This window comes from Mastigoproctus giganteus, chromosome 10 (genome assembly GCF_048544385.1).
Source record: "Mastigoproctus giganteus isolate SK-2022 chromosome 10, ASM4854438v1, whole genome shotgun sequence".
Lineage (NCBI taxonomy): Eukaryota > Metazoa > Arthropoda > Arachnida > Uropygi > Thelyphonidae > Mastigoproctus > Mastigoproctus giganteus.
The window spans coordinates 222588592-222721958 of record NC_143584.1 but is presented as its reverse complement, the minus strand read 5'-3'; the positions used below and the strand labels follow the sequence as shown (position 1 = coordinate 222721958).

Here is a 133367-nt window from a genome sequence, read left to right as displayed (position 1 = left end):
TCGCTGCATCCCCAGTGAAGTAGCTAAGGCTGCAGTTCTGTCCTGTAGTGGGAGATACGCTTTCCGATTAGCCCATTTAAGGTGCCAGAATTCTGCAGCGATGATTGGCTTCTTTGTTTTAGTAGCTGCTGATGCCCACACTTTAGTGGTGAGGACTGGAGTATAAATTGCCGTTTTAATGAATTTTCTAATTATTTCAAGATCCTTCACACAGATTAATTGTTGGCTTCCTAATCGGCTTCCCATCGAAAGAGAGGCTGCTCTGGACGTGAACTTTCCGACATGAGCATAAAACCTCAGTTTTGGGTCGAATACTATTCCCAAACCTATATGGGAGGAAGTGGCAGATATTACAATTCCATCGAGTGTTGAGGATATTACTGTAGGGATTGGTTTGAGGGAAAACACCATGACTGTCCTACAGATGTTCAGGATGGCGGCTTGCTGCTAGGTTCTTATGGAGACTCCTCGGCACCATACGGGTGGATGACACGGTGTTCGTAATGGTCGTTACTTGTTCTATGTGCCACATCTCTTTGACTTTCTGTGTAAAGTTTGTGTGCTTTCTGATCTTTTCCTCATTGGTTTTCTGGAGTTTTCCGGTGATGAACACTGCTATGTCAATGAGGTAGGTGGTTCTTCTCTGTTTTGTCAGTGAGACTTACACTGCCCTACCATTAATATCCGGAGACCCCTCCATGGGAAACAGGTCCTATGCATGCAACACGTCACAAAACCTGCTATAAAACCTGCACACTGGACTTCGAACAGACAGTTGCAAAAGTGGGCATGCAAGATGACGCGTTCAACAGAATTAACTCAACAGTTTGATCACTTCAACAAATGGCAGACGCCGATTAACATGGTGTAAGAAGCGCGAATCCTGGACAGTGGAAAACAACCCTATAGACAGACGAGTCGAGGTTCGCACTCTACCAGTCTGATGGCCGTTCCTAAGTGTGGCGAATGCCAGGGGAAAAGTTCCTTCCTGATTGTATCCTGCCAACAATGAAGTTTGGTGGAGGCAGTGTCATGGCATTGGGCTCCTTTCATGGTTTGGTTTAGGCCCATTAGTCGTTATCGACAAAACCATGAATATTGTGCATTACCAGAACAGCCTGGGCAATTATGCACTTACAAAATTATGGCAATACTTCGGGGGAGGCCCATACCTGTATCAGCAAGACAACATACTGCTTGGGTTGTAACAGAATGGTTTGAGAACACAGGCGTGAGAAAAGTTGGATTGGCCAGCCCAGAGTGCGGATCTGAACTCTATCGAGCATCTTTGGAATGTATTGGATCGTCGGGTGCGTGCACGTCGAGATCGCCCAAAGAACAAGGCCGAAGTGGTGGCTGCGTTAAAGGCCAAGTGGAGGAACATATCACCTGACATTTATAAAAAGCTTGTTGAGAGTATGCAGCGAAGATTGAAGGCCGTCATAAAAGCAAAAGGTTTCAGCACAAAATATTAAATGGCACATTAAAAGAAAGCTTTTTTTTTTTTTTTTTTTTTGTCTAAAGGCAAGTGTCCGGATATTAATGGTAGGGCAGTGAATGTCTGATGTTTTGTTCGGGATCATTTTATCTGCTCGTGCGTACTGCTTCTTGGTATTATTATTGCTTCTAATAGATTATTATTATTATTTTGTATTTTAGAATAAAATACACTAAATGTGTAAAATGTGATTATTATATTCCTGAGGATTTTTTTCAAAGTGGAAAAAGGTGTTTATTTGGTGGAAGAAATTGTGCAATATGGTTCGCACAACTCTGGGTTATTATGACGTCATTTAGTGTTTTTCGTATAAATTAACAGAATTTCTATGTTAGAGGGCACTCTTTTATAATAAGAAGTACGTCTGTCTAATGGCATAGTAATTATATCTTAGTGCAGTTTCTTAGTGTTGTGCGTAATATTCCACTGAGTTAATAACCTTCACGAAAAGAATTCTTCAAATATTTTAAGGTGTCACAATTTTTTTTTATACATTTAGAGAGAACAACAGAAGTATTTTTTTTTTTTTTTTTGTGTGTAAATGCGGGACAAGCATATATGTAGCAGTAAAGTTATTCAAGGACACGTTCATCGTTTGGCAAAAGTTCCATCATGGAAATTAAGTTGTACGGATAAAAATTTTTCTGTATATGTGCATTTGAACTAAACTCTATTGGAGGTCAACGTAAAGAATTAAGGGCATTGCTTTGATTTAACAGGTAGGAATAAGCACTTAACGATATTTTGTAATTATAATATTGTTATAAAACGACTTGTTTTTCTCATGTCTAAAAGTTTGGAATCACAGCATATGACAGTTTTCGTTAATTTTTTTGACTTACCTATGACAATGTAAAGTTTAAAATATATAAAAAAACACACTACAAAGCATTTTAAGATTTTTATTAAGCATTGAAAAATATACAGCAAAAAATATTGAAATGATTAATATTAACAACGATACTGATTTTTCATCAAAATATCCCCACGACATTTTATCACTGCCTTACACAGACGTGGCATTCTGGCGATTGATTTTATGATAGTGCCTTGACTAGCATTATTCCCATAAATGCAAAGTTTCCCATTAATTTTGTGAAGATTGGGACTTTGTGGACTTGACAGTCCAGATGATTCCAAGCAATATTGGATTTAGAAAAAAAGTGTTATGATCTTATCTTGTACTTCGTTGTGGCACGAAATCGTCCTGATCGTGGTTTGTCCTTTAAACTGCCAGTCTCCTTGAATCGTTCAATGGTAGTTTGTACTCTTTTAAATTAAATACCTATTTTTTTGCCAATATTTCTCATGGAATAACTTTCTTTATACGGAACTATAATAGCACTTCTTTTTTCAGAATTCAGTTCCTTATTTCTTGCCACGTTTACCATGAAAGAAAAAATTACACCAAACACTCTTTCTGATTGACGGGCGTTTGATTTTATGAATTAATAATATTGAAGTAATATTCCCACTTTCTAGAATCATCTACAACGTTCTGCCATGTTGAGTAGTCTTCTGCACTTGCCTGTAATATTCTAGAAATTTATTAAATATTTCTTAAATACTAGTTAAGTTTTTTTATTTTTATACGTAATAGAAAATAATTTAATAAAATTTGGTAAACAAGTTGGTCCTATTTTAATAAAATCTTTAAAAATTAAGAAAAATGAAATGCGATATCTAATAACACCAGGAGCCAATTAAGGCTCCTGGTGTTATTACTAGCCTCTATTATTTGTGTTATTACTAGCCTCTATAATTTGTGTTATTATTAGCCTCTTTTCAGTACGAAGGGTCTTTGGTGTGTCAAGTCCGATGCAGAGTACTTATTCAGTTCATCAGCAACGTCAACTATGTTAGCTCTCCCGAACGATCAGATCGGACCTAGTAAACAAGGGTCCGATCTGATTCGTTTTCTTCTTTGTGTTCACATACTTCAAAAACTCCTGGTCTCCATTTTTTGCTCTGTTAGCGAGTGCTTTCTCATACTCAGCCTTGGCCTGCCTAATCTTATCTGTAGTTCTATTATAGAACAACCAAAGTAATCTTTGGTTGAAGGCGAAGTAATCTTTGCTATATTTTGTTAATTTTTGCGTCTGATTATTGCTTTTAAAGTTAAACTATAATTCTAATATATTCGCCCTCACTCTGCAGTTCGCCCAATTAATAGATGCCGCAAACTCAAACCGTCATATTCCCATTTTTTGAAATTATAATCAGTACTTTTAACTGATTTTACCTTTAACTTTAACTACTGCAATAACTTCGTTCTTCTTCTTCCAACTAACGACTTCATCACTATCTGGGGATGGTTCCTAAGTGTTTTGATGGCATTTCGGCCAGAGTATCCTTGCTCTTAGTATTTTCTCTTGACATTCTGGTACAAATAACAATCATCTATGATTGTTATTTGCACCAGCATGTAAGTACCAGAAATTAGGGACACATTGAAGTAAAGCATAATAAGACATTCACACATTTTCGTTGGCCCTCGTGGGTAGCACAGTTGGTAGACTCGTTGTCTTCCCCACACTGGCTGGAAAAGACCTGAGTTGGGTTTTTTCACAATGTGGCTGAGGTAGTCGGTTTCAGAAGACGATAGCAGGGTTTTTTTTTCTCCCGGAAAACGGATTTTTCATCCAGCAAACTGAAATTCAACCTCAGAAGACACGCAATTTACAAATCAAACTATTACATTAGGGTCATCCGGAAAGTTAATTCATACACCCATATATATTGTGTCTGTAAATTGCGTGTTCTCTGGTCGATTGTCTCTTTCTGGACGAAAAAGTCCAGTTTTTGGGAAAAAATCCTTGTGCTCTAAGCTTGAGACCACTAATTCAGCCAAGGAGTGAAACACATCCCATAAAAGTACCTACTGTCACCGACGGGATTCGAACCTGGGCCTTTTCCACTCAGTATGGGATGATACAACTGTGCTATCCGCGCAGACCATACCCAATTTACAGACAATATAGACGGAACAACGTGGCCTTGGCTGCCGATGCTCCTCAAACCCAACAACAACAACTTGCTTGCCCAATCCAGCCACGTAGCGGCTCTCTAGCAAAGGTACTCGCATAATGAGAGTGAGATTACTCCTAGTCTCATTTTTCTCTTATCCCTAGTATGTCAGCATTAGTTGTCCTAACGAGAGTTCGAATTCGCCCATTTCATTAACAACTCTCGTGACTTTACGCCAGACGCAATGAAAGCGAAATAATCTTTTATAATTCACTACCCTGAGCCCTTGAGGCTATTTGGGCTTCTTTCCCAATCTTTATTTTCCTGCTTATTTGAAACGTTGCCCCTTTCAGAACATCTTACCATCAGCTGTTGTGGCAACAAATAAGAATTCTTGAGATGTGTGCAAGCTTTGCCCTATGTAATTAGATAAACGCGGCTGTATATTACTCTCTTCCCCACCCCCATCCCCCAACTAGCAGTTTCCTCGACACATTAAAGGTACCTCAGTGATACTGGACAAACTTTTGGAGCGAATGAATGAGTGAAACGAGAAGGTTTTTTTTTTTTTTTGCTTGCACAAGCAAGCTTAAGCATTTTTTCAGCATGGTCCTATATTTATCTAACAAATCTTCAGATATATATTCGTATTTTAATATCGCTCATCCCCACATGAATAATAATGCCCTTTTAACCCCCCCCCTTAAAATCTCACAATCTGTTGGTAACATCAATTGCTCCTGGAAAACACACCCTAGTGCTGGTTTTTTTTATGTTTATTGCAAAAAAATGTTACCTATTTCCCTGACGATAGAAACTAAATTTCCTTCATCTTGAGCAGTATGTACTAGACTACTTTGTTCTGTTCTGCGACCCGAATCAGGGATGCATCACTCAGTAGGTACGGGACTCTTTTGAGTTCCTGACGAGTTCCAGTTACATTTGTTTCTAGGAGAAGCACCCGTTTCTTCAGTAACTCAAATTTTTTTCGTAATGTACCAAGTTTTTATTTGAGCTCGGTACACACCGTACAACGAGTGCAAAGAAAACATTTTTCAGTTGAGTTACTAGACCGACCTTAGTTTACATGTCACAGGCTGTACAAGCGAGGAACTCGCGACTCATAGAGGAAATACCCGCAGGCATATATGCTTGGACAAGGTTTCTCGCTGTTTACTCATCTCATACACAACCATACCAAATATTGTCCCGCTTCATCGCAAGCTGCACAAGTTACACCACATTTTCTACGTGTTCTGTTAATTTTGTCAAGCAGTGTAGATTTCGACTAGACTAAGAGTAGAAAACTTGGTTCTTTCCCAAATAGTAGTCGAACATTCTAATCTCTTTGCAAAGCTGTTGGTCGCAACCTTTGCCCATCTCTGTACCCACTTCTGTCAAAACCAGATAGTTCTATTGCCACTTCAACCAAAGATAAAGCTGACCTGCTAGCATCCTATTTTTTTTCCAATTTATGTATTGATGATCTTGATAAACCACCTGTTACCATTCCCAATATAGTACATTCAATGCCTCCTGTTGTCGTCCCTCAAAAGGATGTCAGAAGGATTTTGAACAATCTTGATGCTAAGAAAGCTTCCGGTCTTGATGGTATTTCTCCACTTGTTCTCAAACCTGTGCACCTGAAATTACTCCTGTTCTGCGTCGCCATTGTTTTTTTAATTTCTTGTTCCAGAGGTGTTTTCCCTTCTGCTTGGAAATTTACTGCAGTTCCAGCCAGTTCCTAGTTCTCCTTATCCAGCCAGTTCTCTAAAAAAGGGTGACAAATCCCTCCCATCCAATTATCTACCCATTACTTCTACTCTTTCTAAAGTAATGGAAAAATCAATTAACGTCAACTCTTAATTATCTTGAAACCTTCCATCTGTTCAACAATTGCCAGTATGGATTCCGTCATTCTCGATCCACTGGTGATATATTCTGGCTTATGTTACCCATCTATGGAAAAATTCAATAGAAACGTTTAATGAAACTCTTGACAATTCAAAATAGCTCGACATTTCAAAGGCTTTTGATTATTTTTTGTAATTAGGTTTCCAGTTTTCTCTCTGACTGCTTACTGCCAGTGATGACAGATGGCTTTCTGTCTTCTAACTTCTCCACTAATGCTGGTGTTCCCCAAGGTTCAGTTCTTTCTCCCACTGTTTTTCTATTGTATATCAATGACCTTGTTCATTTAACCCGACATCCTATCCATAGTTTTTCTGATGATAGCACTTTGCATTTCACCGTCCGGTTTGAGACACCTTACCCTGCACAAACAGCTTCAACTTCTCGAATATTTACTACTTATTCCTTAAAATGCTGATCTCCAGGTAACTCTTCAGCGGAACAAAGATAATTTAGTTGATTTTCATCCTCCTAAAACTCACTCCGGTCTTGTATCTCAAAAAAAAAAAGGAATCTTCTGCTCCTATGCTTATCTTCGATGACAGTGATTCTAGACAAGATCATATATCTCTATTGGGGATTACTTTGACTTCTAGTCTCTCTTGGCATAAGCACATCACAAATATTGCTTCCTCTGCATCTAAAAAACTGAGTTTTCTCTTTCACTCTCAGCGTTCTTTTCTTCCAAACAGCTGTTCACTCTGTGCACATCGCAAATCCTCCCTACCATGGAATACTGTTCTTACATCTAGGGCGGTGCCCCCAAAACCTCTCTCAGGCTTCTAGACTCATGACGTCTTCTTCTGTCTCGTGACGTTATGTTTCTGCTGCTTGCCTTTTCTACAGATACTTCCATGGGCACTATTCTTCTGAATTGGCTTCTCTAATTCCCGCTCTCTCTTCCAAAGCTGTCCAAACACGTGCCGCAACAAGTCAACATCCTTTTACTGTCCAACTTCAAACTCACAGAGCCAACTTTTTTTCTTCCTTAATTTGTTCATTAAACTTCCGTTTTCTGGAACAACCTTTCTTCATACATATTTCCTGAAAATTACAATCTATAGAAATTCCAGCCTAATGTCAACAAGTATCTTTCATCTTCTGTACTAAGAAGTACTAAATACACTGTACACTGAGTGGACAGAAATCATGGGATACCTACCTAGTAACAAGTAGGCCCACCTTTCGCCCGGATAAGGGCAGTCGCACGGCGAGCCACTAGTTTACGAAAGCGTTCCACAGGTATTTCTATCCATGCTTGCTGCACCACTGTCCATAATTCCATCGCATTCCTGGGTGGGGGACCCAAAGCTTGAACGGACTTTCCACCGCATCCCAAAGATACTCCACAGGGTTCAAGTTCGGTATACGGAGAGGCCATACCACGGTGGTAAAATGTGCGGAATGCTCTTGGAACCATATTCTAGTTACCACGGCTCTGTGGAAAGCGCATTGTCTTGCTGGAAGAGTCCGTTGCTCTGTGGGTGCAGATGGTCTGCAACGATGCACGCAACATGGGTCGTTCAGAGATGCGTACAGAGTCTAGACATACCAGAAGTCCCAGCATGTGCCAATTGAACACGCCCCAGACCATTACTGACCCACCACCTGCCTGAACAGTTCCTTGTTGACACGAACTGTGCATAACTTCGTGCGGTTTCTGCCAGTTACGTACCCTCCCGTCCGCTGGAAATAACTGGAAATGGGACGCATCGGACCAGGATACCAGTCTCATATCATTCAAGGTCCAGTGCCGATCTTCTTTTTCCTGGGTGAGGCGTAGAGTCCTGTGTCGTGGTGTTAGCAATGGAACTCTGGCGGGTCTCATAACCTATTGCGGCTAATGATCGCCTGATGGTCTTAGTGGAGACGTTTCTGGCACCTCCTTCTTTGAAGTCGGCAGTGATTTGTGCCACTGTTGCTCTCCCGTTGGCTGAAATAATGCGAGACAGACGTCGACGGCCACGTTCATCCACCGCCTTTCTCCGCCCACAGCACTGTCAACGAGGAGATGCCTGTCAGGCCGTGGGTTCGTCCACTAGCGAGAGGGATGACAGCGTTGCGTTGCCCAGCAACCAGGTATCCCATGAATTCTGTCCTTTCAGTGTAATAAGTACTATAGGTTATAATACCTCTCTTTTTTGGGGTTTTTATTAATAAAAATTCTAATGCTAATAGTAAAGCGTGTCTGACTGCCTACAGTAGAAAGAGCTCCCTTTGGCCTGTAATAATACAAGCATGTAAATTTATCAGGACTAATAATATGTCCATTTCATTTCCATTCACCCAGAAGAACAATTTTTGATTGAAGAATTTCTGTTCACCTTTATATTGTTTCTGTAAATTGTATTCTGTGGTTCTTTAGCCGAGTTTTCGTGAGAGAAGAAAAAAAAAAAAAAAAAAAAACCTTGAAACTCTGAACTTAGAATGAATAACTCAGCTAAGTTGTGAAAAAATTCTTCGCTTCATTTAGGTGATTTGAACGCAGGTCTTTCCCATCAAAAGGACGATGATTATATCAACTGTGCTGCTTGCGAGGGCAAGTTTGTTATAAAAGTGTTATTAAATCTCTATAGACACGATGCCCATAAGCAAAAGTTCACAAGTTGAGGTTTAGTGTTGTGGCAGGCCATGGATGCAGAAAATGTTGACTGATAATCTGTTTTTCATTGAATGAATGAAACGGATAATGATATTCTTAGTTTTAGCATTAAAGAACTCCATTATTATCCGTATACCATGGTGCGCGCTCCAAGTCACTCCTATTAAAGCATGATTGGAATGCACGTGGGAGACATTACTATTCTCTATGGCATCAAAAACTGTCTCCACAATCTGTTCAAAATTTTAGAATTTGCCTCCTATACAAGTGGACATCGCTGCTTCCTGAGTTCTGAGGTTCTTGATGGCCTCATCAACGCCATTTTATCCAGGATTATCATAATTTTTTTTATTTGATAAACCACCTCTTACCATTCCCAGTATAGTACATTCAATGCCTCCTGTGGACTATCCACATAGGCGCCGGCAAGGTGCATGTGGGAATAAATTTTTTGTTCACCAAATTTTCGAATACGTGCAATATTTTAATTAAGTCAAGTTTGGCTGAATTACGTGTACCACCGAGTCAACGTTTCCCGATCGGTTGGGAGAAAGTACTTGTATTTTGAATGAAAGAATTTGTATTGTTTTAATGTTTCTATAAATTAATGAAAATATTAAAAATTGTGTATTACTTCGAAATTCAAAGATGGTGCACTTGCACACCATGCTGCCGGCACCCATGACTATCCATATACTGTATATTATAGCTGAAACACTGGATATTATGCTTGTTGCTATGCGCTGATAGAGGAATGAATGGGCAATGTGCGGATGCGCAGAAACGAAATTTTTTCCAGTTGGCATAAAAGTCATTACTTTTTGCTCGTTTCCTTTTTTATTATTATTTTTTATTATGAATTATTACTATTTGTTACCTCGCCCCGAAATGTAACTTACTGCGTACACTTACTAACTGGTTTTGCATTAATCGTCATCAATGATAATTAATATAAACTTTTGCTTGTTAATTATGTTATTCATAAATTTCTAGTTAATTATATTTATCAGTCTGTAGTATTCACTAAAGCTCAGTTTGAGTCTTGTAAAAACTGTTGCGTCTTTCTGTGGATAACTGGTTCCTTGGGGGACATTCACAAATTACGTTGCATCGATGTTTAAAACTGCATATTAGATTGCAATTAAGCAAGCAGAAATTTCAGAAGGAAAACTTCATTTTTTAAATAATAAAAGATATTAAAAATTATAATTTTATTATATTTTAATTCATTACTGTTCATTGATGTCTGTATAAAAATATGCGCTTATGTATGTACAATATATGTATCCATTTTTTTTTTCAATTAACAAGTTACTGTTTAAATTATCAATTATTTTCCCGGATGGCATGAAAATTGTTCATAAAAGTTGTCATCATGAATAGAAGTACGTTTCTACTTTTACACATGATGGGAATCATTAATCATTTTTTTATTGGATTATTGGACTTGATCTTATTTCTGAAAAGATTTTCCTGATAACATTATTATTTTATGCAACACATCATTCGAAAACTAATCAACGATCCCTTAATTCTTTTGCACCTGGTGCCGTATAGTTAAATTCATGAAGTCCCTATTATCTAGGGCCCGCCCTGGTTTTACTGTTCTAGCTACACACGTCCAGAAGATAAGAAAATTGTGCATTTTAATAAATATCTCATCACCACTTGTTGAAATTTCAGTAAAGTTCTGTGTAAACATTTATAAATTAATAACAGCCCAAGGAATTAATCGTGGATGCTACTAAAAGTTTCATACCTATTAAGAAATATTGTTCAAGGTTTAGGCCTAAATGGTTATAAAATCAACTAATGAGACTCGTAACGGAGACGAAAAATGCATGGGATGCATATAAATTATCAAGAGACTCAGAAGCCTTTGGCAGATATAAGCTAGTCTGTAATCAGGTCACAAAGGAGGTAAGGCAGGCGAAGACAGATTACGAGAAATCCTTGGCAAATGATGCTAAGAAAAACAACAAGGATATCTTTACTTATATAAACTCTAAAAGGAAGGGGATGAATCTGATTGGTCCACTTGATATCGATGGTTCGACTGTTGATAATCCAGCTCAGATAACAAACAAACTGAATGAGCACCTGGGGTGGATGGGATCTATCCAGTTATATTAAAGGAGACGGCAAAGCAACTAAGAAAACCCTTAGCTATAATTATGAGAGCATCCTTGGACTCAGGGGAGGTCCCCAGGGACTGGAAATGTGCAAATGTATCTCCAATTCACAAAGGGGGATCGAAGGGTGACACGAGTGTAATTACAGACCAGTTAGCTTAACTTCTGTTCCGGATAAAATAATGGAGTCACTGGTTAAAGATGCATTGCAGGATCATCTAGACAAGACTGCAGCAATAATTCACACACAGCATGGGTTTGTTAAGGGAAAGTCTTGTCTGACAAATTTGATAGGATATTATGATGTGGTTACAAAGGGACTGGATGCAAAATAATAATTTTGATATCATATATTTGGATTTCATGAAAGCTTTGGACACTATTGCGCATGGAAGACTATTGTACAAATTGGAGCAGAATGGTATTAACGGTAAGTTGCTACAATGGATAAAATGATGGTTGAGTGGGAGAAGACAGAAGGTGGTAATTAATGGGTGCTGCTCTTCGTGGACTAATGTTATTAGTGGAGTCCCACAGGGTTCGGTGTTGGGTCCACTGTTGTTTTGTATATTTATCAATGATATTGATGAAGGTATATCAGGCTTAGTGTCCAAGTTTGCAGATGATACAAAGGTTGTCAGGGTTGTTAATGACAGTAATGGCAGTGTGCTACTGCAACAGGATCTAGAAATTTGGGCAGATGGGCTAAGAAGTGGCAACTGAAGTTTAACCATGATACATGTAACGTTCTGCATATGGGTAGAAGTAACCCCAGAGAAACGTACCAACTGTGTGGTACTACACTTAAGGTGGTAGAAAATGAAAAAGACCTGGGTGTAATTGTGCAGTCAGATATGAAGTTTTCTGAGCAATGCAGACAGGCTGCCAGGGCAGGTCATGGGGTTTTGTTAATGATATATAGGAATTTTGCTAGCAGGAAAAGGAGGTGATTGTCCCTCTGTATAAGGCAATGGTAAGGCCACGCCTTGAGTACTGCGTACAGGTCTGGAGGACTCATTTTAGGAAGGATGTAGATTTGCTTGAGCGTGTACAGAGAAGGGCAACAAGATTGGTGAGGGGAATGAAGGGATCCTCTTACCAAGAAAGGCTTAAGTTCTGCAAATTGCAGTGGCTGGAGACTAGGCACCTGCGCGGTGATCTGATTGAGGTGTATAAGGCCTTGAATGGGTTGAGCACGCTGAATTCTGATGGGATCCTTCCACTTGTTCAGATTTCGAACCTAAGGGGGGGCATAAATTCAAATTAAGAAAAGACAGATGTAGAATAGATGTGCGGAAGTTTGCCTTTAGCCAGCGGGTTGTTAATTGCTGGAACAAACTTCCATCTGTAGTTGTGGAAGTTGATAGGTTAAATAAATTTAAGGAGAAACTAGACAGACATTTGGAGGGAATGGTGTGTTTTTTTTTGGCTGATGCTGCATAAGCTCATACACTTGCTTTCTTGCATCACATGCCACTACTACTACTACTACTACTACTAATACAATGCACGCATATCGGGAAAGAACAGTGAACTTATTATAATTATACAAGTTTCATACTGTAAATGAAGGGTTACAAAAAGGTTTAATAGAGGGATGTAATCATCCTTCACTTCTGCTATGCAAGTATTACATTGAACCCCTCATTCTCGAACAGGGTTATTCGCGAAATTAGTAGGCAATAAATCCCATTCCTCTTGGAGGACAGATCTTAGCTCAAGTAGGGTTCTTGAGAGAGTGGAGTAACTTGCAAACATTTTTTTCCCAGAGCATCCCAAGCATGCTCTATAGGATTTAAATCTGGGAATACTTTATTTCTGGCTAACTTCGCTTTTCCGGAGTTCAATGATCACCTAGTAAAATGGCATGGCCTGTACTCAATGATAAATATCTCTCTCTCTCTCTATGGAATTAGGTTAGAAGAATGAAAATAGATTTCCTAGCATAGAGTCCCCTTTCTTCTAGCCCGATAGACACTATGTAGCACGCACTCATGGTAGCACAGTTGGTAGGATCGCCGTCCTCCCCACACCGGGTGGAAAAGACCCGAGTTCGAGTCCCGTCTATGATGGGAATTTGTATGGACCTTTTTTACAACGTGGCTGAATTAGTTGGTCTCAGGTGAGGGTAGCATGGTTTTATCTCTCGGAATCTCGGGTGTTTCGTCCAGCAAACAGAAAAGGGACTTCGGAAAACAAGCAATTTACAGACAGTATACACGGAGCAATATGGCCTTAGTCACTGATGCTTCTAAAACCTACAACAACAACAAATATGTAGCACGACCTTTAGCACAATCAGTGGCCAATGAAGACTCCAATGCAAGTTGGAGTTTAGTTAGCCTTTTTTTGAAGGCCCTTTATTGATCTTAATTCAATGTTGTTGCCTGCGGACGGTCTTCATCTCTTCTGTATGTTCCTTTCTACTGGAATTGTTTCTAGAACCTTGAAATAACATTTTCCGTTATGTTAAAGAACATCTGCCGACCACCACACGTGGCTCATTTCCGTCCTTCCAGCACTTCTCCAGCCCTGATAATCACCTAATCCAGCTCAATCAACCAACCGACTGCTTCTCCGCGAAATTTTGATAAAACACAAGGATCGCATTAGAATTAAAATAAAGTATAATATGTAATAATAGACACTTCTGTAAATTCTGTAAATTATTTTTATACTTTGAATACGAAAAATTGAGAGAAGGATGAACTTTTCTATTCAACAGTTTAGTGTAAAAAAGATTGAGAAAAACCAACCTAGATTAATTCTGCTTGCCATGTGACAATCTGAAAAAAAAAATCAATCTGATACCAATCTCTTGAAAATGCTGTTCAAGTCTCTTTCTGGAAAGGCGTAAAATAAGCACTCGTGGGCCTCTTACGTGAGTTTTACAAAAATTTCTTGCAAGAACACTTTAATATTTATAATTTGAACGGCCAATTTATTATAGTCAAGAGAATTTCTATCAGGAGGTCAAGGTCATTCACTAACACGGCACCAAGTATACTGAAAGTGACCACCCAGATGACTCGTCAACCGGATGTTTAGTGTCCAGAGCAAAGCTCCGACAACTCCTCATCTCTTCCATCATGCATGGTAATTGATATATTTTGAGGTTCCAATCTTCCTTACATTTCGGGGGTATAGCTCTAAAACGATGTTCATTGGCAGACCGCTAGATAGTTTACTAGACCAAACCTGTTGGTATATCTTGAGGAGACATCCGCATCAGCTACTGTATAATCTCACTACCTCAACTCTGCCAGATGCAGCTGCAGGGAGTCCAAGTAATGTGTATTTGACCAGGAAGGGCATTGTGAAGGCCACGTTAAGTCAAGGAGCTGGGTATCTCTCTCTCTCTCTCTCTCTCTCTCTCTCTCTCTCTCTCTCTCTCTCTCTCTCTCTCTCTCTCTCTCTCTCTCTCTCTCTCTCTCAGGGCAACTCGGAAATTTTTTTGGTTGTTGCAGCATAAGCCTCAGGCTTCCTTGCATCATATGTATAATAATAATAAAATAATAATAATAATAATAATATTGTTGCGGTGTGTACGCCATATCCAAAAATTTCATTACTGCATACAACATGTCCTCCCCACCTTTTCTACTACTGAATACATTATGCACAGTTAAACTAATAGAACAAACTTATCTGCAAAAAGATCTAAACCTCCCAAACACTTCCTCGTTCATACGTGGTCTCAGTTCCAATCTCAATGATATTCATTTACACTTACAGTCAGCTAAACCCTTTTTTTAACAGAATCCCAATTATCAGTTGATTCAACCAGTGCCATCTCAGATATCCTAATCATTTGCTGTACGATTTCTTTCGCTTCAGAGGTGGTAATTGTGCATATGTCCGCTCTGATATTCCGTGGCAGAGACTTAGTAATTTGGAATCTCGTATTTTCTATCTCCTCTGGCTTAAAATCTCTCTATTGCATTCTGTCGAAGTCATCTATTGTCTCTATTGATCTCCCAAACCCACTAATTACTTCGAACTGTTTTACTTCTTTTCTTTGAAATTTGACTTTCTCTAGTCAGTCTCTCGTAATAGTTAAAGAATTTTCCTTAGTGATTTTAATGTTGACAACTTCAGATAGCTTCGGTTTTCAATTCACGTCGACCCAGCTGGTCGAGACGCTGAGACCTTTGCAAATACCAATGGCCTCACAGAGATTGTTCATTTACCTACCAGAATACCAGACAATCCTGCAACAACTGTTCTTAGTACACACACATCACGAGAATACAAAATGGAATGATCATTGATTCTTTATAATTCTACCCTTGTAAAATTTATTATCGTGCTGGGAGCAGCCATTTGCAAATGAGCGCACTGCAGCCCTGAAGAGATATACGTTTCTACACAAAGTACGAGTACTTTGTGCGGAAAACTTTCAGACACATCGTGGAGTCCAAATGTTGCTTTACTGGTATTAAAAGTTTTTTTTTTTTTTTTTTTTAATGAAAATCCAAACCACGATGGTTATTTGACCCTATAGTACTTATTACCGTGCTTGGGTTGAAGGTTGAGAAGATGAAAGAAGATAGTTGTTGACATTAGACACTTGAATTTCTTTAGATTGTAATTTTCAGGAAATCCGTGGGAAGAGAGAATTTTCCAGAAACGGAAGTTGAAGGGATAAATGAGGAAGAAGAAAAGTTGATTCTGTAACTTTGAAGTTGAATAGTATATGGATGTTGACTCGGACTAGTTACAGAACGTGTTCGGGCTGGATTAGAAGAGAGAGAGGGAATTATAGAAGCCGTTTCAGAAAAACACCGTCAATGGAAGTATCTGTAGGAAAGGCATAGAACAGAAACAGAACGTCTATGAGACAGAAAGCGGAGAGACTTTGTAAGAGATGGGTCATTAAATAACCTAACTTCCATCTTTTGAATTGAGTCTAGAAGCTTGAGAGGGGTTAAGGGCACACCGCCCCAAATATAGAAACAATATATCATGGTGGGGGGGGGGGGGTCTGAGATTTGTGAGTAGCTGTTTAGAAGTCAGGGTAAAATAATAGAGATTTGTGATCTTGTCTAGCAATCTAAGTGTCATCAAAGGTAAGCATAGGAGCAGAGAAATCCGTTTTTTTTATACTCTCAAACTTATATCCCTTTGAGATATAAGTCAGGACTGAGTTTTGGAAGATTGAAATTGACTAAATTATCTTTGCCCCATCTTCAGAATTGTCTGGCAATCAGCATTTAAGAATTGGTAATGGATATTCGAGAAACTGACTGTTTGTTCATGGCAAGTTTTCTCAAACTAGAAGGGGGAGTGCAATGTGCTATCATCAGTAAAACTATGAATAGGATTTCCAGTCAATGGAAAAAGATCATTAATATGGAAGAGGAAACGAGTGGGAGAAAGAACTGAACCTTGTGGAAGACTAGCATTACTAGAGAAGTTAGTAGAGAGAGAGAGAGAGAGAGAACAATCTGCTATCACCCACAGCGAGGGTTAAAGAGAGAAAACTGGAAACCTAACCTAACTACAAAAAGCAGCATCCATAAGATGGGAGATTGTTTAGAAGACCTTTATGACTAATACGATCAAAAGCCGTTGAAATGTCAAGATCAAGAGCTTGAGTTCACCAAACTTTTCTACTGAAATAGTAGCCAGTGTATCACCAGTAGATGACACTGACGGGATCTATATTGCTGCTTATCAGATGGACTGTTTCTGGATAGTTTAAGAGATGGCGGTTCATAGATTTCTCCATTAATTTAGAAAGCATAGATAAAAGAGCAATGGGACGATAATTAGATGGGGGGGGGGAATTCATCCTCTTTTAGGAATTGGTTGGATATGAAGAAATTTCCAAACAGAAGGAAAAACAACAGTGGAATAAGAAACTGTAAAAAGGCAACACAGATCAGAAGTAGGCTCATGAGTTCAGATTTTGAGAAAAAGTGCCGATTTTCCATCAGGACCTGGAAGTTTCTTGGTATCAAGTTTGTTAAAAGTTCCTCCGACATCCTTTTGATTTAAGACCACAGGAGACATTAAGTGGAGCTGGAAAAAGTATGAGGTGCTTTACCAAAATCGTCTATATTACCCCGGGGGCTCACATCTGGTGAGTATGGGCCTGGCACACCCAGGGTCCTGAGCTGGATATCATCATTCTTCTTTTTCTTGGTGATTCCCTTTTTACTTCTCTCTCTCAGGGTAACTCGGGAGTTTTTTTTTTTTTTTTTTGGCTGGTGCAGCATAAGCCTCAGGTTTCCGTGCACCATATGGCTAATAATAATAATAATAATATAAGACTCTGAAGAAACGTAGGATGGTAAGAGGTGAGCTTTATCTTTAGCTGAGGTGGCAACAGAAACCATAGTTTTTTTCACAGCGGTTTCTCTGGTCTCTTGCCAAAGCTATCTGGCCGCAAGAGACCAGAATGCTCGATTACCTTTAGGACAAGAAGCAAGTTTTCTACTATTAGCCTGTTCAAATCACCACATCGCAATCCAGCTGAGCACACATGTGGGATGAGATGGAACGAACTCTCCTGAGTAGAGATCGACAACCATCCAATTTGTATCAACTGTGGGAAGCAATAGAGTTAACATAGACCAGATCAGTGTGGCACACATTCAAGATCTCAGTGTCACGACAAATCCATGTTGTTTGGAAGACATAAGGGTCCACTCGGTTTAGATAGATATATCTAATAATGGTACCACTGAATGTACGCTCATGAGCCAAAACATTGTAACCACCTAACTAATAGAGTATTGGGCCACCTTTCGCCGTGATAACCGCTTGCATCCGGCGTGGTGTCGACTCAACGAGATCATTGAAGTGTCCTCGAGTATCTTAGCGACCAGCTAAAGAGAGGGAAGTCGTGGTGTGTGATAATTGAGCAAGGCACTAGCGTGAACTGACGAACGTTGCGTTCCACTGCATCCCACAAATGTTCAATGGGATTTATGTTGGGGGAATTTGGTGGCCATGGGGAGCACACGAAATGTTTGGATATGATGCTCGAACCATTCCTGCACAATGCTGGCCGTGTGACACGAGGCATTGTCTAGTTGAAAGAGCCAGTGCTATTCGAATAGCACGGTCACCATGTAGGGTAAAACGTAGTCCGAAACAATGCCGCGGTAAGATCTGGCAGTGAGGTTGAGTTCAATCGGGATAAGGGAATCCAGTGATTGTTCGTGAAAATATTCCCCAAACCGTATACCAGACTGCACGGTTGGACGAAAACAGGCGGCGGTGGTCTACCATTAATTGAGGGATTGCGAACCATCTGTTGTCCTGGACAGCACATGCCAACTTCCATTCACTTTGACTGTCAATCACTGTTGGTATACCGCTCCCAAAATTTTTTTGGGTAGTTATGTTCGCTGACGGTTGCGCCACCCTCAGCGGCGCAAATGCTGTTGTTATTTGGATTTTAGGAGCATTAGCAACTAAGGCCATATTGCTCCGGGAATATGCGGTGGCCATTCCCTGACCTTTCCGCATCCTCCATATTTGGTGGTGACGGGCTCGAACCCCGGTCTAATCAAGAAGCGTGTGCTACGCACTGCTGCTCCTTCCCACCTGGCTACGGAGGCGCCTTGGCGCAAATGCCTCGAACAGCCGACCATGCCTGTTGACAATGGTTATTGAGATGCTAGACTCCGCCGTTGTAGCACCGCAAAAAAAATTTCCTTTGAAACTCCACCAGGTACTTTATCTTCCCTTTTGCACGGACTTCTTACTGACGAATTGACAGGCATTATCTGTGCCATCATTATATATACACTGCGCCGGACGGTGACATCACTACTAGATGTGTGGGATGTGTCCGCTCGTGTAGACAGGGATGTTCTCATAATGCTTTGGCTCCTGAGTGTATTTGGCATACTTTTATCTACTATTAAATACACGTTTTTTTTCTCAACGCTTTTGTCTCATTCTGTGTCAAGGAAAAATGTGTGTAACTTTCTGAACTTTTTCACATTAATTTATTTATTCCGATAGCAAAATAATAAAAGATACAAAACCTCAGATTCAACTAATTAGGTAATATAGTTAACGAGATTATAGAGGACATATCACGTAGTAAAGTACCATAACCTTTCTCTTTTTTTTAAGATGGAGATGGATGCCCTCAGTAAGAATACTTTTCGAAAGAGAAGAGAACGGCTGTTACAAATAGAGATTTCAGAACTTATTCTAAACACATAAAACTGGACTGTGAACATTCGTCATTCAATGCTGTACGCGCTATTAACTTTTTGTAGAGAATATAATCTTCACTGATCACAGCTGCCAATGATGTATAAAATGGTCTGTTTTTAGTACGATAAGAATAATGGTGTTATGAGATGACTTGAGATCCTTGGTGTTACAATTGCAGTTGAGTTACGTCGTGACCTTGGTGGATGTGACCAAATCAACGAGAGTAAATATAGCTGCACACTCGTAACATATAAATCTTTACTTTATGAAAGAAAATCTTTTCAACAGGACTCACGACACGCGTACATATAAGCCAGAATAATTTAAACAGGAGGGAAAGAAGATACATCACTTTCTCATGCCCAATGAGAGATGGGCTGTAAGAACAGAAATTATCTACAAATAGTCATCTCGTCGACAAACGGAATTATTTTTACATTACCATAGTCCTGTTCTGGAGGATGAGAACAAGCTTCGCGGGTCTTGTTCATTCTGATATCTCATACAAATCCAGAGAACAATTCTTCATTTTTCTGTCGTTTGACTCATGTTCGTAACGTGGTTAGTCGCCACTTTTCGACTTTTTTCACGTTGTCTATAGGGAGAGAAAATCACTGCCAGCACACTCACAACCGCTAGAAGAGAAGCTGCTACTACACTGACTGTAATGAAGGAAGTAGCCGAAAGAAATGCATTATTTCCTCCTCTTCGGTGATCTCGATATGGTTGTATGGGCAATTTAATATCATCGGAATCGTCTTCCAATGTTACAACCCGAATACCTTTTACCCTTAGAGCTACAGATTTGCTTGTTTCAGCAGCACTCAAAGATCGACCTATCCTTTTCAGCTTAATAGGCTGGTAGTGGAAACTGTGGAAAGGATGATCAGGTGGTGCATTGCCTTCCCATGATATCTTCCCAGGTGGCTTACCAGATGGCGGTTTGGGAGTCGGCGAGGGTCGAGGTCTTTGTCCAGGTGTAATCACAACTGGTGGAGGACCAATTGGAGTCACAGGTGGCCTAGGACCAGGTGTAATGAAGGGAGGTGGTGTGTAAGGTGGTCGAGGCCCTGGTGGCCTGGGCCCTGGTGTCACAAATGGTGGTGGTGGTGTGAAAGGTGGTCTAGGACCTGGGGGCCTGGGTCCTGGTGTCACAAATGGTGGTGGTGTGAAAGGTGGTCGAGGCCCTGGTGGCCTGGGTCCTGGTGTCACAAATGGAGGTGGTGTGAAAGGTGGTCGAGGACCTGGTGGCCTGGGTCCTGGTGTCACAAATGGTGGTGGGGTGTAAGGTGGTCTAGGGCCTGGTGGACCTGGGGTAACAATTACTGGAGGTGGTGTATAAGGTGGTCTAGGACCTGGTGTCACAAATGGTGGTGGAGTGAAAGGTGGTCTAGGGCCTGGTGGCCTAGGCCCTGGTGTCACAAACGGTGGTGGAGTGAAAGGTGGTCTAGGACCTGGTGGTCTGGGTCCTGGTGTCACAAATGGTGGTGGGGTGTAAGGAGGTCTAGGGCCTGGTGGACCTGGAGTAATAATTACTGGAGGTGGTGTATAAGGTGGTCTAGGACCTGGTGTCACAAATGGTGGTGGAGTGAAAGGTGGTCTAGGGCCTGGTGGCCTAGGCCCTGGTGTCACAAACGGTGGTGGAGTGAAAGGTGGTCTAGGACCTGGTGGTCTGGGTCCTGGTGTCACAAATGGTGGTGGGGTGTAAGGAGGTCTAGGGCCTGGTGGACCTGGAGTAATAATTACTGGAGGTGGTGTATAAGGTGGTCTAGGTCCTGGTGTCACAAATGGTGGTGGTGTGAAAGGTGGTCTAGGACCTGGTGGCCTGGGTCCTGGTGTCACAAATGGAGGTGGTGTGAAAGGTGTTCGAGGCCCTGGTGGCCTGGGTCCTGGTGTCACAAATGGTGGTGGGGTGTAAGGAGGTCTAGGGCCTGGTGGACCTGGAGTAACAATTACTGGTGGTGGTGTGTAGGGTGGTCTAGGTCCTGGTGTCACAAATGGTGGTGGAGTGAAAGGTGGTCTAGGGCCAGGAGGTCTAGGTCCTGGTGTCACAAATGGCGGTGGTGTGTATGGTGGTCTAGGGCCTGGTGTAACAAATGGTGGTGGTGTGAAAGGTGGTCTAGGGCCTGGTGGACTTGGGCTTGGAGTCACCAGTGAACCTGGTGTGAATGGTGGTCTAGGACCAGGTGGGCCAGGAGTAACAATTACTGGTGGTGGTGTGTAAGGTGGTCTTGGACCAGGTGTAACAAATGGTGGTGGTGTGAAAGGTGGTCTGGGTCCTGGTGTCACAAATGGTGGTGGTGTATAGGGTGGTCTGGGTCCTGGTGTCACAAATGGTGGTGGAGTGAAAGGTGGTCTAGGGCCTGGTGGCCTAGGCCCTGGTGTCACAAATGGTGGTGGAGTGAAAGGTGGTCTAGGACCTGGTGGCCTAGGCCCTGGTGTCACAAATGGTGGTGGTGTATAGGGTGGTCTGGGTCCTGGTGTCACAAACGGTGGTGGAGTGAAAGGTGGTCTAGGACCTGGTGGCCTGGGTCCTGGTGTCACAAATGGTGGTGGTGTGTAAGGAGGTCTAGGGCCTGGTGGACCTGGAGTAACAATTACTGGTGGTGGTGTGTAGGGTGGTCTGGGTCCTGGTGTCACAAACGGTGGTGGAGTGAAAGGTGGTCTAGGGCCTGGTGGCCTAGGCCCTGGTGTCACAAACGGTGGTGGAGTGAAAGGTGGTCTAGGACCTGGTGGTCTGGGTCCTGGTGTCACAAATGGTGGTGGTGTATAGGGTGGTCTAGGCCCTGGTGTCACAAACGGTGGTGGTGTGTAAGGTGGTCTAGGACCTGGAGGCCTGGGTCCTGGTGTTACAAATGGTGGTGGGGTGAAAGGTGGTCTAGGGCCTGGTGGCCTAGGCCCTGGTGTCACAAACGGTGGTGGTGTGTAAGGTGGTCTAGGACCTGGAGGCCTGGGTCCTGGTGGCCTGGGTCCTGGTGTAATAAATGGTGGTGGAGTGAAAGGTGGTCTAGGGCCTGGTGGTCTAGGTCCTGGTGTCACAAATGGTGTTGGTGTGTAAGGTGGTCTAGGACTTGGTGTTATAAATACATGTGGTTTTGTAACAGGCGGTAATGTGAAACCAGGTGGAAGTGTTGGTGGAATTCTTACGGTAACTGGTTCGGTAGGTTCTCCTGGACATCGATATTCACATCTCTGTCTGCACACCTCAATGTTACAAGTAATGAATATGTCGTTTTTTTCTGGGAATCTGAATGCATAAAGAGTTGTGTAAGCAATGATACTTGCTCCAGTATTTCCTGTTTGCAATGTCCTTTTCCAGTAATCAATGATTTTTGTTTTTATTGGACAGCCGTCTTCATCTGTGATTTGAAGGCGCGTTGTTAAATCATTTTCAAAGTCTGGATTGTCATAAGCATAACAGTCCTTGACTCGCACATCAAACGTTCTGTCACCGTCTCTAATGTAAATGACAACAGTTAATTCTTCACCGATTTTCACGACTCCTTCCAGAGGTGTGTTGTCAGGAAATATACCTCGCTGAATATCCATCCAGCAGTCCACAATGTTGCCAGTAAATGGAACCTGAAAGTTAACCGTAAACATGTTAAAAGTTTTGTAATTCAATATTAAAATATTAATTTCATGCTTCTTTTGGCTATAACTATGTAAAATCTATAATTGCACGACTCAAACTTTTTGATTATACAAATCAGTGGAAATGTCGCCTCTTAATCGTGAACGTTAAAGTTAATACATTAAACAGAAGAGTAACTAGGGATGGGCGCAACTGGAGATCACAGATTGTCTTTTTTCTTTTTTTTTTTTTTTCCTTTTCGACATCAGACCATTGTTCCTTATCCTCTATGATGTGAGACTTCATTAAATTTTGTCTGCACAGTGGTGGTACAGTGGTATCGTTACTGTCCTCTCCCCCACAGGGTGGGAAAGGCCCGAGGAACTTTTATTTGCTTTTTTCACTCCGTGGCTGAGTTAGTCGGTTTCAGGCGTAGATAGCAAGGTTTTTCCCCGGTTAAAAGTGGGGCTTTTCGTCTCGCCTGGGCAGTGATCTCTTAATGAGCTTGCGGTAATACACTCCAATTTATTACTGGTCTTGCAGTAATACATTGGAGTTTATTACTGAAAGTTTATTGAAAGGAAAGATAACAAATACCAAAATGATGAAAAATTATTATAAAATATTTTTTTCTGATTATTCCAAGGGAACCAAGGCAATGAGCGTGGTATATTGTCTTTAAATTACATGTATTGCTATGGGGCCGGTTTGCTTGTGTATTGGATGATAAACTTGACCAATCGAGACAAGAAATCATGAAACCCTAGCCCGATTAACAAACCACTTTGTGAACGAAGCCTGCATCAAAATTATTGGGACATCAAAGAAACATTCATATAAGGAAACAAAAAAATCCTATTTTAATAGGATGTAGTCTGATCTCTAGTCTTCAGTTTACCAGATAGCCTACTCGACTCTGTGTGGTGTCCTGCTACTTCAGATAACAGTGTATAACGGATTAGAAACTATACACTGGGTTGACTTTGCATTAGCAACACCTACCTAATACTTCGTGAAACGACCTTTTGCCTGTAATACAGCTTGTACACGTGTTGGCAAGTGCTTCATAAGGTGTTGCATGGTGCCCTGTGGTAATGCTACCCTTGCGTTGCACAATGTCTCTAGTAATTGTCGCGCGTTGTAAGGTGGATGGTCGTAGCACCGAATTCTTTTCCAGTAGTTCCAAAACATGCTTGGGGTGTTGAATGGGATGGGCATAGGACGTCAGAGAATTCATTGTCATGTTCGTGAAACCAGTTAGCAACCTGCTGGGCTATATGGCATGGCGCGTTCTCTTGTTAATAGACGCCGGAGCGCCTATTAACAAGAGAGCAGTTGATTAACGGTGATCAGAGGATTCGGGACATGTCACTAAAACAGTCCCCAAACCATAAAACAACCGCCTCCAGTCTGCCGACCACCAGCAGTGCATCCGGGTGCCATGGCCTCATGTTGCTTTCTCCAAATGTGAATACGCTCATCAGCATGATTGAGTCTGAAACGGGATTCATCAGGTCAGGCGACAGATTTCTACGTGTTGATTATCCAGTGAGGTGCCAATTAAGATGCGTCGCTGGATCATCGACTGACGTGCCAATGAACAATTAACAGACCATTTTGCGAACGAAGTTTCTCGTGTCATGCAGTGAGCTTGGATAGCAATGTCAGCCGTCGACTGCTATAGCCTATAGAAGCTAATGTCCTGCGCATAGTCCATGTGGATATTAGTCTTCTATTCCTATGTTGTACGGTGATTCGCTGGGGTACTGTACTGCATCACTACTGTATTATGAGACGAGACGCAGGACACTTACCACGGGCGTCGACCACACGTGACTATCCAACGTGTGACCTTTGACTGGTTGTTCAACCGCTGTTGAGCTAGTCACAGTAAACTGATATCTGCACGTCTTGCCTCACAATCGTCCCACGTTCGAAGTCGGAAAAATCTCTGTGTCGGCACATTCTTCTTTGCAGACATTAAAAAACTGATCGCCACGTGTATGAACTGCAATCGTATTATCAGGCATTCCCGACTTTGAGCCTTCACCAGCGTCACAGAGGAGTCCATTCCTGTACAAGGGGGGGGGGGGGGGGCGAGTGTTGCTACTGTAAAGCCAACTCAGTGTATATTAAGTTGAGACTAAATAAATGGTACTTCACGTGGTTTTATTTTCATATTGATACATTGCGTTTTCATTGTATATATTCATTTTTTTATTACGCGGTATTCCCGGAGAATAAAACAAAACATACAGTATATATGATAGTGAAGAAACAGCATACAAAACGTGCAATTCAGACTTTATGAATGCTGTCTATGTCTCTAAGTACGGTATTGTATGATACATTCGGGGATGCCAGTTTTTGGAAGAGAATGCATCATGCCTGTATTTTGAATTCCTATACACTGGTGTTCAAATAAAGTGCATCTCCCCTTAAAATTGTAATTATCGTGCTTACGTGCTAAACATGCTTACGTTGCATGTAGCAATATTTCTTACAGATTGCATCAGATAAGATTGACACGCGTAGGTGATGACGTAATATTGCATCAGCTATTACTTTTAGCTATATAAGCATGCTCTGCAAGAGTTGCAGTCATTCCTTGCTTCTGTCAGGATGGCGAGTTACGTGCAGTTGACGACACGAAGAAAGAGTGCTATTGTTGCTTTACGTATGGAAGGATGTTCTTCCTGTCATGTTCCTTATAGAGTGTCTTGTAATTAGTCGACAGTGAGTAGATATTTCTTTCGAAACTCAAGAATACTGATTCTGCTGATAGGAAAAAAGGAACCGGACGCAAACGAGCCTCTACGCCAAAACAGGACCGCGTTTTGAAGCGCTTATGCCTTAAAAACCGTAAAGCTTCTTCTTAGTCTGAGCTGAAAAGAGAATGGGAAGAACATACAGGAGTGGCAGCAAGTGCAGTAAAAGTCAGAAGACGCCTCTTCAAAAATGGACTTGTAGCCCGTCGTCCTAAGAAGAAGCCCCTCCTCACAAAAAATGAAAAAGGTCCGATTAATTTGGTGTAAGGAGCATGTCAAATGGACCTCCGAGTAGTGGAAGTCAGTTATTTTCTCGGATGAGAAGAAATTCAACCTGCATGGCTCTTGATGGGAGACAAACGATTCGCCGTAAACGTGGTGAAGAATACCATCCAGACTGTATGGTGTCTACAGTGAAATTCTCTACCAGCCATTGATGTGGGGGGGGTGCATTTCGTATCGCAGAGTAGGTCACCTGCAGTTTATAAAAGATTCCGTAAATGCCGATGGATACCTGGCTATATTGGAAGGCAAATTGCTGCCAACCATTAGAGACCATTTCAACCTGCCAAGGAACTGCATCTTTCAGGACGACTCTGCTCCTTGTCATTGGACGAAAAGTGTAAGTAGGCACTTCTGTACTTACTTTAGATTCATTTCTGCATTAGAGGTTCGACAGTAATGTATTTACATTTATTACAGGTGAAAAAATGGTTGGAAGAACGGTCCATTGCAACTCTTAGCTGGCCAGAAAACAGGCCGGACCTGAATCCTACAGAGGACTGTTGGCATCGTGTGGAATCTGCAGTTGCCAGAAAGAAACCTAAAACCCTTCGTGGAAGCCATAATTGGTGTTTGGAACCACGAACTATCAGTTGATTATCTTCAGAAATTGATCTTGTCAATGCCTCGACGATGTCATCAGGGCCAGAGGCGGTTCAACTAAATATTAGTTTGCACCTGGTGAACCTTTCATATTGTTTTCCATTTAAAATGATAAACTGAAGCAAATTCTGATAACATTTCAGCCATAATTGTCGTGTTTACCAAACTGTTGTATAAAGGTTGCAAATGCTCATTTTGGAATATTTTGAGAGCACCTGTGAAATATTATTTAGCTTTGCCTTAATTATTAATAAATATCTTTTGTTTATATTTCTATTTGTGATGCTAGTCATTATATAACATACCATCGCGAAAAAGGGTTAGAAATGTGAAATTCCTAGGTGACGCACTTTCTTTGAACACCTGCGTATATCATAAAATTGAACTTAAACAATGAGAAATTCGTACCTTTGTCATATTGCATGCAAACATTTAACATACATGTCCAGGAATAGTAAATATTTTGTGAGGTTATAGTATCAATTATTCTGAGTGAAAAAAAGTTCATATGAACATGTGTCCAATTCTCAATGGATACGGAGATAAAGCTGTTTGAAACTGGCGCGCATAAAGTCATTACCAGAGGTATTAAAGAACGATAAATGACTTATTATTTATATATGTATATGTCTAAGGTGGCACCTGGACTAACGTCTAACTCAACCAGTGTCCTCTGTATGCAAGTAGAACCTCTACGAATGGGCCTGTAGTGTGAGTGCAAGAGTGTGTGTAGTATGAATGCGAAAAAAAAAAAAAAAAAAAAAAAAACCAGGCCATTTCTCCACCAGGAAGTCGCTTCTTGGTGCTCGTCCCTGGCACGAGGATCCAGACCTGGGTTTACTTTACTCTCAGTGCATTAAGCACAAAACACCGCACCCACCAGATGCAGTGCAATATCAGTGGGTGCCAACTCCCCCTACTTCCAAGCTACCCACACCTGGGAGACAAAAAAATAAAAAAAATTAAAATATTAATAATAAAATAAATAAATAAATAAAAAATATATAAAATAAAAATAAATAAATAAATAAAAAATATATAAAATAAAAATAAATAAATAAATAAAAATATATAAAATAAAAATAAATAAATAAAATAAAAATAATAAAAAGTAAAAATAAATAATAATAATAAAATATATAAATATATTAAATTAAATTGAATTAAATTTAAATAAATAAATAAACTCATCCCACACTCAGAGGAGAAAAAAATCCTACTGAGTGCCTGCAAAAAAAAAAAAATAAAAAAATATATATACAATAAGTCTCAATACATTCATTAAGAGCATAGACATTTATCTACGCTTCGAAAACACAGTCTTAGCAAATTCCTGCATTGCATTAAAGTTAGATTTAGAAGATAAATAAAATTGCTCATTACCAAGCTGTACATCTGGAATGGAGTCCTTAACTGTTCCTAAATTCTTCATATATAACACAATCATATAAAATATGATTTCATGTTTCCTCACCAGAAGAATAACGTAAAGAATCTAATACTAATTTAAAATAATGTAATTTAGAGTTAAACGAGCCCTGGCCAGTAATAAAATATGAGGTTTCCATCTCAGGGAAAAACCATCCTGTTATTTTTATTGTTTGTATTTATTGACTTTTTTGAATGATACAAAACACAAATAATTGACAATTTTTTTACAATAAGTGTTCGAAAATCCGACCGCCGACCTTTGCAGCTCTTCTGGTAATATGGCGTGTTGTTCTTCTGAGGTCGTCTTGGCGTTCCTTTATCAGGGCAGCAGTATCCCAAATGCCAGCGAGCAATTCGTCTCTTGTATTCACCTTTTCTTTGTATACCTCACTTTTCATCGATCCCCACAAACAAAAATCTAACGGAGTGAGGTCTGAAGACCTTGGTGGCCCAAGAACGGGACCACCGCGGTCGATCCATCTTACAGGGAAAATTCGATTTCGATATCATGTCACCAGACGGGTATAATGTGCAGGAGCTCCGTTATGTTGCAAGTGCATACCAATCCTTGTAGCCAAGGGAACATCCTCCAATAGTAGTGGAAGTTCGTTTGAACTTTTTTCATTTTAAATAATTTCGACATATCTGAGTTACTCAAGTTATGATGTGAAAGAATGGTTCTAATATGAATGAAATTTATTTTAATAATTATTAATTAATTAATTAATCTTAATTGTACGTAAAGACACGATACAATGCACCCTTCACGGAATGCTGCCAGGGGTTTCACATGGATAGTAAATTAATAAAATAACAAAACAAATAATGATAATAGAAATAGAGCAAAACTAAAAAAAAAAAAATAAATAAAATCCACGTGAATCAGTTCTCTCTATATCTAGATTACAGGATTCGTGGTTCACAGAATACAGTGGCACCGATCGAGTTTTTTCACAGTTCACAGATATATATTTTTACAGTTCAGATTCATCACCCTGCTGGGTGGGGAGAAAACCACGTGCTTTCGTTAGGATACTTCTCGTGTACTGCTTGTCACAGACAAACTGGTCCAGATCCACGTCCATCGACTGTATCATTGTTAATGTTTGTGTGGGTGGAAATCTCTCAGACATATGCAGTCTCCCATGGATTGAGAACAACTGTGGCATTGCTCTGAATGGAGGAGGAACTCTCCAACCGATCACGTCCCAGATGGTGGGGCGGAGATATTTTCCGTGAACATCTTCACAGTGAAAGTTAAGCGTCTCTGTTCCATCTTCACTCGCAATCGCTCCAGACAGAGAGCCATGGCCATCGCTATGGAGGTAACTGAGACTTCCATGTAGTCCATTTAAGTAACCAAAACTCCATATAGTGGCTTTAGCGTAGTTTTGGTCGCAGAACCCCAAATTTCTGCTCCTTAGAGGACGCGCTGTATTGCTGGATGTATTGCTTGGTAGTGACTGGGTTTGTGACATACGGAAGACACTGTTTCGCCATTCAGCGATTTCGGCTCATTTGAAGGCGCAGATTTTCGAGTTGGTAGTTGAACCGTAACTTATATTACTAGTAAATATTAAATATAATTCAGATATTTTTAGGTCTCAAGATAACTTTCCACTTATATAGTTATCTCACTTTGTTATTTCTGCAAACTTCTGAATGCCTTTCTCAAAGAAGTCTTGGCATGTACTCCATAAATAGTCTGGTTGTAGTCAAAATCAGAATTGCTCGGCTTTGATGATTTCCTCTCTGTTTTAAAGTTTTACTTCGAAAGAAATCTTCTAATGGCGCGAAAAAATCAGGGAGTACCAAATTCGAACTGGACTGTGGCCGTGAACAAGAATTTCCCACTTCAGGTATCCCCGGAGTGTTTATTTTCACTGCCGTCTTGTGTGGCCTTAAAAAATTAACCTCAATGCTTTTACAATATTGCTAGCTTTTACCTTGTCCTGCATAACTTTGTAGTAGTCTTCATTAACTATTCCTCAGTTGGTAGAATCGCCGTCATGGAAAGACCTGAGTTCCAGTCCCGTCGATGACCTGGGGAACTTTAATTGGCCTTTTTCACAACGTGGCGGAGTTAGTTGGTCTCAGGCGAAAGTAGCGTGGTTTTTCTCCCGGAAGCTATGATTTTTCACGCAAACAGAAAATCGACCACATGAAAACGCAATTTACAGACAGTATACAAGGAGAAATATGCCTTAGTCGCTGATGCTCCTGAAACACGCAACAACAGCAAAGTATTCTCCATATAGTGCAAAGAAGCTGCAGGCTTTTGTTGCACTGGAAAAAAAAAACAGTAGATAAGAAAATACAAAATATATGCTTCCCTCCTCACACAGGTAACTGTCCAGTTCACTTTGAATTTATTCAAACTGTCAGCCTCAACTACCTGCGAGGACAAATTGTTCCAACAATCAATGACTCGCCGGCTAAAAGAAAACTTCCTACAATCTAATGTGAACTTCAACCCCTGTAATTGGAATTTATTGCCCCTAGTTCTGGAATTCTTTGTAACAGTGAAAATTCCACCTTCATTCATTTTAATAATTCCTCTCAGAGCCTTATAAACCTCAATCAGGTCACCCTGAGGTACCTGGTTGCCAAGCTCTGTAGCCCACATAATTGGAGCCTTTCCTCATACGGTCGTCCTTTCGATCTCACCATTCGAGTTGCCTGTCTTTGGACCCTTTCTATAACTATCTTCTACTTAGAGGTGTATTGCTAAAAAAAACAGTACCGGAACGCTCCTTCTCCAGAAGACTATATGATAACGCCACATCGACTGTACAGTAACTGAATCAGATTTCAGACTCATGGTTCATAGAACAATCAGTTCTAGCGTTCAGCTCATGGCGAATCAAAATGCAGCGTTCGCACGCATCACAGTATATCTCATTCGTTGGATCTCTTTATCTAACAAATTGTACTTTAGTAAGAAACGTTCAAGTTTCATTGCGAAATTTGTATTTTTTGTTTTTAAATAAATTTTTAAAGAAATCTATTAATTTTAAAGATTACTATTAATATATATTTTTAGTAGCAATGGGTAAAATAGATATTTCTCCCTCCCCTTTGATTATGCCATTGTTTCATAATAGGTGTATAAATTTAATGATTTTCTATTATGACATTTAGAAAAAAGTACCGGAACATCGTTCCGGTGCGCTCCGGCCCGAATACACCACTGCTTCTACTTAGTAAGAAAATAAATGATGACACCTTTTGCATTCCAGAAAGCATCGGCCATAACTTTCTCGCAGAAATCAAGTTCATTATGACTAATTCTGTTTTAGCAGAATATCAAATTTAGATGCCAGTGAGAAACTGTTTCTCACTTTTTTTTTTTTTGTAATGTCTACTGGGTACAGTAAGTCAAAACTTCCATAGAAATGAGACATTCTCCCAATGTAGCGTTTCGAGCAGGATATATCCAAAGTTAATTGGTTTAAAAGCTTGCAGGCAATAGCAGAAATATAAAAAACATTCAGAATGAGTTATGCCAAGGCACTTGCGGTCAAAGTAATGCAATGAAATATTAAAAATGGAACGCACAAAAGGTATGTAATTTTACATAAAAATACTATATTATGTTAATGTAACCAGAATAGCTATGAAATGTGACCCTCCTGGCTATTGTAGTAGGGATTTAGGAGCGTCAGCGACTGGTTCATATTACTCCGTATACATTGTCTTTAATTGCGTATATTCTGAGGTCGATTTTCTGTTTTCTGGACGAAACACCCGAGTTTAAGGGAGAGAAAACCATGCTGCCCTTGCCTGTGACCGACTAACTCAGCTATGTTATGAAAAGGCCCATAAAAATTCCTCACGTCACTCGTGACTCGAACTCGGGTCTTTTCCACCCGGTGTGTGGAGAATGGCGATCCTAACAACTGCGCTGCCCACGAGGGCACCTCCTGACACAAACGCAGTACTAGGATTAAAATTGAAGAATAATTTAACTGAATAACTTAACGCGTTAATTTTTGACAGTCCTTTTGAAAGCTACATTTTTTGCAGTGTACTCTTTGCAATTTTTCGTTCAATTATACTAAACTGAAATTTGTCTTTAAATCTTGTTAATATTTTTGCGACTGTTGGTCAACTCAAAATTTCCTTGTGGTTGTGGATCGCATGACAAACAAATTTAAACGGCCTACAACCAATCTATTAGTCTGGTTGTTCCAGATTAATATTGCATTATTTTTCATTCTAGGCAGGGATCGATTAGAGCAGGGGTGGCCAACCTGTCGATTGCGGATTTAATTTCGGTCGATCACTACGAATTTTAAATATACAGTCCTCCCTCGACTTGTGCATCTTGTGCAATGAAATTTTTGAGATGGTAGATCGCGGCACATTTCGAAGGAAAAAAGTAGATCGCATCACAAATTAAGTTGGCCACTCCTGGATTAGAGGATCAGTGTCGATTTTCCTAAGAAGCACGATAGAATTAATTGATGAGTACGATACGTCTGTAGCAGCATGGGTTTCTTTTCTGCCGAATTGATGCTTGTTTTCCGATGCCATTACCAACGGATTCTATGAGACGAAATGAATCATGGTATGTCTGACCAATACGAAAATTGACACGTTTTAGTGTGCATGTCTGAAAAGCCCTCAAACCAATGCACCTTGTGATATAAACTTTTATTTGTTCAGACATCTCACAGTTGCTGTTCCAGGTGATAGGGGAGGGGGGAACATTTTCAATTTCTGAAAACTGCCAAGCTTGAAAGCAGAGGTACAGCCCAGGTACAAACGTTTGCCTGGTCATGTTAAAAGAAGCTGCGGGGGAATTAATCAAACCGTTTGAATTAATTATAAGGCCATCATAGATTCAAGGCAATTCTCCAACCTTTTGGATTAAGACACGAAGGTTAACACGAGGTGTAAGGGATTTCACTCCGTGACCGATATTGCTACCAAGTACAAAGGGTGGGGTTATGGCTTGTGTTACTGTTGGTCGAGGAACTCTCTGATTATCCTACAGGTATTCAGGATTGCGACTTTCTGGAGTTCCTTGTAGGTGTTCTATGGGAGATCTATTGCTGTTAAGCTGTTATGTAGGGTCGTTGGCACCATACTGGTGGTTGACACGATGATCGGGATGGTGGTTACTTGTTATATATGCCTCATCTCTTTGATCTCCAGTCTTAGGTTCGTGTACTTCTGGATTTTCTCCTTATGGGTTTTCTGGAGGTTGCTAGTGTTGGGCACTGCTATGTAAATCGGATAGGTAGCCTTTTCCTTCTTGTCTATAAGGGTTAGGTACAGTTTTGTCCATTTTTATGACGCGGTCCCAAGTACAGCTTGTAGGTTGTGGTCTCTAGTACTGCTTGGGGTTCGTACTTGTATTGTTATTATTATTATTACCGTTATTTTTTTTAGATATAATTATATAAATATTAGTCTTTCTCTACTTTTGTTTGTGAATAATAGCCAAAGCTACAACCATGAATAAGATGGCATTGATTCAACATTCGCTAATAAAATTATACTTACACTGACTACATCCAACATATCCACCACTATAGGCCTGAATACCACTAATTTCTCCAAAGTAGTGGTCCATACACACGTAATCTTTCTGGCTGCATCCCATAATTCCTGAAACGATTCGTGATTCTGGAAAATAACAATGTTTTCGAAATTTAGCTTCTTGGAGTCATCTGGATCGTTGTAACTTTCCGTGCCACACTCCCCTAGAGGTATGACGAAAGAATATGACTGTCTCCTGGAATCAGCCTCTACGTAACTATTGAAAAAAAAAATAATAATTCAATTAGATTGTTATGATCATGCAGTTTGGACTTTGAATTAGTAGACATCTTCAGGCATAAGTTAAAATAATCTCACGTGTTCATATACGACATAAAATGATCCGTAATTTTAAAGATTTTAACCTGTATTTGAATTTTATGAGCGAATAAATGTAATTTTTCGTCATTTTGGTTTTATTATGAAACATTAGCCTAGATACTTAAGGCGTTCTTGCCTGGCACTAAATACGATCTCCACTTGAAACCCAAAGTAGAACTTTATACGGCCCTATAAAATGAGTCCTGCAGCCTCAAAGCGTTGTTCTAAAGAAGTCAACATGTAGCGTTGTCAAGGCAGAGTCCAGACTTTCTAAAAGTCACCATTCTATCGTTAGAATAACACTGGATGATAGATGGACTTTTGGCATTCTCGGTGTTGGAAGCAACTGTCATATTCATCTCTGTTTCCTGGTATTTAAGTTGCCAGAAACAATTAAACAACACAATACCACACACATATACATACTGCACGAACAAAGTGTATTTAGTGTCTAACGGCACCAGGGGTTTCCCCCATCTCCGCGTTGCTTTCATTGTGGGTGTACCAGTTCACTGGGAAGGCCAGAGATTTAAAAGTGTATGGATATTATACATGTGTAGTGTTGTGTTCTGTTGTTCATCTGGCCATTTAGCCGCTGGACCCCTACTGAGGCCCAACGTTGCCCACACTTAGCCCCGTGGAGGCAGACCAGGTACACCAGTATTTTTAGATAAGTACTCTGGCAGGTCCTGCCACCTAATTTCCTGAGATTTCAGTGGCTAGGACCTATATCAAAAAAAAAAAAAAAAAAAGGGGGGGGGGAGATAAACGCTTGAATTTAATTAGGCCGAAAAAGGTTGCAAGTGTGTCGAGTTTGGCATTTAAAATTTTTTACGTTGTGTGGGGCATTCGCTTTTCGCTGGCGATATAGGTAGAGTAGGGGGGAGAGACGGAAGGCTGGGGGGAAAAGACAGAAGTATGGGGTCAATAGGGAAGGCGACCCCAGGTATATCAGTGGGGCATGCCCTTGCCCCACCAGAGGGAAATGAGGGGGTGGTGGGGAGGGGGCAGGAAATCCTTCCCCTCACCCCACCAGGGATAGGGAGTGAAAGTGGGCTGGGCAAGGGAGCCCTGCCCAGTTCGCCATAGCGGCAATTTGCAGTGCCCTCCAGCAAGTGCAGTCTGTTGATGACTCGTTGGTGGGGTTTGGTCCTTTTCTAGGTGTGTGGTTTCATCCTGGGAGCGACGACATTCTGACTGGAGCCACTCCCATTGGTTCCTAGGTCGATGCTGTTTCATTTATTCTGCTGCATATTACGCCGTTTGTCCTTAGTATTTTGCGATCTTTTCCTCTGTGTTGATGTTTTATCAGTTTGTCTTTATTTATTATTTGTGGTCATCTAATCGTTGCGGAACAATGCACAACACTCATTTCTGGCTAGTTTGCAAAGTTCTATATCACCAGTGTACCAAGACGGAGTTGGCCTAACTTTCAGGAGTCGCCCTACTTAGGGCAACACACATATACATCACCTGCGACCGTCAGATCAAAATTGTATGTAACGTAATTCATCAATCTATAGAATCTGGTTCCACTATTTTATAAGTCAGGAACGATGAGCTTTGCACCAGGCTAATAGACGACTTGCCCAAGGTGTGATATTATTATTATTAATATCAATTTATTTCCGAAGGAATGTCCCTTTACAGCTATGCAGCTAGAGAACACGAGTCCAGTTACATAAAGAAAATTGAATAAATAATAACAGATAAATGTAGTTTGTGTACAGCGTCCAGATACAGTACATGGCCTTAACAGCCTCTGATATAGATACATTAACATAAATATACAAGATTTAAAAACAAAAATACATAAAGATACAAAAAAGCGTGGATAGAGCGGCATCTCCAGGAGACCCACTTACAGCTTGACGAGGGTATACACATCTGGAAGAGTGGAAGATCTGTAGGTTCCTTGCACAGCTTCTCAACATTAATGGATAATCTATTCAATATTTCAATGGAGTTAAGTGGAAACATATTGTCCAGGGAGGACATGCTATGCAGCTTAGATCTGTATGGGGGTGCGTTGGTTTGGCATCTATTTCGATCTAGCGGTTTGGCGATGAGTTCAGTTTTCCGAATAGCATCTGAGACAAGATAACAAGTTTACTAGAGATGATGTCATACCTCCAAGGAAACATATTAAGATTGGTGACCAGGACAAATTTTGAGATTGTAGGTGTTAGACCGACGATCTTATTTAGCCATTTTAAAATCCAGTATTCCAAGGATAAGAACCTGGTTTGGTAAGATGAGGGTGTAGAGGACCATATAGTTGAGGTATATAAAGGGATTGGGATTATGCATCGAAGAATATAGGTGGTGATAAGGTGCGGATTGTGCAAATTAGATATTTCCTGTTTTACACTCCATAAAACCGCATATGTTTTCATTCGAGTGGCATTAAAATGAGGCAAGAACGTAAGGTCTTTGTTACAGATGACGCCCAAATCCTTATGTTGGGCGACTTTTTTAACTGGAGAGTTCCCAATGATTATGTTCACATCATTGATGCTTCTCTTCTTGGTGATGGAGGGTTGTGCGGTTTTCTCTTTGTTAATGGAGAGTCCAGTCACATGAAGGTAATCTTTCAGTTCATGTAGTTGTCGGTTGGAGCTCACTAAGGAAGACTGGAGAGACTGGGGGCATTTTGTAACAATGAAGAACTTTAAATCATCGGCGTAAGTGGTAAAGTTAGCATGATTTACGAGGAAGGGTTCTAAAGATGCTGCGAAGAGGGCGGCAGAGAGAACATCCCCTTGAGGGAGCTCTCTAGAGCTGAGAATTTGGTGATGATGGTTCTGATTTCGGATGCATAGGGTCCTGGACTTTAGGAGCTTCTTAAGAAGAACTAAAATGTCAGAGATTTTAAAGTAATCGCATAGTATGGCACATAGTGCATGGATGGACAGATTGTCGAAAGCCGCCGTAATATCGAGGAACACAATATCAAGTTGCTCTTTGTTGCTTAAGGTATGTTCTAGTCTGAAAAGTGTTCTATTCTCCATGGTATACTACCGGGTAATCGTGGATCGTCCCGGTAGTATACTATGGAGGTACAGAGGATTGTGGCCAAACACATGATGGGTGAGAGCAATGAGTATGGCTTATGGATTTTGAGGTAGGTGCATCCTACAGCCATTTGTCTATAATCATTGGACGATTTTGGGTTAGACTTTTTTTGGACGGAAGAAACATAATATGTGTTCCAGATGGTATGGTAAGCTCCTGCTTTGAGGATGGAGTTGTATGCGTCAAGCAGAAGGTCGATGATATACATATGCACCGCATAATTTAATCATAAAAACAGGCATCCGATCCAGTGGTGGACTTGTTGAGAAGACTGTTGATGACCTCAATAAGGCGTTGCTTTGTAATGGCTATTTTATCCAGTGATGTTTGGTGTGGTGGTGGATTAACCTGAATAAAGGGATGGGAGCAGGCAGGAGCTTAGTTTCGAGTGACTTAGTCCGCTCGAGGAAGACGTCAGTCGTCATGGGGGACTGTTGGTTCTTGTTGATGTAGATTCTTTTCCCAAGTTTTATTCTATGTGCAATCAAGTCGTTCTGTGCTATTCTCCGTATGCGTTGGAAACGTGCCCGATGTTTTTTATACAGCTGGAAGTGAGCTAGATCCCGTGTCCTTTGCCATTCCTGTATAGCAGGGATCGGCAACTTTTTTGAGTGAAGAGCCATTTTTGATCTAATTTCAAAAAAAAATAATCCGAAGAGCCCACCTCAGCTCAAGCTGGGGGGAAGAGTTTTTTCAAGAAATGGAACAGTGGGAAGGTGTTTTATTAAAAAATATATTTTTTTGAAATATTATTTATGAATGATTATTTATTAATAAATAATAAATAATCATTAATAAATATTATTTATTAATGCTCGCGATGCACAGGCAAATTAAACTGAGAAGTGTTTGAGGCTTGCACCGACACTAATGTTATATTCACGTCGCCGCCCATGCCCGCTGCTCTTGTCATATGGGCTAAAAGTTAAAGAGCCGCAGATTGCCGACCCCTGCTGTATAGTATGTTTCTTGATGAAGGCGCGTTTCGCGTCGCTGATGAAACAGTTCTTGGTCCTGGAAGACAGACGGACGGATTTGGAAGCCCCTTCACGGGTGATGTCCTTTAACAAGTTAGCTAAATTGGTAAGCGTTTGATTTAGGATGGCTAGCAGCAATTTGATTCCAGTCTATAGCTCTTACTTAGTCTTTGTAGGATGATTTGAGGTTTCACAATCAAAGGTACTTGGGAGATGATCTGATGCGAACCTAAAAATTGACGTTGCGAGAGTGAGATTGTCAAGCTTATGGAATAAGGGGTCGAGGTTTCGATGTCATCTTGTAGGTCACGTATGAGTTAGTATAAGGCCAAGAGATGAGAAGGAGCGTTCGAGATTGTTCATAGCAATTTCGTGTCTTGGGGAGGGCATGTTGAAATCTCCTAAAACGAAGGTTAGCGTGGGAAGCTGGAGGTGGGTAGTTCATTCTACCTGGAGGTTAGTTCATTCCTTGTGTCAGGATTATGGTCTGGAAGTAAATATACAGCTACAACCTAAATCCTCACTTCTTGGACTTTAAAAATTGCAGAAATGGTTTCAAATGCTGGGGAGTTGCCGAGCTGTGCACACACAAGGTGGTGGATGTCTCTGAACATGATGGAGACGCCACCTCCACTTCTGTGGTCTCTGCCCTTGTAAATATTTTCGTATCGATGGGGAGTGGCCATGTGGGTAAATCGTTTTCGATAGTTAAGCCAGGTTTCCTGAATACAGATGAAATCATATTCGTCGAGCAGGAGGAGGGATTGTAGAGGGGCCAATTTGTTGACCCCCTCTGCGCACATTTTGCGAGAAGACTGAATGTGAGGCATCGGAGGTTTTTTGGAATCGGTGATTGCTGTTGTAGGGGACGAGTTAGTGGGGATTGCCGGCAGGATAGCCTGTTTTCTTCAGAGAAAGGTCTAATAAGTATGCCTGGGGGCGTGTACAGCTTATGTGAGCAGCTCGACTATTTAGCTGTCTACGAATAGTGGAAGTAAGATTTTGTGTCACAAAATAAGAGAAAACAGAAGCAAGAAAGCGATCTGAACGTGCATTAATTTTGAAATATAATCACTAAAAACATTTATTCACTTGCCCGATCGCTTTAAAATTCTGGAAATGCACTTCTTAGAAAGACTTGGTTTCTGCTTATAAGTTTTCAACTGCCACATCGTCAGAAATGAAACCTTGGCAAAATCACTTTCATCCGAATACAAATGTGCATCTGTGGACTGAAAAGAGCAGCGAAGTAGTTTTAGGCTGTGCCTCAGTAACGCCAGGTATTTTTTTTTTTAATAATGTGCCTCATTTATCGGTCTCACGTGAGGGTTATACGTTTTGCCGCCCAAGAAAATTTGGTTTTTAGTCCAGCAAGCAAATCGACCACATAATACACGCAATGTACAGACACAATATTGGCATCTCTTAGCTCCAGTTCCTTTGGTGTTTAACACAATCACTGAATACCATCTAATAAGTCTACCGTGTGTGTATGTATGTGATTAAAGGGACAGAGCCTCCCGCTCCCGTACGTCCAAGTGAAGCCCACATTCTCCAAGGTTTCAAATTCCGTCAAGATGGGAAGATTTAAAATTTTTTAAAATTTCACCCTAGCCCAGTTAGGCGATCTTGGAAGAGATGTACGGTATTCCCCCAGAAAAATTCTGGTTTCTCATTCAGAAAAACAGATTAAACCTGTTCTTAAACACATGCAATTTACAGATATTAACGCTTCGTAGTTAATGTCTGTAAATTGCATCTCTTAGTTACTTTGGCCCAAAATCAAAATAAAAAGCAACAACTGAATTAATTTAAAATGTATACACGGCAATGAATGACTCTATAGCAAGAATTTTAGCCCATGACGCACAATACCATAGGTATAATAATTTTGTAACGCTCTAAATTCTTAAGGTGAATTCTTAATTCTAAATTCTTAAGGCTGGAATTCCTACTCCACTTATGTTGACTTCGACTATTCCAACCACTGACTTCGAAATAAAAAAAGGGTTTCGTTGATGTAATTATTCTTGTTTACAAGATTAATTATATCAACACGAGTAATTATATCGCATGAGACCAATTGAAAAACAATTTGTGGAAAAAACTCATAAAAAACCAATGAAAACAACTGGTTCGAATGTCATCAAGATGTCATTCGAACTCGTGGCTTCTCCATGGTATTCATAACCACCGTCCTACTCTCGAGGGCGCTGTCTGAAGCAGTTTTATAGAAAATATTATTATCCGCTATAACAAGTATCTAAATATATTGGACGATTATATGGAAAATTGGAAAACTAGTTGATATGTCCAGTTATTTATGGAAAGCGCATTTTTCCTCAATACTTTAAAGAAAATTGTCAGTAAAAGGCAGCAACTTAACAATGAGTGGTCATTGTATTAGGTACACTCACCCTTTCCATGAAAGAGAACGGTCCTGTTTGAGTTGTTGTTGTTGTTATATTGGGTTTTTAGGAGTATCGGCGACTAAGGCCATGTTGCTCCGTGTATATTGTCTATAAATTGCGTGTGTTCTGAGGTCGATTTTCTGTTTGCTGAACGAAAACCATGCTACCCTCGCATGAGACCGATTAACTCAGCCACGTTGTGAAAAAGGCCCATAAAAATTTCGGATTCGCACTCCGGTCTTTTCCACCCTGTGCAGGGAGGATGGTGATCCTGCCAACTGTGCTGCCCATGAGAGCAACCTATTTGAGTAACAGCTTCACGCGTTCGTACCATTAGATATAAAGGAGGTGGGGAGATAAGTAGAGATGCTTAATGTGTGCAATTCAGTATGAGAATGGGCAAAACGAAAGATTTAAATGACTAGACCCTCTAGAATGGTAATCAGCACCAGACACGTCGGTATGAGTATTTTTGAAACTGCAAGTATGTTTGGGTTTTCACCTTCGAGTTGTTTCGGGTATTTCGAGAGTGGCTCAATAATCAAATAACATCCAGACAACGGTGATCATGTGTTAGGATATAAATCATAACATGCGAAAGGCCAACGGAGACCGACAAGACTTGTGCAGGATAACAGAGTTTACAATTTGTCAAATAACAACTCAGTATACCAATGGTAACTAAAGAGGCATTTCTGAACGCACATTCTTCGCACCTTGTCACGAATAGTGTATAGCAGCCGATGACCGAACTGAGTTCCATTCCTGCCAACAGAAAACAAGAAGCTAATGTTACATTTGGTTTGAGATCAACATTGCTGGACAGTAGAGAATTGAAGAAATGCTACCTGGTCTGATGAAGCCTAGTTTTTTATGTTTCACTCCGATGGAAGGACGGACTAATACACCTTCAAAGAGCACTGCTTTGGGGACAGATCAGAGTACTTGCACTCTGTTATACCACGCCGATCGACTGTAACAAATTTAAGCGAAACATTACTACGGACATAGCAAGTATTAAATAATAAACAGCAGTTGGATTTCATTTTTTTGGATGTGGCAGCAGCAGCAGCCTTGAACAATATCTTTATCCCAGCACTGACAGTAATTCTGAAAGTTGTTGTTGTAAGGTTTTAGGACTAAGGTGACTAAGGCCACATTGCTCCGTATATACTGTTTGTAAATTGCGTGTGTTCTGTGGTCGATTTTCTGTTTCCTGGACGAAAAACCGGAGTTTCAGAGAGAAAAAACCGTGCTGCCTCGCCTGAGACCGACTAACTCAGCCAGTTGTGAAAAAGGCCCACAGAAATTTCTCACGTATTCGAAGGGACTCGAACTCAGGCCCTTTCCTTCTGGTTTGGGAAATGGCCTGAGTAAAAACTGGATAATGACGGCGATTCTATCAACTATACTCCCCACGAGGGAAATTCTGAAGGAGTATTTTCACATAACAGAAAGCATCTTAAGCGTTCTAACCAACATCGTCCTGAAAGGCACATCCTGCTAGCCTTTATGTTATTTATAAAGGTCTCTGTTGGCATATATATGGAAAGGGATACCTATTACCTTCCTAAATATTACTGTCGGTCCAACTACTGATCCAAAGAAAGAAAAAGAGAAATGCTGGAATCTTCTCCCCAACTGTTGGTAATCCAATTGTGCTTGTCTACTAAAGGTGTTGTTACTAAGTCGTTTATGCCTGACATTTTATTTCATTCACCTGTTCCAACATTTACAGAAGTGATTCTTCCCGTCTCTGCACATCATACTTAATAACGGGACATTGATCATTGAATGCGATGCTCACACAGTTTAATCTCGCCTGTACAGCTTCTTGCTTATGCGGTGGCATCGAGGACTGGCAACGTGATTTATTCTTGTCCACTATACCAAGGCCTTCGTCAATGAATATCAACTACATGTCATCATTTTGCTCCTGGAAATGAACACGATTTAATTGCAAACAAGGAAACTTTCGAAATCTTCCAAGAATTTGCAAAAGAAATCTTTAACAAAGGGCTCCAGTTAACTAGCTTCCCTGCTAACAGGATATCTGCCTTATAACTTAATTGTAATTTCTAATGATATAGTTACCTGCCTCGAACAGAACTTATGGATTAACTTTAATATTTTTACCCTACTTAGTAAAGAACCTATCATCGCTGGCTATATATGTTCGTCTTCTTCATATGATTCTGATATCTACCCGACTGAGTCTTCTGTTTTGCCATGTGTCGTCCTGGCCAACTCTACCTAAAATTTTATTGTACAACAAACGCTACCAGGCTTTGCCTGCCGGTTTCTCCAACAATTAGACTCCTGATTGGAACCCCCTGGCTAGGCTACATGACGACTGCTGAATAAATCTCTCTGTTGTTCTGTACTCACTTCTCTTTTCAGTATTCCTGATGTTTTTGTCAATTTAATTTTTTCTATTTGTAAGTTTATTACTTTATTTTATTATTCTTATTTATTTATTTACTTTTTTTTCTTTCCTTTCTTTTTTTTTGACTGATACCACCGGTTTGGGCTCCCAGTGGTACGAAATCTGTTGGCATCCACTGGGATTGATTTTTACTCTAGTATATGCGGAATTCTTACCTTGTCACTTTCGTTTAACAGTACACTTATCGTTGTGGCCGTCTCTGTGTGGCGTGGACGGGTACTAGGTAGCAGCCATCCTGGTGATTGCTGCTCCTTAGTAGCTAAGTGACCAGCAACATAACAAGTTACACACTCCGCAGACATTGTGTGTGTTGGGGGGTTATGTGAGAGTAGTGTGTGTGTCTGTCTGTGTGGATGTGTATGGGTTATGTGAGAGTAGTGTGTGTTTGTTTTGTTTGACTGGCCTCGTAGTTACTGTGAGGCTCGATCACCATGGAAAGAGACTTTCAACATCCGACTCGAGGAGCCGAGCCAGAAAGGTAGAAGGGATGCCTGATGGGCTCTCCACCCACTTGCAAAGCTAGAGAGGCCATGTTAGAGGAACGGAGCGAGTTGGACAGGAAAGGTAAGAAAAGGGAAGAAGGAAGCAGGGGTAGGCAGAGCGGAAGGCTACCCCTTGGCGAATTGGAGCAGGAAAGGACGCATAGGGATCTCCCATAGGAGATCCCTATGCGTCCCTATAGAAGGGATAAGGGTTAGGGAAGAAGAAGAGAAAGAGCAAAAGTGTGATAGAACGCCGCCTTGAAGGACAACTGCATTGTGAGTTGCAGTGTGCCTACAGCGTCAACAGATAAAGAACGTAGTTTTAGGGAAGCAACTGTCAGACATAAGTGGAGGCATTAGAAGATCACCAAGATGGCATACTATTGACAGGTGAAGGTCGAGTTGAACAGATTCTGCAGACATACACCATACTCATGTCTGGCCATTTTACAGAGTTCTGTATTCATCACAGTGTACCATGGCGGAGTTGAACTAACGTTTATGTGCTGCCGTACATATGACACAACAAATGTCCAACACGTCCACATATCCATCCTCTAGAAAGACAAATTGCAGCAATTAATGGAAATAAAACATCAAGTTACCGTGTAACCACGTGCCTCAAGAGGGGGGGTGTCTTGCCGCCCCTTCTTTTCAGTGGCAATTGCTCATTTTTAGCTAAAAACTGTAAACAATTCTTTGCCTATGCAGATAATTTAAAAATTTTGTTATGTCTAAGAACCCTTGTGGGTAGCACACCAAAAAATTCGTTTGTGACGTAACTACACTACTTCCATCATCCACCAGAAAATGGTTTTCACCCTCGCTGTTTACCTCCTACATACTAACTGGACGTTGTTTGCGTAACGCAAAACTTTACCAATTTAGAATATAATACGGCCTCCTGTCGATGTGGGCTACTGGATGTGAGGAGTTATTCATATGTATCAATAATTTCCAGGCCCTTCAAACCTTCTGCAATGAAAGTCGTAGGAAGACTTTCAGCCTCAACGTTATGCAAGCAATAAAATTGAAAACACATCATAAATTAAAATACAACTTGTTGCCTCGTCTGTAGTCCTGATGACGTCGTACATTTTTTTTTCTGTTTTTTTCAAGGACACTTGAAGAAGATTTTAGGAGATGTTGCATTTTTCTGGATCCTCCTTTATTAAGATTTCTTAATGATATGTCTGCTTGTCTACAGAAAGCCAAATTCAAGATTCTTACCTACACTTATGACATGAAATTGTACAAAGAAATTAATCAGTCTTTGGATTGTGAGGAGCTGAAAAACTTCAGTTAATATACCAGTGGATTAAAAGTCATGGACTAGATGTTAATTTGATAAATGTCATGTCATTACCATTTCAGATCCTCATAAACAATTTGTCATCTGTTACAATTACACTTTAGAATCTTTGCATATTAAAAGAATATTAAATTACTTGGCTTAATCAAAAGGGCTTGTTTTGACTTTGTTGGCCCTGATATCCCAAAACTTGCTGAAACATCATATGTTCGTCCAATTCTGGAGTCGCAACACAAGCGTGGACCCCTTTTGGTATAAATAATATTAATACGCTTGAAAGGGTTCAAAAATCTCTCATCAGATTCTTAGTTTATAAATTAGATTTAGACTATTTTATGTATAAATATAAAGGTTGGTGTAAAATTTTTAACCTTCCCATGTTAAGTGTTAGAAGGAATATGTTTGACTGTTTCCTGCTACATTCGATTATTCGAGGCAAAATAGATGCTCCATTGCTACTGCCATGTATAAACCTCAATTGTCCACCTAAGCCTTTGAGGGAACATAAATTATTTCACATCTCCAAATTTAGGACAAATCATCTTAAATTTAAATTTTTAACCAGAATAGCTGCATTGTTAAATGAAAGTAAAATTGATATTTTTCTTAATAAAGCTAGTGTTAAAAGTGATTATCACAAACTGTTTTAGCCCATTCATGTTTTGTATTAATTCTTTATATTTTAACTTTACTGAAGTTTATTTGTATTACTTTTATATTTATATGTTATTATTATATTTCAAACTGTTTTTCACAAATGTAAGGTTTTTTGCTGTTTTTGTGATTAATAATAAAAAAAAGAAAAGAAAAAGAAGACTCTCCGCAACTCAATCCTTCCTCTGCACAGTGATACTGTCATCAACCAGTGACTTCTGATACCACTTCAGATTAACAGAATTCCAGATTAATCTTTTGGTGGTTCCAAACTCGCTTTGGACATTTAGTGAGTGTTGGCCACGGTACATGGCCAGTTGTGGCCCTCCTCCCCGTGATGTTGATGAATTCTGGGCAGTCTTTATAGGTGATTGCCTTCCTGGTGACAATGGCCAGAAACAACTAAACACACACTGCACGAACATAACACTACACGCATCTCTGGCCTTTTACAGAGTTCTGTATTCATCACAGTGTATCGAGGCAGAGCTGAATATCAGTTCAACTCTGCCTTGGTACACAACTATAGATGTCTACATGTGGGTAGCATAGTTGACAGAATCGGCGCCTAGATGGTGATATCGCCTAGATCGATATCACTACATAACCACTAATAGCTTCGTCATACACTTATTCTAAGTGTTTTGAAATTGGTGTTATCAATAAAATTATCTTTTTTTAAATTTATTTATGGGATAAAATTCAATTGGAAAATTGCTTGTTTGTTTTTTTTTTTTTTTAATTTTTTTCTGATAATTATTTTTAGTCCATCTTTGAATTTTATCATTAAAATCTGTTAAATGAAGTCAGTGGATTTGTTTGCATTTAAAACTGTTTGGTGGTTGATTTTCAGGTTTGTATCTTTTTTGGGGACATTATTTTGAGAAAAACATGTAAGTCTAACTTCACTCTAGTAACTGTCCCATGAAAATTGATTACTGACAAACTCAGAAATAACTAATTTTTAGGAATATTTCTTTTGGAATGTTCTTAATTATACTGAGGTGGTCGTTTGAAAATTTGCGTAAAACTTCCTACTTGCATTTGAAAAAGGAAGAAGCATGCTCTCCTTTCCAACACCAGTACTCATTATTATACCTTTGCACATCTACACTTTTGTTTTCTCAGTAAAATTTGCTACAGTCCAGATAAGAAAGGAACATCGCAAAGTAAAATGAATCACTTAGGCACACAACGTTTATTATATAATTTGACAGATGTAGCACGACCCAAAAGTTTTACTGGTGACCTTTGAGCTTGCTGCAACAATTCTTTAATCAAACTATTACAATGTATACAAAGTGACCATATAAGATCAATCCATTTTTCTATTCAGGTTCTCATTGTTCATGTAGACGAATCTCACTTTAAAATGTTCATATAAAACTTGCTTTAAACAATAGAATTTGATTTCCTTCCACAACCTGTGCTCAGAAACTATGTCACTTCCAACTGCGAGATGGAGAAACCTGTTCAAATACACTGTTTGTATGGGTTTATTTAAACTTGTACTAGGTCACACAACGACGCCATATTTGCCGACTATTCTGACCAAGACGTCGTAAACAGAACTCTACGTTTAAATCATTACCGACAAAACAAAACAAAATACATTCTGTTGTAGTTTATAATCAGTGAAGCATATCCTATGTTGTCCATATTAACTCCTCTTGGATTGCATTCCAATTCTAGAGCTTGAGTTACGTTCCAGGCTCTGTGGAACGGTAACATTTGAAAAGAAAAAAGAAAAGAAAAAATATATATCGTGTGTATTTTTAATATGCCTGATGTTCGAGTAGGTTGTACCACCCGAGTTGGGCTTTGAATTGCCCCTTGCATTCAGCCTCAACCCACAGAGCTAACCTATTCCAATGATTAATAACACCCTCGTTGGCTAAAGGAAAACTTCCTACAGTCCAGGCTATAAATTATTCCCCCTAGTTCTGTCATTATTTATAACTGACATTTTCACCTTCATTTGTTTTACTATCACCTCGTGGAGCTTACCTCAATCAGATCCCATATAAGGCAACTGCTTGTCAAGCTTTGTAGCCCACATCATCTCCACCTATGGGCGCTCTTTTTAAAAATTTCATCATGTGCGTGTTTTTCAAGAACTTCAGTGTCTGTTTTTAGGTGTGGCCCTCATGCCTTGATACGATATTGCACGCATGGTCTCACAATTAGCCCCAACGGTTGGCTTTTCATCGCAAGTGCTGCGGTGTCTGCGATGAAAAGCCAACCGATGCTTGAATCAGAAAAAGCAATTAAACGCCATGACCTTGGACGCCATTCACTATTTTCACTTGTGCATAAAACCTTTTATAGAAAAGGCCAGTTAGTGGGAGGTACGCAGAATCAGAATACACACAGACATTCATTTCGAGAAGTTTGGTTCTGCAGAGGTATACAATATACTTCCTCATTGGTTGTTTTTTGAGATGGAGACCATCCAAAAAAGAACTGACCCGATCGACCACTTTCGATACTTGTTGTTTGGATAACATAACATTTGTCAGCATTTCTTGCAACCATCACGATGATCACTCAGAAAACTTGCTCAGCAAACCATAATGTCCTAAAGTATTGTATTATTATGGTGTTTTTTCACAATATTTTCCCATTATTTAAATGCGTGTTTTAAAAATTGATATTCTTTAATTATTCAATGTACTCGGTGAATAGAACAGGTCAAAAAGCCACACATATATTTTCATCATAAACACTTAATGAGGGGCTCACATCTGGTGAGTATGGGCTTGGCACACCTAGGGTCCTGAGCTGGATATCATCATTCTTCTCTTTCTTCGTGATTCCCTTCTATTTCTCTCTCTCTTTCTCTCTCAGGGTAACTCAGGAATTGTTTTGTTTTTTTTTTTTTTTTTTGGCTTGTGCAGCATAAGCCTCGGGCTTTCTTGCGCCTTATGGCTAATAATAATATTTTAAAAAATTTTTCATTATTAGCATGTTTTTGCTGATAAAAGATGGCGTTAGTTGTCAACACTAGAGTGAAATGATACCCGTAATGCAAAGCGTAAACAACATGGCGCTTGACGTTCGAACAACGTAAAGTAACTGGTACTGGAAATCCAGGAATGAGTGTGAAGTTCAAAGACAGTTGAGACATGAATTTGCTACAAACCATCACCAACAAATTCAAGAATTCGTGATAAATATTATTCTTTCAAAGCTGAAAAGCCTAATTTGTTAGTGAAGGACTGTAGAAAAACGTTCCATATTCCAGTTGCATTTATTATATTGTCATATTTGTAGTGTGCATTATGAGTGATGCGGTTTTTTGTGTGGCTTGAATACCTCAGTTCTGCGTATTGTGAAAAAGATTAAATGTAACAGTGCATATTTTGTGATTCTGAATACCTTAAGTTTTGTAAAAAAATGTATAACATGCTATTTTCTGAATTGTATTGTTTATTATTCACAAATCAGATAAATACTTTGGTAAGTTATTCATATTTAGAATTTGAACTTCGGATATTAAAATTTCATATTGCAAGTATTAGAAATCAGAATCTACAGGGTTGTTAAAATTAAAGTATCCCTATGTAGAGGGCTCTGGAGCGAGTTCTAAGGCTCGTACTGAAGAGAAATTTCGACTACAGGTACAATAAAGAATGCGCTCGCCATTTATTGGAGAAAAAAAAATAATTACGAAATTTGTCACTATATGGCGCTGTGGCAATACAAATCACTTGAACAGCACTACAGTGCCTCCATTTTATTATTATTATTATTATTACTAGCCATATAGTGCAAGGAAGCCAGAGGCTTATGCTGCACCAGCTAAAAAAAAAATTTCCGAGTTGCACAGAGAGAGAGAGAGAGAGAAGTAGAAGGGAATCACGAAGAAACAGAAGAATGGTGATATCCAGCTCAGGACCCTGGGTGTGCCAAGCCCATACTCACCAGATGTGAGCCCCTTTTGGTCAACAACAGTTTCCATTCGAAGAACAGCATTTTCTACAGCAGCACGTAACATACCATCTGGAATAGCTAGCACATGACGTCTAATGCTATCCTTCAGATCTGCCAGAATTTGACATCCTTCCCAATACACCTGGTTCTTCAAAAAACCCCACAACCAGAAGTCGCATGGGGTGAGGTCCGGTGATTGGGGTGGTCAAGATGTCTGGAAACAACGGCTGATGACCCGTTTGTCTGTAAAGTGTTGCCTTAGCAATCTTTGGACACAACGGTGGATGTGGGGTGGCGTACCATCTTGCATGAATATGGTATCCTGAAGGCACCCACGTTGTTGCAGCTCTGTTATTGCAAAATTTGCTAACGTTTCATAATGTCGCTGTCCAGTGACGGAACAGGTGCGGGGTCCAGTCGGTGTTACCTGTTCAAAAAAATATGACCCAATCATGAATGTGGCCGTAAATCCACACGACACTGTCACTTTGGGAGAATGCAACGGGACCTCTTGGATAACTCGAGGGTTTTCTGTTGCCCAAATGCGACAGTTGTGCATATTCACTTGTCCATTTAAGCAAACGTGGGCTTCATCACTCCAAAGGATGTTCCATGGCCAAGTGATATCCACTGTCATTCGCCATGCTTTAGCTGCTCTAGCGTGTGCATCTTGTAAGGATAGTACCGCAACACATGACGCATTACTAGCCTTACAGTGGAATACGGCATATCCACTTCACGAGAAACAGCTGGCACACTTGCGCTACCACATAGAGATTGACTTGATAAATCCACGACAAATTGATAAATCTTCAACACGAGAGGAGTCCACTCGTTTTCGAGTGGACTCCTCTTTGAAACCAAGTTGAACTTGGTGTTCAGCCTCTACCTGGTTGAACACCAAGATGTGCGTCGCTTCAAATTTCGCAATCATTTAGCGGACAGCACAAACAGTCATAGGTCCACGTGGGCCTTCTGACGCCGGAATCGTCTGATAGCCGCAGCTGCATTGTTGCTGTTCTGATAGTACAGCTTCACAAATAACGCCTTTTCCTGCAACGTTGTTTGCATTGCTGCTGTAGTGCAGGCAAACATCTACTGTATGATTTTGAAGAGACTGCTTTGCTTTTATACAGTACAGTAGAGCTGAGTAGTGGCGCTGTGGCAATAACTCACAATTATGCAAATAACGTAAATTATTTGCATAATCATAACTAAGATAGTTACGCGCCATACAGTGACAAATTTTGTAACTAATGTTTTTTTTCATTAAATGGCGAGCGCATTCTTTATTGTACCTGTTGTCCAAGTTTCTCTTCAGTACGAGCCTTAGAACTCGCTCCAGAGCCCTCTACATAGGATACTTTAATTTTAACAACCCTGTACATAAATTTATATAGATTATTTTCGAAACAAGGGAGTGACATACATTTCTGGATTTAAGTAGTGGGAATGATACGAATTAACTGGAATAGCATGCTTTTAATGGATACTTGTAAGGACGCAGAAATATTTTAGCATGGTGTCTGCGCGTGTGGCACAGTAGCTATAATGCCTCTCCTTCCCACACTGAGTGGAAAAGGCTCGGGTTCGGATCCCAACACTGACCCAAGGAACTTTTCCGTTGCTGAGTTAGTCGGTCTCAGGTGGATACCCCCCCCCACAGATTTTTCTGTTTTTACAGAAAAAAATAGAAAATCGACCAGTTTTACCCTGTTTTTCAGACAAAAAATTGGTAGATTAGATCGTTCTGAGGCCTTGTGTCAGATTAGTTTTATGTTGTTTTATCTGGCCTTTTAGCCTCGGGCCCTGTGGAACACCACAGTCTTCTAGTTATCGTCCATCGCTGCGAATTAATATATTTTTATTGGAAAGCAGTGCGAGGAGGCAGTCTTAGTGTAGATGCTGCGCGGGTAGCACAGTGGTATCGTCCCCGTCCTCCCCACACCGAGTGGAAAAAGCCTGGGTTGGAGTCCCGTCGATGACGCGAGGAACTTTAATGGGCTTTTTTCACACCGTGGCTGAGTTAATCGGTCTCAGGCGTAGATAGCAAGGTTTTTCCCCCAGAAACTGGGATTTTTCGTCCAGCGGTCGATTTGTGTGTTTTAGAGAAATCGACCATAGAACACACGCAATTAACAGACATAAGACACACAGCATGGCAGAGAATTTAATTATTCGGTGGGTCTAAAAATAATAGTTTATAGTTTTTTTTTATAGTCTTAGTGTGGAGTTTGCACGTGTAGCACAATGGTATCGCCACCGTTTTCCCTACACCTGCTGGAAAAGGCCCAGGTTCGAATCCTGTCGATGACGTGAGGAACTTTACTCAGTGGCTGAGTTAGTCGGTCTCAGACGTAGATAGCAAGGTTTTTTTCCCCAGAAACTGGGTTTTTTTCGTCTCCAGCAAAACAGGCAAATCGACCAGAAGAACACACTTAATTTACAGATATAATACATACATGAACAAGGTTACGAAATTATGGGCGGCCCTAATACACTGTAATTGTTTGAAAAGTTTGAGCTTGAGTATGGATTATAAGTCATGTTCATTTAATTTCTGTCCTTTATGATTTTGGCGGTTTACTAGGAAGCCAGACTAAAAGAAGTTGAAGGCAAAGAGGTGTTAATATGTTTGGTTGGTTGTTTGTGGATGAAAATCCAGTTTCCAAGAGAGAGAGAGAGGAAAAAAAAGAAAGCAGTCAACGCTCGCCCAAAACTGAATGACTTGGTCCACATTATAAAGAGTTCCATTACGTTCGAACTGTGGTCTTATATAAACGTGAAGAACAACAGCGATTATAGCCACTGCATTAGCTGTGAGTGCTAAAAATCTTTCAGTTACCAGTTGTTCCATGTTACAAAGTACAGCAGCCCACCTTGCAAAGTATACTGCTGTACTTTGTAAAAGATTACTAATTTCGATTTTGTGGAACTCGATATTCTTTCAATCCGGCATCCTAGTAAACCGCAAAAACCATAAAGGATAGAAATGAAATCAATATGACTTACAGTACTCGGGGACGTATAACTGGATCGAATTCACCCCACGTGCCTTTCTGATGTTTAACATCAACAATTTCTCCTCCACTTTGCTCTCTGTTATTACAAAATCATTTAGCTCCCCGTTAGAGTTTGATAAACGTCTGGCCTTCAATTCCCTACAGAATAAAATAATAGTGAAGCGCACTAAAACAACCTGGATTGGTTGGTTCGTTTTTTTAGGAGCATTGGCAACTAAGGCCACGATTCTCCGTGTATATTGTCTGTAAATTGCGTGTGTTCTGAGGTCGATTTTTTGTTTGCTGGACGAAAAACCAGAGTTTCCAGAAGAAAAAAAAACCATGCTACCCTCGCCTGAGACGATCAAAATTGTCACATGTTCGGACTACAATTTTTTTTATGAGCCGTTCCCGACTCTGAGCCTTCACCAGCTACACGCACCAATCCTTTCCTACAAAGGTGGTGTTGCTAATGCACAACTAAATTATTGTATATTGAACTTTACATTAAGATTTTAAATACTGTATTCATTTTAGCTGCTGTATTTTTTATACACTTTGAGCGCATTTACTGATATTTGCTCTTGGGCAGCAACTGAGCCAATTAGCCAGATGGAGATATAAATATGCATTAGGAAAGCAGACAACAGCAATATGGGTGTTCTGGAACTCTCAGTTAAAGACTCTCGACCGGACTTAAATTTTGTAGCCTCTGTGACAGTCTGGACTCTTTCTCTCCCACAGGCTCCCACTAAAACTGGTGAACATTTAGTTAATTCTTCAGAACTGGGAATTAAACACGACTTGTCATTCTTCCTAGCAGAATTAAAAGAGGTAAGAAAGGAGATGGCTCTAAATGATCAATATCAATTTTATCAACCCAGTGAACTCCACAATAAATTGTCACATGTGCTAATAACACAGAACTCCACAAGGTATAAATTTGATATTCTCTTTGAGAAGCTGAAAAGTGCACTGGACCGGCTATCAGAATACAGATCACAAAATGTTAAGCTTATTTCACAAATTATTGACTTAATCAATCTTCACACACATTTATTGCACAGCTATAAAAAAATCGAACACAGTTGACTTCAATGTCGTTGCAAGCGAGAAAATCAACGCCACAAAATACTGAATTAATTCCCACAATGGATAGGGGAATTCAGTTTGACTTTGATGCCCTCTATAATACTGGCATGGATGTTGCTCTGCTGGCTGGAAGTGCAGAGTTGCTTTTAACTGACAATAAACGTGTTTCTTACAATTTCTGTAACCATGAGAAGGTGAAAAATAGCAATTCAACCAGTATACTGAACACTAAACCAGGCCAATCTCTTTTCACTAGCCGAGGTAAACTGGCTAATTTGCATACAGTACCCAAAATGTTGGGGATTGTCACCCATCTTGAAGGAGGAAGACTCGGTGAATTACTTTGGCAACTTGCATAAGATAAATATTACATAAGATAAAAAAAACATGCAGCCGGAACTTTACACTCAAAATCTCACAATTGGAAATGTATCACAACTGTCTCTCCAACCCCGACTTGTTCCGGGAAGGAGCTTTAGTAATGAAATGTAGACCTCCAAGATACCAGAACAAGAGGACAAGGTTGTTAATAATAACAGTGAGTGCTATATCAATCAACTGTTATAGCAATTAAACACTTCCTCCTCTTGTAGGTTAGCATTATTGACTCTAAGAAAATAATTTACATTGAGGGACTCTACGCAAAGGTTAGTTTCTGTAATAAACCGTTTGTGATCATAGTAATTTATTTACCGTCGCCCGTTAACCAAAATGGCCATAAATTACTAGACAAAGAACTCGAAGATTACTAGAAAAAGAACTTGCATTATTAAAGTCATCGACAGACATTTTAATTGTAGGCGATTTCAATGTATTTTACAAAATCACACAAAACACTGAAGATTATCATAACTACAAATAGGGTAGGATGGCGAGAGGAAGACCGCGGAAAAGATGGATGGATAACTTAGACGAGAACTTAAAGATCATGATAATAAGAAGTTGGAGAAGTTTGACTTCTGGAAGGACTTATTGGTGGAACATCGTTGAGAAGGTTAAGAAGGCTGGTGTTATAACCCACCCTGGGTTATAACACCAGAAGAAGAACAACAACAAATGCGGAATTTCAGATTACTTAAAGAAGGAGCCGTCCTCCCCAGTCTACTTAAACAAACATATATTACTAAAATTATATTATTAATACTAAAATATTATATATATTACTAATATTACTAACATTACTAAATCCTAACAATCCCGGAGATTACCAACCTGTTCATAAATTAAATGCTTCGGCAAAGATTATTGAACTCATTGTTAGCAACCAACTCTTAGTAGCATTTAAAAATGCTTTCCACGAATGCCATCATGGATTTCTTCCTGGAAGGTCTGCTACCACCAACTTTCTGACGCTTGATATCGAGTTTAAAAAAAGCCTGCCAATAAACAGATCTGATTTACATCGATCTAGCTAAAGCCTTCGACTCGTCTCCGTTATAGCACTAATGAGCACACTTAGCAAGTTGAAACTGCCAGTCTCTGCACTAGGCTGGCTAAACGGTTTTTTAACTGAGAGGACTGCTGCAGTCTCTAGATATTCTTTTCTCCCAATTGCCATCAGGAGAGGTGTTCCCCAGGACTCTTCTCTCATCCCACTGCTGTTTGCCTCTCTGTTTTTTTTTTTTTTTTTTTTTTAAATGATGTGGATAACACTTTCAACAAGGACATAGGTTTGTTAACCTATGCAGATAATATCAGACTGCAAAATAAACAATATAAATGACTGTAAACTACTGGAACAAGCAATAGGAAAAATTACCCACTGGATTATTTGCCAGGGATTAACTGTGAACATTAATAAATGCGCAATACTTACGTTTATAGACTCTCACAAAAGAGAAATTATACGTTTTGACTACAAAATGGATGGTAGCTTGATATCACGTTCAAATAGAGTGATTGACTACGGAGTAAGCTTCATCAATCAGCCGAGAATATTGGTCAAGTTGTCAGAAAGACGACGAGGATACTTTGTGTACTTAAATGTTCTTTCAGAGATTTCTCAGACATTAGTCACGTGATCAAAATATACCAAATGGTCGTGGCTCCAATCCTGGACTATGCATCGATAATTTGGTCCCCAAGCGCTAAGGGCCTTGTGAAAGATATCGGAAAGAGTACAGAAGTCGCTTATTAAATGATTAAAACCTTTGCATCAGAAAACACCTAAACTACCAGGCTAAAAATTATAAGGAGTGGTGCTTCTACTTAAAACTTCGTACATTAGAGGAGAGAAGAACACTTAGATTTCAACTTTTTTTAAACAGAAACAATACGATCCATTCGAGTAAACTTCTGAAAAAAGTAAATATTTATTGCCCACCTTTTTTTTTTTTTTTTTTTTTTTTTACCAAGCTTTGCACGTACCAACCATTGGTATAATTAATAGGATAATGACAGACTTTAACCCTTTTCTTAATAAAATGTAAATATAACATTTGTTTGAGTTATATTTTTTTAACTGAATTTTTCGTAAATGCACGTGTTGGTTGTGTGAAAACGAATTAGACTTTTTATTTATATTTCATTATTTCGATTTTTCATTGTTGCCTTCAAATAGAATTGTACTTTAAGCACAATCATTGGCTGTATTGTGTTTGAATTTTAATAATAACTAGGGGGGCTTCCGCTTTGCTCGCCAACCCCCGCACACGCTTTCCTACATAATATGTAGAGGCATGACGGAGTAAGCCAAATCTTTTTTAGTAAAGGACACACATGTCGAAACGCACTGATGTTCTTCCTCCTCCTTTTTACTCCCATCTCTCAACTATCTCCCTCACTCATGCATTTTTGTTTTCGGTCATAAGGAAGCTCAGGCGTCCCCTGATAGAGCAGCCAGAGTACTGTGGACAGCCTGTCTCACCTCCCAGTGGTGGTGACGGGCAACGTGGAGTCCCACTAGAGGGCCCCTTCGGCGTCTGCGCCTACCACAGTCGTATCGTCACCGTCCTCCCCATACCGGGTGGAAAAGGCCCGAGTTCGAATCCCGTCGATGACGCGAGGAACTTTAGTGGGCTGAGTTAGTCGGTCTCAGGCATATATAGCAAGATTTTTTCCCAGAAACTGGGGATTTTCGCCCAGCAAACAGGCAAATCGATCAGAGAACACACAATTTGCAGACAAAATAAATATATGGGTAGATGTAATCATTTTCAGGGGACTCTAATATCATCATAATAGGGCCCTTCGGCCAAGAAGCCAGGATAAACAACAAAACCCAACACTAAACTACACATGCAACACACAACACTTTTCTGGATTTTTACAGAGGTTTTGTATTAGTCACAAGAGTACTGATGGCGCAGATGTGGGAAACCACAGGTGGCGCTTTACCCAAACACTACGATCGATATCTAATCAGGACATGAACTATCTTTGCCACCTTTTTTCACTTTCTTATTCCAAAGGTGTTTTTCCTTCTGCTTGGAAATTTGTTCATATCCAGCCAGTTGCTAAAAAGAGTGACAAATCCCTCCCATCCAATTATCGTCCCATTGCAATTACTTCTACTCTTTCTAAAGTAATGGAGAAATCATTAACCGCCAACTTTTAAACTACCTAGAAACCTTCTGTCTGATCAATGATCGCCAGTATGGATTCCGTCAGTGTCGATCCACTGGTGATATTCTGGCTCATGTTACTCATTTATGGACAAATTCAATGGAAAAGTTCGGTGAAACACAAGCGGTTGCTCTTGACATCTCAAAGGCTTTCGATCGTGTTTGGCACAAAGATCTTCTAAATAAGCTTCCATCTTATGGTTTGCCAACTATTTTTGTAATTGGCTATCCAGTTTTCTCTCTGATTGCTCACTGAGGGTGATGGTAGATGGCTCTCTATCTTCTAACTTCTCCACTAATGCCGGTTTCCCCCAAGGTTCAGTTCTTTCCCCCACTCTTTTCCTCTTGTATATCAATGACCTTCTTCCATTGACTGGAAATCCTATCCATAGTTTTGCCGATGATAGCACATTGCATTCCACTTTCCATTTTGTCCTCCTCAATCAGCTTCAACTTCTCGAAAATCTGCTACAAATTCCTTAAATGCCGATCTCCAGGTAATTCTCCAGTGGGGCAAAGACAACTTAGTTGATTTCAATCCTTCTAAAACTCAGTCTTGTTTTATATCTCGCAAAAAGGATTCTTCTACTCCCATGGTTATCTTTGGTGACACTCCGATTTCTAGGCAAAATGATATATCTCTTTTGGGGATTACCCTGACTTCTCATCTCTCTTGGCACAAGCACATTACAAATATTGCTTCCTCTGCATGTAAAAAACTTGGTTTTCTCTTTCGCTCTCGACGTTACTTTTCTTCCAAACAGCTATTCACTCTGTACAAATCGTAAATCCGCCCTGCCATGGAACATTGTTCCCACATCTGGGGTGGTGCCCCCAAAACCTCTCTCAGGCTTCTTGATTCCGTTCAGAAGAGGGCAGTTAGGTTAATGAATGACTCCTCTCCAACAGAGACTCTCCACTCTTTGTCTCATAGACGTACTGTTTCTGCTGCATGCCTTTTCTACAGATACTTCCATGGGCACCGTTCTTCTGTGATTCCCGCTCTCTTTTTCAAAACAGTCCGAACACGCGCCGCTACCAGCCAACATCCATTTACTGTCCAACTTCAAACTCACAGAAACAACTTTTCATCTTCATCGTTTATTCATTCAGCTGTCGTTTTCTGGAACAACCTTCCTTCATACGTATTTCCTTAAAATTACAGTCTACAGAAGTTCAAGTCCAATGTCAACAAATATCTTCTTTCATCTTCTCAACCTCCAACCCAAGCGCGGTACTAAGTACTATAGGTTCTAATACCTCTCGTGTTTGGGGTTTACATAAAACAAAAAAATCTAATTATTTGCCTGGGAATTTGTAGTGATGCAATTGCCCGCCCACTTGTACCACGTGACCCGCATCCCTCTTCTCTCTTTGGCTTTGCCCCCACAACGCGGCATTCTCAAGGTGGAATAAATATTACTATGTAATTATTTACCTACGTTTCCTATGTCACTTATAAAAGGCCTTTTGCTTCGGGTTCCATAATGCACGAGGAATTTTGTTGCTTGTTGTTGTTGTTTGTTTGTTATTTGGTTTTTAGGAGCATTAGCAACTAAGGCCATATTGCTCCGGGATATGCGGTGGTCATTCCTTGACCTTTCCGCATACTCCGTATTTGGTGGTGACGGGCTCGAACCCCGGTCTAATCAAGAAGCATGTGCTACGCACTGCTGCTCCTTCCCACCTGGCTACGGAGGCGCCCTGAATTTTGTTGCATCTGAAAGAATAGATCTAAAATATTTAACTAAAATATTTACAAACTATACAAATATTTAAAATATTTATAAAATATAAACTATTTACAAATATACAAACTATATCGGGTCCCTTCTTCAGCTGACGTTACAATGGAACATCAAATGATGCCGTGCGTGGTCATGTATTACAGAGTGAAGAATTTACCTGCGCATCTGTGGTGACGTAATTCCCCCCCTCTCTTCTTCAAATTGGCTTGAATAAATATCACTAGGAGGAAAAGTTTTTAATGTATACAAAGATAATAAAAAAACTGAAATTCGTATGGGAACCGGTCGGTAAGTCCATATCCATGGCCCTCATGGGTAGCACAGTTGGTAGAATAGCCGTCCTCCTCACACCGGGTGGAAAAGACCCGAGTTCGAGTCCTGTTGATGATGGGAGGAATTTTTATGAGCCGTTTTCACAACGTGGCTGAATTAGTTTGTCTGAGGCGAGAGTAGCATGGTTTTTTTCTCCCAGAAACTCGAGTTTTCGTCCAGAAAAATCGACCACAGAACTCACGCAATTAACAGACATAAGACACAGCACGGCAGATGAATTTCATTATTCGGGTGGCCTAAAAATAATAGTTTGGTTTTAGTAGCTGGCTAATGATTCAGTGTTAAGTGTGATATCCTCTTTTTTATCTTTAACAAACGATATCTTCCTTTATTTTAACAAACTTGATGGCGTTTCTGTAGAACTTTTGCAAATGTCACCTTACCTGACCACCGAATCAACAAAACTTTTATTTCGATCACCAGTACAACTTCTAAATTTTTATTTTTTCCGTAGTTGGTTCTCCGTTAATATAATAGGATTCGTCACTTGACATTCGTTTGGAGAGATCTCGGTTCAAATTCATTGGGAGATTGGGGAAATTCGTAAAGATGTCTTCAACGGGAGGCGTTTCAGACTGCGGCCCAACGTGCAACTCGTGAAAACATTTGTAAAGACAAAATGCAACTATAAAAACTATAGGACCTAGAATATCCTATCTGCTGTTGCACCATGATCAAAATAGCGGATGTGTCAAAAAAACTCTCAGACTCAGAAGGTGTGTTTGATATGATCTCTGTACTATTGCTCCAGTAGCGCAGTAACTATAATCACCGTCCTCCCCACATTGCGTGAAAAATGCCCTGGTTTGAATCCCGTCAATGATGCGAACTTTTATTGGTTTCTTTCGGTCCGTGGCTGGGTTAATCGGTCTATTACACATGAACAGATGGGTTGTTTCTCTGGTGACCCTAATGTGACATTTCTTTTTGTACGCCAGGCTATGAGTTGAGCCTTTGCCAAATTCTGTCGGTATAGGAGTGATGGGTGCTATGCAGGCTTATGTACTGCTCAATAACATTGACAGCCACACAAATATGGGAACGTGGAATGTCATTTCAGGTGTGTTTGAAAGGAAAAATTCATTGGCATGTCTACACCATAAAATGTGTGACACAGCATTAACACAAGTTAGGTGGCACCAATGCCATTGGTACGAGTATATAAAAACATTTTTCAACAATGCGGTATTCATGCAAGGTAATACGAGGTGGTGCTAATGAGGGAACAGAGAGCGGAAAGCAATGAGGCTATGACTGTGTCATTACAAAATTGTGTGCACAATTTAGTAATGATACAGTCATACTTGCGATCTTCGACCGAGACCGACGAACTCCACGAGTCACGTTTTTCAAAACGTGGCTCGTGGAGTTCCCTCTCATCATTCACGAGTTTCAAATTCAGGCCTCTTCCAGGAGGGTGAGTGGAAAATAAACAGCGGTGTTATGTTGTGCAAAGTTTAAAGTAAAAGACATCATTAACTGGTAGGATGGGGCAATCCATTATTGCAACCACTTGCAACACTATCGCGGCGAATGCCATGCTGCATCAGTGGTAATGAAGAAGGCGTTCTTCGGAGTATTGCAGATGCAGTGAGAGTATAGCATACATCCTGGATTTCAGGTAGCCTCAAGGAAAAGTCCAGAAGACGTTAATGTTTTTCTTTTTACTCCAACGCAGGGTTGAACTACAGTCCACTCAAACTTATGGTGGTGTGGTGGCCAAGCTGCCACGCAGCCACGCTCTAGGAGAGCACTAAAATCTAGCTTTTCAACTAACTCACAGGCCTTTTCCCATCGCTTGTACATCTGTAACATAACGGGTTCCAAAATTTTCTCCTATCCGTGGAAGGGGAAAAACTAAGTTGGAAATTTTCTTGCCACCCAGTATAATCTGTAATCAGTGTTCAATTTTCCTTTTACACTAGATGTGAGTTGCATATTATTAGGGAACTGGCACTGTCATGTTAATACTTATTAATATCATGGTATATTGCATGCATTTATCCAGCATACTAGATGCCGGATATATGGATTAATTCTAACTCTAATTCAAACACTTGAGTTTGAATTCGAATTAATACAACTTGTACACAAATGAAATTTAATGGATTCAAGCTTCAAGGATTAAATTCCTTGTTTTTTAATTTTAAACTTAGAGACTACTTTACTATATTTTTGCTCCCCATGATCTTGTAGCATCAATTCTTTCAAGAGATTTATTATTAAAATATTATTAAGATTATTAAAATAGTTGAAAAGACACATATTATATCGTGTAACTGAGAACGAAATAAGAGATGTGATATTTTTATCTTTCTTAAAAACGAAAAAAATTTTAAATATTCTAATTATGTTTGGCATTTTGACTGCGATTTGTTGGTATACTTCTAGGAACTGAATCAGCAACTTAGATTTTCATAAATCTCGACAATTTTATAATTATAGAACCATTTCAAATGGGAAATTTAAAAATGTTTAGATAACAAAAGTTCTCCCTATGCGGGAGGGAGGGAGGGAGAAATTAAAGTAAACAAGAAAAAAAAAAAGGAGGCGCTTCTCTAACTGTGTTACTATTGCAGGATGGTACTTAATTGGGTTGGGGTATAATTCATTGGTAGAGCAGCCGCCTGCGGATCGAGAGGTTCGTGGTTCAATCCGGATTGACCTTTAATTTTTTTTTCTTTAATCGCTGGCCTGCACACCGTCTTGGATTATTAATCTAGGTCTTTATGATATATACATCCTCCTAAAATAATAAAGATTTATATTTTTATGGCGAATTGGTGTGGCTTCTGAAGTGGCTTAAAATGTTTTTGTTCTTCTTACTTAAAAGTCCAGATGTTGATAAATAACCTTGACTTTACGCTATTCTTAATTATTCAAGGTTGGTGTGATTTGGTTGCATCACAAATACCAACGCTGTGAATGAGGTGTGTTTGAAATCTTTGAAATCTTCGGACGGATTTTGAGGATTATCTTCGTAAATTTAATTTTTGAAATCCCCAGTGTTATCAAAAGTTTGAAATACAGTAAAATTCCTATTATAGAAAAATTGGGAGCGATATGATTTAGGAGAATCGATTCTAAATGCAATATACCTAGATAACCTCTAGCTAAACAATTATAATGGGATTTTGTATATTGTATTTACCATAGTAAATACAAAATAAAGATTCAGTAATGGATATAAAAGGAATGTTTTATAAAACGTGGCAGTTTAAGTTCCTCTTGCGATTCAGCCCATCTACTAGCGATCTTAAGGATTAAACGCTTCACTTGCTGTTCGGTTTCGTGGTATCTATTTCTCACAATTCCTCCCTCCCTCCTTTTTTTTCAATTCCTGTCTGATTTGAATTAATATTTAATGGTGAAACAATTTCCTCGTCTGTAAAAAAAAGTCAGTCCCAATTATGAAATCGTTACGAAAATAGCTAAAGTATGAACACAAAATACAAAGCATAAATACAAAAGAAAAAGAAAAGACAGAAAAAAAAAAGCATAAATTGCGCTCAAGTGCAATTTATGGTTTGGCTCTAGTTTTGTATATTGCTGTTAAAACATCAAAAGTATTTATTATAAAATTCATTAAACTGTACAGAGAAAACTCCTGTTTACGTGAAGATATTCAAAAGAAGGGATATACAAAAAATTAAAGAACAAGGCTATAAAAAACTATGATGTGCCTGATAGAAGAACCGAGCTGACTGTTTAGATTATCCATGCTGATCTGGCACATAAAAACTTTGTTGGAAAAAAATTAGTCTAAACATTTACTATTCTTTAATTCATTCATAATTCTTCATATAAGATAATTATTTTGATATATTCTTGTAGTTTGGTTTATTACACTTAAATATTAAATGTTTCAATTTCTTTGAGTGAAATTGGAAAAAAAATAAAAGTATGGGCTACTTTGTAGGGCCACTTTTGGCCTCTTTGCGCTCTACTAACTGTTTTACGTTCGCAGACTCATTGGGTAAAGTTTTGGTAACATTCCTCTCCGTTTTTTCAAACTCATAACAGTTGGGAACTTTTATAGTTATCAAAGTACGAGATGTGTATTATTGGTATTCAACTTTCATATGGCTAAAGTGGAAAGCTGTTGTCTTCCATTGGTTCACAATACTTCAGACATTGATTTTCTGCATGTACGGAGCCCTCGTGGGTAGCAACAGTTGGTAGAATTGCTGTCCTTCCCCACACCAGGTGGAAAAGATCTGAGTTCGAGTTGTAAGATGTAAAATCTTACATGGTTAATATTTAAAAAAAAAAAAAAAAAAGTGAGATTTATGTAAAATAAAGATTAGGATATGGCAATATGGGGGAGCGAACCTTACAAGTCAAGGGATTAAATTAGACAACGTCTGTACAAGGGGAGCGGTAAGTGGAAAGCTATTAGCAACCTGGGTACACTCGATTCCCAGCTCACACAGACAAACCAAAACAATAGAAGCGCGTAACTACTGCTATTAGCAGAAGGTGGCAAATCTGGTAAACAATAGCGCCGTGGAACATGCTACTATCAGGACATTTCTTTAATCGTGACACCTGGAGAAGAGACGGAACGAAATGCTGGGAATTAGATTTAAGGCTGGCGGCTGGCTGTCGTGATGGCAAAGTTGTTAGATCGTAGGAAATTAGTCTACCACAGTGTAACTATAAGCGGCTGACTTCAAAGGTACTGACAGCCTGAGAAATTTTACAAAGTTCTCAAAATAAGAAGGGATAGGGCACTAAACGGACACCGTGAGAAAGATTAAAATTAGCTCTGAAGATACAGCTTGAGAAATTTTAAAGGACGAATAGGAAATAGGGAAAGTTGATAAAATGAATAACATTGGTTAACTGAAAATTAGAGCGGATTTGACATATGTAGGCGGTACAGAAATTGAGATGAACAAAAAGGGAGAACCGGGGAGAGGAGCGGGGGCTGTGAAGTGAGTCTGTGAGATTTCCTTTTTGAGAAGGTGTTTTTAACAAGGTGGAAAAAGAAAAATAAAGGGAAAGTAAAAGGATGGAGTGATAAAAATCAGCGAAGGCGTAAGTGCTTAGGAAAGGAGGAAGTCCCTTTTGATGAAGGCATCGAGTCCTGATGTCCCAGACAGGAGGAAGCAGATCCTGTATCGAAGCTAACAGGTGGTGAAGGCAAAGTGCTAGCCGATTAGACAGAACGAAGCCTAAAAATTAGTAACTCAACGAGAAGGAAGGAAGCAGCGAATGGATGGTAGCCCGAATAAGGTGGAGAAAGAACGCCAGTCCCAGTGCAGAAAAAGGTTCCAGAAAATTATCTATAGCAGGTTCAGTTGAAAACAGATGAAGGAGATCCTCAGTGAGCCAAAATTGGAAGTTTGAAACCTCTCCGGAAAGGAAGAAAAAAGATAATAGTAAGTACTGTAAGTTAACAAGGACTGTTAGTAAAACAGTATAGTGATTAATTAAAATGAAAAAAGGATAGCACTAGAAGTAAATTGATAGAACAATTATCTCTGAAGTAAATTATATATATACTAACAGAGTTTAATTATTTAAAAAAGGCTATTGTAGAATGCAAGATAAACGAAAGATAAATAAGAGATTAGATTGTTGTCAAATGATTATATAATGTGTTAGGAGGATAGTAAAGTTAATATGAGAAGGTTTTATAATGTTTTAAGGATAGATAATTGAATATAGGGTTAGTATTAATGAAGAATTGTTGGTTCAAAGATAGATAATTGAATTATAATTGAATTGAATTCAATTAGATAATTGATTGTTTTAAAGATAAATAATTGAATATATAGTGTTTGTATTGATGAAGAATTGTTGGTCCAACTGAAAGACTAATAACAAATAGAGACTTTAGGAAAATTAAGATTGGTCTTCAGTTATTGTAACGGAATGGTGAGAACACAGAGTATAATGAAGAAAATAGCATATTGATTGTTAATATAAGAATAATATATGCAAGGTATCCTATATTTAACTTTGTAAGCATATTACATGTTTTTTATTCAATTGCATATTATGTTGTGTGTATATATATATATATATATATATATGTAAATAAACTTTGTTACGTATTACAATGTGTTGTTTGTCATTCTTGAACACTCAGCCTTTCCGAAGGGAATTATAATTAATTGAGAAGTTCCCTTGAAACTGGAATTCTCCTATAAAGTAAAGTCAGATGTGTAAGTGGGGAAATTAAACTAAGGTGGACATCTCATAAGGGAACAATATATAATAAATAATAAATCCTAAAGAATAATCATTCAAATTCCACCCCCCACAGAGTCCCGTCGATGACATGAGGAATTTTTATTGGGCTTTTTCCACAATGTGGCTGAGACAGTCTGTTTCAGGCTAGGGTAGCGTTGTTTTTTTTTTTTTTTTTTTTTTCTCCAGGAAACTTGGGTTTTTTCGTCCAGCAAACAGAAAATTGACCACAGAACACATGCAATATACAAACAATATACACGCAGCAATATGGCCTTAGTTGCTGATGCTCCTAAAATCTTACAACATCTGCATGTACCATTGAACTGTTTTTACAACAATACTCTACGAGTTGTGGAAGTTTTAATGGAGTCAAATGTACTATATTTTGTCCCAAGTATCTGGAAGGAGAGGGCGCGCTGATGAACAATTGCGTCAATAAACGTACGTTTCATAAGAAATTTCCAGCAGCAACTTCGCAATATGTCCACCACAACATTCAGTGCTGAACATAGCAGTGGTATTATCTTGCTCACAGTAGAAAATAACATATCCACTGGAACTGGAGCAGCTTCCCAACATGTAACATCTTTTACGATGGCAAATATTTGAGATCCTCTGTCAGGACGAGGCTTTAGGTACCCCCATAATCAGAAATCAATTAGTGTTGAGTTTGGAGATGTAGGGGGTGATATTCACGTGCTACCAATAATTATCGGGTGTTAGACTTTTGGAACACCGTGTACTTTGTATGGCGAGAATGTATGGTCTATTTAATTAGTACCACATGCTTTACAAAGTATAAACTATATGAAACATTCAGACAATCATTTACAAATAGATGCAGTTTAGGAGTTTTTAAGGAAAAGAAAAACAGACAGTAATTTTTTTTATTATTTCTATAAGATTCATATACATTTTAGAATGTTTTTCTTTATGGAAAAATTAATATCAACTGTACACCATACTCGAGTGTCCATAGTTCCAAGCGTACTCTCTTCAAATTATCATCCCGTATAACGACACGCGCATAATAGAGTGCTCAGACGTAGGTATATATTCCAGGAGGTTTGTGATTCAACTTAGGTTCAAGCAATTTTAACGAAAAAAAATCGCTTAATTTGCATATTTCTTGGTATATCTTGCCGTTGTACTTTTCAATATTCATCATTTATTATTTATTCTGTTTTATAAAAAGAATGGAGACTTTGGTGGGATTTGATACGGTGTCTTGATCCTGCAGATCTTACTTATGTTTACCGTTCTCTTCGCTATTTATTTAATTTCCATCTTGAAACAAATTTATCTAATAGCACGAAGTTGGCTTTATCAAAGACTCCACCATGCTACTGGACAAATCTCTTTCAAGGTCTGTTGAGCGTTCCAATGAAATAAATGATTCATATATGTTTAGTTTGAAAGGCTCTTTAATGCGAAGAATGAATAACCTTTCAAACTCAATGCAAAGATGGGATTTTCACATGACACGCTTTCTTGTATGGACCCCATTACAACCCCATCTTGTCTGATGGGGTTGTAAATCTTTCACTGAATAAAAAAATTCTTTCATCAACGTCTATCTTCTTATTGTTTCTTTGTCTGAGGCTGACGATGGCAGATACTATACAGGTACCCCAAAAGAGATACAGGGTTATCACTTTAAATGAGAATCCTCGAAAATGCAATAAGTTCGAATAAAAGAGTGCTATCGATATTAAAATTACAAGTAACATTCTTTATTCTGTGCATAATATCACCGAACAGTGAGATTATGCGCACACTGACTTAAAACAGAACGATTTTAAACTACTCAATATGACGTGATTTTTGTAGGTAATTTCGATGTGATCAAAATCTGCAGTGTGGAAGTTTGTGAAAATGTCCAGGGAGACTGAGGATATGAATTTTGTGAGTAGTGTTCGCACATTGACTGCTGTATTTACGAATTTGCATCGTCATACTTTGTTAAGTTGTGGTCACAATGGTGAGAATTTTCAATATTTTTGTTCTAAATTAAATAATGTCAGAATATAAAGAATGTTACTAAATTTCATGTCTCTAATACTCTTAAGTTTATTTTTATTGGCGTTTTCATGGATTCTCACTTAAAACGATCACTATGTATTAATGGAAGAATCGAGCCTACAGTAAAAGTGGATAAAGATGTACAAAATTGCAATTCTGGCTGTGATCAGAATTGTTAAGGGTCGAGTCAGAATTTAAGGAAGTTGTCGGAAGATAACACAACTGAGTGTTGTACAGAAACGGTGACATTACTGGTGCGAAATCGGGCTTTTACATCTCGACGTTTTCTTCCTCCAATATAAGTTCGATAACGCCCATATTCGTGCAGAAAGTCATGAAATGCATTAGCTTTGTGCGGTCCTTTCGTGGAATCCGTGTATTCTTCATAAGGGGTAGTGGTTCGAATTCCATTACTTGGGACAGTGAAACCAGTGGTAGATAGCCTAGTCGTAGAAGATGTGGTGGTTCTTGTGGTGCTACTTGAGACTGATGGAGTTGTTCTCGTTGTGACTGGTGGAGTTGTTCTCGTTGTGGCTGATGGGGTTGTAATTCTCGTAACTGATGGCGTTGCAGTTCTCGTAACTGATGGAGTTGTAGTTCTTGTAATTGATGGGGTTGTAGTTCTCGTTGTGACTGATGTGGTTGTAGTTCTCAAGACTGTAGTTCGTTTTGTTGTTGTTGAAGATGGTGTGGTATCATTTATACAAGGACTGTCGCATCCCGCCTTGCAGATCTCGACGTTGCATGCCAAGTGGATATCCATACTCTCTGGGAATTTGAATGTGTTGACGAATCCATATGCGATAATTGTTGCTCCGCTATCACCAGTGTCTCGCGTTCGATAAAAAGTCTCCAGAAGCTTCTTTTTTAATGGACATCCATTTTCGTCAGTCAGCTGAATTCTTTTGGTCTGCGGATTATCAAAATCCGGACGATCGTATGCATAGCAGTCCTTCACATGCACGTCTGAATGACCATGGTCGTCTTTTACGTAGATAACAATAGTTATTGTTTCTCCAATCTTAACGGTGTTAGTAATAGGTGGGGCAAAGGGTCCTTTCCCTACCTGCAGGTCCATCCAGCATTCGACAGTGTCTCCTGCAGCGGTCACGTTCTCAATGTCCAACATATCGACAGAAAATGGTTTAAAAGATACAGTTTTATTTTTCTTAGTGATCCATGTGCATTGTATGTTCCTTGCCGAGTCCCATACTTCCTGGAAAAGTTCATCATTCTGGAATACAACTGTATTTCCATACGTTTTCTTTCCCACCTCATTGGGATCCTCTTTCACCACTGTTCCACACTCTGACACTGGAATGTCGAATTTGTAACTATTCTGTCTTCCGTTGGCTGTCACATAGCTGTTCAAAACGGAAATGACAAAACGAAATTATTCATTCAATGAAAGATTTTAACATTTTTAAGATTATTTAATAACTTGATTTATGATGTATTAATTTTAATATTTAATTTAGTTAAATATTAGAGCCATTAATTATAATAATTTATTTATTTATTTAACAAAAGTTACTTTTTATTTCATAAAAACACATTTATTTAATGAATATTTATTTAAATATAATTTATTTGTTGAAATTAATTTCATTTTAGCACGTTATTATGATAAATTAATATTTAATTTTTATATATTTTTTTAAATTTAGTTATATATTAATATAAGAATATAAGTGCTATTAATTTTAATTTAGTATAAAATGTTTATTGATTTATTTAACAAAAGTGATTTATATTTTAAAAATTATTTGCTTATTTAAGGAAATCAATTTATTTATATAATTTATTTAATAAAAAATTTATTTGTGCAATTATTTTATTTTTTTTTATTTAATAAAAGTTATTTATTTATATAATTATTTTTTATTTGATTTATTTACCAAAATTTATTTTCACGCAATTATTTAATTCTTTGATTAATTTTATACACGTCATTAGGGGGTTTATTAATTTATTCTTTTCGGACTGCTACGGAAGGGGTTTGCATGTGCAGCTACCCCGAGCACAGATGTGATGCTGTGCTTGCATCTTGTAAGGCGCTGGTATCCAATTGGTTCCATTATTCTGTCCATCACCTGTTTATACGCAGTATAATCTGTGCATGTGGGAATTTCGGAAAGTCGAAGAATTCAATGGATGTTCTGGATTCGTGTCAAAAGTGGGGGAAACAAAAATGTGCAATCTGAAGGTTGCTTTAACAAATATCTGTAATTATTTACTTACCGGCAGCTGGGATTGCTGAAATGGCCTTTAGAAAACACGATTCCATTGTAGGGAATATCAAAATCAACATTCACAGTTATACCAGTTTTTTCACATTGCACATGCAGCGATGTTATTTTGGGTACCACAGCGGCTATTTCTGCCACGAGAATCACCTGTCGAGAAACAAAGCCCAGTTATTCAGAGTAAGTACATCTTTTGTGGGGAGATCATTAATAATGAGTACAACATCATGAAAAAAGAGAACTTTAAAATTAACACTAACTGCAAGAAACATTTACTCCATGATGTTTATCAATTTATAATGGCACCTTCTAATAGAGCATCCTTAGAACGTTTAATCACTGTTTAAATTTAAAAAAAATTAATTTCCTTTGATATTTAAGATTTCGGTGGGCCGAAATCTTAAATATCAAAGGAGATTTAACTTATTGTATTCTACTTTTAACCCAATAACAAATTATAAAACAATATTTTAAAATATTCAAAAAAAAGAGAGCATTTTTTTGTTTTTATTTGTAAAATATCTTTCTTCGCTAGCACAGTAGTTGCTATCGCTGTTGTTCTTATATCTCGTGTGGAGAAAATCTTTTTTTTAGTTGGTTTCGGACGAGGATTGAACAAACCGACCGAACAATATGCGAAGATACAATATACTTACGCTTCATTGCCTTAGCTGCCTTGGCACTTAATGCATAAGTACAAATAGAAAAGCAAGATATAATCGCTCATGGAACAGTGTATATAGAGATTTGTTCAAAACTGCAAGTCTTACTACTGTCTTGATAAAGCAGATTAAAATACTGTATTGTTCTTTACTTATCCGCTGTCATTCCAGCTTCTTGCCGGGTTGATAAGGAAACCGGTCTTCTCCATCGTCCCACCATCTCTCTCTCTCTTTCTCCACCTGTTCTTGCCATCTTCTTCTCGGCCTTTCTCTTGGCCTTTACCTTCCATTTTCATGACTAAACCACCTCAGTCTGTTCCTCACAATCATTTCTTGTAATTGTTCTTCTCCCAGTTTCTCCTGGTTATTATTGGTGCATAATAAGCTCTATAGAGTACCATTTGCATTTCCCCTCTCAGGTGCCTCCTTTCTCCAAACTAGATCTTTTACACTTTTACACGGTTATAAAACATTCTTCCTTGGTCTGCTCTTCTGCACATCTCCTTGTGAATTCGTCTATCTTTATCTATTACACTCCCGAAATGTCTGAAATTGTCCACTTCTTCGTTTTCTATTTTCTTTCAATTAAGATGTTAATCTCCTCCTCTTCCTCCTCTCCCTCCTTCATTGTCGTTCTCATTGTTACTCTTAGTATCACTAAACTTTAAATTGTATTTATGCACCTCTTCCACTCAGCTTTCCATCTGTACATGTACCTCCCCTCCTTCCCAACCCCATAAATCTACAAATCATTAGCAAACATCATCACCTACATTTTTTCTGTTCTAGATATTGTTTTCTTCTGTATCTAAAAAAACTAGGTTTTCTCTTCCGCTCTCGGCGTTACTTTCTTTCCAAACAGCTACTCACTCTGCAAAAATCGCAAATCCGCCCTGAATACTATTGCCATATATGAGGCGGTTCCCAATTAATCTTTCTCAGGCTTCTAGACTCTATTCAAAAGAGGTCAGTTAGGTTAATTAATTAATTACTTATCCCTTACAAAATCTCTCCACACTGTCTCACAGACATTCTGTTTCTGCTGCATGCATTTTGTATACATATTTCTACAGGCGCTGTTCTGAATTGCCTTCTGATTCCTCCTCTCTTTTCCAACCCAATCCGAACACGCGCTGCAACCATTCAGCATCCATTTACTGTCTCACTTGAAATCTTCTGTTCCTTTTTCTTGAGTAAAGCCAAACTGTTTCCCTGAAATTGGAAGATTCTGTTCATTATAATAGTTGATCCTTCCTGTCAGCGTTCTCTCATTGACCTTACCTAAACCAGGCAATAGGGCAATTGGTCTATTTAGCTTATTTCTAGGTTTCTCTGGCGACTTTAACAATATTTTAATAGGACAATCCTTCCATGGTGCAGGAAACACGCATTATACATCCCTAAAAGATGGTTTGGCCATTTTGTCCACATTCGTTTTTCACTTCACCCTCGATCAAATCCATACCTGGACATTTTCTTAATCTTATTCTTCCAATTGACTGCTCTAATTTTTCTATTGTGAAAGGCTTCTCGCTTTACCTGTTAAGATACTCCTCATTTCCCTTTCTTATTTCCAATTGCAGTTGTGTATAGTTTATCTTTCCTTCTTCTTCTCCAATTGTATGATCAAATATCCTATGAACTTTTCCAATCCAATGTTTCTTCATTATCCCGCCCAATTGAGAAAACAGTATCACCCGCAGGGGATTTAAATTCCCCCGTTACCTTATGCCTTTACTGGATTACCTTATGCCTTTACTTCATTACTTGATGCCTTTACTAGATCTCTCCATGTCTGATACTTTCTTTAAACTATTTTCTTCTTTAATACGACTAAAAACAGTACAAGAGGCAAATGTTTAGCACATGACTAGCATCTTTATAGATTTCGCTGGTGTATTTCATCACATCAGTTGGGAGAATGTTCTAATGACGTTGAGGAAGGCTAAATATTCCTCATAAATCTATACTGTAATTAAAGAATACTTCAGAGATAGATTTGTGACTGTTAAGAACGCATATGAAGCAGAAACAAGAGAGGTTTCTTGAAAGGATGCCCACAATAATCCGTTTTTGGTCCACTAATGTGGTCAATAGTGTTATAAGATTGGTTGAAGAAAAAATTTTCGGATGTCCACAGGATTGCCTATGCAGATGGCGTAGTTGTAACGGTAGAAGGAAGATAGAGGGTAAAACTGGAAACAACAGCAAATATGGTATTGTCAGAATTGAACGAATGGTGTAAACTACATAGATTGTCGATTTCTGGGATAAAAACAAAGATTTTGTTGTTGAAGTGGGGATTATCTGTAAGGAGGCATCCTCATATAAAGATAGGATAGTTCAGTCTGCAATCAGTGATGACTTTAAAGTATTTCTTTCTTTCTTTTTTTTTTTTTTTTTTTGAAGCGATGGGTATTAAGGGGAAAGCAATAAATCTTTTATCTGACTGTATATTTGCGCCGATAACTACAGTGGACCAATATGGTTAGCGGAAGGAATGAACGAAAGCTGTATTCAGTACAAAGAGTAATGTCGATGCAACTGTTGATAGCGTGTTGAACTGTATCTAATGAAGCACTTCAGAGTATAGTGAGGAAGCTGCCATTGAATTTGTTACTGGCACTGTGCTATTATTTGACGGAAACCATATAAGTTGCTGGACCTAGAACTAAATCTAGGAGATATGAAGTAGGAGAAACGTGTGGAACAAGTTGCTAGAGATTTGGCAAAGTCGATGGGAGACTTCGCTTAAAGGAGAAATAACAAGAATTTTTACCAGGTGTAAGAAAGAATATGTTGTAAATGGTCTCAGACAGTCTTGTATAGTTTGTTTCTCATGACTAGTCATGGATCTTTCTTTGAAAGGTTGAGTAAGTTTGGAGCAGTTCGGAGAATAAGATATGTTTGTGGGGAGGTGGAAACATGGAAGCATGTTTTATACGATTGTGAAGAGTATGTGGACTTAAGGATTGAGTTGAAATGTAGTGCTCCAAGTATGAATAACAGTATTAAGTAGAGGTTTTGAGGTTCAAATGGTTGAAACAAGGGAGGATATCGTAGTGTTTAAAGAATTTGCGACACAAAGTTTTAAATTAAGAAGGGTTTTATTAGAAAATGAGCAACAAGGAACTGAAAAGAAAGTAGAACGACAGCTAACGGAGAAAGCGTAGGATGAGAGGTAACTTCGTTCTGTAACTGATAGAAGTTGCCCTGGAACAGCGTACTCATCGCTCTCTGCATTTTGTATATTAGAAATTGTAAATAGCATCAATCCAGGACGTTCATTTTGTAATGTATTGTGCTTCACTTTGCATTTTGTAATGTATTGTGCTTCACTTTGCATTTTGTATGACATTCTAAATCGTATTATGATATCTGTGTATGAAACTAAACTGTGGTATAGTTTGGTGGAGTTGCCAAATATTGGCTGGGACCACCTAATTAAATAAATAAAAAAAGTGTCCAACTTTAAAAAAAAATACAGTAGACTTTCTAAACAACGGTTATTTAGAAAGATTTATTTTTAATGTATTTAATGCAGAAATAATGAGGCCAAATAAGAAATAGAGAAATTAAGAATGCAATTTTATTAACTGCACATAAAAAAACGTAAACATTTAGACGATCCAAAGTTATATTCTGCCATTAATACACTTCTGCTTACGCCCCGTTCTATTTTCTTTATTATATGACGTTTAGTCTGCACGGGTAGCACAGTGGTATCGTCACCGACCTCCCCACACCGCGTGGAAAAGGCCTGCGTTCGAATCCCGTCGATGACGCGAGGAACTTTTATAGGCTTTTTTCACTCCGTGTCTGAGTTAGTGGATCACAGGCGTAGATAGCAAGGTTTTTTCGTCCAGCAAAACAGGCAAAATCGACCAGAGAACACGCGCAATTAACAGACACAATACACATGGGTATATGAATTCAAATTCCGGGTGGCCCTAATGTAATAGTTTGGATTATATCAAGTTTGTCACTAAGCTTTAATGTTCTTCTTTTCTTCTCTGTATGAGGTTTGTGAACTTTAGGAGCCATAGTGAGGGGTTTTTAATTTAAAATAAATGTAAAACAGAGGTATAATCCGTGATAGTACAGAATTCACTTTCAAGATGGCGAACATAAACAAATACAGTAATCACATGACTTGGCGTTTTCTTTTTTTCAGCACTGCAAGACATCTGACGTAGTCAAGTGGTCAGGTGAGAGAGTGCAGTAGCACGCGCTTTTTTGAGTGGACCTGAGTTCAAGTTCGTGACTACTAAATAAGATTAACTCCACTGACCTGGTGGTCGTGCCGGGGTATAAACAAGAACATTTATTTCTTTAGTTATCTGCTCTATATATACACATCCGATCTCAGTGTGCCGTTATTTCGAATGTACCGTTATTTGGGGTGCCGTTATTTGGACAGTCTACTGTACATGCCTTGCCTCGAGGAAGAGAATGTTTTCTGGTTAATGAGGAAGACCAGAACCACACTTTCTTTGCCTTCGCCGAGAAAGCGTGGTTATAAATGAATTTTTTGTTTGAGTGTAAATAAACGAATTTTTTGTTTGAATTAATTTTTATTATAAAACTTGGATTTATTAATTTTTTATTTTAAATTTGTATTTTCCGCAGCACACAGGTTGAGAAACACTGCTATAGTAATTAGTACCATGCATAGATTGAAGGTTAAGAAAATGAAAGAAGAAACTTGTAGACTATCAACTTGAATTTCTGTAGATTGCAATTTTCAGGAAATACATGAAAAGATGTTCCAGAAAACGGAAGTTGAAGGGATAAATGAGGAAGAAGAAAAGTTGATTCTATGAATTTGATGTTGGACAATAAATGGATGTTAAAAAAATTAAATTAAATTGTCATTAGGTCACCCGAATTCATCTACCGTGCATTGTGTATTATGTCTGTAAATTGCGTGTGTTCCATGGTCCATTTGCCCATTTTGCTGGACGAAAAATCCGAGTTGCCGTGGGGAGGGGAACCTTGCTATCTACGCCTGAGACCGACTAACGCAGCCACGGAGTGAAAAAATCTCACTAAAGTTCCTCGCGTCATGGACGGAATTCGAGGTGATGATATAACTGTGCTACCCGCGCAGACAGTAAATGGATGTTGACCCGAACTACAGAATGTGTTCGGACTGGTTTGGACGAGAGAGAAAGAGGGGAGAAATTATAGAAGCCAATACAGAAAAACAGCGCCGATGGAAGGATCTATAAAAAAGACATGCAACAGAAAGAGAACGTTTGAGACAGAGTGGAGAGACTTTGTAAGAGATGAGTCATTGATTAACCTAACTGTCCTCTTTTGAATGTAGTCTAGAAGCCTGAGTGAGGTTGTGGGGGCATCGCCTCAGATATGGACACAATATTCAATGGCAGAACGGATTTTAAATTTTCACAGAGTGAGTAGATGTTTAGAACAAAAATAACGCTGAGAACAAAAGTGAAAACCCAGTTTTTTAGATGCAGAGGGAGCAATATTTGTAATTGGTTATGTCAAGAGAGATTAGAAGTCAGGCAGTCCCCAGAACGTCATTGAAGACAATCTTAGGAGAAGAAGAATACCTTTTTCATTTAAGGAATTGGTAATGGATATTCGAAAAGTTGAAGTTGTTCGTGTAGGGCAAGGTTTCTCAAACTGGAAGGTGGAATACAATGTGCTATCATCAGCAAAACTATGGATAGGATTTGAGGTCAAATGAAAGAAGATTATTAATATGCAAGAGGAAAAGATGGGATAAAAAAAAACTGAACATTGGGGGAACACCGGTATTAGTGGAGAAATTCCACTGTTTCCATGGTTTCCCTAATATATTGATTCTCTCTATGTGTATAATCAATCTGATGCTATTCTAGCAGTTACCAACACATTTCTTCAATTTATTTTATTAGTTGGTGAAAGAGGTAGTTTTTTTTTTCTTTTATCTGTTTATCCGATTTCCAGAAGTTTCATAAATTGCTGGAATTGAATAAACAGATAAATGAAAAAGTGATTAAAGGCGACCCACACTCAGACATGATGATTTCATAAGCGTGCTTTCCATTTTTGGAAATGCAAATAAAAAATTAATAATACAAAATTAAAATAATGACAGCAAAATTGCATCTAATTAACCTTTCAAGGAGCTTCCTTTCCTTACACCTGCAAACATCCTGATGGAATAAAAGGACTCTCCTTGACAGCAACGGTCTTTACTGTCACTTCGTGATATTTCACAGAAATGGGAATGTTGATGTCCTCGCTGTGCTACCCTACCGGTCTCACCTCTGAGGAATACTCTACCTCTGTTCAAGTTTCTTATTAAACGCTTATAATTGTTCAGGCGCTGAAAACCAGTAAGAGGTGACCGCGAGGGCGGAAAGAATGTCAGCCACAGAATTGATTGGAATATAAAATGTTATTTGTGTCAATAAAGTTGATCGCTATAAATAACGGTTTCGTTTCTTGCAAATTAGCGTTTATTTTTTTAGTGTAGGCGACTTGTTCAGGTTAAAGGTCAAGAAAGTACAAACGATGGCGCTGAAACATGTCGTTTCGCTACTGATGACTCGTTGGGAGAAAGATCTTGGTTCGAATCCCGTCAGATACTAGAGGAATTTTTAAAGACCTCTTCAATAAATGCTGTAAACAGCTGATTGTGCAGGGAGCAGGTTACCTTTTTTGTTTTTGAGCCTCACAACAGGTTTGAGTCCCATCGATGACGATAGGAATTTTTAAATTCCTAACCTCGCCTGAGACGTGTTAAACCGTCTCAGGGTAGCTTGGGTTTGTCTTCCGTAAACTCGGGTTTTTCGCCCAAAACACTGAAAATGGACCTCAGAACACACTCAGAAAGGAGACCCTGAAATTGCTCGAACTACCGTACAATAGCCTTGATGTCACACGCAAGTAAGATTCTATTGAAAATCATTCAAACACGTTTGTATAGAATCATAGAAACAGAACCCTGATGTTCAAGCTGGTTTCCGCAAAGGAAGAGGCACTCGTGATCACATCGCAAACATCCGCTGGATCATGGAAAAAGCCATGAATTTCAGAAAGGTGTATACATGTGCTTCATCGAATAATAAGATCATTGTACACCAACCGAGAATCAACTGTCAGAACAACATTTGGAGATACAGACTGGTTTGAAATCGGAAAAGGTGTGCGACAAGGCTGTATCTTATCCGCATTTCTATTTAATTTGTATAATGAATCAGTTATGAGGAAATTGTACTTGGATGAGTCAGAAAGTGAAGTGAAAATTGGCGGAAGAAACATTAATAATTTAAGATATGCAGATGATACAACTCTGCTTACAGAAAATGAGGAAGATCTAACACAATTGATTTTAATGGTTAAAGATGAGAGCGAAAAAGCGGAACTGCAGCTTAACATCAAGAAAACAAAAATTATGACAACAGCAGGAAGTGGAGAAGTTAAAATTAACAATGAAGAGGTCGAATCTGTTCGGGAATTCATCTTTCTTGGATATAAGATCGACCGAGGCGGAGAATCTGGCTCTGAAATTAAAAGAATTTCACTTGGACGCAGCGCAATGATGAACATGGAAAAGATCTTGAAAGATAAAGATGTCGGTCTTACAATGAAGATCACGTCTTTCACATTCCAATTTTGGTTGTAGGACGTACAGTGTCTTCTTCGACCCATCGCCATGTAAAAGGGGTCGGTTCTGTTTAGAGTCGTATCTAGCGAGAGTGGGAGAGCATGGTTTTAAAATAAATGAAATTGTATAAAATGAAAATTTCATGATATAATTTTTATTTTAATCTCAGTTTCCATTTTAGTTCGTTATTAAATTACATTGGATTTTTATTTGTGCTTTTTAGGCGCGTTCGCATGTATACATGCATATGCGCCTGTTGTACTCACCGTGTTCTTCCGTCCATCCGTCCGCATGTAATGATTCGAGTCTCATTGGACAGATTTTCATGAAATTTTATATTTCGGACTTCCAAATTTCATTAAAATCAAAATAATAGAGATCCAACAATTATTATTTCTTTTTTCTATACAATTTGCATAGAAAAAAAGAAATTCGTACATTCAGTGTAGTTTCAATGCAGCATTATTAGCTTTAGACAGTCATTGCATGCTTCGCTTGTATTATTATGTTATACTTGGGAACGTGGTGGCTCCGGTGAAGAGACATGATATATATCTTAGACATAACAATATATTTTTTTTTAAAAAAGAGTATACGGGAGAAGAGTAATAAATATTATATAGTTGTAATTAAATTGAACTGCTAAGTTTAGACAACGTAAAACTATAGAGTTATTAAGAGCTCTGTAAATTTATAAGCTTAGTAATTAATTGATAAAGAAATAATTATATTTACTTTTCTTTTCAGTTATTCACGAAAAGGAAAAAAATCAATTAATTTAAGAAATAAAAATCTAATGCGCTTGAAATGTAATACTCTGCTTACATTAATTTGTTTTTATTTCCGTGTGGACCTTATTCACTGCAACAAAGAAATTTCAGCTATCTAAGGTTTTATTTTCTTGTCATACAGGGGTGTGCCAAGTGTAATTACCTAAGAAAATTGACATCTTCACCATATTGCTCGGTGTCCTTTTGATGACCTATATTCATTTGGCGTCATCAATGACCGCTGACCTGGTTGAACAATAGCAGTCGTATTTGTAAGTTATGGTAATTTATAGTGTGAAGATGGGGACTGATCGTGTTCATATTACATTCATATCTGCTATTAGTACCACTCCGGAAACAAGGAGGATACAGCTCGCAGAAATACGGGACCGGTTTAGTTGAGATTAATACACGTGACGCCCTGAAAGTGTCTTCTTTTTCTGAATGAAAGTTGAACACAAAGGAACGTATCGTTAGGAAAACCCAAATTATGTAGGCAAATAGGTCATAACCAGATGGTGGCCTGGATTAATGTGTGCAGAGCTCTTTGCCACTTTCTCACGTGAGGAATATTTTCAGATCTGCAGGTCACAGGTCAAGGTTTTATTTACTGATATCAAACTGGATGTTGATCGGCAATGAACGCAGAGTTAAAATTGACCACCTGTACCAGATGGTCAACTTAGCCTGCTTGGAGAGTCATGAAAAGCAAACCATTCATTGCAGTAACAAAATATTTGATAGAGGCATGAATCACAGTATGAAAAAGAGAATTCTACAGAACAAAAAAAGTAAGTTCCAGTACTGGCTATTAGGTGACTTATATCCATAAGTATATTCCTTTTAGTCTAGTGAAAGTTGAGCATTAAGTACTGCTTGATCTAGCCCTCACGGATGGCAAGTGGGTTATAATCACCGTTCTTCCATAGAGAAGAATAATTTATTTATTTATTTCCTGCTGATGGTGCTCAGAATCATTTAACATCCGATTTTACAAATTTAAATTCTAATAATTTTCGGGGATTTTGTTTCTGTTTCGTATTTTCATAGAACTAGGTGTCACCAGGTGTTCGATTCTGTTATCTATAAATGTTGCCCCTTGAGACTTATACAGTGAGTCCAGCGGTTCTGTCCAGGAACTCGCTGTTCGAAGCATTCCCAGAGCCTCTGTTTTTTTATCTCCTTTAGTACATCCAGCGATTTTTCCTGTATCTCTGAAATGAAATTTCTGCTTTCTGAGTATCGTTAAGAACAGGAAGAAATCACTGGGATCTATATTTGAACAGTACAGTGGTTTGGGAACTTCGGCTATGTTATTCTTCGTTAGAAATTGGCACTTTCAGACTGTTGAGACTGAAGTAACCCACATTTTATTCCAATCGCCAGAGCAGAAACGCTGATTGAGTTTTACTCAGTGAAACAGTTTCTTGTTGCAAGATCCCATCATAGTCAAAAAACAAATCAATTTTCTCTTGGCATTCAGGAGGACTTGCTCATTGCAGCCGTGGGTCAGATTGTGAAATACTACAGCCATGTTGCAGCATGGCTCTAGTATTTCACACTCCGTATTCTTCAGAGCCGTATCCTATGACTTCTTTTTGCGTTCGCTAAAATTGCACTAAAAGGGCAGAGATTTCATGGCATTTTTAAAATCACAGGACATAGAGGATTGATAAACAAGGGCTTCGGAACTTCTTTCAGCAGTGACAAAATCACTGAATCCGCTATATCAAGTCTTTAAAGGGGGACTACTTCGTTAGTCTTTTAAGTCAATGATACAGAGAACTTGAGATCAAAGTCTTGTAGGTTAAAGTCAGCTATTCTGCCTTTCTGTGATTCTATCTTTTTAAATATGTTACTGTTGTAACTGTAACAGAGTTTTAGGAGCATCAGCGACTAAGGCTATATTGATCCGTATTCACTGTCTGTAAATTGCATGTGTTCTGGAGTAAATTTTCTATTTGATGGATGAAAAACCCGTGTTTCCAGGATAAAAAACCATGCTACCCTTGCCTGAGACCAACTAACTCAGCCATGTTATGAAAAAAGCCCATAAAAATTCCTCGCGTCATCGACGGGACTCAAATTCAGGTCTTTTCCACCCGATGAGGGGAGGACGGCGATTCTACCAACTATTCTACCCATGAAGGCTGAAAAGACCTGAATTCGAGTGAAGTTAATCCTTTCCAGCGATGAGATCCAAATTAAAATTCTTATGTAACCGAGCAACCATAATGAGACTGAAGATCACTCACAACCAACTACTAGATCGGTCATCCTCTCGTTCCGTATCCGCGTTTTATTATCTTGCCGTCGGAAAGGTTATCAGATACAAAGCCTTTTCTGTAGGATGTCGTACCTACACAAATTGTGTAGCATAAAAGGAAGTTTATTTCTCATCGGACCTCTCTCTTACTTTCTGAACACCTCCCCCATTTTACATTACAAACAAAGATGTAATTTGTGTTATCTTCTCGTCCCTGTTGTACTTCTTATCTTATCGTTTAAGTTGGAAGCAAGTAAGTAGGTTCAATATTAGCTTTCTTTTCGTCATTTTTCATCGCTTGTGTTTCCAGCGACAACAGGTGATAATCTGCGTTCTCAATCACGTGATGGATGAATGAGATCTGCCGGTTTCCCATCTAGCCTTTAGACAACAGGCAGATAAGCCGCAGTTTCGTTCGGTCACGTTTTCGACGATGCACGAGACATTACAGATGACCTCGACCCTTGCGACCTGTCTTAACGGTAGAAAGGTGAAAAGTCACTCGTGATAACGCCACTTCTGCCGCCTCTAAACATTCGCATATGTCTTGGAAAATATGTATGCAGATGTTTCACATACACACGTAATGCAGTCCTTTTTGAGTTGTGATTGGATTGAAAAATGAAATGGAAATGAGAAAGTCCTCCTGTACTTCCTGAAGAATGGTTGGGAGCCGTGAAAGATAAAAATATGATAGTTCATCACGACTGGCCTTATTTCTCTCTTTTTTTTTAAAGATAAACAGGTGAAACCTCGAGGGGAATAAATTTTATTCCAGTTTTGCTTTTCTTAGAACAACCCAAACGGCGAATTACGGTAGTCCAAAGATGTCATGAATATCTCTGCATGCAATGGAAAGAAATTGAACCAATTAGGAGTTGGACTCCTATTGTATTTTTTTTTTTCGAACAACTTAGCAGTGAAACTTGAAAATAATGACGTGGGCCTAATTTTATTCCTTACGCCATCGTGGCGAATTTTTTTTGCAATGGTTCGCACCTAACTGTGTCCTCGACTTTAATTGTTCTGGGAACTGGAAGTATTTATCTTCTAGGATATGCTCGTGGAATTCTCGGCCTTATGTCCAATGCCTTATTATTCGTGTACGTGTGTTTCAAGGGCATCAGTATAGTTAATCAGTGGGTTTACTTTTTTGTTTGGTCTACAGGATTGAACAAGCATTTCTTGGCACGAATGGATAATTTTTCAATTTCCGGTCTCAGACTACTTCAAAACCACATGTGCGATAGAGAGATTCTTTTGATCCCATACAGCCGCTCTTTAGGGTTTCGATATTCCTTAAAAAAGACAATATTACTGTACTGAAAGCAAAATGACTAGCTAGGGAGCATCTTTTGGATCTTCTTTAGTAGATAAATAGTAGGTAGATAAAATTCAGTGTGCCACTGAAGAATAGAGTTCCGAGTTTTAATTTCCAATTCCATTTGTAACTCTAAATCACTTTCTATATACACCTGTCAAAAAAAGTTCCGAACTTGTTTTAAATGTATATCATATTTGCTAAGCACGATTCATAGCAAAGATAACACCAATCAAACAACTTGATTCGTTGAAATCATTTAAATTCCCATACGATGAAGTTTCTGTATTCCTTATTGAATTCGATCATCAGACCTATCTGATGATCGAAAATCAAAGAAAAATTTGGTGGTTGTGCTAACTTTACAGGATACACAGGTGTTTCCTAATTAGGCCTGATGACAGGATTTAATAAGGAGCCCAGGAACATCACCAATTATTAAGCAGTTAGTTCTATTGTGTGGAAATTGCTTTATGTAATGTAATACTTTTTTACACAATAAAATTCACTTTAAACAAATCACGTGGTTTGATTTGGGTTATTCGCATTTAATCAATTCATTATGACAGCCACATTACATACTGCGTCTTTTCGATAGATACTTTCGTGGGCACTGCTCTTCTGAATTAAGATCTATAAATCCCCCACTCATCTCTCTCTCTCTCTCTCTCTCTCTCTCTCTCTCTCTCTCTCTCTCTCTCTTCCAATCCTGTCCGAACACGATCTAAAACCAGTCAACATCCATTCACTGTTCAACTCCAAACTCACAGAACCAACTTTGCCTCTTTCTCATTTACTCCATTCTACTTTTGCTCTCTGAAACAATGTTAACTTCAACCTTCATCCGAAAATTACATTGCAATCTATAGAAATTCAAATCATTCAACAAGTATCTTCTGTCTTCTCAACCTCCATTCATAGTTCTAAGTATCCTGTGCTAATGCCTTTATTGTTTTGAGTTTTTATAAAAAAAAACACTTATGAGGAAATTTCGAAATTTTTTTAAAAGAGTCGCTGTAAATCCGTGTGAAACAAGCCTCAGACCGTTATGCTTCCATCGCCGAACTTCATTATGAGTATAATTCAGTGTGTGTGTGTGTGTGTGTGTGTGTGTGTGTGTGTGTGTGTGTGTGTGTGTGTGTGTGTGTGTGTGTGTGCACGAAAGCATTCTTTTGGCATGCTTTACGCCCAGGTGGGTCTGTATGATGCCTAATCTGTGTAATGTGATTCATCACTCCATATTACCCTCTGCCACTACTGCACAGTCTATTGCTTATACTGTATGGACTATGACAGGCTTCGATTGGAGGTGCTGGAGTCCCAGCTGATGCTTGAGAACAGCTGCATTGGTACGGTTTTCTATCATATGCGGTGGCTTTCTGAAATTAAGCTTCCAGTTGCTGCTCTGACTAGCACAGTACATAGTTATAATATCGCTTTCGTTGTCTAGTGATTATAACCACTGTGACCCAATGAGGGGAGAGGAAAGACCTGGATTGGAATCTCGCTTGGACAATGGAAACTTATTAGCCTTTTTCACATATTGTCGATGAACTCGGCAATCTGTAAAATTTTTCATCCAGCAAATCGACTAGCCAACAGCTGTAGTTTACAGACATGATCTGCTTATTGGTCTCTTTGCCTTGCATTGGTGCAAATTCAAAACAACCACAATCCCCAGTCCAGCTTCTGTCTTGGCTTAAATTGTGAATGTTTGTGACCTCGCAAAATTTGGAACATCCAAGGATCATGATCCTTCACTAGCTTCAGTTTCTGGTGTTTAGCAGAGACACGTTAAAGATATTGAATTTTTTCACACTAAATAATATTTAAGTGAGCTTTTAACACGTGAGAGTGGTCTGGAGATTAATGGGATATTACTAAGAAGAACCTACTTGGCCGCATAAAGACAGGTCTAGCCAGCTTCTTTGGAAGTGGGTCATCCTGCGATTCTCTCAAACTGGCTTCCCCTTTGCAAAACGAAAATTTCCCAAATAGTATGTCTGTGAAGTCATGCACTAATTAACGTGCCTTCCTCACTGGAAATACTTCTGAGAGCTAGTCAACTTTTCTAATTTTTTTCTTCTTCTTAACAATCAAATTATGAAGGCCGCTAAGGGACGCTGTAAGTGTGGGAACGGGGGACGGAGGAGTCGGGATTAAACCTTGTAAGCAAGTTTTGCGTTAATGATATGCTATCCTTGAAAGAAACTGCGAGTACCAATTACAATTGAAATAAATATGGGAAAAGTAATTATGGAATCAACTAGGGTTTTCCACCACAATAATATACCGTAACACATTGAGCATATCAAGCACCATTTGATAGTTTCGTAGTATAAAAATATTTCTCAATATGCTGCACAAATTCTTTGAAGTTTGAAAGACATTTTCGGAAAACAGTTAAAGGTAGGCTGCTATTGGTGACATTAAGAAAAATCCTTTACCTCACAAAATATTCTCTTCTCAAGATGTTGTATACCGAGCCTTCTTTGGTGTGTTCCATAATGCACTACAATGCACGATGTTATTTCTTCAATGCAGGAACTAGCTTCCTTTGTAATGCTGACTCTCTGTAATTGAATCCTAGTTGAGAGCTGTATCAGTCCACAAACGTCGATTATATAGCTTTTTTCGGTACCTTTGTTTTGGTTCCAATTTTTTGTTTCAAATGAGTAGTTTTTTTGGCACTAATGGCAGCGGATCTGACTTGTTTTGACTGGCATCAATCACTTGACACCTCCATACAAAAAGCAGATTTGCGTACAGTGAAAAAATTGTCTATTAATATCGCACAAAAAACAAGTGAACCAGCTTTGAACCTTGGATGACCCTCGAAACTTTCTAGTGTTTTTATTTTAAAATTTCAGTGACTTTTTAAATCACCCTATATTATTATCACAGTGAGGATGTGTGGTAAATACGCACATATTGAAAGTACCATACTCTCCACATACAAGGAGACCTTATCAGGAAAAAGAAGGGTCAAAAGACGGGCAACACGCATGGTGAGATTGACAAAAGGGCGAAAGGAGGAAAGACTTCGATTATGTGTGCTACAGAGCTTGACAACCGGGCACCTTAGAGGAGACCTGATTGAGGTTTATAAGACTCTGAGAGGGGTTAGTAAAATGAATGAAGGCGGAAATTTCACTGAGGGGCCATAAATTCAAATTACAGAGAAGAGCTTTAGACTAGATTGTAGGAAGTGTTCTTTTAACGAGTGAGTTGTTGTGTACTGGAACAAGTTGGCTGATAATTTGAAGAAATTCAAAGGTCTACAAGATAGTTAAACACGTGGGAGCGAAGCACATAATTTGTAATTTCTTATTTCTTTTTATGTCGGCCCGCGCAGCACAGCCTGTGTCTTTCTTGCACAATGCGGCTAATATTAATACTATTTCATGCAACCCTCGCAAGTAGTACCATCCTCCCGAGACCCTCGTGGGTAGAAATTGGTAAGATCGTGTCCTCCCCACACCGGGTGAAAAAGACCTGAGTTCGAATCCCGTCGATGACTGAGTTAATCGGTCTCAGGCGAGGGTAGCATGGTTTTTTCTCTCGAAAACTCGGGTTTTTCGTCCAGCAAACAGAAAATCGACCTCAGAACACACGCAATTTACAGATAATATACACGGAGCAACAGAGCCTTAGTTGTCAATGCTCCTGAAACCCAAATACAAATACAAAAAAGAAACAAAACAAAAAAAAAGAAACACACAATCAATAGTTAACTATTATTATTTATTTATTTTATTTATTTATTTTTTTTTGTACTATCCTCCCACATCGTGTGCAAAGGGCTCAGGTTTAAACTCCGTCAATGACGAGAAATTTTTATGAGCTTTTTTTCCCGACGTGGCTGAGTTAGTCAGTCTCTGGAGAGGATTGCGATGGTTTTTCTCCTGGAAACTCCGATTTTTCGTTCAGAAAAATCTACCACAGAATGCAATTAAAGACATAATATACAGGGTGTTTCAAAAATGATGGTCAATAATTTAAAGGTGAAAAGTACAAACTAAAATAAACAAAAAAGTCCCAGTAAACATCGGGCCGCAAATGAACCGTTTTCGAGATAACGCACATTTTCTGTTAAGATCCGCCACTGACTATGGGAGCACTAGTTTAGCAAAAAGCTGTGAATCCTTTGCTAAGGATGGTTTTTATTAAACATAAGATAATACATTTTTAATTTTTGGTTGCAACACCACAGGATTTTTCAGATGTTACGTGTTACAGTATGTTCTTTCTAACACCCTTTCCTCAACAGCAGGTGTTATGCTTCTAGGCCTACTTGCTCGTACTCCATGTGAGAAGTGCCCATGTTCTCTAAGGCGTTGATGTACTCTGATGAATGTGCGCCTGTTGGGCTGCCTTCGGCGGAGAAATGCTTCTTGGTACAAACGTGCAGCCTCGAGTGCACTGCCGTTGGCTTTACAATACATGAAGTGCATGTCCGCATACTCTTCGTTGCTGTAACCTCTTTCCATGTTGACTATCCTTTGACAAGTACTAGTATGTCTGCTACATCTCAGAGCATTGAGAGAGGGGAAAGTAGAAAATGAGCACAAACTAAACTAAATAAACAAGTCAGTGGTGGATCCTACCTCTGTACAGTGGTGGATCCCAACTAGAAATGTGCAATATCTCGAAAACGATTCACTTAAGGACCAATGTTTACTAGGCTTTTTTTTGCATATTGTAGTCTGTACAGTTCACCTTTAAATTATTGACCTTCACTTTTGAAACACCCTGTATATATACGGCGCGATATGAGTCTAAATTGCTGATGCTCCGAAAACCCTGCAACAACGGCAATAACAATTTACACGAAACCGCGTAAGTGGCATGATGGTTACGATTACTATCCTTCCAAACCTTATAGAAAAGACCTCCTTCGAATCCTAACAAAGTGTATGACTTTTTATACATCATAGTTGAGTTAATTGATCTCCGATGACGGTTGTGCTGTTTCTTCTTACCCCGAAACTCAGCTTTTCATCCGTAAAAACAAGAAAACTACCCACAGAATACACGTAGCTTCCAGACACAGTTGCTGAATTTCCCATGGCGTTAAATACTTTGGTTGATTTGATTTTATTTACTTTTGGGTTTACTGGCGCAACAGAAATACTTTGGTGCAAAAACATCAGCAACGACACGCAAACTGGCCTAGAATATACGAAATTTATAGGGAAGATATAACGACGCCTCACAGCCTCAATTACCTCTTACAGGATTGATTTACTATTTTATAGATCAACCCTGTAAAGATCTTTACTATTCTCTGGTGTTCCGTGCTCACCCCTGTGTTTCGCTCGGTCATTGACTTTAAAGAAATGCGCAAGGAATTGCTTGATGTGAACAAAGCAGGAAAAAGTTGGATAATTTGTAACAAATCATACCATTAAACCAGTTGGTTTTCGCTGAGGTATTTTATCAGCTATTATGCGCTTAGAACTTTCATTCGTTACTTTTACTAATTTAAATTTGTCAGTCTTAATGCGCATATCCCTTTTCTCCATTGTCTGCCTATTCACTAGAAGAGCTTCCTGCTGCCCTTCGACCTGAAGTCCATCCTGACGTCGTAATAGTCTCATCAAGTAAATAGGACGTGTTGACAATGTTTGCTGTAATCGAACCAAATGCACTCCATAGAAAAGGATTTTTTTTCCTGTAAACCGACCTACTTGTGCGAACCCCAGCGTAGCTAACATGCCTCACAATTTTCTTGTCGGCTGGACAGTTTACTGATCTCTCGGTGATTGAGCACACAGCCTGGGTGTTGTGGAAATGTTTCTTTTCCTAATTCTCTGTTTAGCTAATCTTCATTGTCTTTCTATTTCCTCTTCCTCTATGTCTCTGATCCCATTGTTTATATTCACAAAATTGCTTTCGTCCGAACGAGAAAGCTTGTTGCAAAGTCTTTTGTCATGCGAGATTTCCACACCAGTTTTGACCTGATTGTAAAAAGGATATTTACTTTTCCTTCTTAATTGGTTCCATTAATTCATACAGAGGGTGGAAACTAAAAAGCTTGATGTAAGCAAATGTCTTTAGGATAGATAGCAATATCCATTTGCGTATATTCTTGGGTCGGTTTATTCGGACGTAAAATCCGAATTTCCTGGAGATAAAACCATGTAACCGTCGCCTGAGACTGACTAACTCAACTACTTTGTGAAAAATGCCCATGAGAACAGTTTAACTCAGATTTTATCGCACCAGCGATGAAGTTCAATGGCTGTAAAGTGTGGGCAGGTTTTACATGGTCTGAACTGGTTCGCATGGTAATGTACGAATTTACGTTTCAACTGAGGATCCAGGATCCATATATGAAGTCCATGGTACTGAGAGGTAAGGAAAAGTACTGAATATTGACATCGCTGATTGATAAAATTTCATCTGAAGGATGTACAGGGTCATTATCAAACAATAAAAATGTCTCAATGTTTTAATTTAAATTTCGCGATTGAAACTAGAATGTCACTGTGTCATGAAATTTAGGAAAAATCTCCATTCTGCATGAATAATTACATACATGAAAAATAAGTTAGTTCTGGTCCGAATTAGGGAAGTTTTACTGTATGATATCTGTACTTTGTAACTGGAGTTTGTCCTTACGTGCAGTTATATAAAAAAAATAATAAAAATATATAAAATAAAAAAGGAACATATTTTTGAAAATCAGAAACTCAAACTATATTGAAAGTTTATGAATTAAAAGAAAACACTTACAGCTGTGGCTAGGAAGAGCAAGAGCGGTGGAGGAGGTAACGGTTGTGGTGACAGCCTCATGGCGGTCGTCCTTGTCTTCCTGTAAAGAAACCAAAGAAAAACATCAAGACGGTACATTGTACATTTTAAAGTACAGTAGTAGTTCTCAAACATTTGTTTCTCCCAATATGAGAGTCCTCTCTGTCTTGTAATCCTCCTTCCTTTTACCACCGAGATCAAAAAACTTAATTGATACCACAATTCTAATTTCTGACAGTTGTGATTACAGAAAATCTAAATTAAATAATCCACAATAAGAAGCTCAAAAAATCATTAGCATTAGTAGCGGGAAATGATGCAAAAAAGAAAGGCTTCCCATTTCACCTATTCATTCCCTTCAATAGCTTATATAGTTCTTGTTTGAATTTATTTAAGCTATCACCTTCCACAACAATAGATGGAACTTTGTTCCAGCAATCAACCACCCGCTGGCTAAAGGAAAACTTCCTCACGTCTGTTTCTGCAACCTTCTTTTCTCAATTTGAATTTGTGCCCCCTCGTGTGTGTAGTCTGAGCAAGAGAAAGAGTCCCATCAGCATTGAGCTTACTCCTTCCATTCAAAGCCTTAAACACTTCAATCGGATCACCTCGCAGCTGCCTAGTCTCTAGACGCTTCAATTTGCGGAACTGAAGCGAGGAGACCTGATTGAGGTGTATAACGCCTTGAATGGTTTCAGCAAGCTCAATGCTGATGGGATTCTTCCTCTTACCCAGATTAATTCCCTGAGGGGACTCAATTTGAGTTCCCTCAGGGAATTAATTCAAATTCAAATTCAAATTGAGAAAAGACAGTTGTAGAATAGAAATTGTGCAGAAATTTGCCTTTAGCCAGCGAGTGGTTGTTTGCTGGAACAAACTGCCATCTGTCGCTGTGGAAGTTGACAGCTTAAATAAATTCAAGGCAGAACTAGACAAACATTTGGAGTGAATGGATGGGTGAAATGGGAAGAGTGTTTTTTATGCTGTATACGCTTGCTTTCTTGCATCATATGCCTCTACTAATGCTATCTTGGTAAGAGCAACCCTTTGTTCCCCTCACCAATCTCATTGCTCTACATCCTTCCTAAAATGAGGCTTCCAGACCTGTATGCAGTACTCTAGATGTAACCTCATTATTGCTTTATACAACGGGAAAATCACCTTCTTATCCCTGCTAGCAAAATTGCTGTATATCATTTACAAAACTTCCTGAGCTCTCCTGGCAGACTGTCTGCATTGCTCAGAGAACTTCATATCTGATTGCACAATTACCCCCAGGTCTTTTTAATTTTCCACTACCCTGAGTATAGCACCACACAGTTGGTACGTTACTCTGGGGTTACTGCTACCCATATGCACCACTCTGCATTTGTCAATGTAAAACTCAATTGCTATTTCTCAGACCATCTGCCTAACTTTTCTAGATCCTGTTGCAGTGGCATTCCGTCATTCCTGTCATTAACCATCCTGCCAAACTCTGTATCATCTGAAAACTTGGACATTAAGCTTGATATGCCTTCATGAATATCATTCATAATATTACATGAATGACGTTACACAAAGAGCAATGTCCATTAATTATCACTCTCTGTCTTCTTTCACTGAACTATTCCTTTTTTCTTCCCTTAACGCTGCACTGCTCCAATTTTTTCAGCAGTCTTTTATGTGCAACGGTATCAAAAGCTTTCCTGAAATCCAAGTTCATATGTGATATCAAAATTATTTTTTGCATCCAGTTCCTCTGTGACCACATCGTAGTATCCTATCAAATTGATCAGACAAGATTTCCCCTTAACAAACCCATAATGTGTCTGAAGTATAATTGCAGCCTTGTCTAGACGATCCTGTATTACTTCTTTTACCAACGATGCCATTATTTTCCCTGGAACTAAAGTTAAACTAAAAGGTCTGTAATTACTCGTGTCACCCTTCGACCCCCCTTTGTGAATTGGAGACACATTCGCACATCTTTGGAGACACATTCAGACCATCCTGAATTTCTATCCGTAATTATGTAAACTGGTTTTGTCGTATTGAAAATTAATTACAAAGTCCGAGGTATTTTTTAATGTTACACAAGAGGACAAAAGTTAAGGTATTCATTAGAAGAGCGTAATAATTTGCGTCTAAATAATTGATATGAGCCAATGAAGTCTGGTATGCGGCTACATTATATCGTGACGCAAGTTTACTAAGTATACATGCTTTGAAATGACCACACAGATTGCAGGAGTACGGAACTAGTAATTTGAAAAGAATGTTATCGTTTTAACGCATATTTGTCACGTAAATTTGGACCACGGTTAACTGGAACGCGTGTACTATTGTACTTTTGCGTTAATCAGTCGGCTACATCTGCTCTGACTCTTGCGTATTGAGTATCCAGTAGAGAAGATTAGCACCACTGACTCTGATTAGTAGCATTGGCGATTAATGAGTCATGAGAGCCCTGGTGATATGCACGCGCTCTCCTACAAGAGATACCTTTTTAACTATGTAAGGTTCTGGGAGAGTTACAACTCAAAATATGTTCATTGGGATTCAGGTCTGGAGACTTTGGATGATGCCTCTGTTAGGGAGATTGTCCTCCCATTGATGTAGAAGGTTCTCCATCTAGAACGTTATCAACCATCAGAAGGCGCTAGACGCCTATTTTTCCTTCTTAAAATCTAATATAAGTTATCTATTTTGTCTGTACAAAAACAGCAGTCTCAGTTCCCCTGTCGAAGATATGAAGAAGTTAGAAACTGAGTGTTGGAAAAAAAGAAGTGCTGTTGTAACTCTGTATAAAGAAAGTTATTCCATGAGAGGTATTAGAAACTAGGTGTTTCATTTAAAGGAGTACAAACTACCATTCAACGATTCAAGGAGACTGGCAGTTTAAAGGATAAACCACGATCAGGACGACATGAGAACAACGAAAGCACAAGATAATACCATAACACTGATTTCGAATGCAATCGACGACTTTCTGCATCTGAAATCCGAGCCGACTTTCTGCATCTGAAATCCGAGCCGGATGTAGACACTGGAGTTTCTCTGTTCCGAGCCGAGGAACAGAGAAACTCCAGTGTCTACATCCACTGTAAAACTTCTTTTTAAACAAGCAGAATTTCATGGTCGTGTAGCGGTCCTTAAACCCTGAGTAAAATCGAAAAATCGATAGAAAAGGTTGGCTTGGGCTAAGAGCCATCAACATTGTACAATTGAAGAGAGGAAAAATGTACTGTGGACGGATGCATCCCAGTTTGAAATGTTTGGATCCAAGCATAGAGTATGTGAGATGATGACCTGAAGCAAAAATTATGCCACATTGTTTAGTGCCTAGAGTCAAGTGCGATGGTGGTTCCTTCTGGAGTTGCTTCTGTTTTTCTGGAATCAGTGACAACATCAGAATTGAAGGAATTTTAAGAAAATAAAGCTATAAAAACATTCTTGAACATAATGTAATATCCTCTGGACTTCGACTTTGTAGAAGAAATTTTATATTACAACAAAGCAATTACCCGAAATACAACTCTAAGCTGTGCAACTCAATGGCAACTCGTTGTGAAGGTATATTCTTCATATATATATGAAGAATATATATATATATATATATTCTTCTGTCTATCCCCAAAACACAAAGCCAAGAAATATATGTTCGTCCAGAATTTACTACAACGTTTTAACGATACTGGAAGTATTGCACACAAGCCTTTAGCATTAGTAGAGGCATATGATGCAAGAAAGCAAGCTTATGCAGCATCAGCCAAAAAAAAACGCCCCCATTTCTTAGGCTATCAACTTCCACAACAAAGGATGGAAGTCTGTTCCACCAACCAACTACCCGCTGGCTAAAGACAAACTTCCACACTTCTATCCTACCTCTGTCTTTCCTCAATTTGAATTTATGCCCTCTCAGGTGATTATTCTGAACAAGAGGCAGAATCCTATCGGCATTGAGCATGCTCAAACCGTTCAAGGCTTTATACACCTCAATCCTTCTTCTGCATGACCTCGAACAGCCACAGGAGATGCAATTACATCAGCTATTTTAGCCAATTTTAGAATATCATCGGTTTGGCTGAAACAAGAAGAAGAAATGAATCACTTATAAGTTTATCAAGTGGAAATCTGCTGTACACCAATGGAAACAGTGAAAGGAGTGAAGGTGGAGTTGGGTTTCTGGTCCATAAAGATTTTAAAAACAACATTTTGGAATTCAAAAGTACATCACCAAGGGTGTCAAGACTAATACTCAAGGTTTCTAAGAGGTACAAGCTAAAGATTATAATGATTTATGCACCAACATCGAGCCATGATGATGAAGAGGTTGAAGAAATGTACACTGAAATTGAGAGTCTTCTAGATGAGCAGAAAACCCACTACACTATTATTATGGGGGACTTCAATGCTAAGGTTGGAAAAAGGCAAAACAGCGCAGAAAGAGGAACTATAGGAAATTTTGGAATTGGTGAAAGAAATAAAAGAGGTGAAAGACTTGTGGAATTTGCAGAATCTCAAGGAATGTCAGTAATGAACACTTTTTTCAAGAAAAGGGTGAACAGAAAGTGGACATGGAAGAGTCCAAATGGATTAACAACTAATGAAATCGACTTCATCCTCACTAACAGAAGATATTGTGAATGATGTTACCGTCCTGAATAAGGTAAATGTTGGAAGTGATCACAGAATGGTAAGATGTACACTTGATATAGATGTAGGAAAGGAAAGGAAAAAACTGACTCGAGTAAATAATACAAAGGTCTTTGAAATAACAGAGGAGGAGAAAAAGCAGTATGTACTGGAACTTAAGAACAAGTTTGAGCTTCTGCAGACTGCTCAGGACCAAGATATCGACGAGGAATATTACAACTTTCTGAAAGTGATAAAGCCCAAGAAACCTATAGGGAAACAGAAATCCAAAGAAGAAAAAATTAGTCAAGAAACACTTGTCATGATGAACCAAAGACGACAAATGAAGAGCAAGAAAAACACTGACAGGGAGAAAATTGAGTATACTGAGTTATGCAAAGCCATTAGAAAGAGACTCAGAGAGGACATAAGAGGATTTAACACAAGAAAAGTAGAACAAGCATTAAGGGAAAACAAAGGATTTAAATCAGCAGCCATGAGCAGTAATACAGAAAGACAAATGATACTGAAACTGAAGAATAGCGATGGTGTACTTATAAACAGCAGAGAAGGCATAATTCAAATAGCAGAAGACTACTATAGAGAATTATACAAGGAGCGAGGGTATGATACCAGCAGTGGGGAAGATGGATTGCAAAGTAGCAACACATACGACATACCCGATATTCTTCCTGATGAGGTAGAACATGCATTGAAGAAAATGAAGAATCGGAAAGCCCCGGGGGAAGATGAAGTTACTGTAGAGTTGTTAAAATTGGGAGGAAGAGACATAACACAAAAACTGGCAAGGCTCTTCACAAAGTGCATTAGAAAAGGTGTGATGCCTAAGCAGTGGAATAATGCAATCATAGTTTTGCTGCATAAGAAAGGAGATAAATCAGAAATTGGAAATTATAGACCAATTAGCTTGTTATCCCATATCTACAAGTTGTTCACAAGGGTCATTACTAACAGATTAGAAAGAATACTTGATGAGAATCAACCGAAAGAGCAAGCTGGCTTTAGGACAGGATTCTCAACTATGGACCACCTTCACGTAATATCACAGCTAATGGAGAAAGCAAATGAATATAAAACACCATTATGCCTGGCATTTGTGGATTATGAAAAGGCATTTGACTCCATACAGCATAAGGCAATGTTTCGGGCACTGGAAAGACAAGGCATAGATACTCCATATATTATGATTTTGAATAAAATATATGAGAGTGCTACATCCTTTATTAGACTAGACAAAGACAGTAGCAAATTTAAAATCGAGAAAGGAGTTCGACAAGGAGACACAATATCTCCGAAGCTGTTTACTGCTGCCCTTGAGGAAGCTTTCAGAAGATTAGACTGGTCGCAGAAAGGAGTCAATGTGAACGGAGAGTACCTAAACCATTTACGATTTGCAGATGACATTGTGGTCATAAGCCACGATCCCAAAGAATTAGAGGAAAATCTTAATCAGTTATGCACAGTTAGTAAGGATTTTGGACTAAAGATGAATATGGCTAAAACAAAAGTAATGATGAACAAGTATGCCACGGAAAGGGAAATAATGATTGAAGGAGCAGTAATTGAAAAGGTGGAGTCATATACTTATCTGGGACAAGTTATCAGCTGTAATAATGATAAATGGCTGGAAGTCAAGAGAAGAATAAATTTTGGATGGATAGCATTCAGGAAATATAGTCACATACTGAAGAGCAATATCCCAGTTTGTCTGAAACGTAAAATAATGAATCAATGTATACTCCCCACCATGACTTATGGAAGTGAAACTTGGGCACTCACCAAAAGAATGGAAGAGAAGCTAAGAACTACACAGCGAAGAATGGAACGAATTATATTGGGAATCAGACTGTTAGATAAGAAGAGAAACACATGGATTAGGCAGCAAACTCAAGTAAAGGACATTCTTATCAAAACTAAAGAACTAAAATGGTCTTGGGCAGGACACATAGCTCGAAGACATGATGACAGATGGACTAAGAAAATAACAGAATGGTACCCAAGAGGAGCTAGAAGAAAACCTGGAAGACAAAGGCGGAGATGGATAGATGAAATTCATGAGTTTTTGAGTAGTAAATGGATGGCCAGTGCTCAAAACAGAAGGAACTGGAAAGTTGCTGGAGAGGCCTTCATCCTGCAGTGGATTGAAAATGGCTGATGATGATGATGATGATGATGATGATTTTAGCCAAATACCAGAGTAAGCTGTTTTATCTGTTCGAAAACTTTCTCGAGAGACAAAAATTCAGTTATGAGTCTGTGTATCAAGTACTAACATTGCATAGCACTGTGTGCACAGTTCATATTTACACCTGGTACATAATTTATATCCCTATAAATTAGGCATAATATATTAACCACAGTACGCGGAGATGAAAATGAGAGAAAAGTTCAGTTTTACGAATGGATATCGTCTATTATGCAGATACAGAATTCAATTTGATAAAAACATTTTGCAACACGTTTGAAAATTATATAGATGAAAAGATTACTCGTGACGGCATAATAACACGTTGGACTCGCATGGGCCACCACGATTCTAAAGACTTAATGACTGCTGAATCCTGGTGATATTTATGAACGATTCAGAATGCTTGGATATCAAGATTAGGGATGAACTGATAGAACGTCTTTTTGCAGTTGAGTGGCCATACTGAAATGGCGCGTTATCATCCCTGTATTTGTAGTCAGTTGCTTATTAAAACCGACCTCAACAATCAACCAATTCTAATATGGTAGTTTGACCACCGAACACCTTTTTTAGGTTAGGCGTGTGTATGTGTGTTAAGCACCAAAGCAATAAGACTGTGAGGGGTCAGTATACTGTGTCTGTAATTGAGTGTATTTTTCAATTAGTGCGCTGTTTGCTGGACAAAATTTCAGGGAAAAACATGAAATCCTCTCTTGAGACTTATTAACTCAGCCACGTTGTGAAAAACAGTCCTTACAAATTCTTCCCTGCACTTACGAAATTGGAACTCAGGTCTTTTCTCACCTAGTGTGAGACACCTAGACAGTGATTATAACCACATACTACCGGCGAGGGCAGTTGCTTACCTCTCGCTCTTACAATAAAAAATGGTAGTTCAGAAATCTTGAAATCTTCGTTGTTAACTTTAACCAGCTAACGCGAATAGATAACACTGTTACTTCACAAATTCAGTCTTTTCCCAGTTTAATACTTGAGATACAGTTAAAGTGTTAACCGTACATCCCAAATGTGTTAATGGTTGTGCTAGCAGGCATATCCTTAGTTATGTCCTCGAATAAAGTCAGAGGGCAGAGACCTTCCTTCCTTCTTTTAAATGACCCAGTTCTACCAGTGCTGTCATTGTGATCAACGTTATACTATGTACGTTGCTCAGGATAACCTCTGGTTAATTTGTTCTCACTCAGATATTAAACACTAACACGTTTAACTTTTTGAACCTTATTTCCTCCACCTTTTTATCAAGTTTGGGACTACACTGCTAAAAGATGGTATCGGGACCATAAATAGCCGAAAGTAAATCGAAAGTACTTACTAACCTTTAAATTCCATTTCCAATAAAATGATGATCCACCATTTGCTGGAAAACTGTTAAAAATACTTGGTGCATAATGTAATATTCATTCTTCTTTTGTGTTCTTGTGGGTCGCACAGTTAGTAGGATCGCCGTCCTCTCCACACTGGGTGGAAAAGAGCTGAGTTCGAATCCCGTCGATGACGTGAGGAATTTTTATGGGTCTTTTTCACAACTTGGCTGAGTTAGTCGGTCTCAGACGAGGGTATCATGGTTTTTTCTACCGGAAACTCGGGTTTTTCGTCCAGCAAACAGAAAATCTACCTCAGCACACACACACTCAATTTACAGACAATATACACGAGGCAATATGCCCTTAGTCGCTGATGCTCCTAAAATCCCTATTACCACAGCAATAACAACCTTCCAAACGTTGTATCTGTGATATTTTCACTTGCTGTCACCTTAGAATTGATAGTGGGACCGATAAATTCGAAACACAGAAGTTCACAATACATGCTGTTTTCATCTGGTTATCTGACTTGCATGTCATAACAGGTAATCGCGAACATGCTGTTCCGTACTTTGTTTACAGGGACATACAAACTGTTTAGGTTCTTAAATAAAGAATGTTTTCTTCTGTTTTTGTTTTTATTTAAAATATGTTCTCATCGTTCTCTTTGTTTCTTTGGTTTTGAGCATCACAATATTTGTCCGATCTATCAAATTTCAGGAAAATTCATATTCATGTCTGTTGAGGGCTGTCATTCGTTTTCCTTGTGCATGATGGTTTCTGTTCACTTCTGTCTTTTAAATCCTTTTTATAAAGCAAATAATACTTTGCATTTTGAGAACAACAAAATTAAATAGATAATGGCCGGTTTCATTTGTAATTTAGGTTGATTTTGTTGATGTTGAATCCTAGAGTAAGATTTGTGCTATTATCCAGTAAATCTTTGCTATTATTTGTGGATGTTCCTCCAGAAATAATAGTCATGACTAGGGGAAACTGGGATAATTATAATTGTCTACCATGGCAAACTAGCATGTGTTAGAGATAACTCTAGCAAAGCAACGTCATACATGATCCCTTATGTACACAGGAAACTAAGCAATCCTCCTTAATTAAGAGGCTCTTTTATTTGTTTTCCTTTGTACTAGTAAATTGATTGTAAATAATGCGAGAAGAAAATATACAATTTAAAACCATGTTGAATTAGCTGGATTGCTTAGAATTCCCAGATGATGCAACTCAATTCGTGTAGTTTTTCCTGTTTTGTGGGATCGATTTTTTTGGGTAAAAAAAAAGAACCGTACAACCCACGAGGGTCCGACGAATGGATGGATGGATTTCTTTTGAAATTTATCAAACATTTTTCAAGTATAAGAACGTGAAAACTAGCTTTTCCAGCACAACGACACTAAATGTCTTTGTGTTATAAACGTTAGTATTTGTTACGGAAGTTTTAACAGTGGTGGGTACAAGTAAAGATAGAGTATCATTTGCTAAGAAAGTGCATTGTCCTTGACCTTTTTTTTTTAAAATGGATCTATGTGCTAATACATTTTAACAGAGGCAGATTATTTTATTATCCGAAGCAGGGTAATCAAAAATGCATATCGCAGATCTATGACCACTACCTACCGGATTTCAAAAACCATGAAGTCAACAATGCACAGCGTATCAAAAAATATTATGAACAGAGGATTGAAAAAAGAAGGGGGAGTAAACTGCTCGAAATTCATTTCTCTGACCATAACATCATCGTCAGTGTTCCCAGTGATGTCAAGTAGGACACGGTAAGATCCTAGGGTAAGCTCGTCTTTGCGAAGATTTCGTATGGATTGAATTCACATCCATCTTAGTGGCTATAGAGAATCTGTGTTGCAAATGGATAGCATGTACCGGCTTTTTGAAAATTTTGTTGCAGTCAGATTCACTTAACATGGGATATTAAGCGAATCCATAAAAATCTATAACGACTCTGGTGAATTAAATAGATACTTCATATTGATCTTTCAGATGAAAGCCCACTTCACAGTAATTTGGTACAGCTGCCATCCACAGCTCTACCAAATACGCCTGTCCTCGTTAAAGACAAGGATCAAAGATTTTCCAAGGCGACTTACAGGGGTATCCTCATGGCTCCATCCTTGGAACTACTCTCTGGAACATGAGCTGGACAGCTGGCTTCACAATGAGTAGGCACCTGTCAGCAAGAATGTGCAGATGACCTGTCCATTCTTTTAAATGGTAACTCAAGAGCTCAACTGGAAAATGCAGCTAACGAGGTCCCTTAAAGATCTCTATTTGAGGGCTTCATCTGTGGGTAGCACAGTGGTTATAATCACCGTCCTCCCCTCGTGCGGAAAAGGGTCGGGTTTGAATACTGTCAATGACGCGAGGTTCTTTTATGACTTTTTTCACTCTATGGCTGAGTTAATCGGTCTTTGGTGAGGACAGTAAGTTTTTTTTTCCTCTCTCGAAAACTCGGATTTTTTGTTCAAAACAATTTTTTCGTTGCCTAAAATTCTGTGACATCATTTTTTTTTCATATGCTTACAAGTGGATAATAGAACCCAGCGTACCGCTGATTAGGAGTAAGAATGAAATTTTTACTTTAAATATGTATTTTATTAAACGTGTGTGGTATTTTTTATGAACACCCCCAAACCGAAAAGCCTGACGAAGCCGAGTGGTCACTAGCCAGAGTGCAGTGGCACACGCTCTTTGAATTTGTTTGTTATTTGGTTTTTAGGAGCATTAGCAACTAAGGCCATATTGCTCCGGGGATATGCGGTGTTCATTCCCTGACCTTTCCGCATCCTCCGTATTTGGTGGGCACGGGCTCGAACCCCGGTCTAATCAAGAAGCGTGTGCTACGCACTGCTGCTCCTGCCCACCTGGCTACGGAGGCGCCGCTCTTTGAGTGGACCTTGGGTCGGCCCCAGTAACTGTTAATCACGATTATCGATTGTGTCCATGATTTATTGTAAAATGTGACCTGGTGGTCGTGCCCCGGTATAAACAAGAAATTTTATTTTATTATTATTATTATTATTATTGGAACCTATGGGATTTGTTTTTTGTGGTTATGGTTAAAAAACCGCTTCGGCTATACGCACCTCTAATACTGTGCATTAGTTGAAGACTGGGAATAGAGAAGATACCTCATGATATTAGGCTTGAACTTCTTTAAATTATAATCTTCAGGAAATACGTGTGAAGGAAAAGTGTTCCTGAGAAGAGAAGGAGAGGGAATAAATGGGAAAAATTAGTTTTATGAGTTTCCAGTTGGACAGTCAATGGATGAGGATTGCTTGCGGCACGTGTACGGACTGGTTTGAAAGTGGAGGAATTACAGATGTCGATTTAGAACAATGCCTACGAAATTAACTAGAGAAAAGGCATGCAGCAGCGAATGAAAGTCTATAAGACTTTGTAAGACGTTGTTGTTGTTGTTGTTGTAGGGTTTTAGGAGCATCAGCGACTAAGGCCATATTGCTTCTTGTATAGTGTCTGTAAATTGCTTGTGTTCTGTGGTCGGTAATCCTTATTAGTTGCAAAAGTTCCAATGCAGCATTGCAGCCACTTTTTTCTCTTGTTAACTTTACTATGGATGTTCTTTGATATTAAAAATGATTATTTATTTTCACCTGCTGCGAACCTACACATATAAGATAACAGATGTCCTCTGAAAATATTCAAGCTCAGAACTTTCTGAAATAGGATTAGGTAGCTCTTGGGTTGTATTACCTTCTGTCAAGAGATTCTGGCTGAGAGACTATCTGGGACTGTCTGCAGTGATGCATATATATATTGTAGTGGTCCTCCACGTCCTGTTTTTCAGCTCGTGCAACGTCTAAATTGACAATGAACACATGCTTTTACAGACATAACACACACGGGGCATGGCACTTCCGCGATCAAATTCATTTCCCTTCAGCCCACCTACAAAATTTCATATTCCGAAGTTTCTGTATAATTTTTCTATTAGAGATATATAATAGTTACATAGTCTAGTGAATCTTAAACGTTATATTAAAGAAGAGGTAAGGTCAAAGTAAGGACAGAAGTTTAATCAGGAGGGTGCTGTTTCAAAAAGTAAAAGCAATGCATTTTTATACTAAAATTATACAATTAAAGGAACGACAAAAATTGCTGAATGTAATAGGGAAAATGAAGTTTGACTTGAAAAGCATGAACATGGAAGTAATATTAAAGAGACAAATTAAACAACTCATGTCAAATACAACATTATGCATTCCTTTTGGTAGGGTAATCACAAAATGATCCATCGGTACCAGGAAAAGAGAAAGGAAGAAATGTCTTCCCAGAAATTTCGAACATCCTTATATTATGAAAAACGCAGGGCGAGAGACTGGTCCCAGATCTGTACTCTGAGTGGCAGAGGACAATAAATTATGTTCACATACATACCATCCTAATCTACTAGCATCTAAGGTAATGCACTTTTCTGACCTGCAGACAAGAATATTAGCGAAACCATCAAATTCTCTCAACTGCTCCGATAATGCGGCTAAAAATATTTTGTGATTGCTGTTTGCTTTTATGTTTAGAATATAACTTTCCAAATACGGCTATTAAGCAAACCATGTTATGAATCTTTCCTCCTTGTTCCTCTCTACATAATTAGTCTCGTGCAATGAAATGTGCAATATCAACGTCACACCCATCCCGAAGAACTCAAGGTGACCTGTTCTCTTTATAGAACGAGGCTATATTTGCATTTAATAATGCGGCATAACATCAGCAAATATGACAAAGGATTTATTTACTTCCAGCAGTTGCATCTGAAGGCTGGCCAAGTTTAGAAACGTTCAATCGTCCCTGAGAAAAACAGGTATGAGAATAGGAATCCAACTTGATAACCGTACCATTCAACAACGGAGGCTGTAATCTCTTTTATGACTATAAATAATTAAGAAACTGCCGGCGTTTGCATACCGAATATCTTGATGGCAGAGTCTTGCCACATTGCCAGGGTTATACGAGTTCATTGGATTTGCAATTTAATTTGCAGTTCAATGTTTTTCCCCTAAATGCTGTGAATCTTTGTTGGTGTATTTTGTACTGGTACATCCAGCTCTGTGTCTAGTTGGAAAACTAATTTTCAGTATTCTTAGCTTGTCACCCGTATATTTTTTTCGATATTCTTCTGAGATAATCTCCTTATATTTTGTAAGTGTATATTCTGCTTTCTTTAGCTAACCTTTCAAAAAATGGAAAGAGAACTTATTAGATCACTATATCTGTGCTTGAATCTGCTCCCCTCTCCCTTCCCTCCAATGAAGTTTGTGTTTGCAGGTCGGTCTAGACCTGATTTTGCAGTGTGTGTGTTTGTGTGGCGTAGAGGACGTTGCAATGTACCTTGAAGAATGTTTTTATTTCTCTCTGCTATTTTGAAGGCTCGTTCTACTAGAAAATCCTTGTTTTTTTGTTTAAAGCAACATTTCTAGAATAACTGAACGGTGCACTTATTAATAGTGATGTCTTCTTCTTCTCTCTCTCTTTGCATTGGATTTAAAATAAAAAACGGAGATGGCTTTAAGGTGATAAACAGAGTATAGCCCTCGAGCATAAGAATAATTCACATCTGAAACACCTCAATAAAGTCAATAAATCAGGATGTCTTATAATGGAGGATTTTAGCTTTCCAGATACTGATTGCAACTTATGGGTTGGTCACTCACAATAGCAGAATTTTTCTGGATTTATTGGAGGACTGTTTTCTACATCAGCACGTTAGATAGGCTTCAAGATAAAGCAATACTCTTGTTCTGATCATTAGCAATGGCTCTTCATGCATTAAGAATATCCAAATAGATGAACCCACTAGGCGGCAGTGGCCATCCTATATTGATGTTTATGTGCTTATGTGGGAAGTACTTAAATATATAACTACTATCAAGGGTAAAGAGAAGGGTTGATTTCCTAAAACGGACTAAAATGGTCTTAGTTTTTAAATTCTGTTGAGTGAGACCAACTGGTGATATTCACAACTACAAATTGTGAACGGAAAGTGTTCAGAGATGTAATCATAGAAGCTACTAAGCTTTTTATATTAACTAAGAAAAGATATTTTTCAAGCTTCAGACTTAAATAAATGTCAAATGAACTGATGAGACTAGCGCCAGAAAAGAAAATTGCACTAGATAATTATAAATTATCAGGAGATACAGAAACGTACAGTAAGGAAGGGTAAGGAAAAACCAATCTGTAATCAAATTACTAAGGAGAAGGTAAGCTAAAGCAGATTGTAAGAAGTCTTTGGTTAATACAAAAGATTACTATTAATGCATTGCTTCACTAAATATGAATGGCATAACTGCTAATGATCCTATTCAGGCGGCTGACTAACTCTAATGACAAAAACTGATGTTATTAGTGACTCCCCTACGGTTCACTTCTTAACCCTTTATTATTTTCAATATTGTATATTTATTAATGGTATTGATGAAAGCATATCAAGTTTAATGTCTTAAGTTACTGATTCTGAAGGGAATACAAAGGTTGGCTGGGTGATTAATGACAGGAATGAGGGTATGTTACTGCAACAAGGCCAGAAAAATTAGTGGCAATTGAAATTTAACATTAATAAATGCAAAGTACTGCATATCGGTACCAGTAATTTCACTTGTTGTTGTAGATGTAGAGTCTTAGGCGCGTCAGACTTAGACCATATTGCGCCGTATATGTTTTGCCTGTAAATTGCGCGCGTTCTGTGGTCGGTTTGCTGTTTTTCTGGACGAAAAACACCCGAATTTCAGGGAAAAAAAAACAATACTACCCTCTCCTGAGACCTAACTCAGTTGTGAAAAATTCACATGAAAATTCCTCAAGTCATTGACGGGATTCGAATTTAGGTTTTTTTTTCCACCCGGTGTGGGGAGTAATTCCAGAATAACGAAAAATATCTAGGGGTTTTTTTCGTTCTCCACTACTAGAAATTGTGTTGAACAAAATTTTAGAGGTAATTGTCCTCTACTGCTCAAGGCAGTTGAGAACAATTACCCCTGGGTCTTTTTCGTTCTCCACTACTCAAGCAGTGGAGAACCAAAAAGGTGTGGGATAATTGTAGAGATCTCTGAGTAATGCAGACAGGCTGCTAGGATAATTCGTGGGATTGTGCCAATGATATGCAGGAAGTTTTCCACGGAGATTATCCTGTTGTATAAGGCAATGGTTAGACCACACCCTGAGCTGCATACAGGTTTATAAAGGCAGGTGAAGCTGCTGGAATGGGTACAGAAAAGAACAAGAATCTTAAACAACGGTATCATGGAAAAATAAGTTACTTTTACCAAGAAGGACTTCAGTTCTGCAAATTCAGAGTCTGTAAACTAGGCATCTGCTAGAAATCTGATTGACGAGTTTAAGGTTTTAAATGGATTGAGAAATCTAAATGCTGGTGGCATTTTTTTATTTTTTTATTTTATTTCATGTGAGAAGTTGGTCCCAAGCCAAACTATGGCAACGCCCTATGTGCATGTGATGGTAGTATACCCAGCAAAGCCGATCATTGACGTGGTGTGTCTGCCTAGAGTGGTGTTTGGTTGTGTTTGTGTTAATTGATCGGCCTCTTGGCCTAGTGGGGCAAGAATATGGTTTTCATCCCACTGGTTTTCATTCCTGCCCCGTGGAGGCAAGCAATCTACTATTATTTTCTAAGTATTTTCGTTCTGATAGAAGTATCCTACCCCGTCTCCCACGGCGACAAGCTTACTGAAATAGTCAGTTATATGATTTAGCCCACTGTTAGGATTGTGAGTGAAGTCCACAATATAGTCCAAAGTTGTGACTATGATTGAAATTCATAGTACACTAGGAGGTGAGGTTAGGAATCAGAGCTTATCACCAAGGACTACCCTGATCTTGAAGTCACTCTAGAGAAAGCTATCATTGATGTAGAATACTCATCAGTGCAGCGCAATGAGCTGTACCAACCTGATAACGCAAGTTGAAAATGTCAGCATTCAATGAGCATAAGTAGCACTTAATGGCGACAGCACCTGATGTTGAACAAGAAACCATTCAGCGCAGTATATTGGGCTGCAAGATGACTACTAGCAACATATTGATGACGACATCACTCGACGTTGCGCAAGGAGCCAATCTGCGCGGCATAATGAGCCACAACCACTACTCAAGGAAGATAAGGATACAGCAGGAGGACACAATAAGTCACTGTATTACAGCAGAAGGAATTATGATGGCAGCCTCATTAAGAAGATTACAACACAAGGAATCATGCTGGCCAATTCAGCACAAGGAACCATACCCGCCACCAAACAATTGAATGCTGGTGGCATTGTTACTTTTACTCAGAGAACACACGTGAGGAGACATAAACTGAAAAAGAATAGCTATAGGATATGTGTAAAAATTTGCTTTGTTGTTGGGGAAAAAACCCTCCATCTGGTTTTGTTGAAGAGGGTAGTTTGAAGAAATGTAATCATTTGCCATCACGAATATACTAATACTAGTCATGGACTATATTGTGATTGTTTATGGTGCATGCGTGATAGTAATTGCATAGCTTTTGCAGATTTAGCATATAATATTTCCCAGATGTAATTTTCCAGTTAAATTTGACAGTTAAATTTTCCAGTGGAAAATTTCACTGGACTTTCTAGAGAATAAAGTGTCCAGTTTATTTAGATTTTTAGTTTCAAATAAGTGAACTCGAAAATTAAAGGACTGTGCATATTAAAAGAAAAAGCACTGATTCCCCATGAAGAGATATGGTGTTTATTGCAACTACAGTATTACCCGGTACTGTTACCAAGAGACAGCCAAGTGATGGATATTTCCGCAATGTCAGAGATCCTCGCAGGCAGCACAGCGCATACAAGCACCATCCTACCCCACTGGTGTATAATTCCTGCGTTCGAATCCCGTTAATAACGCAACGAATTTTTATGGGCCTTGTTCACAACGTGGCTAAGTTAATCAGTGTCAGGCGAGATCTGCATGATTTTTATCCCGGAAACTCGAGTTTTTCGTCCACCAAACAAAAAAAAAAAAAAAAAAAACCCAACCACAAAACACACATAATTTACACGCATAATATACACGGTGCAATATGGTTTGAGTGACTGATGCGACTAAAACTCTAGTTTAAAGCTCAAGTAAATTTGGAGCAATACCTTCAGGCACACGAGCGCTGCAAAGCTACAAAACATTAAAATATTACCATACAGTGCATTTTAAGTACAAATGCAAATTTGATAGTAGAATTTATTTACATTGTCTCCGTTAACATAAATAATAAATAACTTTGTTCTGTTAAAATTACTTTACCCCATCTGGGAAAATATTTTGCATAGTTTGCGCAATCTTTCTTCACACAATCAACGGAAACAAAGAAAATGGTAAAATTAAACATCACTGAAGAACATAAACGTGACTGACTATTGCTTATCAGTCTCTGACTAACGATATAGCTACAGAATGTTTTAGGACTTACTCAGCCTTTCCTGGATAAGCTGATGAAAGATTATACAGCCAATCCGTAACGTTTATTCAAAGTTTATACAATAATCATGTAAATATAAAGTTAATTTATTTTTAATGTGCAGTATAATTTCTCTTTGGGTAGTGCAATTTTGTCTAAATAATAATAATAAATAATTTTCTGTGGTTATTTTGAATTTCCTGGAAAAAAAAAATTACATTTCTAGACAGCCGTGTAGGCGCGCTGATAGCAATATGAAATAATCTCGATATGCATATAACCACTAGGCCGAGGCCTGTAATTTTATTTTTAATGTATTTTAGTGACAATAAAATCAAGCATGACAAAAGTATCTGTTCTTTTGGAAGTTTAAATTGTAGGGAGGGACAATAAACGTCAAGAGGGGTTACCTAATACTTCCAATGTTCCCAAATGCTTTGCAATGCTGACTTCCTCTCATCCCAGTTCCTCATCTTCTTCAAGCAACGGAATTAACTTTGAAAAACTGAACTAAACTGTGTGATCCCATTTTAGTTTTATTCTGTTCCAAGTTTCACGAAGGAAGTGTGTAGCGCCATGAAAAATCCATTTATATGCGCGCAGATTTCCAGAGAAAGAGACTGAGCGTAGCAAAACAATTCGATAAAAATAGCATGTTTAAATTTATTTTTACGTTGATTGTGGCGTAGGAGTAAGTAAAAAATGAAATAAATAAAAAAAAACAAAAAAAAGCAACGACATAAGCTGACCACGATATAGGTTTGTGACCTCTGCCTGACATAAGGCAAGCTTCAAGCAGGTCAGACGTAAAATTTTATGATTTATCTATCCATAAACATAAATTGTATGGGTCATAAAGAACTCTTTGGCTTTTACTTCAACTTTCTTTTCTTTTTTATTATTTCGTTCAGGACCATTCATGCATATATTAAAATGATGGTTGAGTTAGTGGAATGATTTCTGGTATCTCACAGTCAGATGTGATAAATATTCATAACTTCAAATGAGATTTGTATTCACCCAGAAGTAGTTGTGATAGAAATATTTTTTGTTTTGTTCGATACCTTGAAATCTCTATAGCAACCACACAAATTTTGGTTTTGATCTGATTTTTGTTTTCTTTGTAGCGCTGATTGAAGTAAAGTGTCACAATGGATAAAGTGGAATATAAATCAGAGTCGGTTCCTCTTTTTTGCGAGAGAAAACACTCAAAACAATCCACGAAGAAATGGTTGCTGTTTATGAAGAACACGTTACCGTGTTCTTGCTGCACATTGGTATATAAAATTTGAATGTGGAAGAATCTCAGTGCACGATGAAGAAATCCCAGGACGCCCAGCAGTTGCTATAAGAGAAGAGTAGCCGAGTGGTCAGGAGCGGGAGTGCAGTAGCACACGCTCTTTGAGTAGACCGGGGTTCAAGCTCCTGACTGCTAAATACGGTCGATCTGCCAACCCGCACAGGACCAGCGTGGTAGATTATGGTCCATGTCCCTCACCATGAATTGTTGAGGAGGCTTCCATCCTGCAGTGGGTTGATAATGGCTGCAGTTTACCTTTTACCTTTAAGAATGTGTTGCAAAAATTGAAGCAATAATCCTGGAACATTAACAAAGAACTAGCTGCAAAGCTCCAAACTAGTATAGAACAAAGTCCAAACTTTGTGTAGATCATCCATCAACAGTTGCATGAGTAAAGTGTCTGCTAGATAAGTTCCCAGACTTCATACCCCCTTACACATCTCCGTTATTTTAGAAAGAAACTTTTCATTACAACAACGTAGATTATTTAATCAGTTTAAGGGGAAACACCAGGTGAATGACGCACTCTATCTCTCCTTTCTTCTCGTTGTGTTATATTAACAATCACCAGCACCACACCCGTAAAAAGTAAAATACATAATTATAATAGCTCCAAACCCAACGGGTGGAGATTTTAGCAAATTAAATGTCCTGAACAAACACGTTTCCTTTCTCACAATGCCAACAACAGTTTTCTTTACATAACGGTTACAAAATCCACTCACTTTGTCACCTTTCCAGTAAGGAAGTTGGCTTAAATGCGACACAGTTTTCTTTGATATCAGTGAAGCGACACGCGGGCGTTTCACATGCTGGACCTCTCTAAATGTTGAAATAACTGGCAGGATTTTGTTCCTGCTGTGCGCATATTTTACGAACAATGAAATACTGCGGTGTACTCATTAAAATGCGCACGAAGACTCTTCCTTAGAAAATCATAACTGAAGCTGCATAACCCTGTTTTGAATGTTTTCATAACTTCGAAACGAAGCGTTAAGTGACGTTTAGGACTTTATATTATAATATTATGTATCTAATTTATGTTGTTAGATCTATACCGATATTTCTGTCTGTGGAATGCTTTTGAAGTATCTAAATACCTTTCTTCTACGTCTTTTAATGAATGCATCAGCTGTGATGAGATGACAAAAAGATTTTGTTCCTACAAAAGAATATTTAAATAATGCCATGAGAAAATATAGTGGGGAAGGAAGATTTTAAATAAAACTCCAATCAAGAAAAGGAGGAATAGAAATCAAGATCATCAAGTTTCATATTCCAGTGGTTATTTGCATATTGTAATACAAGATGGAGAATAGTCAAGGGAGTGAATACGTGGAAATAGAGATCAAACCCGAGTATCTATGACAACGGTGAGATTTTGCAATGATTGAAAATTAGCTAATATCTTCGTCAAAGTCACTACTTTGAGTTTTCTATTATGTTTTCTACGCGTGGGTGTGTGTATGAGGTTGGGTGATAATTTTTTCTGTATTCCCTGGATCTTGCAATCAACAAAACGGTCGCGACCTACAGCATGTGCGCCATTAATGTAAGGTATCTATGGAAGCTATCTGTTTAATTTTAAGGTGTCCTTGTGTAAGAGGACAACCTGTTACGAATTTCCTGTATTCTAGTAGGTAAGATGAGCAATTTGTATATGGTTATAATATATATAATCTTTAACCATTATAACACTTAGCTCACAAATCAAATATATCATATATCAAATTGTAGCAGGGTGCTTAATGATCTTGTAATAACTGAGAGCAAAGTGGAAGAGAAATTGTTGAAGTTAAACGTAAGAAAAGCACCTGGGGTGGATGGGATCTATCCAGTTATATTAAAGGAGGCGGCAAAGCAACTAAGCAAACCCTTAGCCATAATTATGAGAGCATCCTTGGACTCAGGGGAGGTTCCCACGGACTGGAGATGTGCAAATGTATCCCCAATTCACAAAGGGGGATCGAAGGGTGACACGAGTAATTACAGACCAGTTAGTTTAACTTCTGTTCCGGGTAAAATAATGGAGTCGCTGGTTAAAGATGCATTGCAGGATCATCTAGACAAGACTGCAGCAATAATTCAGACACAGCATGGGTTTGTTAAGGGAAAGTCTTGTCTGACAAATTTGATAGGATATTATGATGTGGTTACAAAGGAACTGGATGCAAAAAATAATTTTGATATCATATATTTGGATTTCAGGAAAGCTTTTGACACTGTTGCGCATGGAAGACTATTGTACAAATTGGAGCAGAATGGTATTAAGGGTAAGTTGCTACAATGGATAAAAGGATGGTTAAGTGGGAGAAGACAGAGGGTGGTAATCAATGGGTGCTGCTCTTCTTGGACTAATGTTATTAGTGGAGTCCCACAGGGTTCGGTGTTAGGTCCACTGTTGTTTTGTATATTTATCAATGATATTGATGAAGGTATATCAGGCTTAATGTCGAAGTTTGCAGATGATACAAAGGTTGGCAGGGTTGTTAATGACAGTAATGGCAGTGTGCTACTGCAACAGGATCTAGATAATTTGGGCAGATGGGCTAAGAAGTGGCAACTGAAGTTTAACCTTGACAAATGCAAAGTACTGCATATGGGTAGAAGTAACCCCAGAGAAACGTACCAACTGTGTGGTACTACACTTAAGGTGGTAGAAAATGAAAAAGACCTGGGAGTAATTGTGCAGTCAGATATGAAGTTCTCTGAGCAATGTAGACAGGCTGCCAGGGCAGGTCATGGGGTTTTGTCAATGATATATAGGAATTTTGCTAGCAGGGAAAAGGAGGTGATTATCCCTCTGTATAAGGCAATGGTCAGGCCACGCCTTGAGTACTGCGTACAGGTCTGGAGGCCTCATTTTAGGAAGGATGTAGATTTACTTGAGCGTGTACAGAGAAGGGCAACAAGATTGGTGAGGGGAATGAAGGGATCCTCTTACCAAGAGAGGCTTAAGTTCTGCAAATTGCAGTGGCTGGAGACTAGGCACCTGCGCGGTGATCTGATTGAGGTATATAAGGCCTTGAATGGGTTGAGCACGCTGAATTCTGATGGGATCCTTCCACTTGTTCAGATTACGAACCTAAGGGGGCATAAATTCAAATTAAGAAAAGATAGATGCAGAATAGATGTGCGGAAATTTGCCTTTAGCCAGCGGGTGGTTAATTGCTGGAACAAACTTCCATCTGTCGTTGTGGAAGTTGATAGGTTGAATAAATTTAAGGAGGAACTGGACAGGCATTTGGAGGGAATGGTGTGATTTTTTTTTTTTTTTTTTTTTTTTTTGGCTGATGCTGCATAAGCTCATTCATTTGCTTTCTTGCATCACATGCCACTACTACTACTACTACTACTACTACAATTTCATGGCCTTATGGCCAGGGGCTAACATAAGTCCGGTTCCAGTTTTTATATCTCACATCAAGATTAAGGAGGACATGCAATAAGATTAACACTGTAGACAACATAACAAACTTTCTTCAGATACGCTTATCTCTAAACCTGATCCAAATTTAAATTCCAAGGCAGAGAGAACCATACAAGGGAGAAATTATTTTCTTCTAACTACCAGGATTGCCTAGACGTGAAAGAAATAAAATAAAACATATCTGGACTGATCTAGTTTCTGAACTAATGTGCTGCAATTTTCAGTGATCAAAGTTGCTGATATTATTCAGGCGAGCAGTTTTGCAACATCTGCATTTCAACACTTTTTCTGTATTGATGATCACTTGCATATATTTGAGGATCCAGCTTCTGAGAACATGTAAGCATGTGGAATGGGAGGAAGCAATTTGTTTCCTATAGGCTTTTACTTTTCCAAGAGGTATCTATGAAAAAGAGATAGTTTTTTTGAGGGCAAATAGTGGGATCCTTGTAGGCAGGTGTGCCAAACGTTTGAGGGTATCAGTGATCCCAAATATCATTTTTATAGTGGCGTGAGCTTGAAGTGGTGGTTTCGATATTGGATCGGAATTTACGATATCGAGAATCTGTTAAGAAGCCAGTACGTTTCAAAGATAGAGAGAGTCCTTTTGATGTTGGTTGGGGCAATAGATGCCCCATTTTCTGTACCATAAATGCAACAGGATATATACTACGGTATACTAAGGCTGCAGTAGCTTCTGTGTGATGATGAAAACTTAATTAATTTCTGGTAGCATTCATATAGGACAGCTTGAGGAAAAAGATAGTGAGAACTCTGTTATATATGAAATTTCGGATTAGTCCCGGTAAGCTAAATATTATTCGAGCGTCTAATTGAGGTCTTTAATAACATTATTTCGTTTCTCAATTTAATGGATGGTCCAAGTCAGTTTGATATCATCAGCATAAGAGGGTATGATATGCCTACAGAGAAAGGATGAATGAGCACAGTGAGGAGAGAATGCATCCTTCTTGATGCACCAACATCAACCTGAAATTAATGTTTTCTTATTGACAAAAGATAAGTATTCTTTTCGAGTGGAATGATGAAAATGCCACAACATCCCTACCATTTCAATCAGTACGGTTGGAAAATGGACTCCAGCCATTTTCCAGATGCATTTTGATTTTCAGTGAAAGGTAAATGTTCCAAGTAGAGTTTGGATATGCACAGATTATGAATTTTTTTATATGGGACAAAAATATTTGAAGTCAAAGGACATCAACAGGGGAAAATAATAGGTTAGGAAAGAATATTAGACAAAATACATTATAGTGAGCTGTGCATAAATACCACGTTTAAAACTTAAGGAACTTTAAAATACAGGGGGTCACAATTAATGAAGTTTGCAAAAGTATTCCTTAATTCCTCTCATTAGCCACCCTGCCAACCTTTGCATCATACGCAAACTTAGACAATAAGCCTGGTTTTCCTTTATCAATTTCATTAATAAATATTGTAATCAGCAAGTTTAATTTCATTGGTCCAAGAAGAGCAGTGCCCATTTATAACCTCTCTCTGTCTTCTCTTGTTCATTCACCCCCTTCATCCATAGCAGTAATTTGCCCCTGAAACTACACTTCTCCAGTTTGTGCAGAAGCATTTAATGTGGAAGAATACCAAAAACTTTACTAAAGTCTAAATATATGATGCCAAAATTATTATTTGCATACATTTCTTTTATTACTGCGTCATTGTAATTAATCCGATTGGTCAGATAGGATCTCTCCTTTAATAAACCCATGCTACGATTTCCAGATAATTCCCGTTGATGACCCTGCAATATTAAAAACCTTCCTAAAAGTAGAAAAATATTAAAAGTTTTTTTTTTTCATTGTATCATCGTGTTTTCTTTAAATTTATGCAGTCCTGAAACTTAATTCTTACCTTGTAAAAATAAGGCAAGTAGGATGACTGATAAATGAAGAACCCAAAGGATTGAGATCTGGTTAAGAAAAAAGAGGTTGAAGATAGATAGAAGTGAATGGATATCAAACACTACTCCTTTGCCTGGAAAAGCAAATCCAAAGCCAATGCTGACAATGACAAACTTGTGCCACTCCTTGCAGCACGCACACCTTCACTTTCTACACATATTTGCGCGGTCATTGTTCTTTCACACTGACATCTGTAATCCCTCCATTTTCTTTCTTTGAACACGTGTGGAAGTCATCCAGCTTAGCATACATTCACAGATACGAAATCCTTCATTCCTAGTTTTTCCGGTCTTTCGAATTTCGAAGCTTCCTTCGCATATCATGAGAAGTACAATGGTAGGTCAAGCTTTATCTGGATTTTATTATTATTTTTTAAGAATCCAGTATGAAAACTCTGCGCAATTTCAGTGGACATGCAGTGGACACAATACAAGATGGCGTCGGACCGTTACTTGAACAGCATTGTATTATCAAATTTTTGATGAAAGAGAACGTGAAACTGAAATTTCAAGAAGAGAAGGCTGTATGCAAAGTGGTGAGCAGATCCGGTGATGTACGAAGATGATTTGCAAGTTTTCAGAAGGCCAAAAAGCAGTAACCTACCGACTATCTACTTATGTTCAATCAGTCGTTGTCACCGGCACGAACAATTAGGTCCAAAGTGTGCTTAAGTAGTGGAAGTGTAGTTAATACTGGCATGACAGTATCTGCATGCGCTCTTTCACTCTGAAGTCAAAGCAATCCAGCATAGAATATCCCTAATAGACCCTATACCACCTAAGAATTCCAAGACAGCTAACAGCCATTTCTTCAGCGACTGAATTACTGTGATTATTACAGCAATTCAGTCACTTAATTGCTGTAATAAATCAAGCTCCATACCCTGTAGGGAACAACATTTTTTTGGGATTTAATCATAATCTTTCATAGTAATCAACACTATTTTCATAGTAATCAACACTATTTTCATAGTAATCCATGTCGATTTTCTGATACGAGTATCGCCAGTTAGTGCTCGATATTACAGTGCGAAAAAGAAAAAAAAAAAAAAAAAAAACAGCCTAGAAACTCACATGCTAATTTACCTGTTGTGTACAAAACTCGTAATAATTCATGGGGAAGATCCTGTTCTTCCGAATTAGAGCCTCACTTGAAAAAGGCCTTTAAGAGCTCCTCCTTTATATGACCCGATTTCAATCCGCATTTCTCCAAACAAGTCACAACTGGCGAACTAACACACTATTCTATTTCGGGGGAGATGTGGGAGGCTATAAATTCCTAGCGGATGAATAACTCAAACACGATGTTCTGAAGTGCCCAAATCTCTGGAGACATTCTCCAGTTTCTGTGGAACACTACCAGTTTTTCGTTGTAAATGTTCTTCGATATTTTTCACCATTCAGCTTTCAAAGCGGCGACCATTTCAGCTCTGTTTTTTTTTTTGGGGGGCATTCTCTCCTCACATACACCCGACGACCCAATTCATCCTAGAGGTTCTCTGTCGGATTGAGGTCAGGGCTCTGGGCTGACCAGTTCGACTTTTCGACGCTCATATCTTCCAAAAACCAGTCCGTAACATGAGTATATGACGTAGAACGTTGTCTTGCTAATAAGAGTGTTTACTCGTAATGGCTTCAGCGTTCCTGTTTCTCTAGCTCGTCCACAGAGGCAAATGTTTTATGATTTGGTACTCGTCAAGTTGGGAGTTTTTCGGTGTATCTACGAACATGAACTGCAGAATTCTTACGAACCTCGCCATAAATTAAAATAATCTAAGTTAACTCGACAAAATAAACAGATTTATGGTTTGTCCCACAATATTATTTTAACAAATGCCATACTTTAAACCTGAGACGGAAGTTGTAGTAGGGTCTTAAAGGCATCAGCTACTCAGACTATATTGCACCTTATATACACACAAGTGTATTATGTTGTCTGTATATTACCATGTTCTGTGGTCGATTTTCTTGTATGCTGGACGAAAAATCCACCCGAATGTACAGGAGGAAAAACCATACAGTCCTGTCCTGAGACCGACTAATTCCGCCACGTTGTGAAAAGGCCCATTAAATTTTTTCGTGTCATTGACGGGATTAGAACTCATGTCTTTTCCACCTGGTGTGGGGAGGATGGTGATTATATCAACGGAGTAATTGTTATGATTCTTGTAGTAGAGCAACTCTAATAATGTCGGTATTGCCTTTAAACAGTACGTATATTTTATTTAAAGCCGGTTTTACACAATCATATTTTTTATGACTTTGCAACCATACTTTTATAACCGTGTGAAACGATAAATTGTTTTTTTCAGTTTTACACTGTTTTGTAATTCATGATTAAAGTTTAATACCTCAGAAGTAAAGTCTTTTGAGACATTTTTATAGGAATTTTATTTTATTTATTTATTTTTTTTTTTTAGCTATGGAATATGCTCCTACATTGGTACGGTGCAATTTTTAAATTCCCCCTATATGTAATAAATTAAATGTATTGTCATTAATTCGTGTGTTTCTAATCCTTAGCGCGTGAATCCTAAACTTTAATCTTTAATTCAATTTTAGGTTTTTTACGCGGCGTATAAATGAACCCTAAAATTTTAGACATTTTTTTGTACCAAAGTCATGGCTGGTTTTAGCGTAAGCTTCTACACAAGATGTACAACGGCGGCTAATGGAGGGAACCCTGGGATCCGCCTCAACAACACATGAATATCCCCTGTACCAAAGTCAGGAAACCTTCAATAACTGTCGTATTATTTCATTGATGAAGCATACACTTAGTTATTTCAACTAATACAAAATGTTTTATATGCTGGATAAATGTTTTAATCGTAAAACATTGATCCCGAATGCTCAGGACCACGTACCGGGTAAGAAGACTTCCCCCAGTCTTTGTCCATAAGATTAGTGTATGTGTTGTATATAATAATACAGGCATCGTCAGACCTCCATCAGGAATGAATTCCTGAAAGACATGTCGTAGATTGGACAATTAGAATTGGGGATATTATTTCAAATGCCATAATACTATATACAATAGCCAAAGTTATATTTATTGCGTATAAAATGCAAGATATAGAACATTTTGTGAAAATGAGAAATGTGGTTGAAAACATGAGTAACAGATAATGCAGTGTCTAGCTGTTTGAATATCGACAAGAAGCAGTAATCCGAGTTGAGTAACCTTGCTACAACTTGGATTACTGCTTGTCGATATGCAAGTTTTGTACTCTTTAACTAAACCATAATTGAATAACTGAAGCGCGGAGATTTTGTAAAATTTTTAATTTGGAAAATTAAAAATTTTACAAAACAAAACCTGCCTGTGTTTAGTCTCAAAGTAGAAGCTAAGACAACGTGGAACTTATGCAAGATACCGTCATCACTGTGGTGACAATTATTGATAATCAGTGTGGTGTTTGTCCTCCGAGTCTTGAGTACAGTATCTGATATGGACCTTTGTAAAGAGCATAACACAAAACCTTCAAATCCAGCACACCAGTTCTGCCTACTTTTTGAATGAACTAGATAAAAGTAAGAAATCCGTTCGTGAAAAATGAGTTAATTGTTCACTTTATGGGATTAGTGAAACATGGAATTCTTGTTGATTTAGGGTAATGCTTAGGGTATTGCTTCCCACAACACAGATAACTGTATTTAACTTATTTAAAAAAGTTGTCACATGAAAAATTTTATTGTCAGCTGAAAGTTAATTTCATCTAATAATTAAATTAACTTTCGTTTTTAGATGAAAAAACCATTTACAACCATTAGTTGGTCTTCCCTTAGATGAAAGAAGGGAAAACCAATTAATGGTTGTGAGATCGGAGAATAATTTACTCCAATTATATTTCCTAAAGTTTAAAAGTGAGTTCGTTATGGCAGATAATATAAAATGGAAATTAATGGGAATAACTGAACGTATCAAAACTAACTTTTAAAAATTAAATTTTATATAAATTTAAAATTTAAACAAAAAAAATAAATAAATACAGTATATACATGATGATTCAGAATTATGTCATATAGTCCCACTGGACTCTATGGATTTCACCAGCCACGATGGCTGGTGAAAAATATGCTTTTTTCTCCAGGAAACTCGGATTTTTCAAAAACATTACTTCCCTTCTCTTTCTACAATCATTTTGCTTTTATTCTTTCCGGCTTTTGTCCTAAGCTCTTTAAAAAAGCTAACGCCATAGGCCAATAACACTTCAACTCATTAGCCAGAGTGTTTTTGATTCTGTTAAGATGTAATTCTAAATCGGACTCATTCTTGTAACTGAAAAACACTTTTTCACTTATTCTATATAGCTTTAGGATGAATCTTGCTTTGGAGTGATGTGGAATAATTTTGCTTAATCTACTGTATCGAAAAAAGAACTAGTTACGCAAGTCAGACACGATAAAAATTCTTTAATTTTGATACAATTAATTTAAAGGGCATTTTGCTTTCCTCAAAGCCCTTGAGAAGCAGTCCTTAGCTGTTCTGAAAGATCAGCTAAAGACTGCTTCTCAAGGGCTTTAAAAAAATATAAGAAATTGCAGAATTATTTTAACTAAGGAATCAGAACGCAAATTTCTATAAGTGTTTATGATAAGAGATAAAATACGATACGCATCTCACTAAGCATGCATTCGGGAAACTCCCCTCTCCCTCTTCCAAAAATAAAAATTGATGACATTTCTGCTCAGATGTTTGTATGGTTGTGCCAAGGAATATGGGCCCACAGTTGGTAGAATTGCTGTTCTCTCCATACCGGGTGGAAAAGACCCGAGTTTGAGTTCCGTTGATGACGTGGAAATTTTTATGGGCCTTTTTCACAATGTAGCTGAGTTAGTCTCAGGCGAGGTTACACGTTTTTTCTCCGGTAAACTGTGGTTTTTCGTCCAGCAAACAGAAAATCGACCACAAAACACACGCAATTTACAGACAGCAATTTAACCTAACCTGAGCAATATGGCCCATTGCTGATGCTCCTAAAACTCTACTGCAACAACAGCCAAGAAATTTGGCGCTTGAACAAAGCCCGAAAAATACGACCTTACAGTAGCAAAGCTGTTTAACACTATTAAGTAAAATCTCTCTGCTTTGCTTCTACATCCTAAACGATTCATCCCCAACTCACTTAGTTTTCTGCTGACTGTCTCCGCTATGAAAAATTTAGAAAGCTGTGCTTATAGAAACTAGAAATAGAAATGCCATTCACAAATTTTCAGACCCTCAAAAAACAGGGCACAAACTCTTTGGTGTCTGAGACTACCATATTAATGTAATCCAAAAATGGGTGTTGCTCTAAACACGTGGTTGATAACTGTTAATAAGATGCCAGAAGTTAATAAAAGTACAGTAACGCAAATGAAACAAAACTCCTGAAGTATCAGAGCCTGTGGACAGGTACCAAAATGTTTGATTCAAAAAATGAGGGATATTTGTAATGATTCACTTAAATTAGACATGCAGTTTCAGCAAATAAAATTTAGATTTTTTATAACGAGATAATTTATTAAATCTGAATGTTTTATTTTCTCAATGTCGAAAATCATTACTTAGTTAAATGAAATCCCGAAACTTTCATTGAAGTTTCTTTTCTAAATTCTGTGCGCGCATGAAAAAGAGGAATTTGATAACGTTTACTGAAGGTATTTGAATTAAGCCTCTCGATTGATTTTCTACAATCCGACAAATCGCTAAGAGACCGGCTGTCCTTCTAAGCAAGGAAAACCGGTTAAAGGAACAAATATAGCTAACTGACTTGCAGCCTTTCGAGGTCACCACGCATAACTGTACATTAAACATTTGTAGGAAACCCACAAGAAACTTGGGGTTATGACCTCATAAAGAAGCGCGGAGATTCTTTCAGTTCCTTAGAATAGTAATAATAATTCTACACAGAGAAAAAACCACTATAAAACTACAGAATTATTTTTGGTGTGAAATTCAGCACCATATAGTACTCCTTGGTGATTCCGGAGAAATTAATAACGTTATTTTGAAGGGAAAAAAATTCACTTTTTTATGGACTCAAACCACGATTAATCCTTTAAATTACTTGATTTCTAGGAGAATAAGAGAATCCAGTCCATTGGAATAATAAAAATATCCATTCTGAGTTTTCTTGGACTTTAGCAACGCTCTAATCATTTATGGGCCACTGCAGTGGCTCATGATGTTTCTGACTAAGTAAAACGTTTTTATCGAGATGTTCCAATCTTCAAACAGACAAAAAAATCAAGTCAGATTATTATTTTAACGTCACTAGAGCTTATCTGGTGACGGACTGAAAAACTCGGAATAAGTCATGGAGAAATCCTACATAGCCTCGTTCGAAGAGGAAGTTAAATATTCCTCTAGTCTTTGACATGAATCGAACCCAGACTTCTCCAAAAGAGTGGCAAACGGAGATGTGTCGTTTAGCTAGGAGGACTTTCAAACAAACAGATCGATGTCAGAAGACAAGCAAAGCACTTATGCAAGATCACAATGATCTCGTGGATTCCAGGTACATAATTGGTAATTCGTGTAGATGTTAAGCACGTAACCTAGAAAGCATGTACATATTTTGGTTATAAGCTTAAACGGTTATGGATAATATCGAAACTTTTGGCTCTTGTTTTTTAATCGATAAGTGATTTAGAGTTGAAGATTGCCATGAATGGAATCTTCAACTCTAAAAACTCTAAAATGGAAAGAACATGTAGAGATAATGAGTAGGAAGAGACTACCAAAATTAGCAATGAATTACAAACCTATTGGAAAAAGAAACAGAGGGCATCCCAGAAAGAGATGGATCGAACAGTTCTTTGAAGAGAGTTAATGGTACAGGCTTCATAATCTTAAAATCCACTAAGCACGAGAAGAAGAAGAAGATTCCAATAAATATAAAGCAATGTAAATGCATTCCTTTTTTTTCTTTAAAAGGCAAGAATCCGATGTACTAGGGTTTGTAATAGTGTCAGGCATATTTCTTTTAAAAATTCGACCTAATAGTTGGTGATATGGACACTTACACAACAGTGTCAATGGTTCATTCACCATCACTGATCTGCTTTGTAAACACTGTATGATTGACACAAAGATGAAATTCTTGATTTTTTAAACCACATGTTCAACCATTACGTAGTTAATCCCTGTTGTAGCATAACCACAAAGTCATAAATATTCTGTAAAGTAAACGAATTCTATCCGTAATGTGTTTACTTTCTTATTCTTTATACTATGTAAGGAAATGCAGTTTCATTGAAGCTAATCCCCAACCTCGCTTCTCTCACTTCAGACGTTGAACCTGGAGTCGTTTTTATACTCTCCTGTATACCCTTGTGTCCCTTGTGCCCAAGAAGGGCATAATATAACCAGTAATAGCAAAACTCGAACAGGCCCAATATAGCCGAAGCAGCTTTTGCATCATAAAACAAACAGCAATAATAAGAGCATTGTAACATCACATCTTAACATCACAAATTCACAAGACAGACAGTTCAAGCAAATACTGAAACTTTATCTCCATGGTACCAATTCAACGTACAGCGTCCAGGAAAGTCCTTCGTGGTGTTGGACGTTAATATTTATTTATATAGACAAAAAAGAACATTTTTATAAATACTGGTTCAATATTGGTTCCTTTTTTATCCTTGCAAATCTCAAAATGGCATTCAAATTCTGTCTATATTCAGGTCAGTATTTCACGAGTCACTATTGTCATTAAAATCATTCTTCGTACATGTCTCTTTTTCTTTTACGTAAATCAAGACGAAATTGAAGTGCCTCTTTCTAACCCAGCAGGAAAATTAAAATTCAGAACAGTGGACAAAACTGCTCTAGAATTAGAAGCGCAAGTCAGCAACGTACGACGATCATTAGGAAAATTATATGATACATTAAAAATACTTTCATTTAGAAGACCTGAAAAGAAATCACAAAATATTCTGAGATGGTTGTGGTCCTGTAAAAACCGATTGGTTCCCAAGTAAGTCGCATTTTTAGCATTTTTCTTATGATATGGCTGTCTCAGATTATAAGAAACATTTTCTGTTATCTTTATTTCCCTTATAAAAACAAATGAATTCGAAAACATCGACTTTTTATGCATGTCGCTGGAAATAGTTGCCATGAACTTTAATTCAATTGCGATTAAAATTTGGATAACAATTCATTTTTTTTAACTGTCCAAAACATATACATTAACTTCCCTTTCCAGCTGTGCATTCTTTTAACCATAAAACTAAAATAATCTCTAAAAGGCTGATTAAGATTGAGAATTATTCAATAGATTTATTCAATAGTTTACATTAATTGTAAATATAGTTAGTATGGAAAATTAACCACCTTTTGGTCGACAGAAACGTGGATGGTGTCAGTTCACACAACGAGCCACCGTTGTTAAATGTTTATCAGAACAAGAACTCAAGTTATTTTCGTGTTTTACAAAAATTCCTTATGAGAATTCCATCGAACGTTTTATTGTTAAAGATTTTTCAAGTTTTTCGCAAACAAAAAAGAGAAAATATTAAATGTTCATCCAGTTATTGTTAAACTTAAGCAGGCAGGCAGGTCTTCGTAATAGATTCATTCATCTGAGCTGTTACAGCGAACAGTTTATCGACCTCCATCTCCTGATCTCACTGTAACTTCTTCCGGTTTCTGTCGAGCAGCGTGGTTTTAATCCATGTGTTGACTTAACTATCCCACACCTGAAGATGAAGAATTTCTTACCTCCTTCTTCTTACATCCAGCTAAACTGTGTACACTGGCGTCTGGTGCTTCTTCGCTCGTGATTGGTGTCATCCCTCCTTTTATACCAATGACACACTTCTGACTTGGTGTGGAGGGGGGAGTTGCAAGTACTAGGGAAAGGAGAAAGTTGCCATAGAGCACCTGTTGACGTCACATTTCCTCACTTCCGGTACACTTTCAGCAGGCTGAGCACGTGGTGTCCTTCTTCCTGGGAAACCAGGTAACCGTTTCCAACATGAAAACCGTTATGTTACTCTGTTCGCTACTGGACACGTGCTAATTCATCATCCCACAGAAGGAAAGGCGGTTCTATGTGACTTGACATTACTTGTCGGGGTTATGGAAAGACGGGGGAGGGAGTCGTATGCCCTCTGATCACTTCGTGTTCGAGTAGACGGAAAATCCTTGACCAGGGAAAGTGGAAAATTGAGAGCGTGATCACAAGTCCATGCTTACAGAGGTTCACTGATAGGGCGGGGGTCAAAATTCATGATCTCTTTATAGAGTCCTTTAATATCTTCGGTGTTTCTTCTCAACGGTTCAGGTTAAGAATTAAATTTTTTAGATGGATTTTACTATTTCTTGTTAAAATCTTTGTTGTACATGTACTTACAAGGGTGCAATAGCTCTTCTCATTTTGAGAAACAATGTTATGAATACCTCATGAAGCATTTATTCATAATAACGGACAGGTATTGCCTTTCAACATGAAATTATATGCTTCGTGGATGTTTCCACTGATTATTTTAGTTAAAACCAGCTTTGGATTCTTTTAAGTTAATTGTAAATAACTTTGCTCTCTTAATTTAAATAGCTACTAAATGTAAAAAGTCTTGTTATTAACTTAGATTAATTAATTAAATCGTCATTTGATAAAAGACAACGAATCCTCACAGGTAGCACGACGGTTTAATCACATTCCTCACAAAAACTAGAATGAAAAGGCCTGAGTGAATCCCCTCCGATGCGAGGAATTTTTATAGGCTTTTTTTCACAATATTATCAATTACAAATATTATAGACGATTTTGTTTCTACATTAATACACCAATTTGTTTCTTAAAATATTTTTAAAACAAATATACTAAATAACATCATATGACCCTAGGGACTCTCATCAACAAAATTAGGATAGTCTTGAGCAAATGACTTGAAAGTTTGTGTCTGGCAGTAGGGGAAATAGCCACTGAGGGCAAAGAGCTGCAGATGGAGGCGTTTTATTATCAAGAAATCAGGTGGAAGCAAAATGGTCATCTACCCATATTCCAGCGGAAGTGGATGACCCGATTTCCATAGTAGTAGTAGATAACCCGATTTTAAGAAGGCAAATTTCTTATAAATTTCTTGGAAATTTACCTTCTGTCAGAATTCTGTCAAAATACATTATTTTTAGGGACGCCTGCAAGGCATTATAGACACATTTAAATGTTTGTTGAACAAAGACGCTAATACATTAGACAACACCTTTCTATTTAAACTGCTGTCTCGAGACGGAAATTACTGAAATAAATAAAGTACTATACAGTATATCCGTAGCCGAGTGGTCAGGAGCGCGAGTGCAGTAGCACGCGCTCTGTGAGTAGACTAGGATTCAAGCCCCTGATTGCTGAATACGGTCGATCTGCCAACCCGCACTGGACCAGCGTGGCAGATTATGGTCCATTTCCCTCAGCATGAATTGTTGAGGAGGCTTCCACCCTGCAGTGGGTTGATAATGGCTGCACTTGTTTTTTTATGAAAATATGAACAGGGGCCAAGGAAACAGAACAGGATGAGCATTCCCCAGTAGGGAATGACCATCTTAAATTAACGCATAACAAATAAAATTCCATTTAACAAAGTCTGCTTTCTGGTTAACATAATGAACTCAATGTACTTCGAAGAAATAGGATCTGTACTGAGGTAAATCATTAATTTTTTTTCAGTCTAATCTTGTTCAGTTTTATAAACATATGTGAAAGGAAGTCATAATCTGTCATCTTCTGTAGTTAGTCAAACCTTGCGAATTTTTTAGCAATACTTTCTTCAGTTGTGGCATATCAAGGTCCAATTTGCAATTTTTGATGTCCTGTTCAAGGAACTATTCTTGGCAGGATCGATCCTTGTTCTGTTAGCATTAGTATTAGTAAGGCCGAATGATGCGATAAAGCGAACATAAGCCAAACATAAATAAATAAATAATAGACCACATAGATAAAATGGCTTCCAATGCATGGCTCACGAGAGGGATGCTCCTCCCCGGGACTGAAGGATTTATGTTCGCCGTCCAAGACCAAGTAATCAACACCAGGAACTATAGAAAAAACATCGCCAACGAGCCTGGAGTGACCGATGATGATGACACATGTCGACGATGCCACCTGGCCTCAAACGATCCAACACATCACCGCAGGATGCCGGTTGATAGATAAGTAGCCAGGATAATACATCAGAAGCTAACGAGGAAATACCAGTTGATCAAAGAAAGTGTACCGTATCATGAGAACCCCAGGCCGTACTAGAGACCCCAACCAACAAACTGTACGGTGATCGCGCCATAATATCAGACACGACAATCCTACACAACAGATCGAGCAAAAAACCTGTCGACAAGAAGGAAAAGGCTATCTACCTGATCGACATATCGGTGCCCTACACTGGCCACCCCCAGGACACTCACAATGAAAATATCAGAAACTACACAGACCTAAACAGGAGATCAAAGGCATGTCGCATATGAAACAAGTAACGAACATCCCGATCATCGTGTTAACCACTGGCATGGTGCCAAAGACCCTACACAAGAGCCCAGCAGCAATAGGTTTCCCAGAGAACACCTACAAGCAACTCCAGAAAGTCGCAATCCTAAACACCTGTAAGATAGTCAGAGAGTTCCTTGACCAACAGTAATACCTGTCATAACAACTGTCCTATGCACTTAGTATCAGACCGATCACGGGGCGGACCCCCCATCAGGAAGAAATAATAATAATAATAATTTCACCCCAATCAGAGAGAAATAATATAAGAGCAATAATAATAATAACAATAAGAAGAAGAAGAAGAAGAATTCAAATGAAACATAATATCCAAGCTATTCACATTCTCACAAGGTAATCATCAAATTCTGCCTAAACTTAGTCAGACTCACTACCCCAACCACCCTGGGAACTTATTGCAATGTTCAACAACCCGCTGCCCATTGGCGAACTTCAATGAGATCAGTCTACTGTTATTCCCTGAGATTTTATATTTGTGTTCATTGACCCATGCCTGACCCAAGGGAGAACTAATCTTCCTGAGTCCCCCTGAGTTGCAAAGTTGCTATAATCACTATCTTTCCACACCGGATGGAAAAGACTTGCGTTCAAATCCCGTCAATGACTTGAGGAATTTTTTATGGATCTGTTTCAAACGTGGCTGAGTTAACGGGCTCAGGCGAGAGTAGCATGAATTTTTCTCCCGGAAAGTCAGGTTTTTCTTTCACAAAAACAGCAAATCGGCCACAGAACACACGCAATTTACAGACATATTATATATGGCGAAATATGGCGTAATTTACTGATGCGCTTAAAACCCTACAACATCAACAACAACACCTTCCTGGTTCATTTTACTCCCAATTCATTATATACCCACAAGCGGCCTACATCGTTGACATCTGGTAAGCCGGGTCCATGGACTTGTTCTACTTTCGCTATATTCTTGTCTTTCCATCAGCACGAAATAAAGAACAGGGATTCATCAGTCCAGGCAACGTTCTTCGACTCCTCTGCTGCTGCCCTCTGTTGGTGTTCTGAGTCCACTATAATTGCATCTTGTTTTTTGCTTGCAAAATTAGTACCCAGTTCGGTTGTCGACTGTAATACCCCATCTGCGGCAAGGTGTGCGTTGTGAAATGCCTATTTGTTTTCCACTGTTGTACTGGGTTGTTATTTGACTGACTATAGCCTTTATGTTACCCTGCACAAGTCTTGTGAGCCTCCGTTTGCCTGTCGCATTAATGAGCTGTTTCTGGCCTGGTGATCCTGTTGTCTGGATGTTATTTGGTTGTTGGGCCTTGCAGAGTATTGTATCTATCTTAGTAGATACTATAAATTTCGATTTCTGAATGCCAGTTCAACCAGCCAGAAGTCTGTGTAATGTCATATTCCTTCGTGCAGAGTGTGTGTGTGTGTGTGTGTGTGTGTGTGCGTTGTTGTGTTGTTTCTGGCCACTTTTCTACCAGGAAGATGCTCACTAGGAAAGCCTATCCAGTACCTGTTTACGCCACGAGGGGGCGGGCCATAATTAAGCACTAACCGTGCGGACCTCCACTATCACGAACTGAATGTCCAAAGCAAGTTTGGAACCATTCAAGAAATAGTGAAAAGGAGAGCAGAAAAATTGCACCAATTATTATTATTAGTTATTGGACTAATCTCGATACACGCTAGTCACAGTCGTGCGTTAAAACAGCAGCAGTGTTTCAGTTTCTAAAATTCTCATACCGGCGCTTCACTTACTACCATCACATTCAGAGTCACTTAAATTTTTCTTCTTGTTCATTGTTGCACTGAATTGTACATATACAACATCCCTAGATAACTAGGGATGTCGTATCCCACAAACTACACACGTGTTTCTGTATCATCACAGTGTACACTAGGCGGAGTTGAACTAGCGTTTGGGAGACGCCCTACATAAGATGCTTGCATGTCTACATCTCTAGATATCGGCCTAACCGCTGTATATCGAATACTACGAAAATGGTGCTGTTACCGAAGGGGTGCTCCTTTTCATGAAGAGGGTAGGAATACCTCATAAAGTGGCCACTCAATATAGTATGCACACTGAGCTGAGATATACATTCTTAGACGACCTGGAAGATTATTTGAAACTTTTGGCTCTGTTTTCCACACAGTTCAATGCATAGAAATTTTTGTTGTAAAAATACCTGGTGTTCTTTAACAATGTTCTTTGGTGCGATTAATTGTCTCACAATTTTGGTGTCTCGTGGGTAGCACAGTTGTTAGAATCGTCGTCCTCCCCATGCTAGGTGAAAAAGACCACAGTTCCAGTCCCGTCGATGACGGGAGGAATTTTTATGGGCCTTTTTCAACGTAGCTTAGTTACTCGGTCTCAGGCGAGGGACAGCATGGTTTTTTTCTCCCAGAAAGTCGAGTTTTTCGTCCAGCAAACAGAAAACCTACCACAGAATGCACGCAATTTGCATACAGTATATACGGAGCAATATAGCCTTTTTAGCTGATGCTTTTTAGCTAAAACTCTATAATAACAACCTCCCATTCCTCAATAACTTTGTTGAGCTCGCTACAGTACTCCTTTATATATTTTATCACAAATATCCTAACAGCTGTATGTGACATTAGCATTAGAATTAGTAGTGGCATATGATGCAAGAAAGCAAGCTTATACAGCATCATCCAAAAAAAAAAAAAAAAAAAAACACTCCCATTCACCTATCCATTCGCTACAAAAGTTTGTTCAGTTCCTCCTTGAATTTATTTAAGCTATGAACTTCCACAATGACAGATGGAGGTTTGTTCCAGCAATCAACCACCTACTGACTTATTCACTCACTGCAAATTTCGGCACATCTATTCTGCCACCGTCTTTCTTCAATTTGAATGTATTCCCCCTCAATTTCCCCCATAATCTGAGCAAGAGGAAGAATCCCATCAGCATTGAGCTTGCTCAAACCAGTCAAAGCCTTAAACACCTCGATCTTCTACTCTTTCTAAAGTAATGGAGAAATCAATTAACCGCCAACTCTTAAACTATCTAGAAACCTTCCGACTGATCAACGATCGCCACTATGGATTCCGTCAGTGTCGATCCACTGGTGATATTCTGGCTTATGATACCCATTTATGGACAAATTCATTGAAAAAATTCGGTGAAACACAAAAAATTGCTCTTGACATCTCAAAGGCTTTCGATCGTGTTTGGCATGAAGGTCTTCTAAACAAGCTTCCACCTTATGGTTTTCCAACTGTTTTTTGTAATTGGCTATCCAGTTTTCTCTCTGACCGCTCACTGAGGGTGATGGTAGATGGCTCTCTGTCTTCTAACTTCTCCACTAATGCTTGTGTCCCCCAAGGTTCATTTCTTTCCCCCACTGTTTTCCTCTTGTATATCAATGACTATCTTCCATTGACCGGAAATCCTATCCGTAGTTTTGCACATTGCATTCCACTTTCCATTTTGAGAAACCTTGTCCTGCTCAATCAGCTTCAACTTCTCAAAAATCTGCTACCAATTCCTTAAATGCCGATCTCCAGGTAATTCTCCAGTGGGGCAAAGACAACTTAGTTGATTTCAATCCTTCTAAAACTCAGACTTGTCTTATATCTCACAAAAAGGATCCTTCTGCTCCTATGCTTATCTTTGGTGACACACCGATTGCTACGCAAGGTGATATATCTCTTTTTGGGATTTCCCTGACTTCTAATCTCTCTCTTGGCACAAGCACATTACAAACATTGCTTCCTCTGCATCTAAAAAGCTGGGTTTTCTCTTTTGTTCTCGACGTTACGTTTCTTTCAAACAGCTGCTCGCTCTGTACAAATCGCAAATCCGCCCTACCATGGAATATCGTTCCCACATCTGGGGCGGTGCCACCAAAACCTCTCTTAGGCTTCTAGATTCCATTCAGAAGAGGGCAATTAGGTTAATTAATGACTCGAAAGAGTTTCTGCTGCATGCCTTTTCTACAGATACTTCCATGGGCATTGTTCTACTGAATTGACTTCTATAATTCCCGCTTTCTCTTTCAAAACAGTCCGAACACGTTCCACCAGCCAACATCCATTTACAGTCCAACTTCAAACTCAAAGAAACAACTTTTCATCTTCCTCGTTTATTCTTTCAACTGCCGTGTGAAGGAACAACCTTCCTTCACACGTATTTCCTGAAAATTACAATCTACAGAAGTTCAAGTCTAATGTCAACAAATATCTTCTTTCGTCTTCTCAACCTCCAACCCATGCACGGTAATAAGTACTATAGGTTCTAATACCTCTCGTGTTTGGGGTTTTAATAAAAAAAAAAACATTATTTTCCACTTCCAGTAACAGTGACATTATAATGAAATTCGAATTAGCATTGCGTGGGCTGCTGAAGTCCATAGGTCTCACTGTACAAGTACTCGTGATGGGATGTTTTAATTTTCCTCAGATTTATGACGATATCTCAAAGCGGAATACAATTACTAGAAAGTACAGAAATGTTATGACAAAAGTATAATTTTTAAAATTACAAAACAGGATAATCGGGAGGTTTTTATTACCTAGACTTAATCTTCTCTAATAACCATTGGGAACAAAAACGGTCATTAAATCTTCCGTCAGATCATATCATCTTCATTTTCAAACCGTCAGCAGCGTATACAGTTCAACCTTACAAACTTATAATTTTAACAAAATTATGTTGGAATTTTTTAACGATGAGTTTATAGGTAATATGAAGAAATTAAATACAAAAAATAAAAAGCGAGCATCTGTCTCTGATTTTTTTTTCTCTCTAATATCTCAACGGTTAGCTAATTTGTACTTCTAAAGGTTTTTCCCAATAAAAGGTATCCTCTATGGTTTAATAATTTATAAATACAAAAATTGGAGAAGATGAAAGAACACTTGTTAACATTAGACTTGAACTTCTGTAGATTGTAATTTTCAGGAAATACATATGAGGAAAGGTTGTTCCAGGAAACGGAAATGGAACGAATAAATGGTTCTGTGAGTTTGAAGTTATACAGTAAAAGGATGTTGATTGGTTGCGGCATGTATTCAGACCCTGTTTGGAAGAGAGAGCGATAATTATAGAAGCCAATTCAGAAGAACAGTGCCCATGGAAGTATCTATAGAAAAGGCATACAGCAAAAACAGTCTATGAGACAGAGAATGGAGAACTCTATTAGAGATGAATCGTTAATTAACCTAACTGTCCTCTTTTGAATGGAATCTAGAAGACTGAGAGAGGTTTTGGGGGGCACCACCCCAGATGTGGGAACAATATTTAATGGTAGAGCGGATTTGAAGTTTGTACAGTGAACTGCTATTTGGAAGAAAAGTAACGCCGAGAGCGAAAGAGAAAACCAAGTTTTTTAGATGCAGAGGAAGCAATATTTGTAATGTGCTTATGCCAAGAGAGATTAGAAATCAGGGTAATCCTCAAGAAATATACGTATGATCTTGCCTAGAAATTGGAGTGTCATCAAAGATAGGCATAGGAGCAGAAGAATCTTTTTGCGAGATATAAAACAGGACTGAGTTTTAGAAGGATTGAAATCAGCTAAATTTTCCTTGTCTCACTCGATACTTGGAGATCAGCATTTAAGGAATTTGTGGTGGATATTCGAGAGGCTGAAGCTGTCTGTGCAGGGCAAGGTTTCTCAAAATTCAAAATATGGCTGAGCGCAAAACAACGATTGGAAGCCATTTTGGGATTTCTTTAACGGACAACGTAATACTTTGTATATACCCAAACAAATACAAGCTCTTGCATAATGCAAATTACATATCAAATACTTTCACACGATATTTTTTAGATCTTTAGATGTGATCTTCATTTCATACCATCAAACAGTTATTTGCGATATCAGTGAATACAATATTATCTCTGCAACCACCGTTTCACAATTAGACGTACTGGAAGCCATTAGACTAACAGAGAGAGAGAGAGAGAGAGAGAGAGAGAGAGAGAGAGAGAGAGAGAGAGACTTTACTATGGGAATTTCTCCAATTATAGAAAAAAATTCCAACCTATTCTCCTTCATGTTTTCGTACTCTTATTAATGCATTCGTGAAATCTGAATAATATCCATGTCATTTTTAATTCAGTTTTATTTGCTTATATATATATACAAATATATATATATATATATATATATATATATATATATATATATATATATATATATATATATAAAAGGAGAATTACAGATCTATAATATTATTGAATTCATTGGCTAAAGCATTCCATTATATCACAATTATATTCGATATCCAGTAATTATTTGATTATATATTTGATTTCGTTGACATTATTACCTTTTACTGATTTATTTTAAATAAATAACAGTCAGCATGGTTTTGTTAAGGTGAAGTATTCTCTGACCAATCTGATTAGCTACCATGATGCGGCAACAATGAAACTGGATGCAAAAAATGATTTTGACATTATATAGTTAGGCTACAGTAAAACTTTGGACTCTGTTCCGTATGAAAGACTGGTGTACAAATTGGTACAGTGTGGCATTGGGGGCAAGCTACTGCTATGGATAAAGGGTTGATTTAGCGACAGAAGACAGAGCCTGGTTATAAATGGGCACTGTTCCTCTTGGACTAATGTTATTAGTGGAGACCCGGATGAAGGCATATAAATTTTATTGTCTAAGGATAGTAGCAAGGTGGTTAATAACAGAAATCGCTGTATGTCATCGCAACGAGACTTACAAAAATTGGACAGTTGGGCTGGAAAGCAATTAATGGCAATTGCGATTTAACATTGATAAATGCAAGATATTGCATATGAGTGGCAATAATCCCAGAATTACATACTAATTGGGTAGTACCACACTCAAAGTGGTGGAGAACAAAAGAGGCGTAATTTGTACAGCCCGACATGAAGTTCACTGAGTAGTGTAGACAGACTGCTAGGGCAACTCATTGAGTTCCGTCAATTATATACAGGAATTTTGCTAGCATGGCCAAGGATGTGATTATTCCGTTGTATAAGACAATAGCTAAACCTCATCCCCAGTACTACGGACAAGTCTAGAAGCTTCACTTTAAGAAGGACGTGGATATATTGGAACGGGTGCAAAGAATAGCAAGAAGAAGGACACAAAAAGGTACGCTTACCACAGAATACCTCAGTTGTGCAAATTACAGTGCTTGGAAACTAGGTACCAGATTGAAGTGTTTTTTGGTCTGAAATGGTTTGAGTAAACTAAATGTTGACGCACCTCTACTCTTTCTCAGATGACACACATATGATGGAACATAAACTGAAAAAAGGGTGGTTGCGGGATAGATGTGCGAAAATTTGCTTTCAATCAGCGAGTGGTTAAAATAAACTTCCATCTGTTGTTGTGGAAGTTGGCAGTTTGAATAAATTCAAGGAAGAACCAGATACATTATTGGAGGGGGATGTGCAAGTTATTTTTTTGGCTGATTGCAAAGAAGCATTAACTTGCTTCTTTGCATCATTTGACGCCACTAATACTAATATCAGATCGTCTGGTTCAACACTGATGAACTTATTGGTGTTCTAGCAAGAAGTATTTTAATGCTTGCATAGACGCCACGAGCTTTGGACTCAATGGACCACTAGCTATTGTTTTCAAAGTTTTATCGTTATGGTTTTCGTGATCCGTTGTTTAAATGAATCGAAAGTTTTCTTCACAACAAATCGTGTTCTGTGCGCATGAACGGAGAATATTCCATGGAATAAGAATCGTCTCTTATGTCATGCTTTTCATTTTATATATTTCAAGCAGAAAACTCCGAAGATTTAGGAGTCTCTCTGCAGAAATCCATCATGGTTAGTAACCAATGTGAAAACTATTGTAAACTTGAATGTAGCGTCAACCTACAACTATAGGAAATTATAATCACAACCCAATAAGGCGAGTTTTTGTATCCTGATAAACAGGCAGTCTGTCATAGAATTGACCAATTTATAGAAACGATAAGTTATCGCCTCATAGGCTTAGTGACCTTGCCTCGACAAAAATTCTAAACAACCCAATCGAACGAAGTCTTTATTTTGTTTTTTTCCATTTAAACGTTGAAGATTCTGGAATTTTATACTACCTTAGTATGAAAACCAAAATGTTTGCTGATTTGGAGAGACTGTACTAAAATATTCTTTCTTTATCGTTGGGCATAATAATAAATGATGTAAATCAGTTTCTTTTACAGAAAAATCGTGCTTTCACGAGTTAAGGAATAAACATGTCTTTGGCGGCACATAGTCTGAAGAGACTGACATACTTAAAACATTTTTCCTTTAAAGTACGTCCACTTCTAGTAATGTGCTTAAAGATACGGTGGCTGTTTTAATAGCTTATTTCCATTTCATTTAACTGGTTTGTGATGTCACTGTGGCATCTGGTGTTAGCAACCGTTACTTTCCTTGGATTTATTCTCTCTGACCTGAGTTTGTAATCACGTACAGAGATTTCGGACTAACGTGAGACGATATAGCGAGTATCAACATTTGCTTATAGATTGTGAAAGTCCACGCAAGCTTAGCTTATTCAAATGATCCAAAGAGAGGGAGAAATTCTTTCTTCAGTTCGTAAGAGATTACGTCATCAACCAAGTTATTTTCCCCACTTGGCAAATATTTTAAAACCCTCAGAAAGGTCAAACAGAGGTAGCAATATGTGTCTCTAGTTCTGATATGACACGGACTGGGACAAATTTGGACAGTGTTTGTCCCCTTTTAAAGATTTATATTAATACGTAGGCGTGTTGTTTTCGAAATTAGGGCGCTCTTGGAGTATAAAAAGGTAAAAATATTATTTACAAGGCTTTGTTGGTCTGGTTAGTTTGAAAATTTGAAAACAAGCTAAGGAATCTAAGACTCAAACCCAGGCTTTTTTTCACACGATGAAGTCTTTGCAGGGTTGATGTCATTTTCCGTTAAA

General features: G+C 38.5%; 2 protein-coding genes across 5 annotated transcripts; both read right to left on the bottom strand.

Moving 5' to 3' along the window:
- Positions 1-19222: 19222 nt before the first annotated feature.
- On the bottom strand, positions 19223-121788 carry LOC150079962 (uncharacterized). 4 transcript variants are annotated; one of them, XM_090382465.1, is made up of 6 exons: positions 121710-121788; positions 88696-88774; positions 69310-69464; positions 33461-33713; positions 20443-22873; positions 19223-20367 (listed from the first exon to the last, which is right to left on the bottom strand). In XM_090382465.1, the coding sequence occupies exons 2-6, from the start codon at positions 88753-88755 to the stop codon at positions 19817-19819; spliced, it is 3450 nt and encodes a 1149-aa protein (XP_090238591.1). In that variant the 5' UTR covers positions 88756-88774; positions 121710-121788; the 3' UTR covers positions 19223-19816. The 4 variants fall into 4 exon arrangements, with proteins under 4 accessions (XP_090238591.1, XP_090238593.1, XP_090238594.1 ...); XM_090382467.1 differs by having other exon boundaries at positions 19223-20760; positions 20857-22873; XM_090382468.1 differs by having other exon boundaries at positions 19223-20958; positions 21559-22873.
- LOC150079963 (uncharacterized) lies at positions 67229-68197 on the bottom strand. Its single transcript, XM_090384016.1, has one exon. The coding sequence runs from the start codon at positions 68195-68197 to the stop codon at positions 67256-67258; it is 942 nt and encodes a 313-aa protein (XP_090240142.1). The 3' UTR covers positions 67229-67255.
- Positions 121789-133367: the final 11579 nt, after the last annotated feature.

What these genes read in the sequence shown, in the direction of transcription:
- LOC150079963 (XM_090384016.1), bottom strand. Translation starts at nt 68,197, where the DNA reads ATGTTGGACATTGAGAACGTGACCGCTGCAGGAGACACTGTCGAATGC.
- LOC150079962 (XM_090382464.1), bottom strand. Translation starts at nt 88,755, where the DNA reads ATGAGGCTGTCACCACAACCGTTACCTCCTCCACCGCTCTTGCTCTTC. An exon ending in TGCTCTTCCTAGCCACAGCT is followed by an intron (nt 69,465 to 88,695) that starts GTAAGTGTTTTC and finishes GTTTCTCGACAG; the next exon opens with GTGATTCTCGTGGCAGAAAT. An exon ending in ATATGTTGGATGTAGTCAGT is followed by an intron (nt 22,874 to 33,460) that starts GTAAGTATAATT and finishes GTTAACTTTCAG; the next exon opens with GTTCCATTTACTGGCAACAT.